Source organism: Myxine glutinosa, chromosome 14, assembly GCF_964187855.1.
Source record: "Myxine glutinosa chromosome 14, kmMyxGlut1.1, whole genome shotgun sequence".
NCBI classification, from domain to species: domain Eukaryota; kingdom Metazoa; phylum Chordata; class Myxini; order Myxiniformes; family Myxinidae; genus Myxine; species Myxine glutinosa.
In genome coordinates, this window is record NC_136274.1 from 70980869 (window position 1) to 71125047 (window position 144179).

Genomic DNA, 144179 nt, shown 5'->3' on the forward strand with positions numbered 1-144179 from the left:
GAACCATCCCGGGCAGAACCGAGTCATGCCCAGGTATCGTCCCGAGCCGAGTCATGCCCAGGTATCGTCCCGAGCCGAGCCATGCCCAGGTATCGTCCCGAGCCGAGCCATGCCCAGGTATCGTCCCGAGCCGAGCCATGCCCAGGTATCGTCCCGAGCCGAGCCATGCCCAGGTATCGTCCCGAGCCGAGCCATGCCCAGGTATCGTCCCGAGCCGAGCCATGCCCAGGTATCGTCCCGAGCCGAGCAATGCCCAGGTATCTTCCCGAGCCGAGCCATGCCCAGGTATCGTCCCGAGCCGAGCCATGCCCAGGTATCGTCCCGAGCCGAGCCATGCCCAGGTATCGTCCCGAGCCGAGCCATGCCCAGGTATCGTCCCGAGCCGAGCCATGCCCAGGTATCGTCCCGAGCCGAGCCATGCCCAGGTATCGTCCCGAGCCGAGCCATGCCCAGGTATCGCCCCGAGCCGAGCCATGCCCAGGTATCGCCCCGAGCCGAGCCATGCCCAGGTATCGCCCCGAGCCGAGCCATGCCCAGGTATCGTCCTGAGCCGAGCCATGCACAGGTATCGTCCCGAGCCGAGCCATGCCCAGGTGTCGTCCCAAGCCGAGCCATGCCCAGGTATCGTCCCGAGCCGAGCCATGCCCAGGTATCGTCCCGAGCCGAGCCATGCCCAGGTATCGTCCCGAGCCGAGCCATGCCCAGGTATCGTCCCGAGCCGAGCCATGTCAAGGTTCCATCCCGTTCCGAGGTGGATGCACACATGGTGGTAAAAAAAAGCATGCGAGGATCCCACACGGGTTCGTGGGAGGGAATTAGGATCGGGTGGGGTGTGGGCAGGAGGTGGGCTCGGTGGAATCATGAAAATCTCCAAATATTCCCATTCAAAGTGAATCTCAGTCCTGATTGACAAGTTTGTTTCCGCGCCATGTTTAGCGCGAATTTCCCGCGCAATCGACGACGCGACACGTTCTCCTCGGAATGTTCGATCCCCATCTCCCTCAACGTGCGACTCATCACCCTTACCGTCTCCTGTGTACAGGTACAAACGTCGCTCGAAACCGCGAAACGCGCCGCTGAATGCGACTCCCCCATAACCCCCCTCCCCATCTAACAGGCGGCGCGACCCGCGCTTTTTCCTTTAGTGCGCAGCGGATGAGCGAAGGGGTCGTTTGTAACGGGAAAGAGTGGAGCAGGTCCCCCGGACCCTCCCGTCGATTCACTGCCTCATCCTCCTTACCCTCATGATCCATCACTCGGATCCTTTATTTCCATCACGACCCCTCCTCCGGTCCCATCGTGGACGCTCAAGGAACGTTTCAAACATCGAACTAGATCACTATTTTAAAGCGGCCATTTTTCGGGGCAATCCCTCCTCTCCCCCACCGCCCCCCATTTCCCAAATACCCGCGATAGTCACGAGTCTCTAAACGGGCTTCCAAGTGTCTCCAAGGAAAACAAAGCACATCATGGGATGCGAGAACTGAACCCCAAAGTAACGAAGGATTAGTTTCCCCGAGCCCCCGCAGACCCCCTTCATTGGGGTGTAGGCTACGTGTTTCTGCCTCCATGCTCCGGGTCCCCCCAATCACACCCCCTCCCCCTTCCCAGTCTCCACAATGCCGTCGGCAAAGTCTGGGAGCACCCGGTGCCTCTCGCTTTTGTGAATGAGGTGCTTTGGCCCTATAGAATGGGCAAACGTCCCGCAGCGGTCCGTAATCGATCCCATAATAGTGCGGACGAGTAAGAGGAATAGCATAAATAAATAAATAAGATAAACGGCGCGAAAACTCATCAGAGTACACGAGGAGATCGGATTTGTGCAATATACGGCTACCTGCACTGTGAGAGCCGTGGATGGGGGTGGGGGAGGAGGGATGGCATGGAGGGAGGGGGCGGCATGGAGAAAGGGGGTCGGCATGGACGATGGGGGGCGGGGGGGGTGGCATGGAGGAAGCAGGTCGGCATGGACGATGGGGGGGTGGCATGGAGGAAGGAGGTCGGCATGGAGGATGGGGGACGGCATGGAGGAAGGAGGTCGGCATGGAGGATGGGGGTCGGCATGGAGGAAGGGGGCGGCATGGAGGAAGGGGGGAGGCATGGAGGAAGGGGGCGGCATGGAGGAAGGGGCGGCATGGAGGAAGGGGCGGCATGGAGGACGGGGGGCGGCATGGAGGATGGGGGGTGGCATGGAGGAAGGGGGCGGCATGGAGGAAGGGGGCGGCATGGAGGAAGGGGGCGGCATGGAGGAAAGGGGATGGCATGGAGGAAGGGGGGTGGCAGGAAGGAAGGGGGTGGCATGGAGGAAGGGGGCGGCATGGAGGAAGGGGGCGGCATGGAGGAAGGGGGGCAGCATGGAGGAAAGGGGCGGCATGGAGGAAGGGGGTGGCATGGAGGAAAGGAGGGCGGCATGGAGGAAGGGGGACGGCATGGAGGAAGGGGGTTGGCATGGAGGAAGGGGGCAGCATGGAGGGTGGGGGTGGCATGGAGGAAGGGGGGCAGCATGGAGGATGGGGTCGGCATGGAGGAAGGGGGGCAGCATGGAGGAAGGGGGGCAGCATGGAGGAAGGAGGTGGCATGGAGGGTGGGGGTGGCATGGAGGAAGGGGGGCGGCATGGAGGAAGGGGGTCGGCATGGAGGAAGGGGGGCAGCATGGAGGAAGGGGGCAGCATGGAGGAAGGGGGGTCGGCATGAAGGAAGGGGCGTCGGCATGAAGGAAGAGGGGCAGCATGGAGGAAGGGGGCAGCATGGAGGAAGGGGCAGCATGGAGGAAGGGGGCGGCATGGATGAAAGGAGGGCGGCATGGAGGAAGGGGGGCGGCATGGAGGAAGGGGAGCGGCATGGAGGAAGGGGGCGGCATGGAGGGTGGGGCTGGCATGGAGGAAGGGGGCGGCATGGAGGAAGGGGGTTGGCATGAGGGAATGGGGGCAGAATGGAGGAAGGGGGGCAGCGTGGAGGAAGGGGGGCAGCATGGAGGAAGGGGGGTCGGCATAAAGGAAGGGGGGTCAGCATGAAGGAAGGGGGCAGCATGGAGGAATGGGGTAGCATGGAGGAAGGGGGGTCGGCATGAAGGAAGTAGGGTCGGCATGAAGAAATGGGGGTCGGCATAAATGAAGGGGGGTCGGCATGAAGGAAGGGGGGCAGCATGGAGGAAGGGGGCAGCATGAAGGAAGGGGGGTCGGCATGAAGGAAGGGGGGCAGCATGAAGGAAGGGGGGCAGCATGGAGGAAGGGGGGCAGCATGGAGGAAGGGGAGTGACGAAATGAGAATGTGAGATTATATATGAACTAAAATGACGTCAAAACGAGCGGTTTTATCGACTACGAAGGCAGAGGAAGCGCTCGGATAATGGACACGATGGTTTGGTATTTTTGTTTGTTATTTACAAACAAAAGGACGAGCCGCTCGCGCGTTTATTGGGAGACCCGCGAAACCCGGGACGTTTTTCATTAATACTATACAAAACGGGTCACGTGACAGCAATCCAATGGCCGAGGGGCTTACATTTCAAAAGGGGCTACCGCCGCCCAATGGCCGGCCGCGATGCATGCAAATAAGACTGGGTTTTTTCACCGTGGAATGCCAACTATTCCAAGATGGAGGCTGCGGTCGACAGGCTCGATGCAAACGGTGAGAAAAGGGGAATTTATTCGGCGTGGCCGCACGCGGGTCGTGCCTCAATCGGGTGGCAAACGACGGCGGGAGGGTCCGCGGGCACGAGAAAAAAAGTTTAAAATTTTTCCCCAACTTGTTTCCACGTTTTCGCGCCAAACTTTGCGGGATCGCCGCGCGACGCGGCCCCGCGCGGGCTCTCCCTCTCGCTCGCTTTCCTCAGGTGTCGCGCGCTTCTCGTGCCTGGACCCCCCAGCCCCCTCCCCTCTCTCCTCCCAAACCCGACGGTCGCTCCATCACCCCCGTTAATATATATGGCCGCTCGACATGCCCCTCTCTCTTCGTCACTTGTCCGGCCTTAGTGCGACGTGCGAATGTTTTTTAAAGGAAGCGAGGGCGACGAGAAGAGACGGGGAAACGTCGCGGGCCCTGGGGGCGGCCTGTGCGATGAGGCGGGTCCTCGTGCGGGGTGTGGGGAGAGGTTGGGGATATGGCGGGGGGAGGTGGGAAAGTGATCGGGTGGGGGTGAAGAAGAGAGGGAGGAGAGGAAAAGCGAAAAGGAAAGGGGGAGAGACGGAGGGAGAAAGAGAGAGGGGAGAGCGAGAAGGAGCGTGCCTGACGTCAGCTCGCCGAACGCAGGACCGTTTCCGCCGCGCTTTCCGCGCAACTCCGAGCCCGAGGCCCCGCCGCACGTGGGTGGTCCGTGTCCTCGAGTCGGAGCCGTGCGTAGAGCACAGAGCTCCGTGTCCTCGAGCACGGGACTCGCTTGCGGTTCGCGGTGCTCGGGAAGGAGGATCCGCCCTCGACGACATCGAGCGTGAGCGAGGGGACAGAGAGAGAAAGAGGGAGAGAGAGAGAGGGAGATAGAGAGAGAGAGAGCACGTGCTGCGAGCGCGAGCGCTTCCCGCGCGCGCTTCCCACGCGCACCCGAGATGGAGAGAGAGAGAGAGAGGGCCGAGTCCCTCCCACCACCACTCCACTTCCTCATCCTCCCCCATGAAGAAATGCTGTTCTTCCCACGGGAATCTCGGAAGGGAACGGTCCACGCGAGGCCCGGGAAAAAGACTAGGACTTGGAACCGAGCGAATGGAAGGCCGACGTAGGTGGTCGCTGTTTGACGTCGCTGCAATGCTCGTGAGGGAAGACTAACCCGGCTCGGGACCCTCGGCGTTTCCACTACTTTCATGCGAAGAAACAGAGGGAGAAAAAAACCAAAACAAAACAACAACAACAAAAAAACTCGGTCGAACATTCCCGGTGCTGGAATCGGCGGTAAACACGCTGCAAATGGCGATGGCGGTGCGTCGGACGCACCACGGGGTCGCGATTTCTTTAAAAGGAAACTTGTAACGGATATTCCGGACGTGTCCGAAGATCCACGTAAATTGAGAAATGCTCCGCAAGGAACATTTGCAGGGTCGTCGTGTCGCCCTCGGGCTCCTCCTCGTGACCCAGTCCCGTGTCCCACGGTGGTGCTCCTTCAAGGGCACGTGACCGGGGAACCTCGCTCGGTGCTGTACAAAAGAGCGGGCGATTCATGAGAGCTCCTTTTATTCCCTTAAAGGGACCTCGTTGTATCGTCCTCGGCTCGAACTTCCCAGAGCGTCCATCTTTTCACTTTTGGAAGCAACTTCTGTCAAGTCCTCTTCAATACTCTTTCTCGAACTCGTCCCAAGAAAGTCCTGACCATCACAACGGGGACACGGACCATCTACGGTGGCTTTTGCTCTTTTACGGCCTTTTCCACGTGACGTTCTCTAAACGGCTAAACTTAGCAAAGCGAAAAATAACATCCATCCTTCAAAGTGACTTGCTTTTAACATGTCTTCCTGACGACGACGAGCTCGTCGCTCCAGTTGTTTTGTTGTCCTTCTCCTTCGTGTTGTCGTCCGCGTTGGACTTGTCGTGCGCGGACTCCAACTTGTATAACTCTTTGCTGAGACTTGTCTTCTGGAACTTCTTTGGTGATTGTATAACATTTTCCTTTTCTTCCAAACGCCATTCCTTGTTGATAACCGAGTGAGTTGCAAATGGAATGCTTGGATACGTGCAAAAGATACTCGGCGAGATGTTGTTGGCAGAAGGGGGGCTTGTTTTGAAAGGGGTAGCGTAAATTTAGGAATTGTTACTCCCTTTAACTTCGGGCCTAAAATTTTTGTCGCCCGGACGAAGTTGCTCCTTGGGAATTGAGTTGTAAATGTAATGTAAACATCTCCAGTCATTCATAAACACTAACATGACGGTGCTTCCTGGTTAAGACCTTGGATTAAGGGACGCGGTTGACCCGTTCAACTGGTGTTTGCTTTTCTCTTATTCTGATGGAAGTTCTACCTACCTGTGCTGTGGGTTCTGTTGTCTTGTGATATCCAAGTCGTTGAGCTCTGCGAAGCCGGTTATTGAAGTTGGCTCCTCCAAGGTTGTCGGTTGACTGAGCCGATCGAGGGACGCACGCTGAGCCATGCTTGGAGTCGGAGAGGCGTCGAGACCCTCGTGTCCATCCGTTGCCCTTTTAGTGTTGTACTACTGTCCTGTTTGTTAACTAGCAGTGCAATATTAAAATGGGCATCGGCTGGTCACTATATGACTTCCTCGAGTTGCTTGCGTTCTTGTCTTGACATTTGGCAAGCTTGGGTGGCGAGGGGGGCGGCTCTCTCGTTCGCGTTCCTCCTCAAGAAAACAAGGTTTCCTTCGACTTTGGGAAACAGGGAGTTAACATATTTTGGTGTCTGTAGATAGTCCGCCCAAGATGTATAACGGAAGATTTTTATGATCCCCATTTACGTGCCTTTGGTTTACGTCGTTGGGGCGAGCGATTGCCCCGACTGCGCTCGGTTATCGGGTCTTACACGTGAAGATCTCTCTCTGATTTATCATTGGCATTGGAGAAGATCTCGGGGCGCATTCAGGATGGTCAAACTTTGTTCATCGAAGCTGCAAACTTTTTGTTTCTGGAAAAAAAAACGCGCCCATCCATATTCTTCGAGGAATCAACATTTTAAAAGTTTAAATTCAGAATATAACTATTTCCTGCCACGTTTTTCTTGATAGCCTCTTCGCTTTTGTGGTCTTGCAATGCTCTTGGGATGAATGTTCGTGACATCATTCGGTGATTTGTTCCTTTTATCATCACGTGCTTTGTTTTTTTTCGTGGAAGATATTTACAAATCCCATGGACTGGCAGGGTAGCATCGAGGTACGCGTACGCGTCTTCGAGCCGTGGAGCCTGAGTTTATAGTTCCAGCTACAAACCGTAATCCTGGTATTTCTGGTCGTTAAGCCGGATGATCCACCCACCGGCTCTGGTCCAAGCTGGACGTTAAAGATTCCGCGGCGTTTTTCACGAAGAGTAGGCGAGCTAACACTGGCACCATGAGCAACTTGCAAATTCCTGCCCAAATCGTCGAACGTCAGACCTGGCCAGCCGGTTCATGAAAAACCTGTGCCAGAAAAGTTCCCCGGCCAACCCCTTGTCGGGAATAATTGGGGCTGTTAAATATGTCGTCGTCGATGTGCACAAAATTCTCAAAACTATCTTATTTTGCACGACATTGTGGAAAACACCTTTGGTTGTTCACTAACCCTAACCCTAACCCTAACAACCCTAACCCTAACAACTCTGTGCAAATGAGAGCAGCAGTAATTTATTGACGTCTCAGACATCAAATTGATCAAAAGAAGGGAAAACGTACTTTTTAAGCTCTCGCTCAACCTGCGGATGTTATTTGGTAAAGGAGTCTTGTCCATCTTGAGTTGAGCCATTTGGGAAAATGTCTTCCAAAAGACATGAAGGATCTTCCACTTTTAATAGTGAACAAAGATAGATCTTGTTGCGTACCGTCACATTTTTTGCGATATAGACATAGACAAAACTCCGCTACCCCACGCGTTTCCCCCCCAAGTGTGAAGATCTATGCCACAAATTTTCTCCATATAATTATTGAACCTTTCATGATCTGTAAAAATTCCACAATTCCACTTAGGATATTTTTTTGTGTCTTGGAATTCCTGCTTCCGGTCATATATGGTGTACTATTGTGTTGTGAAAGTTGTGTCGCTGCTTGTAGGTTGCAATGTTTAGAATGCTTTCTGCATGCTCACGCTTTTCTAAAGTAAAGGTATTGTTTCTTCTTTTTTTCTCTTTCATATTACCATGATCATTTGCCGATTTCCTTGTATGGGCTTTGAAAGAACCTCTCTCGTGTTTCTTGTGTTTGAAATCTGACTCAGTTAGGTAGCACATCATGACTCAGGGTCCTGCATGTTGGCCCTCAAGCCTGTTTCCTGCTTCAACAGGAAGGCAGCTTGCAGTAGGGGCTTCAGGGTTCCGACAGTCAGCTCGCAGGAATGTATGAATGGTGTGGGGGGGTGTACTGCTGATATGCCACAGCTGTTTAAGCCGAGGGTAAATTAGCATAGGAAGGCCTGAGTAGTGGATGGAAATACAAGAGACCTATTTGTTGGCCCGCCCTCCCCCAACCCCGCAATCGTCGTTTCTCCTCAATGGTTCTCCGTCCCACCCTATCTCCCATCATCTTGCCACCTGATCCGTAGAGAATGGGAACATACCGGGGGGAGGCAAGGGATTGCTCGATCGGGCGACCCGCAACCAGCTCATGAGGGCTGCGTTTCCTTGTGTGCGGGCAAAGTTGAAAAGCAGGCTTTGGATGGATGGGAGGGGTGAGACCACAAGTTTCAGGGCTTAGATTCACGTGCACTGTTTGTTACACACCAGGAGGGAGGTCTCAGGCATTTGTTGTGTTTGTGAGACTTTGGTGGAACGGTTTGATCAGGTGCTGCTGGTGTCGGAGTTTGCTTCCCCATCGTATAAGCTCATATATTTGTATCACAGGTCGTCAGCAGAAGCTTTGATTAGATTTTTTTTTCTCTTTAAATCATCCATGAGTGTGCTCATTGATGGTCACCATAATAATCTTCTTTGTTCTCCTCACTATTAGCTCACCTTTTAATCTTGGAAATCATGGACTATATCGATAACGTTTGTACAAGGAGATAGGCAAACCGGAAGTTTGTTATTTAGGTGGAAATATCGAAGGTGGCAGCAGTGCAGTTCTACGAGCACTTTATGGCCTTGCTGAGTGCATGCACATTTGCTTTAGTTTGGACATTGTTTGTCTTTGAGTTAGAAGATACAGTTCTGTGAATGTCCGACATTCCCCCCCCCCCCCCCCCTACTCCCAGATTAAAAAACGACACCATGAACCTGATTCTCCTTGAACCCTCTGTTGCTCGGCCTTTCTCCTTAAGTTCCTGGTTTTCAAGATGCAGGGCGGATGTAAGCTTTGCTGTATTTATAATTGAAATTTTAAGTAACCGGTGACAGTCATTTTGCTGGAAATGTTGTTGGAGAATGCATATTTGATTACGGCCGTAAGACATGGAAATACTATTTGATGGCTTCAAATGACAAGGTCTCTGTGTGTGTGTGCATTGTGTTGTTGTGTTATCTTACAACAGCGGTGGTTTGCGACTTGCAATGGTGTGCTGAGGGCATGGTAGTGCACGGTGAAAGATTGGTAAAGGTGTGGTTGTGGTTATGATAGCTGCAATCAAGAGGGGAAATGCAGGAGGTCACGCGTAGAGTAGAGCATAGCAAGCACGACAAGTGATGTCCCTTAAACATTCGGTCGCTGTGCCGCGAATCGAACACGTATCGGTAGTCGAGGAACACACTGGTGTCCGACAAGTTGGCGTCCGGTGCGCGGTGACAGCTTGTGAAGCGACCGGATGTGGAATAAGTCACATGGCGGAAGTCGACGAGGAGCGGACGATGGTGGCCGAGCGTTCATTGGCATGGCGAGGCATTTCCTGCTGCGGGTCAGGGCTCTGACAGCTATGCACTACTGTACCGCAGAGCAAGCAGTGCAATAGCATTGTCAAAGCCTCGACCGGCGGTGTTGCGCGTTGCCTTTCAAATCCTAGTCAATGCTTCAGCTCTGACTCTGCCCCAAGGGACCTTCAAACAGCTTTTGGTCCTACCCGACTTGCTGGACAGTGAGGAACATGCCACATGTACAGTGCCAGTTTCATGAAATCTCAACTCTTTAGCAATTATTGAGTTGAAGTAGTGACTATCATAAATCGGAAAAGATCGATATTGGGAACGGCACAGCTTTCTTACAAGCGTGACTCTTAGTACAATTTGCTTTTGAAAAAATCCTAGCTTTTAACACTGTTTGACGCTGTTTAACACTAACACTCCAAACAAAGTAAAAACCAGTTTCATTTTTTAAGCTTACGTTGCGTATTTTACGAGTACGTGTAATATTTCCAAGCTGTAATGATGTTTCATGTGGATTTTGAAATACAAATTCGCCATTTTTAATACACTTTGTATCACCACAATTTTCTCAAAAGGTCATATGACGAAAACAATTAAATTTCGGTTTGGGTTTGATTCCCATGGCCACTCGACAGAAAATGTAACACCCTGCAGCTCAGAGTGGAAACTGTCGAGGAATAATTCCGGCCTTGAATATCACAAGTTGTCACGAGCACCCCTGTGTCTGTCAAGAGTATGGGCTCAACCACTGCTGGATGGGATGAAGGATGTGGCACGGCAGATGGTCAAACCCCAAAAGGAATCCTAAACTTTTGTGTTCCTCTTTATCCCAGGCTATTGTGGTATTTTTGGTTTTCGATGCGATCAACGTGTGTGTTTAAGAATGATTGGAAAACTTTTTTATTTTCGAAGTTATAGCAACCTCGTTATCATGTAGCCAAGGATGGGGTTTTCGTTCCAAGATGGCTGCTTCGCCATGTTCGTACTTCCTTTGGCTTGACTGCTCTTTGATGCCTGGGAAAGAACCGAACCAAGTTTTACTTTGTTTAGTCTTTATTGGGTGTCCTCATTTTGAGCCAAACTATCAAAGGAGTGTATATTAGCATTTTCCACATTTTGTTGACTATAAAGTATGGCAATTGAATCACCAGAATACCATTTTCCTTGCTGACGCATCCGTCGTCTCGCACATAACAGCCACTGTCATTGTGACCCCTGGGAGGCACCGAGAAGTTTTCATGAAAAGGCAACCCTACGGGGCCGACCGGAGAGGGCCGGCAGACCGAGGGATGACCGATGGGCTCCTCTTATCTTCCTCTGACGGGCACAGAAATGCGAAGAATGGGCGTTCAAGATGGTCGGAGGGGCGGAGGCGCTTTCTGTCCAGCAGTATGGGCTTTGAGAGGAGATAAGTCGATGGTGATTATGCAGTGGAGAGGTGGTTGACCTCACCCTTTTAAAGGACTTTTCTTTCTCTCCGCACTAGTGTTGCTGTGCGCAGATGGGGCAGTGCTGCTGTGCTATACATCAGTGGATGAGAAAAGTGTTTTTTACCTTTACGATACAACTTTTAGTTACCTTTACGATCTTTGATTAATAGTAATTAACTACTTAATTAATTTGTTTTCTGTATAGTGCAATCATCAACGAAGCAGCGGCGCTAAATTCTGAGCCAAGCAAATTTGTGTTGAAAAAAAATGATGTAATTACAATGGCAATAATGACATTTACATTCACCTTTTTGCACATCATTGACTACAAAATAAGTCGTGATTGCTGGACAGTTGATTTATTGAAGAATAAAATTCAGGTATTGGTTAAAGCACCAGATTTCCATCGGCACTTACCCACTACAGCATTACCATTGTGTTGGCAAAAAAAAGAAACTTCCCTTGCACAGATGCGGCCACGACCTAATTTCCAAGTATGTTATGTACCGATGCAATAAATGAAATACTGTAAAACCTCTATTCTCTATGCCCTCTTGTTGTGGCCTCCCACCTTAGGCAGCTACTTTTTTCCAAGGACAGAACTTGATCACTTTGACAATGCAGCCAAACTTCTCAACCAGGCCTGTGTACATAGAGTGCAAATAGCCCCCTTTCGTACTTGCAGGGTGTTAATGCTGAGCCACTAGGTTCACTTCCTCCATGACTGGATTCTAAAGTGATCATTTGTGCTACGGGGCTTTTTTGGCCGTTAGCATGACCCGTATGCAATTTGTACATCTCACAAATGATGTGTGTTAATACCGCCTGTCCAAGCTTTACAATAGACACTGCCGACCCCACCTTCGCACCCCACCAAATAGCTTCTTCTTCCTTTATCTCTAAAATGGCTTACGTAGTCTGGCAATTTAATGTATTTTTAAAATACGTTTTAACACTTGAGGATTATGTTCTGCTGTCTGTAATAACTAAATAAATAAATGAGACATAATTGGCTTTCAAAATATTATAACAACAAAAAGTGTACAAAAAAAGTGTAAAGACATGTCATGTCTGAAATAATAATAACAAGCGGAGAATTGCTTTGAAATACATGTCACCTGACAGTCCCAATGAATGGTCTTGTTCCAAGCAAAAAGGGTATAATTCCGTGAAACATTGGCAAAATGCCCTGAAACTCGAACTTTTTCTTTAACTTATCATAATAAAGCCACGTATCAAGTTTCAGTTGAATATGTTAAAGGGTATGGGAAAAATGTCTAGAAAACCACAGGTGGTACAGACAGACAGACAGACAGACGGAATGCAAACCTATAGTCCCCTCCTGTGAAACCGGTAAGGGATTACTGATCATATATATAAAGCTCTAACTACTCACTCACTGATACAAATGTTTAGTACATTTTAGGTGAGGTGGAAAGCTGAAAGTTTGCATACTGATGGACTCAAAGCCAATATCCCAGGGAAAAAAATCAAAGCCGTCGGAAAATGTCCGTAAACGAAAATATCCACGAATAAAAATCGGCCGGTGCAGCCTCAGTCCGCTCACTGCCTGTCACATGACCAAATACAATGGAACTGACACTCAAACTGGTTGCTAGGCAACGCTAACACACGCCTCTTATTTGATAAGCTTTTCCGTAATTACATGAACAATTACTATAAGTAAACGATAGCTGTAAACCTTTATACAGTATAAAGATTGTTTTTTTGTTTTTTTTGTATACAGAATCGAGGCTCGTGTAAGAGCTAACACACTGAACATGAAAACATGCACAGACACATAATAATAATAATAATAATAATAATAATAATAATAATAATAATAATAATAAAGGAGTCTTATATAGCCCCATCAAGCAGAGTTAACGACCCTCGTGGCGCTTTACATTATCATGCGAACGCACACACACCGCACACACATACACAAACATACACACACACAGACACACCTTCACTCTTGCCCTATTCCTCTCCCTCCCCATACAAAACCCACAGATGTATCGTATAACATAAAATGAAGCTTCCTCCCTCTATTTAAAGACTCCTCTATTTATCTAAAATCTAAAAGCTCCTTCCTCTATTTATTTCATTAAATGAAATGAAACCCACAAACATAAAACATGCAATGAAGGGAGCAGGAGACCAGAGGGCGAGAGAGAGGGAAGCACACAAGCACAACAACAGTAGAGAACAGGGACGTCAGTAGATCTGTGGAAGGGGGAAGGCTAAGGGAGGAGTGAGGGGTACATGGTATAAAGCAAATAAACACTTCCAGGAATTTCAGGCAGGAAGTTGGGGATTGAAAGAGGCGGATTTGGGGTGTTTTAACAGGGGTAGAAAGGATCAAGGTTTTGGATGGGGGAAGATAAGAGATGCTGTCGAACAGCTGTTTTAAAGACCTGGAGGGAGGACTGGGATTGAAGAGAGTGAGGGAGTTTGTTCCAGCGGCAGGAGAATAGAGGAATGAAGGAGTGAAGGTGAGTAAAGAGTCTTGATTTTGGCAGTTTCACGAGAAGAGAGTTGCTGGCAGATCTTGTGCGACCTGTAGGAATATTTTGGGAACAGAGCACAGACAGAGCAGGGGGGGGGTGCAAGGCAGGAGAGGAGTCGGTAGAAGACAGAAAGACCACCTACCTGCAGTGAGTGAAAGGCCCTCACAATCAGCTTCATCGCGAGACATTCCAATGATTCTGAAAGCTTTGGTTTCAACCGCGTGAAGCCGAGCTCGGTGTGAGGCAGGAGCACCAGCCCAGAGAGGAGAGCAGTATTCCATTGAGCTGCGGATGAAAGCCTTGCATGTGGTGAGGAGCTCAGAAGTGCCCAGAAAGGACTTCGCACGATGGAGGATGCCCAGACGGCGACTGGCTTTGGAGGTCAGCTTGGAAATGTGGTTTTCCCAGGAAAGATCATGGCAGATAGTGAGACCCAAAAATTTGAGCGACAGAACTTATTTGAGAGGATTGTTGAGAAAGTAGATGGGAGGGTTGTCCAGACGGTCTTTTCGGAGAGACAAATATGAACTATTAATCCAATCTCATTCTATTCACTAATATTCTTGATTTACTTGAGTTATTTTGCTGCATGCGCAATCCACTTCATCAAATATAAAAAGCTTATTTGTATTATGGCAGTACATAGGATGCACCCCAGCAGTTGCTTGCAGTGTGCAAGCATGCCCCACAAGTAATAATAATATTAATAAAATTGTTATTTTTGACAAGTCAAACAGCATACAATTCTTATAAAAAGATCAGTGAGGTTGCACCTTTATCCACGTGTGTAAGTGCAGTGCGGGGTTACATCATTCATGAATGGCTTCTATATCCAGGCATTAGTTTGTCCAATTTGATTATAAAATATTTACATTTGATTTATTACTTTGACCTTTGCTCACGCAGCCATCTGTTATGTTACCACTTTTGTTACGGTGACCGCCTTGCTAAAGTTATCTCTGATAAATTTGACCTACTCAATAAGAAACACCCTCATTTTAGCTTTACGTTTGTTGGAAATGATGCGGCTGAATAAAAGTAGATTTGGAAGTTGAAGATTCGTGCACCAACCTTTTAGACATGGGTTATGTTTCAGAACTTATTTCAGAGAGGCCTCATTAACGGAGAAGGCCCTCGTTAACAATAGCTTACCAATTGTCTTCTTATTCAAGGTGGGGACACCTTAGTCACACGGAACCAACTTTGATACGGAAATGGCAAGCCTCTTCATAATTTCATTGGAAAACAATATTCCCAGCTACCTCTTAACATGTCCTGAGGTTGATGGGTTTTTTTCCCCCCAACTCAGCAATCCTAAATAGGGTTTTCTTATTAATGCAACCGCTTTTCTCATTTTTGTGATCATTGGGGTGTTTATCCTGCCTGTTTATGTTCTCCACGTTGCAACACAGTCAAACGTTAGTGACATTTTTTTTTTTTTTTTTTTTTTTTTTAACGTGGGTGCCTGACCACCCATGGACGCTACCGACAAGTGTCTGCCATGTCTGCTTATCGGTCGCCTGGCGCCGTGGCGGGATGTCTGCCTCTGAACCCAGGGGCGTCGAGTTCAGTTCGCCGCTCCGCCCCGGCCTCCCTTCCACTTTGCCGTTTCCTCATCCCCACCCTGCTTTCATTCTCATTTCTGAACACTTGTCTTGACATGCTCTCCAGACCAGTCTCAAATGTCCTCTATCGAAACTTTTATGAACTCAGAAAATATCGTTGTTTTTTTCCTCTTTGCTGTTGCAATTGGTTTTGAAAATACAGTTGTTCCGGTTGTCCCTAGAGTTGAGAATAGCCGAGCACCACGTCCCCGACCCCTTTCGTTCCCCCAAAGGGTTTTGATGAGTGATAAATGATGTTGTTTTGGCAGCACTTGCATCACAATAATATTGGAACAGACCGTGGGCACAGAGACTCTGAGTAGACAAATAGATGTCTAACAATTCCGCTATATTGGAATCGGACATTCTTCATTCTATGGGACATTAGGAATGCTGTCGTGTATGCTCGAACATGTTTTAGGCTGATAAAGATCCAAGTGTTTTACTGAAGAGTGCACTTGATGTAAAGCTGCTCTGGATAAATCATTTATTTACATTATGCGGTTTGGCCTGGCCAGGTATATTGGGGGGTGCGCGCTCACCTTTAAGCTGTTGACTCTGGGTTATACCTCGACCTATGTATAAAACTGTCACCTTGTTGTTTCACATGCATGACGATGCATCTATGTGTGCACTGTCCATTGGAGGGGCATCAAACTGTATGAATTGTCTGCCAGGACGGGTTGTTAGTGGACTTTAAACGACAGCAGGCGAGTCATCACCGGTACCCAGAACAAATTATTATTGCATGATTGTGAAGGTGGTAAAATCGTTCTTCTTCTTTAACGGCCGCCATTATTCCCACGTTCTCGTGGGTCTGCCCAGGGGAAGCTTCACCCAGGTCTGGCTACGCCTGATGTTCAACTCAGACTAGGACAGGAATTTGGCCATGGTGCCATCGATAGCTCACCTACTCTTCACGAAGGACACTTTAACATCCACCCAACAATTTGTACTTTCTGGTTGCCTACACAAATGTACATCCCAGCTGTTCCAAGTTTTTCCACTTCGAGAAAATATCAGCCATCATCAGAACAAGCAAGTTGGAAACATTGACTTCATTACCTGCACCACCAAAGGTGGATGGAGGTTGTGTTTTCACTCCTGTCTGTCTGTCTGTGAACAAGATATCTCAAAAAGTTGTGGACGGATTCGGACGAGATTTGGCAGAAATGTAGTGTATGTGACAACGACGAAATGATTAGATTTTGGTGAAGATCCGGATTCGGATCCGGCTACTAGAATTTTAAAAGTGATTCTTCACCATTGGGAGATGGGGCCAAAAACGATGCATAGCAGGATATCTCAAAAAGTTATGGATGGATTTGGACGAAACTTGATGGAGCGGTTGGGTGTGTGACAAGGACTAATCGAGACTATTTTGGTGAAGATCTGAATATGGATTCGGATATGAAAATTATTTAATTTCTCAGTGATTCTTCACCATTGAGGAATCGGGCCAAAAGCGATACACAGCAGGATATTTAAAACAGTTATGGATGGATTTGGACGAAACTTGTTGGACTTGTTGTGTGTTTGACAAGGAAGAATTAACTCAATTTTGGTGAAGATCTGAATATGGATTCGGATATGGGAATTATTTAATTTATTAAGTGATTCTTCACCATTGGGAGATAGGGCCAAAAACTATACATAGCACGATATCTCAAAACGTTGTGGACGGATTTGGACGAAACTTGGTGGAAAGGTTGGGTGTCGGACGAGTACTAATCGAGACTATTTTGGTGAAGATCTGAATATGGATTCGGATATGAAAATTATTTAATTTCTCAGTGATTCTTCACCATTGAGGAATCGGGCCAAAAGCGATACACAGCAGGATATTTAAAACAGTTATGGATGGATTTGGACGAAACTTGTTGGACTTTTTGTGTGTTTGACAAGGAAGAATTAATTCAATTTTGGTGAAGATCTGAATATGGATTCGGATATGGGAATTATTTAATTTATTCAGTGATTCTTCACCATTGAGAGATCGGGTGAAAAGCGATACATAGCAGGTTATTTATAAAAGTTATGGACGAGTTATGACTAAACTTGGTGGACGAGTTGGTTTGGTGACGAGAACAAGCCGATTAGATTTTGGTTCGGGTCCGAATCTAGATCCGGACTATCAGTGGATACAAAACATCAACTGTTCAGCCTCGCGGAGGTATGTGCTCTACCTGGTGCCCTTCTAGTTCCAATTGCTTTACTTTAGCATTGTTTACTAGAATGTTTGTACACTTCTCCATTGTCATCCCAGGCTGATTGTATTCCCTGGAATCTTTGGTGGAGCTAAATCCCTTTTCAATTCCCTTCCGCTGATAGCTGCAAAGAATGCTTGTTCGTCCAACAGGATGCTGCAGAGGGAACGTACGTACCTTCAAATTTTGAGGTGTGAGTTTGATTCTCAGGCCGACTCTAACAGGTTGGTGTTTCGCTGGCAGGAAGTTGCGTCACAAGGTGCCCTATCTGTAGTTTGGACGTTGAACCAGGTGTAGATATCTCCGGCAACCTGAACAAATCCCAGGTTGCTGCCCTAACCTGTGCGTAGCAAGTGCTCTGATCTTCTTAGGTATACCTTGACATATTATGATTACACTGCTCTCTATCTCTGAGTGCGGTTGCTGTTCAGACAGCAGCTCTTACATTACAAACAAATTTCTTTCATCCAGTTTGCATATCAAGTGTGAACGGCCATCTTTAGCTGTCAAGGCCAGCCATTTTTATTTCTCCACTGAAGGCAACACCCTGGCTTGTGCCAACACCATTGGCAAATACAGTATACTCTTGTTTGTAAATCCCTTGCAAAATTCAGTCCGCAAGTTGAGCGGAGATTCAAACCCGGGGCTTCGGTTTATCTCGTTCTTGTCGTCATAAGCAGCTCTCAGAGCAGAGCAAGGTGTACGTAGCATAATATGTAGACCATGGTGTATCAGCAATACTGCGTGGGACTTTCAGAATAAGTGAGATTGAATGTATTATTGTCTTCAATTGTCATTGGAGCAATGGAGCATCCCTGTAGGTTGAGGTTTAAAATCTTTTTGTGTATGCCCTCCTTCGGATGGACGTTGAGCACGCGTCCTGTCTGCCGGAATGAGTTGGTGGATGTTAAGGATCTCACGGTGTCCTTCGCTAAGGTGTCTAAGCTTTCCCTGGACAAGGCCACAAGAAGAAGAAGACCACTGCTTTTGCATCTTCAGTTGCATAGGGCTGCCAAAGCAGTTTCCTAGGCCAGTGAGCACAATCCTGGACAGGCTGCCACTCTAATGGCTCATTCTTCCCAGTAAGCCGATACGCATTTTGCATACCTGGGAAGGATGACGGGGCTTGACCTCAGGACCCTGAGATCTCAAGCCAGTCACCTTAACCGTTAAGCCAACACCAGCCTTCAACCCCATAAGAATTTGGGAATAATCGTGCCCTTTAAAGAAGAACAATATGTTATTCCTAATCCATCATCCTCGGTGTCTCCAAAACCTCTCGATACACCTTCTCAATGGGAAATGACATGATTTTCACGTGCAACTTTTTCCGAAATGTTTAATTTAAATAATCAAGTCCATGTCCCACTCAATGGTCTGTAGTACAACTTCCTCGTCCCTCCTGGTTTCCATTTTGCAATCATCTTGACATGGCGGTAAATTCAACCCTTCGTTACCACAAAATAATGCTTGTGCATATAGCTCGCAACTCACGATTAAACAGGAGGCAATAATCTGTACATATGTTTGGCAACATTGGTGGTACAGACATTCTATTTGGGTGCTTTGATCACACCCAGAAGCCTCCTTGTTTTTGATATAAAGTGAAATTTCAAAAAACTGATACTGCTCGCTCCGATCAGCATCAAAATTAAGTCCATAACGTGCAGCGATTCCAGCGAATTCCAATTGCAGCGAATTCCAATTCCAGCGAATTCCAATTCCAGCGAATTCCCTGCTGTAGAGGTAACCGTGTTACACATGTGACCTGATTCATGATCGCAGGCGTCCGGTTGATGATGAAGATGTCGCAATTTGTTTCAGCCAGTCGTGCACAACATGTTACTGCCTCCAGAAACAAATTACTGGTGGTAAACTCACTCAACTTGCATTTGCTGATTAATGGTGAATTTTTGGAAAATTTGATAATGGTGATCAAGTGGTCGGTCACTCTCATTTTTAGATTTTTTTTAGCTGCGACGAGCAGCTCTATGAGAGGACCGCGTTGTTGTTCTTGTTGTTGGGGTGCCTTTTTGAATAGCGCATGCGCATACACTCGGACGTGCGTTGGTATGAGGTAAGAACATCGCGGACTAAAATCGCGATTTGTTTGAAGAAACCATAATAAATTTAGCTGAAAGACAAAAAGACGCTAGTGCATGCGTATAATTTAATGACTGGTCGAATGTGGTAGCGCATATTGCAACGGATATCCTCATGATTCTACACGTCGCAGCTGGTGACCACACTGTGGTCATTTTTCTCTTGTTTTTTTTATACCTGGGCTAAGGCTCGTAATATCGCCCTCACACACACACACACACACACACACACACACACACACACACACACACACACACACACACACACACACACACACACTGATGAGACCGACACTTAAAACAGCCACTGAGCTTGGGGGAAGTGATGTCTCACAACCGTCACTTCCCAGGATACTCTGGGTACCAGCGACGTCATAACAATCAACCAATGGGGATTGCCTGTGCTCTATCCTTTTCAAGCAAGGAAGAAGCACGTACCATTTAAAAACTATTTGGTTGACTTGAACCGGTTCAGACCGGATGGGTGTTTTTTTAGGAGACACCATCTCTTTACTGTATGGCCGTTGGCTCCCTACGGAAGCTCATCCGCCCTTTGCCAGGCGTTGTTTTTGGTCCTGGCAGGGTGTCACAGTCACCCTCCCCACTAGCAAAGCCAATGAAGGGTGTCGGTTTAGCTGCCGCCAACTTGACCATGCGGCAGGTAGCACTGGGTCCCAAAAGACTGACCTGACCGAGAACCTTTTGAGGAAGCTTTTCGAGGAGACTTTCATGTTGTAAGTCCAAGACAAGGTTCGGATCCACAATCATTCGGAATGATCTCCTGCAACAAGGGAAGGGAATAAGAGTCAACTGCAGAGAGTGCATTGGCATCACACAGACACCAGACCAGGTGGGGCAGGGACATTATCTCCCACCCTGGAGGTCGTTAATGAGCTGGCTGGGTTTTTAACAGAGCCCATCGGTGACTTGCCAGTTCTGAAACCAACTTGATTTCCTGAAGCTTAAACACTAAATCCTTAATACTGCTGCTCTCAGCTAAATTTGAACCCACAACCTCGTGGATGCCAGTCAGTGTCTTCACCAATAACCCACCATTTTACCCACTTCCGTGTGCACGTTGTTGATTAATTTTTTTTTCCAAGTATTTTTTTTCCCAATGCTTGGACCGCTTTTGGGGATTGATACATGGATTGACCTGTAAGTGTAAGCACTAAAACATGAGTTTATTGATGGAAAGTTTACACCGCAATCCCAATGGTAATGTGGAGTTGTGAATATTCAAGACATCAGTCGACACACATCCTATTTTGATTTTTGGGCTTCCATATTTTCATCACTTCTCCTCTGCGTTACTCATTAAAACTAGATGGTATTCATAGAATACTTACCCTGCGCAGTCTTGAGAAGGACTTGGTGCAAGCCATCTGTTCTGTTTTTTAAGGGTTTTTTTTTGATCCAATATGGCTGCCAGACTAGTGACTGATGATGTCACTTTTATCAAATTATATTTCCCATGGGTAGTTGATCAATTAGCTAAAGATTTGCATTGATCGGTTAAGCAGTTTAAGAGGAGAATATTTTCAAAGATTTTTGCTTAGATCCAATATGGCTGCCAGACCACGTGACATATGATGTCATTTTTGTCATTAAAAAAATTATACGGGAGGAGGCGCTCCTATGGTGAAGATTTAGTGTCCATCGGACCAACAGTTGCTAAGAAAAAATAAATTCATTACTTATCGAATCAAGCGATGTACTTGTTGGATTATGATGTCATAATGAAGGCACTGATGACATCATCATTAACATATTATCATTCCCCATGGGGAGTACTTGACAATGAGCTATGTTTCAATTTTTTTCCATGGAGCGGGGTCAGAGATATAGAAGGGCAAAGTTTTTCGGTTTTTTCAAGATGGCGCCTTTACCGCTGAACTATGACGTCATAATTATCGTTAGAACAATTCTGCAGGAGGAGCCGCTCATATTCTGAAAATTTCATGTTCATTGGACTAACAGTTGGAGAGGAATTTTTTTTCATACTGATCAGATCAAGCGTTGTACTTCTCGAATTATGACGTCATAATGGAGGCATCTATGACATCATCATTAACATATCTTATTCCCCATGGGGTGTGCTTGACAATTAGCCATGTTTCAATTTTTTCCATTAAGCGGTTTGGGAGATATAGAGGTGTAAGCTTTTTCCAAGACGGCGTCCGGACCACGTGACCCATGACTTCATAATTTTCAGCAAAAGAAGCTACAGGCAGAGGCGCTCCTACGGTAAAATTTCATGTCAATCGGACAAAAGGTTGCCGAGAAAATGAATTTTTAAAATGCAGACACGGCACATGGCACACGCACAGCACACGTACGTAACCGATTGCCTAACCCTGATTTTCGCTTCGTGAGTGCAGGGTAATTACTACTTTTTCCATATTTATATTTGAACACACGTCTATCTTCTTTCATTTCATTCGAGACTCTCGCTCTTCCATGATCCACGACTTTTTTGTATACAGGAAAACTCCTTGATTAAAAAAAAAGACTTTTGAGGTACTGTACCTGCTACTCTTCTACCCTTCCTTTTTCTATATAACTACCTCTGTTTAAATTTGATTGTATTATTTTTTCCTCGACTTAATAATCATATTTCCCGTGCCCCTGCCTCTTCTCTTTAATTGGACTTCCGCTTCTGGTCTTGCCGGCGAGGTTTCGTTTATTCGCAGCTCTCCACGCTCTCCATCGAAATCGAAGTTAAGTAATTGTTCCCATTTGTATTTTCGTTTTAACTGTATTTATTTTATGGTGTGTGTATGTATTGTGTACAGGATTCTCGGTGTAAATCTTTCATACCTGTATAGAAAATCGTGTTAATTCGTGTCGTGTCTTTTTAGGCCTTGTACAGTGTCCAACCTTGAGGCTTTGTTTTTCTCTCAGCGGTCCGTCGTTTGTGCTCCAATAACTTTCGTTCTCTGTTTTTCCCAGTCTTTTCACCCCATAGCCTACTTCCTCGTTTAAAATCTCAACTAAAAAAACAACAACAACAAAAAAAAACATTTCCTTCTCTGTTCTTATTCGTTGTTCTCATTCATTTATTCGTTCTTATTCGTTCGTTCGTTCTTCGACCACGTGTTTCTCCCCCATTTCCCCAGATAGTTTTCACTGTTAAACTTAAAATGTTTAAACTTTCCCCTCAAGTTCTGTATTCTGTCGTATATTATAACACCTTTTTCTTCTTCTTCTTTGAAAGGTTGCTTTCGACTTGCTCACCAAATCTATTCATCCCCAAAAAAAAATCCATCTCTTACAGTGCCTCTTTTCTGCATTCCCTAAACTCTCCTGCACTCCATCCTCCCTCCAGCATCCTAAAACATATTTTTGACTCGAAGGTCACAAGAAACTCATTTTGCAATAAATGTTCGTTTCCCATTAATCGTACACTTTCTAAAATCCAATCTCACCCCTCCCCTCCAAATCTTCCCCATAACCCCTCCCCTCCAAATCTTCCCCATAACCCCTCCCCTCCAAATCTTCCCCATCACCCCTCCCCTCCAAATCTTCCCCATCACCCATCCCTTTCAAATCTCCCCCCACACCCCTCCCCTCCAAGACTCCCCCTCGCCCCTCCCCTCATAGACTCCCCCCTCACCCCTCCCCTCCAAATCTCCCCCATATCCCATCCCTTTCAAATCCCTCCCCTCCTAAACTCCCCCCTCGCCCCTCCCCTTCAAATCTCCCCACCCTAATTTCTTCTCAACTTCCCCCCTCTCACTACCCCTCCTGAAAGCGTCCTCCCCGCTTCTTCCCCCTTCCAACTCTCACCTCCATCTCCCCCAACCTTCTGCCTCGCTCTTCCCCCTCCTCAAATAACACCTCATTGTGCCTCACGCAATCACCATCAAACCTTTTGTCCACCCCATCCTTCCCTTTCTCCGAGCTATTCTGAAATCTGGGTACCTCTCTCACCAGCCATGGCTCCTCAGCAAAGGACTTCTGCGACTCACTGGGACTGACACAATCTGTCAATTTCCCGACCCGGATCTCAGTCAATGGAGCATCTTCTCTTCTGGACTTGGTTATGACTAACTTCCCTGAAAATGTCTGCTGCTCTTCTTCTGCTCCAATCGGCTCATCTGATCATGTACTTGTTAAAATGGACATCTCTCTGACCATTCTCAGGGAGCCTGCTCAGCGTCGACGAGTCTGGCATTTCACTCAGGCCAACTGGCACGGTCTTCAAGCAGCCATCAATCATCTGGACTGGTCTCCCATCTCTACCACCTCTGACATCAACTCATCCTGGGAATTCTTCCAAAGTAAATTGCTCTCTCTCATGCACAGATTTATCCCATCTCGTCTTCAGTTGTCATACCCTTCCTCCCGTCCATGGTACACGGAATCTTGTGGTGAGGCTGTTGCCCAGAAACAACTTGCCTTCGTCTCCTGGAAAGCAAATCCAACGGAAGGGAATCTCATTTCCTTTCACAAAGCCCGAAACAAGTGTGTGTCCACCCTCAGCAGAGCCAGGAAACAATATCTCTCCGTTCTCAAGACCGAACTCTCTTATCTGTCTCCCTCTTCAAAATCCTGGTGGCATCTGGTCAAATCTGTTTCTGGTGTTTGTTCCCCCCCCCCACCCCCTCCCTTACCTCAAATGGCTACACAGCTGACTCCGGACGTGAAAAAGCTGAATGCCTCAACTCTGTGTTTGCCTCTAAATCTTGTGTCCCAAACCCATCCCTCTCTGTACCCACCGTACCCAGTTGTACCCAGCTGCTCATGGACTCCGTGTTCTTTCCTCCTGACAAGGTGGAAAAGTTTCTATCAACCCTCGACTCTGATTCTGCAACTGCACCTGACGGCATCAGCCCACGGGTCCTAAAATTCTGTTCTTCCGCTCTTTCACTCCCTCTCTCTGTTCTCTTCACCCTCTCTTTTGTTCAAGGTCAACTGCCATCTGCTTGGAAATCAGCCAACATCACCGCTTTACACAAAAAAGGTGCAAAAACAGATCCTAGCAACTACAGACCAATCAGCCTTCTCCGAATTATCAGCAAAGTCATGGAATCCATCATTGCTTCGGATATGAAATCTTTCCTCTTCTCCAATTGCTTGATCTCTGATCATCAATTTGGTTTCAGACCAGGTCACTCTACTCTGGACATGCTGCTTCTGCTATTTCAACAATGGATGGAGGTCCTCAATGCCAAACAGGAAATTAGAGCTGTCTCCCTCGACATATCACGTGCCTTCGATACGGTCTGGCACCCGGCTCTGCTCACCAAACCCTCCTCCTTTGGTATCCATGGAAATCTCCACACATCGCTGGTGGACCTCCTCTCTAGTCGTAGTGAAATGGGTTTCTCTCTGTGTGGCCCTGAATGGGTTTCTCTCTTCTCCTCTTCCTGTTCAGGCTGGAGTTCCCCAAGGCAGTGTTCTGGGCCCTGTGCTTTTTCTGGTCTTCATCAATGATCTCTCTGACTCTCTTGAAAATCCTCTCTATCTCTTTGCTGATGACTCCACTCTCTGCCGCTCCATTCCTCATCCCTCAGATCGGCAGTCTGCAGCCTCCTCACTCTCTGCAGACCTGGACAAAATCACAGACTGGGCAAACAAGTGGAACATGCCTTTCAATCTGGACAAATCTCACACTCTTACGATGTCTCTCCGAAATGACCGACTGGACAACCCTCCCATCTATTTTCTGAATAATCCTCTCCAAGAAGTTCTGTCACTCAAGCTTTTGGGTCTCACTATCTGCCATGATCTTTCCTGGGAAAACCACATTTCCAAGCTGACCTCCAAAGCCAGTCGCCGACTGGGCATCCTCCGTCGTGCGAAGTCCTTCCTTGGCACACCTGAGCTCCTCACCACATACAAGGCTTTCATGCACAGCTCAATGGAGTACTGCTCTCCCCTATGGGCTGGTGCTCCTGCCTCACACCTAGCTCACCTTCACGCTGTTGAAACCAAAGCTTTCAGAATCATTGGAATCTCCCGCGATGACGCTATCTCCGAGGGCCTTTCACTTACTCACCGCAGGGAGGTTGGTGGTCTTTCCGTTTTCTACCGATTCCTCTCCGGCCTTGCTCCCCCAGCTCTCTCTGGGCTCTGTCCCCCAAATATTCCTACAGGTCGCACAAGATCTGCCTGCAACCCTCTTATGGTTAACTGCCAAAATCAAGACTCTCTGCTCACCTTCACTCCTTCATTCCTCTTTTCTCCCGCCTCTGGAACAAACCCCCTCACTCTCTTCAATCCCACTCCTCCCTCCAGGTCTTTAAAACGGCTGTTCACCGCCATCTCTTATCTTCCCCAATCCAAAACCTTGAGCTTTTCTACCCCCGCTAATTTCACCCCAAATCCACTTTTTTGAGGTGCCGACTTCTTTCCTGGAAGTCCTTGGTGTCCTTGCATTTTATGCCTATCCTGTCTCACCCCAGGCCCTCTCCCTCCCACACATCTCCCGATGTCCCTGCTCTCAAATGTTGTGTTTGTGTGCTTCCTCCCCTTCTCTCTCCATCTTGTCGACCGCTCCCCTTTTTATATACTTTGTTTGCTTGTTTGTTTGATTTGTTTGTTTGATAAATGTTAGCTCTTTCACGAGCCTCGACTCTGTATACAAAAAAAACAAAAAAAACACTGGTTTGTGGAACCGCCTTCCTGAAGCTGTTTAATCCTACTCTCTCTCCATGGCTTCAAACAAGTTGTGCACCACGATCTCATGTCATTCCCCATGTTTACCCACAATTATTTTTACCCCATTAACCCGACCTACCCCATTAACCCTTGCAGGTTTCTGTGATTCCTCCCCTCCCTCTTTTCTCTTTTCCTGGTTGTTCATTCACTTGCTTATTTTTTTTTTGTAGCATGCCCCACTACCCTACCCTACCCTACTTGCATAGAAAATAGAAAATCAGACACTTGATCTTGCATAGAAAATATATAAATGAGTTCCCTTCCAAGGAACTTCAACACAAGAGGTCAATATGCCCATAAAAGTGTTTCGGGGAATCGCAGAAGTTTTGTGTGGAAGGACTTCAGGAAAGGGTACATCATCGAGCGACAGAAATCAGCTATCGTGGATGGGGGAAGTAGCGAAGGCAGTTGGTAAAAAGGAGTGCTGGAAGAGGATAGAGAAGATCAAAGATAGAGGGGGACAAGAGGGGGACAACCGGAAGCATGGTTACTACACGGAAGCATGGAGGAGGCGGTGTGGATACCATTAAGTAGAATGAAAAACTCAGCACCCTAACATTTCAAGCCATCCACCCTAACCGTTAAGCCAACACCAGGCTAGACATTGATGAAGTGTGTACGAGGATGATAATTGCTACCGGAAATGTCAGAATCAGTTGGACAGTAGAGACTCTTGGATGTATGAAAGAGGGTTCATTTCCAGAGGATTGGAGGACAGGGTGAATTGTACTGAATGGAAGAAGATGGGTGATGCTCAAGATCCGGGGAAATATAGAGGCATTGCCACTCCTTCGTCACGTCATGAAGATACTGGAGAGGATTCTGAATGGGAGGACAAGGAAGAGAGCGGAGATGGAGTCAGAGAAGAGAGCAGGGTTTAGAAAGGGTAATGGGATGATGGATGGGAGGTTCATCCTGAGACAGCTGGTGGAGAAGAGGTTGGAGGTGCAAGGTGAAATGGCATTAGGATTTGTGGATCTGGAGAAGGCCTATCACACTGTCCCAAGAGAGATGGTGATGGTGACACTGAGATGGATGGGAGTGCCAGAGCAGAAGTTATGTTGGTGGAAGGGATACACAAGGGAATGAAGGGAAGCGTTTTGGTTGGCCCTGGGATGGCGAAGGAGCTTGGCGTGAACATCGGTTTGAGGCAGGGAAGGTCGTTCAGCCCACTCGTGTTTATCATGGCGATGGTGATGCAGCTGATAAGCAGGAAGGTGAACCTGAGGGTAGTATGTTGTATGCAAATTATCTGGCTGTTGTGGAGGAGAATAGGTGGGAGATACAGGAAGTACTTGGGGAGTGGAAGAAGGCATTTGGGAAGCACAGGCTGAAGATGAGCATGGAGAAGACTGAGGTGATATGGGTCGGGCAGCAGAGAAAATAAATGCATATCAGGTTAGAGGGTAAGGAGATTAGACAGGGAAACTGGTTTCAGTATCTGGGAGGAACAGCAACCAGAGATGGTAAGTTAGAGGCAGAGGTGCAGAGGATCATTCAGGTGGGTGTGAATGCATGGAGAAGGTTGGAGGGATTGATGGCAGACAAAAGATATCAAGGAGATTGAAAGGAAAGGTTCTGATGTCGTGTGTAACGCCGGCCTACCTTTACGGTCTGAAGACGGTGGGACTGATAGAGAGCCAACAGCAGAGGCTGCAGTTTTGCGAGAACAACTGGGTCAGGAGGATTGCGGGAGTGAAGAAGGTGGATAGAAGGAGAATGGATGACCTGAGGGAGGATATTGCTGTGCAGATGAGCTTGATGGGAGATTGGTGAAAAGTTGGCTGAGATGGGCTGGACACGGTGCAGATGGGGGAAGAGAGAATGGCAAGTGTTACGTGTTCCTCCCCGACCTCCTGGTCTCGGTATACCTCCGAACCCCGGGAGGAGTCACGGCAGAAAAATATATATTATTCCATGTCGAAATCAAATAAGGAAACCACACCAATGGGTAATAACAAACCAATAATATATACTCAGAGGCAAAAGTTATTGTGACATGGAATTTTTTCATTGGTAATCTTGTGAATGAATTTTTGGATTTGAACCAGAGAAAGAGTGTGTTAAAATGGTCGAAGAAACGCAACCAAGCAGTTGTTGTTCGAATTGCACGAAATTTGCAAGAAGCATGACATATTCGAGAAAAATGGCCAGCAATGTTCACTTTAAAAGGCCAGACAACCAGACGCTTATCATTTCCACTCAATGAAGTCTTAAGAAGTGCAGAAGTCAGAAAAACACCTCTATTCATCGTTCTGGAACAAGTTCGACATGCCACACCTCGGGGAAAATGACAGATGGAGAGCTATAGGTATGCTTCAGTCTGGTACCTCGCAGCGTGATGTTGCTCGTCGATTCAACGTCCATAGAAACACCATTTGGCACAGCTTCACCGAGCTGACGGTAGGACACGTGTCTACAGGCGCACAGGTGAACGTTACATCAGGCCATGTGTTCTGGAAGGGGATCGTTTTGGAGGTGGGGGCGTTATGATCTGGGGTGGGATAACAGCTGCAGCAAGAACACCAATGATTGTGATTGAGGGGAACTTGAATGCTGTGAGGTACCGAGACGAGATTTTGCAAATGGCCGCTTTACCGTTTTTGCAACAGAACGGCCCTAGAGTGACGTTTCAACATGATAACGCCAGATGACACGTTGCTCGAGTTGTACAGCAGTATCTTAATCAGAACAATGTTAATGTGTTACCCTGGCCTGCAAGATCCCCTGATTTGTCACCCATTGAACATGTCTGGGATGAAATGGAGCGACGTTTACGACGTCATCCGAATCCTCCAAAAATGCTGCAGGAACTCCGCCAAATCCTTCCTCGGATATGGAATGATCTTCCCAAGGACTTTCATCGACGTTTAGTGGCCTCAATGAGGCGGAGGTGCCAGGACTGCATCAATGCACAAGGTGGACACACTCGTTACTGACTGTGTGAACTTGCTTGTGAACCCGCTCTTGTGTTGTGGCTCATTTGCATATGCCAGGTGCGCTGTTCTTATGGACTGTTGATCGTTACCATACCTTGAAACATTTGTCTTTCCATGTAATAACATTTCACTCGCGGCAGTAAAAGTTTAACACTGATTCTGTTTGTTGTTTGTGTGTCACAATAACTTTTGCCTTTGAGTATATTAAAAACCACACACGAATGACATTACCAATAATGAAAGCAAATCCAGACAATCAATATATCTTAAGATGGTACCACCTTGTCTAGTAAGCTAACCCCAAACTCACGGCACTCCCAGGAAATGGAACCGAGCCCTCCTCAATGTCTCTATAACCCTCCAAGGCGAAGTTGATTCACTCCAGCGATCGTTGGAACCATGTCCGATCCAGATCAAGTGAGGCGTAGGCGGTCAATGCGACACCGAAGTCACGTGGTCCAACACCCAGCAAACTCGCGGTAGAATGGAAAATCTCCAAAGATGCGCGCCGACGTACACGTTTGCCGTTCAATCAGCGAATCGCCGTGTACTCCTCAAACGCTGCTTTATTGCACAGCCGTCCCCGGCAAACCACCGGAGGATAAGCCCAACTGACGCGACCAAAACCTTTTCTGATGAAGGTAGCGCGCGGGGCGAAATGGCAGACGGCTCTCACTCGAGCCAGAGCTTCTAGGCAAGGATTCTCCGGAATCTCAATGCCGATACCCAACTACGCAGGCTCCACAATACTCCGGCGATATCACCTATCGCACAAACTTCCTTTCAAGGACTAAAAGTCCACTCGCGACGTTCGCTCAACCACGCTCGCAACGGAGCTTCAAGACACGTTTCGTCTTCCACCTTTTCCTCACGACTTCTTCTTCTTCACCGCCTTTTTCTTCCGGGTCACGATCCGATTTCCTGTCTCCTTTTTACCATGAGCGCTTTTAACCTTTTAACCACAATAACCATTTCCCTTAAACAACAATACCCATAATACTTAGAACCCACAACAATAATAATAACAGCAATGATAATAATAATAAGTGCCGAATCCGTAACACAAGGTAGGAGGAAAAGAGGTAGACCACGGTTGAGATGGGAGGATTGTGTGAGGAGGGATATCAGTAAGGTGAGGGTGGTGGGAGAGTGGAGAGAGTTGGCTGAGGACACAGGGGAGTGGAGGAGTATCGTGGTCAAGACAGGGCAGAAGTTTGGTGCCATTGTACCTCACACCTATAAAGGGAAGAGGGGGAGAAGGAGAAGAAGAATTCTTCATTCCTGTATTATCCACTTGCTTTTGTCTTCTTTATTCCTTCATATTTAATTCCCTTTACTTAAGCTGATTAAAATACATTTCTTCCTCGGTTCACACCTTATGGATTTTCACGCGCTTACCTTCATTTTTCTCTTCCTTCCAACATTTTAAAAACTTTTTTTTTCTGACACTGACCCTCTTGTTTTTTCTTTTTTTTTCTTTTTAGCTCTCTCCTTTATACCTTTCACCCCCTTTGCCCTCCTTCTCCTTCAGCTCCCTATTTTTCCATTTGGATGTACCTACTTAACTGTTGTTGTTTACCTGTTTTCCTTTTTACCTTTATGATTGCCAAAAAACATCATCTTTTAAATTTATTTTTCCACACTGCTTATCTTTTTCACTTTTACATCACGATCCTTTTCATTTTCTTCATTTACCTTCTACACATTGCATCATTTCCTCCAGATACAGCATTCATCAGTATTCAATCCAGATACAGCATTCAATCCCACTCCTCCCTCCAGGTCTTTAAAACAGCTGTCCACCACCATCTCTTATCTTCCCCCATCCAAAACCTTGATCTTTTCTACTCCCTCTAATTCACCCCAGATCCCCTTTTTTGAAATACCAACTTCTTTCCTGGAAGTCCTCGCAGTGTTCACGTGTTTTTTTTGTTTTTTTTTTACCTCTCCAACCCCCTCCCCACATTCCCTTGCCTCCCCCCCTTCCCATGCCTCCCCCCCTTCCCATGCCTCCCCCCTTCCCATGCCTCCTCCCCCCACCCCCCCCAAGCCCTCTCCCTCCCACATCCCACAGATCTCCCGATGTCCCTGCTCTCCATCTTGTTCTCCCGCTCCTTTTATCGTATGTTTTATGTGTCAGTTTGTCTTTTTTTGTGATCAATGTTAGCTCTTACACGAGCCTCGACCTTGTATACAAAAAAATAAAAAATCAGTAGTAACTCGTCTGCTCACTACTTTATCACCAATTAGAAAATAGTGCGTCATACGTCGTAACACGTCCCAAGTTTTTCGTGAGTTTTTTTCCCCCTTTGATCCATTTGCATCTGTGCACTCAGTGTTTAGTTTGATTCTTATTCCCTGCAATAAAAACAATTTCTCGAGTTAGTGTTTAGCAATCGTATTGCATTCATTAAACCAATGACATACCGAATGCAACATATTATTTAGTTCAGGCTGCACTTGGTGAAGTTTTAAGCATTTTCTTACTCTTGTGCAGATCGGTGTTAGAGTGACTTTATTAGGCCATTAGGGTCTCTTTGGCCATCAGATGAAGAGTCAACGGAAGACAAAGATCTCCACAAACCAAGAGTGACTTGAGTTGCAGCCATGGCATCTTGCAGCCTGCCCACTGCCCTTTCAACCTTGCACAGCTGTCTGCAAGTGTACCGAGCAGTGCAATGTTGAAAAAGGGCATTGGTTGAGCTGATCTTTCACCATATCCGAAGTGATGCTTTTTAATAGGGTTAGCATTCCTTTTGTTTACACGATATAAGATCTGTGGATTATAGGGGAAAATTTGATTTCGCCGAGGCTGGGCGAAGCGAGTTTGAGGCTGTTTATTCGTGCTACGAAACACCCTGCAACCCATGCCTGCAGAATTTTTTCTGCAGATTTTTAGCCGCGTCGCAGACGCTGGTCATAGAGTGCCCTCTGCTGTTGTTGTTGTTCTTCTTCTTGTTCTTCTTCTTCTTGTTCTTGCAGAGAAGACAAAACCTCAAAGCTCCACCCATTCTGGGAACCATAGCTCCATCCATTCTGGGAGAGCCTTCATATAAATAAATATCCACCATTTTATTAACTCGCATAGCTTTGAGGCCTGTTTTGTAGGCCCGTGGTGTCTTCCTCTCTCACACAGTTTTATTTCAAATCAAATTCGATATATCATTTCATTTTTGACAGTCGCTAACATAGTTTTAGACTCGGTTGAAAAAAAACGGGAAGAAAATCCGATGAAAGTTGCCCTTTATAGAACGAAATGAATTCTCAAAGGCCTGTAACTTCAAGTCCATTGAGATATTTTTTTTTAAAATCGCGGCATGGTCAGTCATACACCGCCCGAAATAACAGACCGGAAAATGCCGAGATATATATATATTTTGTTTAAATCACGGCATGGTCAGTCATACACCGCCCGAAATAACAGACGGGAAAATGCCGAGATATATTAAAAATTCGTCCATTTGATGACAATCGTCACGATGAAATATTTAATTTATACGTCGTCACAATAATGTGGAGAGAGGAGCATAGCTTCATTCACGTGTCGCCACACACGGGAAATTGCCGAGATATATATATTTTAAATCGCGGCATGGTCAGTCATACACCGCCTGAAATAACAGATGGGAAAATGCCGAGATATATTAAAAATTCGTCGCCACACACGGGAAATTGCCGAGATATATTTTCACTTTGCACAAAAATAACATCAAGTAATCGAATCAATAGGAATGTCCTGTGCCTATAACATCGACGTTATAGGCACAGCTGCATCTAGGCATTGTGTAACATCGACGCGGCTTTTGTTTTAATTAAAACTTTTTGTACTTGTCCTTGGGTTGCCGGCCGCATTTTCCATGTAACTTTGTTTAAAAAAATATTCTCCAAGGTTAGGTTCTTCTGTGTTGAAAGCTTCATGTCAATCACTCAACCAGTTCCTGAGAAAATGAATTTAAAAGTGAACTAGAACAGCACTAGGTAGAGCGCACACCTCCACCAGGCTGAACAGTTTGTTTTGTATCCACTGAAAGGCCAGATTTGGATTCGGACCTGAAACAAAAAATCGAATATGCTTGTTCTTGTCACCAAACCAACTCATTCACCAAAGTTTGTCTGAGTCCGTTCATAACTGTTTGTGACATCGTGATATATATCGTTTTTGGCACCATCTCTCAATGGTGAAGAATCACTAAAAATAATTTAGTATCTAGATTGGATTCTTCATCAAAATCTAAATAACACATTCACGTCACACACACAACCTCTCCACCAAATTTCGTCTGAATCCGGTCATAACTTTTTGGGCTATCCTGCTCACAGACAGACAGACAGACAGACAGACAAACAGGGGTGAAAACATAACCACCTCTGGTGGAGGAGGTAATAAAGGTGAAAAAGCGAGGGCAGAAGAAAAAACGTCTGGGCCTCCGCCAACGTTCCACAACACGGCCAAGGGTGTTTGTGGTCACCTATTACTTGTAATATGAAAACAAAAGCACGTTCTTGGGATTTCCATGAAGTCTTAAGGACTTACACTTATTATCTATCTATAATTCCAGTAATCTCTGTCTGTCTGTCTGTACGTCTGTACGTTTGTTTGTTTGTCTGTGACCGCTGTTTCTCGACAACTACCGGTCCGATATACTTGAAACTTGCCAGGTATATTGCTGGGGACCCGAGGATGTGCCTTTTCAAGGTTTCATATTAATCGGACAATTACTTACCGAGCTATGTCCAAAAAACGATTCAACCAATCAGAGAGCAGCGAACGATCGCGTGTGCCGGCGTTGCGAATGGACCAAACCATTCCATGTAAATAGAGGGGGGGGTTCTGTGGTCGTTGCGAATGGACGAAACCATTTCATGTAAATAGAGGGGGGGGATTGTCACTGTACTCGCAAGCCGTTCGCCGTTCGCTTTGGCGTTGCGAATGGACCAAACCATTTCATGTAAATAGAGGGGGGGGATATAATTTTAGATAGATATATAGTACGGGCATATATATAGTACGGGCATGCCCTAGTAATATCAATTGATATCAAAACTGTCTGTCTGTCCGTCCCCAAACTACTCCCTCATTTTTGTGGCTAGCCCCGCCAAACCTCCTGTGGAACGTTTAGGGGTCCCAGCGGATGTTCTAAGGTAGGTAGGAGGTTTCAAAAATTCCTCAATAAAATTATAATTTTAAAGTTAACTTGATACAAACCTGCCCCGAATCCGGAAGTGAACATATGACGACAACGAGCTGGTTTGATAATATCTCAATGCAATCGTAATTGAACACAGTATCTTGTATTAATGTATGATTGGAATGAAAATGGAGGTATTGAGTTTAAATGGATGAGGAAATGACGTGAGGGTTTCTACTTTCTAACCGTGACATTCGTGGATTCGCGAGATGCAGATTCGCCATTGACTGGAGATAGAACCAATCAGATGGGTACGTTTTTTGCCCAAGTCCTTCCATGGTCCTATGACCTGCTGTCCATGTTTGACATTCAACTGAAGGTGGCACAGAAATGTGGAATTTATTGGTTCATCGTTTCCCATTTGCCGTTTTTTGCCCAAGTCATTCACGAACTGGCTGTCCATGTCTGACTTGCAACTAAAGGTAGCACAGGAATGTGGAATTTATTTGTTCCATGGTTTAGCATTCACCGTTCCGCATTGTTTGTTTACTATTGGCTTCCTACCTGTGCATAGCACAGGTACCTCGCTAGTGTATTCAATAATTAATCAGTGTGACCTCCTTTTGATTTGAGAAATCAACTCTACTTGGTATTGGCTAATTACCCTCGCCAGAGGAGTCGGTATTGCATTTGAGTCCGTTTGTTTGTCTGTTTGTTACATGCGAAAATAGAACATTTTTCAAGTATATTGGTTGGTCTTGTGCGTTATTCTGTCTGTCTGTTTGTCTGTATGTCAGTCAGGTCACAATTTTCAACCGATCTTCACGAAACTTCACCAAATGGTAGGGTTGGTCATAAGCAAGAAGCCTATTGTTTTGGGGTCAAAAGGTCAATAGGTCAACATAGGCCAAAGGTCACCAACTTTGTCGAATTTCTAAAATCCTCAATTTTCATTCCACTAACTTGAGATTTGAAGACGATTTGCATATCTGGTCACCAAATTCAACCCCCAACTATTTTTGAGGTCAACATAGGCCAAAAAGGTCAACATAGGCCAAAGGTCAACCACTTTATCAGATTTCTGAAATCCTCAATTTTCATCTGATTGACTTGAAATCTGAATAGGATTTGCATGTCGGCTTACTGAAAACAACCACCAACTCTTTTTGAGGTCAACATAGGCCAAAAGGTCAACGTAGGCCAAATTTCAAAAAAATTGTCAATTTTCATCCAATTAACTTAAAATTTTGAGACAATTTGCATATCAGGTCACTGAATTCAACCACCAATTATGTGTGAGGTCGAAAGGATGCTCTTCCGAGTGCCATTCTACTTTGTTCTCTTTTACAAAGTGTCGCTCTACGAGTGATTCTTCATTTGACTGTTTGTCCGCACAGAATAAATATGATTTTCTCTGCAGCCGTTGGTCCGATTGACAGGAAATTTTCACCATAGGTGCAACTCCTCCTGCCGAATTTTTAAATGATCATTATGACGTCATAAGTCACGTGGTACAGGCACCATATTGGAAAAACCGTAAAAAAAACTTTGCACCTCTATATCTCCAAAAGCGCCGCACAGAAAAAATTGAGACATTGCTCATTGTAAAGAACTCTCCATGGGGAATAAAATACATGAATGATGATGTCATATGTGCCTCCATTATGCCGTCATTATCCGACAAGTACAAAACTTCATCCGATAAAGAAGAAATTTCTTGAGCGTCATCTAGGGATAAATTTGTGGAGAAAAAAAAGAATGATGATGTCACGTGGTTCGGCTGCCATATTTGTTTTAACACAAAAGCCGTAAAAAACACTAAAAGCACGTCCTGGCGGGGGTCTGCAATCTCTGCTCTTTCTTGTTAGTTTATGGGTTATGTTTGAGTCAGTTTTTCCCAACAGTTTTGTAATTCAATCCAGAGCATAATCAGATTGCTTACATAAATTTAGCTTTCTGCAAATATATTGACTCTTCATTTCTTCTAGTAAGACAAATTTTCAGTCAATAATAACGTTAATAAAAGAAGGAATATGAATAAATTACTTCAATACCATGGAGAATTGCTCTTTGAAATTGTGATACGAGAAAGCTTGGTATTGATTGAAGTGGACTCAGACTTTTGCACCCTAGTGTGTGTGTGTGTGTCTGTGTATGTATGTCTATATATATATATATATATATATATATATATATATATAATTCCAGCAATCTCTGTGTGTCTGTCTGTGTGTCTGTGTGTCTGTGTGTCTGTGTGTCTGTGTGTTTGTCTGTGACCGCTGTTTCTCGACAACCACGGGTCCGATATACTTGAAACTTGCCAGGTATATTGCTGGGGACCCGAGGATGTGCCTTTTCAAGGTTTTTAATTAATCGGACAAGTACCTACCGAGCTATGTCCAAAAAACGCTTCAACCAATCAGAGAGCAGCGAGCTATCACGTGTGCCGAACCGTTAATGCAATGCAAGCGTTAATGCGTTAATGCAAGGCTTTTCTTTTTTTCCCTCTTCTCTTTCTACTTTTCCTTGCGATTAAATTGCAAACAGCCAAAATACGTTGGCGCTAATTGAATAATTGGCCATTAACACTAAAATAATCGTAACTGCGATATGCCAACTTCCGGACAGTGCAGCCTTCCATGTTGTTGTTGTTTGCAGCAGCTGTTTGCAGCAAGGCAAGGCTTTTCTTTTTTTCCCTCTTCTCTTTCTACTTTTCCTTGCGATTAAATTGCAAAAAGCCAAAATACGTTGGCGATAATTGAATAAATGGGCATTAATAGATAGATAGATAGATATGCGATATGCGAACTTCCGGACAGTGTGCGCGTTACGAGCTGACCGCCATTACGGTACGTAATTCGATTTCTTATGCGCATTATTTCTCCCAATTCAGTCAGAGCGAAGGGCGGAAGCGAAGAGCGTTGTTATTTTTTGTTTACGGGCGTACGGGCGGGGTAGAGCGTACGGGTAGCGTTTTTTTTTTTTTTTGGCAAGGAACGGGCACCCACGTACGGGCAATGCCCTAGTATCTATAATTCCAGTAATCTCTGTCTGTCTGTACGTTTGTCTGTGACCGCTGTTTCTCGACAACCACGGGTCCGATATACTTTTAACTTGCCAGGTATATTGCTGGGGACCCGAGGATGTGCCTTTTCAAGGTTTCATATTAATCGGACAATTACTTACCGAGCTATGTCCAAAAAACGATTCAACCAATCAGAGAGCAGCGAACGATCGCGTGTGCCGAACGTGGCGGGCACACTCTGCCTCGGATGGCACATTTGAGAGCGTATTCATTTATTTCACGTTTGCAAACTATGTTGGCGTTAAACTATGTTTTACAACTAATAAAAACGAATTTGCGATTCATTCGCTTTCCTGCGCGTTTGTGCACGCGATGGCGATTTCTTTACCAAACTCCGGAAGCCGTTCGCTTTGGACCAAACCATTGCATGTAAATAGAGGGGGGGGATTGTCACCACTCGCAAGCCGTTCGCTTTGGACCAAACCATTTCATGTAAATAGAGGGGGGGGATATAATTTTAGATATAGATATAGTACGGGCATGCCCTAGTATATATAAAACACAGTTTGTGTGTGTGTGTGTAATGTTACCGATAGACTCCTAAACGGAGAGGCTTACGTGCTTGATATTTGGCATAGACATGGCCATTGAGCCTGGGACGAACATGGCCGAACTCAAAATATTTGACGATCCATATTTTTTATTCATATTTACCTCAGCGCATTTCAGCGCACGGAATCAACGGAATTAGAGCAGGTGGGCACTGATTCGCTCAGAGCGATCACGTGATGACGCTATGACGCTATGAACGCTATGACGCTATGAACGATATGATGCTATGACGCTATGAACGCTATGACGCTATGAAAAAAAAAATCGCTATGACGCTATGAACGCTATGAACGATATGACGCTATGAACGCTATGAACGCTATGACGCTATGAAAAAAAAAATCGCTATGACGCTATGAAACGCTATGAACGCTATGACGCTATGACGCTATGATGCTATGAAAAAAAAAATCGCTCGCTTTGCCAAGGGGCTCGCTCCCCGCCCCCCCCCCCGTTCCCCTCCCCTCCCCTTCCCCCTCCCCCTCCCCCTCCCCTCCCCCGCCCGGCAATGCTGGGTACTTCTGCTAGTATATATATATATATATATATATATATATATATATATATATATATATATATATATATATATATACTGTATATATATTCTCTATTTGGTTGGTTGCACACACCGAGAACGTAACTCTCCTTGTGCCCCCTGGTAATTTATTCACGAAGGAGAAGCGATGGATCCCATGATCACCCAAATAAAAGGTCAAGTAATAAGGTTTAATAAAACAGGTAAATGAAACCAGCACAGGAATGTAAAACAATGACACCAATAACAAAAATGAATGTGGAAAAGAAGAAGTCGTCACGCTGTAAAGAAGAAATAAATTACGCTTATTAACTATCATGATTTTGGTCTCAACTACCTTATGTTCTATCTTTATCGACACAGTATCACAATGAGGAGAGGTAGTCGGACACACAGAAGGAGATAAAAGTTAGGAGATGTGGAGGGGATAAATAATGCAATGGAGTGAGTGGTTCAGGCCTGGTCGTGCTGAGCGAGGTGCCATTGCCTATATTCGGTGGGACGTGCAGACAAATATTCCCTACACATGTCGTGCTGTGAGGTGGGTCTTCGGCCGGCCTGTGTGCACTTTAAGTTGGTGTCGCCAGGATCCTGGGACCGGTTCCTCCTTTCACTGGGGTGGTCCAAAAATGGAGGATATCCATGGAAAGGCTGAGAGAATGTGCACATACTCCTCACCCTGTGAAGGTCGGGTCTCAACTGTTGTGACGTGGAGCTCACACGGGATTCCTGACTCAATTGCTTTGACATTGACCTCGCTCTCGGAATTTGCAGCTCAACTGCTATGACGAGGACCTCACTCGCTCAACTGACAAGTTTCACCCAAAACCCAGTTAGAAATCGACCATCACGTGACGTCAGTCACCTGGCTCGAACACACCGTTGATTGGCCTGTTTCAAAATAACACGTGCACCATTCAGCTTGAGAGTCGTTGGTCACGTGGCTGTTTAGGAGAAAGGGGAAAACGGTATTAATGAAATAAATAATTCAGAAATAAGCGCATTTAACAGTGATGGAGGAGAGACAAAGGTTCTACACAATTTCATGGCAAATCTAAGTTGGGGTTTACAATACACCTACTCTTAAAATGCCAATTACATATAACTAATTAAGCCCTCAATCACTGAGAGTCCATTTTTGGTACACTTCCTCTCCTCCACCTTTTATTTCAGCCTCGTCCAGAGGTTTACCTCATCAAAGGGGAAATAACTCGACGAAAATGTCCACCCTCATGGGACAACAAAATCTGACCAGGGCTAAGTCCCATTGAAACATTTCAAGTCTGGTGAGTGTTGCTATTTCTATCTGCCAAGATCCTACTTGCTTCCAGACTCACCCATCCCTACGCACAGTACTTAGGTCTTCAATGGCATTCAAAATAAAACAAATATTGGAGAGGAGGATAGGCAGCAAGTGGCAACCCTAACCCTAACCCTAATTCGGACCCGAACCCTAACTCTAACCCTAAAGCCCAACCCTAACCCTAACCCTAATTCTGACCCTAACCCTAACTCTAACCCTAAAGCCCAACCATAACCCTAACCCTAATTCTGACCCTAACCCTAACTCTAAAGCCTAACCCTAACCCTAACCCTAGAGTCTTACCTTTGGCTACGGCTTCCCCTTCGCTCCCACCTTTTGTTCATATGTGTGTTGTACCATCCACCAAACAGTGATGACTCCATCTACATCTCGCTGTCTGATAATATGGACCAACTTCTATCTACCCATCCCAACTCTCTCTTCCTCATATGTGGTGATTTCAATTGTCACCATGCCAGTTGGCTGGGTGTGGGTACCTCTCTCACCAGCCATGGCTTTTCAGCAAAGGACTTCTGCGACTCACTGGGACTGACACAATCTGTCAATTTCCCGACCCGGAGCTCAGTCAACGGAGCATCTTCTCTTCTGGACTTGGTTATGACTAACTTCCCTGAAAATGTCTGCTGCTCTTCTTCTGCTCCAATCGGCTCATCTGATCATGTGCTTGTCAAAGTGGACATCTCTCTGACCATTCTCAGAGAGCCTCCTCAGCGTCGACGAGTCTGGCATTTCACTCAGGCCAACTGGCACGGTCTTCAAGCAGCCATCAATCATCTGGACTGGTCTCCCATCTCTACCGCCTCTGACATCAACTCATCCTGGGAATTCTTTCAAAGTAAATTGCTCTCTCTCATGCACAGATTTATCCCATCTCGTCTTCAGTTGTCATACCCTTCCTCCCGTCCATGGTACACGGAATCTTGTGGTGAGGCTGTTGCCCTGAAACAACTTGCTTTCGTCTCCTGGAAAGCAAATCCAACGGAAGGAAATCTCATTTCCTTTCACAAAGCCCGAAACAAGTGTGTGTCCACCCTCAGGAGAGCCAGGAAACAATATCTCACCGTTCTCAAGACCGAACTCTCTTATCTGTCTCCCTCTTCCAAATCCTGGTGGCGTCTGGTCAAATCTGTTTCTGGTGTTTGTTCCCCCTCCATCCCCTCCCTCACCTCAAATGGCGTAACGGCTGACTCCGCACATGAAAAAGCTGAATGCTTCAACTCTGTGTTTGCCTCTAAATCTTGTGTCCCAAACCCATCCCTCTCTGTACCCACCGTACCCAGTCGTACCCAGCTGCTCCTGGACTCTGTGTCTTTTCCTCCTGACAAGGTGGAAAAGTTTCTGTCAACCCTCGACTCTGATTCTGCAACTGGTCCTGACGGCATCAGCCCACGGGTCCTAAAATCATGTGCTTCCGCTCTTTCACTCCCTCTTTCTGTTCTCTTCACCCTCTCTTTTGCTCAAGGTCATCTGCCATCTGCTTGGAAATCAGCCAACATCACCGCTTTGCACAAAAAAGGTGCAAAAACAGATCCTAGCAACTACAGACCAATCAGCCTTCTCCCAATTATCAGCAAAGTCATGGAATCCATCATTGCTTCAGATATGAAATCTTTCCTCTTCTCTAATGGCTTGATCTCTGATCATCAATTTGGTTTCAGACCTGGTCATTCTACTCTGGACATGCTGCTTCTGCTTTCTCAACAATGGATGGAGGTCCTCAACGCCAAACAGGAAATTAGAGCTGTCTCCCTTGACATTTCACGTGCCTTCGATACAGTCTGGCATCCTGCTCTGCTCACCAAACTCTCCTCCTTTGGTATCCATGGAAATCTCCACGCATGACTGGCAGACTTCCTCTCTGGTCGTAGTCAACGTGTGGCCCTGAATGGGTTTCTCTCATCTCATCTTCCTGTTCAGGCTGGAGTTCCCCAAGGTAGTGTTCTGGGCCCTGTGCTTTTTCTGGTCTTCATCAATGATCTCTCTGACTCTCTTGAAAATCCTCTCTATCTCTTTGCTGACGACTCGACTCTCTGTCGCTCCATTCCTCATCCCTCAGATCGGCAGTCTGCAGTCTCCTCACTCTCTGCAGACCTGGACAAAATCACAGACTGGGCAAACAAATGGAACATGTCTTTCAATCCTGATAAATCTCACACTCTTACAATGTCTCTCCGAAAAGACCGACTGGACAACCCTCCCATCCACTTTCTGAATAATCCTCTCCAAGAAGTTCTGTCACTCAAGCTTTTGGGTCTCACTATTTGGCATGATCTTTCCTGGGAAAACCACATTTCAAATCTGGCCTCCAAAGCCAGTCGCCGACTGGGCATCCTCCGTCGTGCGAAGCCCTTCCTTGGCACACCTGAGCTCCTCCCCACATACAAGGCTTTCATCCGCAGCTCTATGGAATACTGCTCTCCCCTCTGGTCTGGTGCTCCTGCCTCACACCTAGCTCGTCTTCACGCTGTTGAAACCAAAGCGTTCAGAATCATTGGAATCTCCCGCGATGAAGCTAACTCCAAGGGCCTTTCACTCACTCACCGCAGGCAGGTTGGTGGTCTTTCCGTCTTCTACCGACTCCTCTCTGGCCTTGCCCCCCCCCCCCCCCAGCTCTCTCTGGGCTCTGTCCCCCAAATATTCCTACAGGTCGCACAAGATCTGCCTGCAACCCTCTTATGGTTAAACTGCCAAAATCAAGACTTTCTGCTCACCTTCACTCCTTCATTCCTCTTTTCTCCCACCTCTGGAACAAACTCCCTCACTCTCTTCAATCCCACTCCACCCTCCAGGTCTTTAAAACAGCTGTTCACCACTATCCCTTATCCTCCCCCATCCAAAACCTTGATCTTTTCTACCCCCGCTAATTTCGGTCCCCTTGTCTTTTATACCTCTCCCCCGCACCCCCCTTCCCATGCCTCCTCCCCCCAAGCCCTCTCCCTCCCACACTTCTCCCTGCTCTCAAATGTTGTGGTTGTGTGCTTCCCCTTCTCTCCCCATCTTGTCTTCCGCTCCCTCTTTTTGTATATTTTGTTTGTCTGGTTGATTTGTTTGTGAAATAAATGTCAGCTCTTTCACGAGCGTCGATTCAGTATTTAAAAAAAAAATAATAATAATAATAAATCTGCATTGGTGAATCATTAAATCTTGGTGTTTAAAAAGACTGTGGCCCCACAGAAATCATCTGGAATTGGAGGTGAAGTGGTGGTGCGCATGCGCATGACATTTAGTATCGTGTAGCTTTTGGTCGGTGGAGCCATTTCTGGTTATATATTTCTATATTTTGATGTATCATAAATTTAGCATTGGTGCTGCCAAAGCAGCGTCCGCCAAGGGTTATACTGGTGGTTTGCCATTGCTTTCCCAGCGTTGTTTGTCCGTGCTCCATCCTTTTAAATGCTGAGCGTCAAGCAAGGAAGGAAGAAGGAAGACATAGGAAGGAAGGAAGTGCAGCCTTCTTGGCATTTTCTATGTATAGTGAGACACCGAGTTTGAAGGTGACCACATGGCACCTTGGAGAACAACTCGGTCAGCACGTTCACCAGCAGGTCCCAAAGTGCCACCAGGTTTGCCAGTCCCAACGCTTAACTACAAATAACCACTGTCCAGCTCCACAAACACCGGGTGCAGCCATGTTGTGACGTCACACACAGCACCAACACAGCCAGCTCCAGACGTCGCCATGATAGACAGCCATGGGCATCCTCTGGTCTGTGGCTGCCTTTGATCAGTCTCTGAACCTCAAGGCTGAACTCTAGTTATTAATAAGTGTGTAAAATCATACAGTTTCATCTGGAACACCCTGTGTAATTTTTAAGCTTCGGTCTGAAAGAAACACAATCATGGAATTCTTTGCAAAGTTATGTTTTAGAGGATTATCTCCCTGTGATTTTAACTGTCCAAATAGTCGAGAAATTTGCCCACAGAACTCAGAAGTCGGGTTTTTTTTGCATCCCTGACTCACAAAAAGATCGTCATCATTATGATTTGTGGTTGAAGAACCTCGAAACAACCAACCTGGGTAAACGGTTGGTGTGAGGGAGGAGTCGGAAAACGCCAATGTCTCTGTCTTTTGGTTAAACCCACCAGGGAAGCGAAGGGCAGGATTGGAATTGAAATGAGAAATATGTTACAACCTGCACGGTGCAACAGGTCGGATAGTTAGACCACAGTGGTGAAGTAGTAAAGAAAATAGAGGTAATGCCCTTGGGTGCTCACCTGGTAGGATAAAGCAGTATACTACACCGACTAAAGGTATTTTAAACAGCATCACAGTATTGTAAACCAATTCCAATGGTTGCTTGGAGACAGGGCAGCATGTAGAACCATACTAACATAACCATGACACTACGGACTGACGGATGGGCAATGCGCCATCACATAAGGTCCTCGGAACTACTTTCCATGTGAGTTAAAAGTTAGGTGGGTAAACTATACGACAGTTCGCGGACAGCTCCTGCAGGATCTGTTGGCTGTCGCTGTGCTGTGGGCCAGTTTGTGCAGAAGAACAACATTATGGAAGACTGTGAGGTGCAAGCTTCACAAAGGCAACAGCACATCATCTAAGGTGTGAGGAATCTCTGGCTCACTCCTGGGAGATCGATCGGCTATCCTACGAGAATGCAAACTCCCCTAGGGGCATATGACAAACTAAGCCACAATGAGCCACGACCAATAATAAACCTGAGGGCACTTCAATAAACTGGGGAAATATTCCCATATGCTGCTCAAGTTATAGTGACTCGTGAGATACCCGTGCTATGCACGGGTGCGAGGCCAGAAGCAAACAGGCAATGCAGATACGGCGAATGCTAAAGCATGAAACCAATAAATTCCACATTCCTGTAGCACCTTCAGTCACACATCATGGACAGCAAGTCGCACATCATGGACATCAGGCATGCACAGCAAGTTCGTGAATGACTTCCATGAAAAACGTACCCATTCGCAAACAAACGGGTACGTTCACGCATAGAAACATCAACCGTATGGCGATCCGCGAAGTTCACGTTCAGAAAGTAGAAACCATCGCGGCATGTCGTCATTCACTTGAACTCGATATCTCTTTTTTTTCATTCCAAACAACATAACTCCAATCACAAATTAATCACAAAATAAACTTTTAACAACATTGTTAATGTTTCCTTCATTGTAAAAAGTACCAAATCAACAGTTAAAAGGATTTTGAGCCGATAGCTGTTACGGCCTTGGCAAGATCAATGGAGACAGCGATCTGTTAGCGTCTACACCGCCCAAATAGCTATGTGGAATTCTCTCATGTAGAGATTCAACCCGTGTCCTCATAAACTATCCATGGATATCCGTGTCCTTATAAACTACCCGTGTCCTATATAAACTGTCCTACGTTTGAACTTTCGCTGAGGTCATTATTTACTTTTAATGATGTTTATATACGAATTGAAAAGAAGATAATTGGTTTTGGGTCATCCTTTCCGCATATCGTGGGATTGTGAGTTGGAGAAACGGCCGTGATGGCGGGGAGGGGGATGGAATTCTCTCAAGCAGGGATTCAACCCGTGTCCTTATAAAAGGTCTTTATCCAAGGTCACTGAGTTCGATCGAGTCCGTGCATCATCACAATGAGAACAATGAACGTCTGCGAACGCGAATGTTATGCGGGAGACCAAACCTGAGAATGCTGCAGACTAAAGCTGAAATTGGGAAAACTAAATAGCCTATTTTACTCTTGGAGATCCCAGGATTATCTACCCAAAATATCTTTGCAATCGGTTCAGCAGTTTTTGCGGTACCTTCAAACAGACAGACAGACAGACGGACGGACATTTGGTGAATTATAGTAAGATATACGGACTCATTATTGTTGGCCTACCTACCCAATACAGACGCAGTGAACCAATATAGCAATTTTTGGCAAATAGGATCAGCAAAGCGACAGTTAGGTTCTGTTATAATATTCTAGTAATATAGATAACTACTTGAGGTCTAGCTCTGAGCTTGGCTCACATGGGCGTAGCTTCAAATCAACAGGTAACTCTCGCTGGTGTTTAGTCTGGTACACTCAGCTGGCAATGGCGCAATACTAGCTAGAAGGCCGGGCAGACATGTCTAGAAGCTGAAAACCGAGAAGCCAAAAACAATAATATCCCACACAATCAATGACTACTTTTATTTTTACTTACTGGTAGAGAAGGGGAATAACCCTATTGATCATATATCTTTATGGGAAAGAAATGGTTTATTGCAAATATTATGAAAAAAACGTGTTGAGTTGACCGACCCGGGGGGAGGGGTATAGCAGTACCTCTCTACTATACTCACTGAATATAAGGTAGAGGTAGTATGTACATTGTCATTAATAGTAGACCGTCTCTACGCAACTAGCAACATCGACAAAGTTGCAAAGGATAATATTATGGAAAAATTGGTTAAAATAAAATGTCTTACCTGTCTTTGTATTTGAGCATTATGTCTCCTAACAATAGAGAGTTGTGATGGGAGCACTGTGTCAGATTTGTGGCTGAAAAGTGTCGGTACGGCATCGTGTTTCAGCAATTTCCGAGGCTTGTTTCCCAGGTAGGATTTGTGGCTGAAAAGTGTCGGTACGGCATCGTGTTTCTTCAATTTCCGAGGCTTGTTTCCCAGGTAGCGAGCCTGTTGATGAAGTACGAACACCGACGGCTCGAAGTGCTCTTCCCAAACAACGCGATATTTTGAGTGAACATACGTTTTGATGTTGAATTTGGTCGTTCCTAGGTTTTTCAACCACAAAGCGCAACGTGGGCGATCTTTTTGTGAGTCATGGTTGCAAAGCAACGGCTTCTGTGGGGAAATTCCTTGACGATTGGAACAGTTAAAAGATTGGCGCATCGGCATCTTGAACGCCACAATAACCTGTGATGATTCTGATGAAACACAGACCTACATGTCCGTCAGAGCTGTGCACCCGTGACGTCACGTGAATGGATGAAAGTATCTCATTTGCAACACAGATTTTAAAATTGTCCGATTTTAAAACACGATTATCTGGCTTATTATTCTCCCAAAAAATATTTGCACTAATGGGTCAGGGATATCATTCTCTAAAATATGTCTTCAAAACATTTAATGATTGTGTCCCTTGATCCCCGGTTGACCAGCAAAATGTGGCCCATTTAGGCTTTGGAAATTTTCATTTTTCTCTCATTTCTTTGTCATCCTTACGTTTTTATTGTGATATTTTGACCATTTTGTTATTTCGATAATTTTAGGCCTCAACTGCATAGTGGTAATCTAACAATTATAAAATTGTTCTTGTAAGAAAAATAAACATAAGCACGCCATTACCAACTCAATTTGCCGACCTCGGAATTGTCATGTCATGGATGCTACATAGAGTACAAATTATAATTACCACCATGGATGTTAAGGTATTACTTGTATGCTAAATCATGAGAATTTGTAAAAGAGAACTAAGAAGAAATTTTGGAATTGTTCTTTTTTGATGAACTAGTGATGCCTACACATACATTTTGCAAAACTGCTCTGGACATTTCCGTGCACTTATTTGAACCAAACTTTGCTATTTCCTTTTTACAAGGGAATGCAAGATCCATCTAATAGTGAAGAAAGGTCAGTTCTCAAGCCAATCAATTATGATAGTGCAAAGCTAAATGACTTTTGTGTCGTCAACTATCAGGGTAAACCTTATCCTGGAAAGATAGTTGACATTGATGAGGATGGAGTTGAAGTGAACTCCATGTCAAATGTGGGGAGAAATCGGTTTTTCTGGCCAAAATCTGAGGACTGCATCTGGTATTCACATGATGACATTGTGACATGGATTCCTGAGCCCAAGAATGTTACAAGCAGACACCAGGAAATAGATCCAGTGATTTGGGCAGCCATTGCAGATGATGATGAATGATCACGGTGTGTACCCCGATTTAGAATAGGTACACCGTATCCCTGTGCATCGTAAGAGGTGACCAAGGGTTGGCGCCAGGAAGGGCATCCGGCCATAAAAACATTGCCTCAAACAGGGAACCACGATTAGCATGGGGCCCACAAGGCTAACCCCCGCTCCAGCGGGGAAAATGGCCTTAAAACGATCATTCATTCATTCATTTTTTTTGCTATTTCCTTTTTCCTTTACTTATTCATCATTTTTACTGCATGTATGTTTTCATGGATATGTGTCAATCCTCCTGCAATGATCTTGCATTCCTTGTCCTTGCGAAAGGGGGTGTAGACTTTCAAAAGGCACTGTACAAGAAACATTGGTACAGGAGGAGACCATTCGGCCCATCATGCCATAGAACTCCAATACATTTGATAAACATGATCTCCTTTTGTGAATCAATGTTGACTACCTTTAATAAGTTTTAAAATATTCAAATAGTTCCCTATAATTTACTTAATAATAGATGCCTCCTAAACCTTTCCCTCAACTGAGTCAAACTAATAGGTCAAAAGTTCCCCAATTCTTCTATGGAACATTTCTACCTGTGACATGAAGCAGGTCTACAAGGGCTTCACTTGGCTGTTGTTGGGGTTCCTGTTGGAGGTTTATTTTCAAAATGTACACCCATTGGCCGGACAGTTGCCAGACCACACCCACAACTGTCGCTTGACTCAACCCACCATAGTACCGGGCAAATCTTGGTGTTCGGCCGCCATCTTGGTGTTCTGGTCGGCCTAACACATTAGGCTTATATAGGCCTCTGCTGATTATGCTCTGTCCGACTTTGTGGTGTCAGATTTCTATTGGCTTTGTTTTGGTCGAGTGTTATTGACGATGAGGGACCCCGAAAAATCTAATCACAAGTTGTGGAGAGCATACCTCCGTCAGGCTGAACAGTTTACGTTTTGTATCCCACTGATAGGTCAGATCTGGATTCGGACCTGAAACAAAATCTAATTGGCTTGTTCTCATCGCCTAACCAACTCATCCGCCATTTTTTGTCATATGTCGTCCACAACTTTTTGAAATATCATGCTACACATGGTGTTCCTAAAAGACCCAGACAAATTTGGTTGTTAATATATTTAGAACCACAAATGATACAACGATACCATTTCATTTATATGATACAGAAACACAAAGTTTTATGCACACCATCAATACACTTCAATGTCACCTCCGTTTGTCACAAGCAGGGCATCAAGGTGGTAAACGAGATCTTGCCATATTCGGCTCAGCATGTTTGCATCCACCAGAGCACTTGCAGCTGTGATCCAAGAACAAAGATCCTGCAGGTTTTCTACTTTGGTGTTGTAGACAACACCTATGACAATCCTCCACATGTGTTGTTTGGTGATCGTGGGGGCCAGGCGATTGGTCCATCTCATCCAATCCAGCGACCTGGAAATTCTTCATTCAGGGCGGCTCGAACGACTAAGACCCAACGAGGAGAGCACCGTCCTGTTGAAAAATGATAACGGATTTCAGGTCTTCAATCCGTGGGAAAGCAAATCCTTCCAACATGCTTGTGTAAATTGTTGAGGTCACTGTATCATCCACACGGACCCACCAAATGATGATGGAAAAGGCCACACCACACATTGACCTTTGGTCTGTCGTGTGTGTGTTCAATGACCACGTGGGGGTTTTCAGAGCCTCAGATCCTCACATTGTGCTGGTTGACCTTCCCCGATACATTAAAGCAAGCTTCTTCTGTGAACATGACCTTTTTCAGGTGATCTTCATCATCCTCTATGCAACTGAGCATTTCTAACACAAACACCTTGCATTTGGGTCCTTCATTTGGTTTGATTTCCTGCAGAATCTGAACCTTATCAGTATAAAGCTTCAGTCTTTATGCAAAATCCTGTGTACAGTGGTGGTTGGTAGTCCCAGTTCTCTGGATGTGCATCAAATTGATTTTCTGTGACTTTGTTGAAATGATTCACACACTCGTTCAACATCTGCTCCACTTGTGCTTGGTCGACCAGTACTTTTCTGTTTCTGACAACTTCTGGTCTCCTTAAACCCCTTGTACCACTTCCTGGTACTAGTCCACGATGGTGGATTCCTTCCATACCTTGTATGGAAATTACGCTGAACTTGCGTATCGGATCTTAAATGTGTATTTCCCAATTGCGCTGTTCATCTTTTAAGGATGTTTTAAATGCGCGTTTCTCAATCGGCCTGTTACCAGATTTTGTTGCAGGTTGCGACCACAGTGTGGTCATTCGTTGTCTAAATCACGGTGTTACATTCACTACTCTAGTTTCAGTCCCGACTTCAACGAGCTGTTAAAGATATTATCTATTATCCTCATAAATTGTGGATGCATATTATCTGGCCCTGGAGCTTTATCATCCCTGATTTTTTTTCTGGCTGCTTTGTCACTTACTCTACTCCAACTTAGATCTTTTATAAAATCCCCTGCTCATCCCGAGATACAGTGCCTTCAGAAAGTATTCACACCACTTGACTTTTTCACATTTTGTTGTGTTGCATCTGGACTTTAAAATGGATTAAATTGAGATTTTTTTTGTCACAGATCTACATGTAATACCCCATAATGTCAAAGTGGAATTTTTGTTTTTTGAAATTTTTACAAAATAATTAAAAATGAAATGCAGAAATATCGAATTTATGTAAGTATTCAACCCCCATGTGCCAATACTTTATAGAAGCACCTTTGACAGTGATTACAGCTTTGAGTCTTCTTGGGTATGTCTGTATCAGTTTTGCACATCTGGATTTGTGGAGTTTCTCCAATTTTTCCTTGCAGATTTGCTTAAGCTTGGTCAAGTTGGATGGGAAGCATCGGTGAACAGCAATCTTCAAATCTTTGCACAGATTCTCAATGGGATTCAAGTCTGGGTTTTGACTGGGCCACTCAAGGGCTTTCACATTCTTTCACGTTCTTCTGAAGCCATTACAGTGTTGTTTTGGCTATATGCTTGGGGTAATTGTCCTGTTGGAACGTAAATCTTCACCGCAGTCCAAGGTATTTTGCACTCTGAATCAGGTTCTCCTCAAGGATTTGCCTGTATTTGGCTCCATCCATTGTTCCCTCTATCTGGGGAGCCCAGTGTTGGCTTTGTGGTTAGGGTGCCAGCTCGGGATCCTAGGATCCTGCGTTCGAATCCCGGTTGATCGCTGAATTAATGCCAGGGTGGTTGACTCAGCCTGTCATCCTTCCGAGGTCGGCAAATTGAGTACCAGTTCACTGGTAATTCCGTGTTTGTCGCAAGAGGTGACATACAGGGTTGGCGGCAGGAAGGGCATCCGGCCATAAAACATTGCTTCAAAAAGGGGACCCTGGTGCCCAAAAAAGGCCAACCCCTGCTCTGCAGGGAAAAATGGCCTCCAAAGGTGGTTCTTCATTGTTCCCTCTATCCTTACAAGTCTCCCAGGCCCTGCCACTGAAAAGCATCCCCATAGCATGATGCTGCCACCACCATGCCTTAGGGTAGGGATCGTGTTAGATGGGTGATGGGCTGCTCTTTGTTTCAGCCAGACGTAGCGCTTTGCATTCAGGCCAAAGATTTCAATTTTCGTCTCACCAGACCACAGAATATTTTGCCTTATGTTCTCTCAGTCTTTCGCGTGCCTTTTGCAATCTCCAGGCGTGCTGTCATGTGCCTTTTTCTCAGGCGTGGCTTCCGTCTGGCCACTCTCCCATAAAGCCTGCATTTGTGAAGTGCTGCAGAGATTGGTGTCCTTCTGGCAGGTTCTCACATCTCAGCCAAGGAACTCTGTAGTTCTTTCAGAGTGGTCATTGGGTTATTGGTCACCTACCTGACCAAGGTCCTTTTTGCCTGGTTGCTCAGTTTGGTCGGACGGCCAGCTCTAGGAAGAGTCTGGGTGGTTCCATATTCTTTCCATTTCCTAATGATGGAGCTCACTGTGCTCTTGGGAACTTTCAACACTCTAGAAATAGTTTTATACCTTTCCCCAGATCAACGTCTCCACACAATTCTGTCTCAGCGTTCTACGGAGAGTTCCTTGGACTTTATGGTAGAGTTTCTGCTCTGACATGAGTAGTGTATATATGTTGCTTCTGGGACACTCTCATTTTCCCATTGACTTACATGTTCATTTTTCCCCTCCCTCATTGCCCCTAAACACCTCTATTTCTCTCACCCTGTTCTTTACGAACCTTCTAACCTTTTGACATGTTATCCTTATTCATTAGACCACTTAAACAATGGTCCTTCTGTGTGAACCTGTGATCCTTCTGACCTTATGGACCTTTTAACCTTTTACTCTTAATATCATCTGGTGAATCATCTTTGACCCACTCAAACAACGACCCTACAAATATTTGTTTATGTGTGGGAAATAATTTAATTCTCCTACAACTCTCCTCACCATCTAATACATTAACAAAAAATATGTTTGAGTTTGGTTCTTTCTCAAGATATTTTAACTGAGCTAAAATAAAATGATAAACCTCCCTCAATGTTCTTGTCTGAGCGCCTCCTCTCCCACATACCATTTTTAAATTAATGTATATATTTTCCTGACAACCATCAAAGTTTTCCGTCCACTCAAAAATATTTTTATCTTTTTTACCCAACTCACCGGTATTTAAATTAATTCTCTTATTTGTTTTGTGAACTTTTTTACCAGTTGCCTTTTCAATTATACCTATTTGATATTTTTCACATTCATTATGTTTTCCATTTATATACCAAGGTTGATTACACCTCCACTCTTTAGTCTGGTTGATACTTGGTTCTATCATTTATATAATAGTAAAAAAGGCGGCGGTAGCCCGTTAAAATCCCCAACCCCCCCTTTTTAACTTATCACTTATATATATCTTATCACTTATATATATCTTATCACTTATGTATATCTTATCACTTATATATATCTTATCACTTATATATATCTTATCACTTATATACTTATATAACCATAAGGGAGACTATCAATTCCATTTTCTAAAATAAACCTCTTATCATCAAAAGCCCCCAATGCTTTCTTATTTATCTCTTCTGAATATAATTGATGTTTATAACTTCTTATTCCATTAATCTTTCTAAACTCTTCTTTCTTTGTTGTTAAACAGTTATAATAATCCTTAAAGTTTATTGTTTCTTTAATAACATTTTTCTTTACACCTTTTAACTTCTTATCAGTCTTTTCAACGTTATTCACAATGTATTTATAAGCATAAGCCTTTGACCTCAATCCCACAAATTCACTCATAACATTTCCTCCTAATTCATCCTTGAACTTTCCAATCACCTTTTTATTTTTAGAAGAGAACAACTCACTCTCTGGACTGTAATTACTCGTGTCATAGATATTAATGTCTCTTTTCATGTCTGAATAAACATCATTGGTATTAATTTTCAAAATAAAACTATCTGTATCCATATAAAGTAGATTAACATCATTTTGATATTTCTTCCTCAAGTTATTATAAAAGTAATCATACATTAATGACTTTGATAAATCAAGAATTGATGTTACAATATAAATAGGTTTGTTCATTTCAATACTCTCTTTAATCAAATGGATCGCACAAAAGTTCTCAGTAAAGACCTCAGCTCGAGTAAAACTCGGTCTATTAATTAATTTTGATGCTTGTTCCCAAGATGTTGATAGTCTGATATTTTGTCTTTTCCTCACATTCTCCATAGTCTTACCAAAGACCGCATTATTCATCAATTTATAAAAGTCTTTCTCAAAATCTGTTTTTGACTCTGTTCTTCTTTGTGTATTAAAATCAATGTACCCCTTTAACCAATGACTTTGATTGAACTTTAGAACCCTATGGATCTTCTCTACTCTTAGACCTTTTGATAAATATTGTCGCAAATTTCTTTGGTGTAGAACATAATTTTTCTTGTTATATAATGTAGTAAGTAATTTTTCTGTTGATTCACCTATATCAAACGATCGTTGATAATCACTCAACCATTCTTTCTTTGGACTTTCTTTCTCACAAGCAAATGGGAGATCTTTGTGTAGGTTATGGAGTTCCTCTGGATATTTTAAATCAATTTCAAAATAATAACCAACTTTTTCTTCATCCAATTCTTTTTGTGTGGAGATACATACATCTTGTAAAACGTTTTTGTAGTCTTTTTCCTTTACCCATCTAAGTTTTCCATAAGGAAGAGCCTGAGACATTGCCCAGCCATACAGGTTGTTCGCGTCATAGTACATCAAGTAAGAACTCTCTTTCGTTGGATCATAATTTGGAAGATATTTGTTATTTGCTTTTGCGTATCTACTCGAGCAGACTTGTGAAATTCCACCTCTTTTTGCCTTTTCAATCATCAAAAGCATATCAACATCGGTTATCAAATCCAAAGCTTGTTTTGTCATTTTCAACATCGCACTCCAGGCCAATCCAGGTGCTGTGTAGTAGTGAGCAGGATCCAATCCATATCCAGTGCGACAAACAGATCTAAAGGCTTCAAATACATCGGCCAATAAAAGCACATCAGTTTTGAGATACAAATCGTGATACTCGCCAAGATTCTTGATGTTATATTTTTCCCAAACATTTTGTGCGTGTACATAATCTTTATCAGATATATTACTGTTGTTTAATTTGTTATAGAAATTTTCTTTTGAAGGAAGTTGTGTTTCATTGAATCTCTCAAATGAGTCCATATAGTCATAGGGGTAAATTCCCTTTTGTGTTAGAAAATCTTTATTTAAAAAATACTCTGAAAGACATGGAAACTCTTTTAGATTTTGAACCAAGTTAGCCAATGGACTTGCCATGAATTTAAATGTATCAATAAATCTGATATGAGTAATAGGAGATGTGTGAATTGTTTTTGTGAATGAAATGTATTTCTGATCCGTGTTTGGAATTGCTGAGATACTTCCAGAAGTCTTTGAGAGTTCCTTGATAAATAGATGTGTATCATAATGAGCGTTGTTATGAAGAAAGACAGGAATGAAAGAGGGGAGTTGATAATTAATATTACAACTTTGATGAGCCGGACCTCTATATTTACCAGTGAGATGACAATGGTCTCTAACCTTTAGACCTTTACCAATTTTCTTCTCACAAATATGACAGTCAACCTTTGGCTGTCTAAATTCTCTTTTTTCTTTACTTGTTAAGGACATTGGTTTATTGGTTTCTCTCATTATCTTGGTTAATCGGACACAGTCTTTTTCTAGTCGTTTCACAAACTCCTCTGGGGTATTTGAGCCTCTATACATCTCTAACTTGTTATATTTATCACCAACGGATGATTTGATATAATAACAAAAACCACAAGGAGTATGTTTTTGATATTTATTTGTGTATGATTCTTTTGGATCTGGAGAAGCAGTATCAATTTTTTCTAAAATACTTTCAAAATCAGCATATCTATCTATAATTCCAGCAATCTCTGTGTGTATGTCTGTGTGTCTGTGTGTCTGTGTGTCTGTGTGTCTGTGTGTTTGTCTGTGACCGCTGTTTCTCGACAACCACGGGTCCGATATACTTGAAACTTGCCAGGTATATTGCTGGGGACCCGAGGATGTGCCTTTTCAAGGTTTCATATTAATCGGACAATTACTTACCGAGCTATGTCCAAAAAACGATTCAACCAATCAGAGAGCAGCGAGCTATCACGTGTGCCGAACGTGGCGATCAGACTCTGCCTCGGACGGCACATTTGACAGCGTATTCATTTATTTCACGTTGGAAAACTATGTTGCCGTTAAACTATGTTTTAAAACGAATTCAAACTGCGATTAAATTAAAACGATTCATCCTAACTGCGATTTGCGAACTTCCGGACAGTGAAGACTGTCCGGCAGCACGCTTTCCGGCAGCCAATCACAGAACGCTTTGTTGCGTAGGCGTGGCCGATGTGAGACGAGCGGAGCTGAGCGCGTTACGAGCTGACCGCCATTACGGTACGTAATTCGATTTCTTATGCGCATTATTTCTCCCAATTCAGTCAGAGCGAAGGGCGGAAGCGAAGAGCGTTGTATTTTTTGTTTACGGGCGTACGGGCGGGGTAGAGCGTACGGGTAGCGTTTTTTTTTTTTTTTGGCAAGGAACGGGCAACCACGCGTTTGTGCACGCGATGGCGATTGCTTTACCAAACTCCGGAAGCCGTTCGCTTTGGACCAAACCATTGCATGTAAATAGAGGGGGGGGTTCTGTGGTCGTTGCGAATGGACCAAACCATTCATGTAAATAGAGGGGGGGGGTTGTCACTGTACTCGCAAGCCGTTCGCCGTTCGCTTTGGCGTTGCGAATGAACCAAACCATTTCATGTAAATAGAGGGGGGGGATATAATTTTAGATAGATATATAGTACGGGCATATATATAGTACGGGCATGCCCTAGTATAACAAATGGATGTTTTATTGTTTTCTTTTCATCTTTGAATGTGATCTTTGAGTCTTTTTTAGGCATGTTGATTACCGTTGATTTATGTTCACCACAATAATTTGAATGTTTATCTAATCTTTCTTGTGTATGGAAGAAGTTAAGACAACGCATACAAATATATATTTTATTTGTTCTTTTACATACTTGTGGTTTTATTAATTTTGTAATATCTTTGATGTATGTATAATGTGAATTTTCGTCTGAATTAAAATATAGAAGATTAATATGAGTTTGTTTACAATTGTCAGAAAGCTTTAAAACCTGAATGTTGTTTGTTTCTGTTAGACCATAAACATTAACTGATAAATTATTCAACTTTTCAAATTTAGGAATATCATTTAAAGTCATCGGAAACTTTAGATCTTTCGTATTTAATGTATTCTCATATTTTTTATAATGAGATACTCTTTCATCATGAAAATGTGGAGGATGTAAGTGTGCTAGAATAGACCAGAGAAAACATTTATTGTCTTTATTTTTGATATTGATAACTGCTTTTCTATTTTTGATAACACTGGGTAAATCAATGTAAGAAGAAGCTTTTAGAGGATCTGATTTAAGAATATGAATGTCTATGTAAATAATTTTTCCTATATTGAATCCACTTCCTACGATTGAATTATCCACATCTTGCTCTTGTTTAATAAGTTCATCATAGACTCCTGATGTTTTAAAATCTTGATATGAAGATATAAAGTGTGGCTCAGTTCTCATGTATGGTGTATCTATAACTCCTTCGTCCTTTGTCATTTCTAATTTTACTCCCATATAAAATTTAAGTGGTTTCATTTCTTTTAGTGTTTTTTCAATCAACGTTTGAACAGCAGGTTTAACTATTTCTACAGCATCAACTATAGACTCTGGTTCAGGAGGTTTGAAGTTAAAGACTCTTATTTTAATATGTCCTTTGAATGCACCATCAGAGTTTTTAATAGTAAACAATTTTGACAAGTGTTTGTTAGTTTTAAGATGGGCTTTAAACCCCTTCTGGAGGATGGTTGTTTTACAGACCTTACAATGTTTTGTTTTAGGTGGAAGAGGGGAAAGTTTGTTAAGAATGTTGTATGTATGTTTTGCGGTGAGAATATGTTGTTTATAATATTTTACCTCCTTCTCGCAAGTATCACAATAAACCATATTTATAGCGTGAGAAAACGTGGTGTTTTATATATCTCACTGTGCTTAAAATAAAACACTTTTGAGCTTTACAGCTCCGTTTTATATATATCGCTGTGCTTAAAATAAAACACTTTTGAGCTTTACAGCTCCGTTTTATATATATCGCTGTGCTTAAACTAAAACACTTTTTCACTCAGAATCATCGAAGTCATAACTATCACATGAATACTCAGAATCATACTCAGAGTCATCAATAAAGCTACTCTCATAACTATCATTTGAGCACAAACTATTAGTATCATAACTATCATCTGTGTTCAATGAAATACTATCATCACCATCGTCCGAGTTCAATGAAATACTATCATCACTATCGTCCGAGTTCAATGAAATAGTAAAATCTTCACTGCTGTAATGACTCATATTTAATTAGCAGAAAAAACCTTTCCATCTATACCAATATACTTTCTTTCATTAACAGATTCAATCTCTACATTTTTAATATCAAAAGTTATCTTTAAATAATCTCTAACTATCATAGAACGAAATGACATTTCACCAGAAATATTAACATCATTCATTTTACTTAGATCTACACCCTTTGGATTATTAAAGTAAATACAAATTTCTCCACGAGTATTGTTGATGGTCTTATCATTCTTTTTCAAAGTATCGTGGTCAATCACTTTTTCAAGCTTTGAATAAATTGCCAGGAGTAGAGGAGAAACTTTTGTTAGATTTACTTTAATGGATGTCTTTCCAGGTATAGTTAGAGCTCTTCCTTTAAATGAAATAGAGGGGCTCATGTTATTTTCCATAACTGGTTTTACCCAAAAATTTCCATATTTATCTTTGTTCAATTTAACATCTTTGACATATTTTTCTATATCTTTCACCGAAGTAGAGATTGATTGAAATTTGTCTTTTGTGCTTTGAAACATTGTATTTATTAATGAATAAACTTGCGTTTAGTTTAAGTAAAAATTTACCATATAAATATGATAAGTTCTGAAGGATATTTAGAATTTCCAGACTCTCCATATGATAAATTAGAGAATTGTCCGGCTTGTGATAGAATAGGGCTTAATAATGAGGGTTCATATAAACAATGTATTTTCTGTGATTTAATTTTAATTAATGATAATAAAAAATATAAAAATATATATAACTCTTTTAAATTAGAACCAAAAATGAATTACTTTACAAGATTAATAAGAGAGATGAATGTTAAGTATTGTGATGATAATACACCATTTCTTTCAAGGGAAGAGACTATTTGTATTGAGGAAATGTATAAGGGTTTAATGATATTTATTATTCAAAATAATTTTAATGGAAATGTTAATACAAGATACTATATAAATAAAATAATGAATTATTTTGAAATTAAACCCGAACTCAGGATAAAATATAGAGTTTCTAAAATAGCTCAAAAAAAGTTAGATGACTTGTTTTCCAAATATATAAATGAATGATTTTTTACCCGTTTGGGAAAATAAGATAAAATTTAATAACCATAAAAACATTCCAAATTCATTGAGATGTCTAATAGTTGGTTCAAGCGGATGTGGAAAAACCTGTTTACTTTTAAAGATGCTCCTTGGTCCTAATTTTTTAGATTATGATAATTTAATAATTTTTACAAAGTCTAGTTTTCAACCCGAGTATCAACTACTCTCACAGGGTTTTAATGCAGGTCTTAAAAAGGAAGATATTATCGGTTTATTTAAACTTCAAAACAAACTAAATGATTATAATATTGAAGATATAATACAATTATTTTGTGATACACAGAAATCAAAATCGAAACCAAAACCCATAACTTGTATTCTCAGTGATAATACGGATGATATACCTTCACCTCAAGATTTAGATAAATCAAAAAAGAACCTCGTCATCTTTGATGATTGTGTTAATGAGAGAAACCAAACAGTAATGGATAGCTACTATACCAAGAGGGAGACATTCTTCTTGTAATTGTATATATCTTAGTCAATCATATTTTCAACTCCCTCGACGCTCAATAAGAAACAATGCCAATACTTTTATTTTATTTAAGTTAAATTCAATAGATGTAAATAATTTTTCGAGAGATAATTGCTCTACGTTATGTAGTAAAAAAGAATTTGAAAATTATATGAAACACACGATTGAAAAATATAAATATATTGTTGTGAAACAAGATGAGATATTAAAGGATGTATTTTTATTTTAAACATAATTACATATATAAATGATAACTATTATTATTAATCTTGTGGGTAAATCTGCTTCAGGAAAGAACTTTCATAAATCTAAACTCTTGAATAGTAAAAATGAAAAGATTGTAAGTTTTTTAAAAAAACACCCTATGATTCGTTTTGTGAGTACTACAACCAGAGCAAAGCGACCAGGAGAAGTAGAAGGGAAAGATTATTACTACATTTCAATGGAGGAACATATGCGATTGAGGAACGAAGGTCAAATATTTGAGGAGGTCTCTCTTGGTTCTACAAAATATTCACATTGTAAGAGTGAGTTAAATAAAGTAAAATCTAATGGTCTTGGGATTTTAGAAACTAATCCTGAAGGAATTTTTTTTTTTTTTTTTTTTTTTTTTGTATACAAGGTCGAGGCTCGTGAAAGAGCGAACATTAATCACACAGAAAGACAAACCGACACATAAAACATATAACATAGGGAGCGGTAGACAAGATGGGGAGAGAGGGGGAAGGACACAAACACAACATTTGAGAGCAGGGACCGAGAGACATGGAGACATCGAGAGATCTGAGAGAGGGCGAGGGCTTTAGGGGGGGGGGGGGGCGTGGGAAGGGGGCGGTGGGAGAGGTATAAAACATATGGACACTGCCAGGACTTCCAGGAAAGAAGTTGGAATTTCAAACAAGGTGGATCTGGGGTGAATTAGCGGGGGTAGAAAAGATCAAGGTTTTGGATGGGGGAAGATAAGAGATGGTGGTGAACAGCTGTTTTAAAGACCTGGAGGGAGGAGTGGGATTGAAGGGAGTGAGGGAGTTTGTTCCAGAGGCGGGAGAAAAGAGGAATGAAAGAGTGAAGGTGAGCAGAGAGCCGAGATTTCGGCAGTTTAACCATCAGAGGGTTGCTGGCAGATCTTGTGCGACCTGTAGGAATATTTGGGGGACAGAGCACAGAGAGAGCTGGGGGTGCAAGGCCGGAGAGGAGTCGGTAGAAGACAGAAAGACCACCTACCTGCCTGCGGTGAGTGAGTGAAAGGCCCTCAGAGATAGCTTCATCGCGGGAGATTCCAATAATTCTGAAAGCTTTGGTTTCAACAGCGTGAAGCCGAGCTAGGTGTGAGGCAGGAGCACCGGCCCATAGGGGAGAACAGTATTCCATTGAGCTGCGGATGAAAGCCTTGTATGTGGTAAGGAGCTCAGGTGTGCCGAGGAAGGACTTCGCACGACGGAGGATGCCCAGTCGGCGACTGGCTTTGGAGGCCAGCTTGGAAATGTGGTTTTCCCAAGAAAGATCATGGCAGATAGTGAGACCCAAAATCTTGAGCGACAGAACTTCTTGGAGAGGATTGTTGAGAAAGTAGATGGGAGGGTTGTCCAGTCGATCTTTTCGGAGAGACATAGTAAGAGTGTGAGATTTGTCAGGATTGAAAGACATGTTCCACTTGTTTGACCAGTCTGTGATTTTGTCCAGGTCTTCAGAGAGTGAGGAGGCAGCAGACTGCCGATCTGAGGGAAGAGGAATGGAGCGGCAGAGAGTGGAGTCATCAGCAAAGAGATAGAGAGGATTTTCGAGAGAGTCAGAGAGATCATTGATGAAGACCAGAAAAAGCACGGGGCCCAGAACACTGCCTTGGGGAACTCCAGCCTGAACAGGAAGAGGAGATGAGAGTAACCCATTCAGGGCCACACGTTGACGACGACTAGAGAGGAAGTCCGCCAGCCATGCGTGGAGATTTCCATGGATACCAAAGGAGGAGAGTTTGGTGAGCAGAGCGGGGTGCCAGACCGTGTCGAAGGCACGTGATATGTCGAGGGAGACAGCTCTAATTTCCTGCTTGGCATTGAGGACCTCCATCCATTGTTGAGACAGCAGAAGCAGCATGTCCAGAGTAGAGTGACCTGGTCTGAAACCAAATTGATGATCAGAGATCAAGCCATTGGAGAAGAGGAAAGATTTCATATCCGAAGCAATGATGGATTCCATGACTTTGCTGATAATTGGGAGAAGGCTGATTGGTCTGTAGTTGCTAGGATCTGTTTTTGCACCTTTTTTGTGCAAAGCGGTGATGTTGGCTGATTTCCAAGCAGATGGCAGTTGACCTTGAGCAAAAGAGAGGGTGAAGAGAACAGAGAGAGGGTGAGATAGAGCAGCAGAGCAGGATTTTAGGACCCGTGGGCTGATGCCGTCGGGTCCAGTTGCAGAATCAGAGTCGAGGGTTGACAGAAACTTTTCCACCTTGTCAGGAGGAAAGGACACGGAGTCCAGGAGCAGCAGGGTACGACTGGGTATGGTGGGTACAGAGAGGGATGGGTTTGGGACACAAGATTTAGAGGCAAACACAGAGTTGAGGCATTCAGCTTTTTCACGTGCGGAGTCAGCTGTGTAGCCGTTTGAGGTAAGGGAGGGGATGGAGGGGGAACAAACACCAGAAACGGATTTGACCAGACGCCACCAGGATTTGGAAGAGGGAGACAGATAAGAGAGTTCGGTCTTGAGAACGGAGAGATATTGTTTCCTGGCTCTCCTGAGGGTGGACACACACTTGTTTCGGGCTTTGTGAAAGGAAATGAGATTTCCTTCCGTTGGATTTGCTTTCCAGGAGACGAAGGCAAGTTGTTTCTGGGCAACAGCCTCACCACAAGATTCCGTGTACCATGGACGGGAGGAAGGGTAAGACAACTGAAGACGAGATGGGATAAATCTGTGCATGAGAGAGAGCAATTTACTTTGGAAGAATTCCCAGGATGAGTTGATGTCAGAGGTGGTAGAAATGGGAGACCAGTCCAGATGATTGATGGCTGCTTGAAGACCGTGCCAGTTGGCCTGAGTGAAATGCCAGACTCGTCGACGCTGAGCAGGCTCCCTGAGGATGGTCAGAGAGATGTCCACTTTAACAAGGACATGATCAGATGATCCGATCGGAGCAGAAGAAGAGCAGCAGACATTTTCAGGGAAGTTAGTCATAACCAAGTCCAGAAGAGAAGATGTTCCGTTGACTGAGATCCGGGTCGGGAAATTGACAGATTGTGTCAGTCCCAGTGAGTCGCAGAAGTCCTTTGCTGAGGAGCCATGGCTGGTGAGAGAGGTACCCACACCCAGCCAACTGGCATGATGACAGTTGAAATCACCACATATGAGGAAGAGAGAGTTGGGATGAGTAGATAGAAGTTGGTCCATATCATCAGACAGCGAGATGTAGATGGAGTCATCACTGTTTGGTGGACGGTACAACACACATATGAACAAGAGGTGGGAGCGAAGGGGAAGCCGTAGCCAGAGGTATTCCTGGGGGTGAGGTGGAGAGAGTGCAGTGCAGGGCGAGTGAGGAAGAGAGTTTTTGATAAAGATAGCAACCCCGCCTCCAGGACGAGGCTCAGGTCTATCATACCGGAGGAGGGAGTAGCCCGGGAGAGATACTATGGAATCAGAGACATCATAAAGGAGGAAAGTTTCTGTTAAGCAGATCACGTCTGGTTTGACAGAAGCAACCTGTATGGAGAGATCAGTTAAGTTTGAACGAAGGCCCCGGATGTTTGAGGTCCAGACCGTTAATGAAGAGGAAGGGGGAGCATCAGATACAGAACAGGGGGGAGGAGGGGTAGGGTAAGATGTGGAAGAGGTGGAAGAGGTAGGGAGAGCTGTTGAAGGTGTGTCAGAGATTTCAGAATAGCTCGGAGAAAGGGAAGGATGGGGCGGACAAAAGGTTTGATGGTGATTGGGTGAGCCACAATGAGGTGTTATTTGAGGAGGGGGAAGAGCGAGGCAGAAGGTTGGGGGAGATGGAGGTGAGAGTTTGAAGGGGGAAGAAGCGGGGAGGACGCTTTGAGGAGGGGGAGTGAGAGGGGGGAAATTGAGAAGCAATGAGGGTGGGGAGATTTGAAGGGGAGTGGTGAGGGGGAAGTTTGGGAGGGAAGGGGCAAGGGGAGGGATTTGAAAGGGATGGGATATGGGGGAGATTTGGAGGGGAGGGGTGAGGCAGGAGTCTAGGAGGGGAGGGGCGAGGGGGCGTCTTGGCGGGGAGGGGTGAGGGGGTCGTTTAGGAGGGAGGGGGCAAGGGGGGAGATTTGAAAGGGATGGGTGATGGGGAAGATTTGGAGGGGAGGGGTGATGGGGAAGATTTGGAGGGGAGGGGTTATGGGGAAGATTTGGAGGGGAGGGGTGAGATTGGATTTTTGAAAGTGTACGATTTATGGGAAACGAACATTTATTGCAAAATGAGTTGCTTGTGACCTTCGAGTTAAAAATACGTTTAAGGACGCTGGATGGAGGATGGAGTGCAGGAGAGTTTAGGGAATGTAGAAAAAAGGCACTATAGGAGATGGATATTTTTTTGGGGATGAATTGATTTGGTGAGCAAGTCGAAAGCAGCCTTTTAAAGAAGAAGAAGAAAAAGGTGTTATAAAATATGACGGAATACATAACTTGAGGGGAAAGTGTAAACATTGAAGGTTAATGAGTGAAAACTATCTGGGGAAATGGGGGAGAAACACGTGGTCGAAGAACGAACGAACGAATAAGAATGAATAAACGAATGATAACAGAGAAGGAAAATGTTTTTTTTTTTTTTTTTTTTTTTTTTTTTTTTTGAGTTGAGATTTACACAAGGAAGTAGGCTATGGGTGAAAAGCCTGGGAATACAGAGAACGAAAGTTATTGGATCACAAACGACGGACCGCTGAGAGAAAAACAAAGCCTCAAGGTTGTACAGTGCACACTGTACAAGGCCTCAAGACACGACACGGCAAACAGACGATCAATTTATGAAAGATAAACACCGAGAAACAACCAAAGTTGCACACAATAACTTCACACACCGAAAGATAAATACAGTTTCGACAAAATACAATTGTGAACAGACTTAACTTCGAAAAACGTGGAGACCGTGTGGAGCTTCGAAAATCCCTGCCGCCGTCTCCAAGATCTCCAAGATCTCCAGACAAATTACCTTGGAGTTAATTACCTTGGAGTTAAATTGAATGAGACAAATTATTAAACAATTGTGTGGTGATGGAGTTAAGATTTTATCATTCGGTTTTGATATCGATGAGGAGACTCAACGCAAACGTATGAAAAGCAGAGATACAAGTATTATTGGAAAGAAATAACAACTCGTATTAATACCAATAAAGAATTTGATGAAATATTTAAAGAAAAGGATTTATTTCAACACATTTACTATAATGACAAAGAAAAGGAAAATTTTCCCATTGACCTTTACAATTCATTAAATGATATTTTTCAATAAATAAATACAGAAAATGAATACCGAAGAAAGAGTAAGAAAGTTTAAAGAACATCAAGAGTTGGTTTCAAAAGTTGTAAAGCAACAGGAAGAGATAAAGAAGAAACGGAGACAGAAACTAACTGGTGAAGAAGCCTTTGAAAGAAAACAAGAGAAATTTTTTAAACCGCTTTTAAAAACTCAACACCCTACAGTTCCCACGGTAGAATTTACTCCGAAAAAACTTCAAATGCTCAAAGATTTTAGTCAGATAACAAAACAAGAACTTGGAAAATTAGAATATAATGATGAAGAATTATTTCAGAAACTTGAGGAGGTAAATCAACCCCCTAATTATGTAGTGGAAGCTCTTCAAAACAATGAATATTTGGCAGATTCAAAAACCAGAGCAGGTCTCATTCCAACAGAAGAACCAGCAGTGTTCCATCTTGTGAAAGAAAAGGTATTGATATTTAATGATGAATTGATGTTCTTGAGTTCTACTCAACCAAATGTTAAATTAACTCCAAGGTTAATGTTTCTTCTAACAAACCCCAGATTCAGCGGTTCAAAATATTTTGAGGAACCACTTGATATGGAAAGAGAGGAAGATAGGGTATATATTGAGTTGCTAAATGCACTTGATTATGGAGTTTCTGTTGCTGGTAAAAGTAAGAAGAATGAGAAGGAGAAACATATTATTGATGCTTTAAGTAAGCTTGGTTCGGGTGTTAGTTTTCTTCCAAATGACCCATCACAATTAGTTAATAGGCTATTATTGTTGTTAGGTAGTAAGAAGGCTGGAAACAACAATTGTTTTAATGAATCCTCAGCCATTTTAGATCAGTTGATGAATATGAAAATAATTAATAAATGTCAATACAAAGATATTTTATTAGATATTAAATAAGATGAGAAGCACAATTCTTAGTTTTAATTTCACAACGAGTGATTACACAGCTTCATTCCCTTACCCACTACAACTTGACCCCCTTACCTCATATGAGGCATGTTTATTGTCGATGGAAACTTATAATACCTTGTTTAATATCACAGAGAAAAACAACAAGTTTAGTTATAATCCAGGAAGTGGATATAAAACTATAACCGTTTCACCTGGAGCTTACGAGATTTCTCAAATATCTTCAGAAGTCTCTCGCCTTATGAAAGAAAAAGGTGATGAACCAAAAAATATTGTAATAGATATTCAAAAACACACTTCAAAATCAACTATTAAACTTAAAAATAATTATAAAGTTGATTTCACGATTGAAAATTCGTTTAGAGAGCTATTGGGTTTCTCTTCAAAAAAGATTGAAAATAACGGGACGTTTTACAGTGATAATGTTATCCAAATATCCTCCGGTATAAATTCAGTATTAATTCATTGTGATTTGATTGATGGTGCTTATAACGATGGAATAAGAACAAATACAATATTTTCATTCAGTGCATACTCAACCCCGATTGGTTATAAATTTAATATGGAACCAAAAAATCTTGTCTATTTACCTGTGTCAGGAAAAACCATATACAGAGTAAATTTTAGGATAACCGACCAAGATAATCATATGATATCCTTTAATGATGAAATTATATCCATCAGAATTCACCTACGTGAAGTTTTTCAATAAATAAATAATGGTTATTGTGAGAAAACACGAGTTGGGAAAATATAAAATAATTACAGGGGAGGGCATGTACCTTTCACCATACTATACAAGGTATGTGGGTAGAGGATACTATAAACCTAAGAGACAACGAGGTGTAGGTCATCAATTTCGAAATAAAGGAGATGGGATAATTGATACTCTAATGGGTATTGGTTCAACCATCCTTAAACATAAAGACCTAATTGGTTCAACTGCTTCTGCCGTGGGTTCAGTTGCGGGTGCTATAAAGAGTATAAAAGATGCTCAAAAGGAGTCTCATAAATTACAAGCAATCAAAGAAATAAAAAAAGGTAAAACTCAACTATCTTCACAAGAACGACAAAAAATCATTAAAATACTTGGGTCAGGGTTTCAACAATTTTAATGCTATATAAATACAAGTATGGAAGCGATTGATAGTATCTATGATTTGGATGATACGATTATCATTTCAAACTCCACTAAAAAGGAAGACTATTTTAAGGTAAATGCTATAACAGGAACAGACTGGAATTCAAACGGAACAAAAAGTTTTGAAATAAATAATCAACAAACTTACTTGAATATAGCTGATAGTTTCTTGCTGTGTAAATTTAAATTCACTAAGGCTGCGAATAATACTAATGCTACACTCGTAAATGATTTCTTCTGGAAAATGTTTGACAGTGTCCGCCTGTATATTGGAACACAAGAGGTTGAAGCGGTTGATTATGTCTCTGCTACATCTGAAATGATGAAATTTACACTATATTCGTTTAGTGATAGAATGGGTAAGGGAGCTGTTGAAGGTTTTATTCCTGATATGTCAACGGGTACAAACGCAGACCCTGGTTATAGTCAAAGGAAGTCAATGTATAATGATGACGCAAAAGCTGAGAATAGTTTTACCGTAGCAGTACCTCTGAAAGGTATATTTGGATTTTGTGATTATGATAAAGTTTTGTATGGGCTTAAAATTAGATTTCAACTACAAAGGAATGATAATGTAAATAGATTGCTTTTTGGGGTTGAAAATGCTTTTGGAGAAAATAATAAATTTGTTATTAATGATTTGTGTTGGTATATCAGTGAATATGCTCCTAATCTTAAAAACGGAAGAGATGTTAAATAGAAGACTTAACTCAAAGAAACCGCTAAATGTATCATACCTTAAAAGAAGATGTCAACACGTTAAACTGGAACACACTACCTACACTTGGAATTTGGGTGTTCTTCAAGGAAAGCCACGATACCTCTGGCTCATTTTTTAAAAACCAGATGGAGAGGACGGTACTAATAAGAATAATGCGCTGAGTGATAATGCTAAGGTGAAACAACTTCGGGTTTCTCTTGATGGCACATTTTATCCGTGAGATAGATTGGAAATTGATTGGGAAAAAAATGATTATGCGGAAGCCTACAAGTCTTACCAAAAGGTGTGTGAAAGCAACGGTAATAATGATCCTATTTTGGATATGGTTGCGTTTCAAAAACTTTATACAATCTACGCAATTGACCTGAGTTCTCAAAAGGAAACTATAAAGTCTAATCGAGTGGATACTTCTCTATACATTGAAAGAGGGGAGAGTGAAGAGGTTAATGCATATTGTTTGCTTTTGGAGGAAACAGAATTACAGATTAATACAGATAATGGTGTTATGATTAATATCACATAGGTTTTTTCTCATAAATAAATGGTTGGGGTATATGTTAATCAAATCAATCTTAATAAATTAACATCTTGTATTCCAAATCAAAAGCCTTGTATTATTAATGTTAATACAATTCAAAGAAAAGGAGCTGTAAGAATTGATGTTTTACTCACACACACACACAAGTAAAAACACTAAATGATGTTGGATCTCTTAAAATTAAAATGACGAAACCTATGTTAAAGAAATATTCAATAGACGAGTCAAGAGGAGGATTTCTCCCGTTTCTAATTCCTTTATTTGCTGGTTTAAGTGCGGCGGGAGCATTGACTGGTGGTATTTCAGCAGCGGTAAAAACTGCTAACGAAAGGAAGGCACAACTAAAAGCTCAAAAAGAATTGGAAAGACATAACAAGGAGTTAGAGAAACAAATTAGTGGAAGTGGTGTAATTGTAGATTTTGCTCAAAAACTTGAAAGTCTACCTGATAAAGCTAGATTGTTGGTTAGAGATATGCTTTCCTCTATCGCTCAAGCGGGTGTTAAACTAACTAAACGGGGTAATGGATTGTATCTTTCTCATAAATAAATGGATAAATGGTTTAAACAATTTGGAAAGAATACAACGTCAAATATAGAACTAGCTAAGTATTGTAAAACACTAAAAATTGATAATGTGGTTATTTGTATGAGAGATGAATTAATACATATAAATAAGAATACAAAGAATATTATTATGAATTTAGACACACAGAATGGTTCTCATTGGGTTTGTATTCATAATAGTCAGGATAAATATTATTTTGATAGTTATGGTATGCCACCACCTGTTGAAGTAATACAATTCTTACAGAATGGTGTTTATCAAACATTTCAAGTTCAAGAAATTAATTCTAAATGTTGTGGTCAATTATGTTTATATGTATTATTTCAACTCAACAATAATGAAAATTTTTATGATATCATTTTTAATCTAATATAAATGACTTATGTTGGAAAAGATGGTTCTATCTTTGGAAAATCCTCTCAGGATATTGATTTATCAAATTATTATACAAAGGCACAGGCTGAACGACAAAAATATAGTGTAAGTAAAAATATTAATATGAAGAATACTTATAAATTAATCAATTATCCAAACCCTACAGATGCAAATGACTTAATTAGATTTAGTGATTTATCACAATATATATTTTTAAAGAAAACAGCACGTTTTGTTAAACAAGTAAAATTTACAACCACAACACCTGGTTATACTGCCCATACACCTTTCCTCATTGAATTTAACTACCTGCTTACAATTGAATTTTATAAAGAAGGACATATAGTTAATATGCGAATTAATAAATGGGGGTACGATATGCCTGATTTAGGGTATAATTGGTCTTTTTCAATAAACATAGAAGACCTACATGATTTGAATCAGTCTCGTAAAGAAGAATATTATCCACTTGGTGAGGATATGGATTTATGTGGAAGTACAATTAATAAACAACAAATACATGGTTTTAAGAAAAGAAAAATATATGATAGTATAGCGATGGTTAGCATGACAAAGAAGGAAGGTCATGAGATAAGGATAGAAAGCCGAGGAATACAAACCGATTTGGTAGTGGGAAGATGGGGTGGTATTACCTGTCATAATATTAATCTCACATATATTTCTGATACATAAATGGCAGGAAGAAGACTACAAGAGAATTATAATTTTTGTATTCAAGGATACCTACAAGAAAAGGGTGCTCGGTATTACATACCTTATGATTTGGAGCATATACATGGGAATTTTGTCATAAAAAAATTGGCCTTATACTGATATTGTTAAACCCACAATTAGAGACTTGTTTAAAGTATTAAATAAAAATGAACTTCTCAAAGTTATGAAATATAAAACTCTTTTAGAAATCGTCAACAAATCTTATTGGTATCCTATTATGAGAAAAATAATTATAGATACAAGAATATCTCAAAATCCAGATGAGTATATGTATAATATTCTTTGGGGTTTAAACTCAAGGGTAGCAAGGGATGAGGAAGGAGTTGAAGAAGAGAAGGAGAAAAGAGAGAAAAGAGAGAAGGAGGAGAGGGAACAAAGAGAGAGGGAGGAGAGGGAGATGGAAATCAGAGCGATTCAAAAAAGAGTGGATGTATTACAGCAAGAAGATCAATCTCAACTCACCAAAGAGGAAAATAAAGAAAGAATGAATGCTGTGAAAATATTGATATCAAAAATTGCTAAGATAAATGAGGAAGGAGTTAAAGAAGAGAAGGAGGAAAGAGAGAAAAAGGAGAAGGAGGAAAGGGAGAAAAAGGAGGAGGAGAGGGAGAAAAAGGAGAAGGAGGAGAGGGAGGAAAGGGAGCAAAGAGAGAGGGAGGAAAAATATAAAAAGATGGAAATCAGTGAGATTCGTAAAAGACTGAGTGTATTACAGCAAATAAATCAATCTCAACGCACCGAAGAGGAAATTAAAGAATTAACAACTCTTATGAAGATAATGGTTTCAAAAATAACAACGTCAATGTCTTCAATTTCAGGGAGGAGATTTAAACGAGAAAGTGGTGAAGAAGAAGAAGAAGAAGGAAAAGATTATGTGATTGATGATGTTGGTGTCATTGACTTTAGTTAGTTTTTATTTGTAAATAAATGGAGGAGAGAGTGAAGGCATTCCTTAGGATTCTTTATGTTTTAAAAATAAAGATTGAAATGTATATGTTGAAAACAAAAAAGGTTTTGATACTCTGTCGGAATTTTTCTGATAAATAAATCTGAGTTATTGTCTCAAATGTAAAAAGAAAACTAAATCTAAAAATATCTCTTATGTTAAAGCTAAAAATAATAGAGTTTATCAAAAAGGAATATGTCAAGTATGTGGCTCTAAAAAGTGCCAATTCATCTCTCCTAAAAGAGGAGGAGATATACAAAAGTTTCTGTCAGGAAGTAAATTTACAACAACTGGAATTCCAGGGGAATTACACCTTCCAGGGTATTCTTTCTGTGGTCCAGGAACAAACCTGGATAAAAGATTAGATGAGGCTGACAATCCTAAACCTTGGTCTAAACCTACAAATAGGGTTGACGAAGTGTGTATGAAGCATGATATTGCTTATGGGAAAACCACTACGTTGACTGAAAAACATAAAGCCGACAGCGAAATGTTGTATAATTTGTCTTTGATACAAAATCCAACGTTGAGAGAGAAAGTTGATAGGTTTATTGTGAGAAATTTGATAAATGCTAAATTGAAACTTGGTCTTGGTTATTCCTCAAAAAACTATTAGGCTCTAATGATGTCATCAAGACTGAGGAGCTTTTGGCTGAAGAATTACACAAACCTATAATCACAAAGTTTAAAAGAAGGAAGGTTTATTCTAAATACACCAACCACATATGGTCCGCTGATTTAATTGAATTGAATAATGACAGGGGATACAGGTATGCTTTAACCGTTATTGATTTGAGGAGTAGATTTGCCTGGGTTGTCCCTTTAAAAAATAAAAGGGGTGATACTTTAATGTTAGCCTTTAAGCTAATATTTGATCGGGATAAAAGGAAACCAAAGAAGTTATGGACTGATGAGGGAACAGAGTTCTATAACAAAATATTCATGAAATTTCTTAAGGGGAAGGGTATTAAATTATACAGCACCTTTAATGAAGGAAAGGCAGTTGTTATTGAGCGTTTTAATCGTACTTTAAAAGAGAAATTATATAAAAAATTCACACAACTCGGTTCTCAAAATTGGGTGTATTTAATTCAGGATATTATAGATGATTACAACAATACAGTTCATTCATCAACAAAATCAAAACCATCAGAAACATTTACAAAATTAGAATATGAAAAGGAGATTAATTTGAGAAAGCCCAAGTTCAAAGTTGGTGATATTGTAAGAATATACAAATGGAAAAGTCATTTTGAGAAAGGTTATACACAAAAATGGACTCGTGAATTATTTAAAATCATCTATCTATAATTCCACTAATCTCTGTCTGTGTGTGTGTGTGTATGCGACCGCTGTTTCTCGACAACTACCGGTCCGATATACTTGAAACTTGCCAGGTATATTGCTGGGGACCCGAGGATGTGCCTTTTCAAGGTTTCATATTAATCGGACAAGTAGTTACCGAGCTATGTCCAAAAAACGATTCAACCAATCAGAGAGCAGCGAGCTATCACGTGTGCCGAACGTGCCGAACAGACTCTGCCTCGGACGGCACATTTGAGAGCGTATTCATTTATTTCACGTTGGCAAACTATGTTGGCGTTAAACTATATTTTAAAACTAATTAAAACTACTTTGCGATTCATCGTAACTGCGATTCGTAACTGCCGTTCGCTTTGGCTTTGCGAATGGACCAAACCATTTCATGTAAATAGAGGGGGGGGATATAATTTTAGATATAGATATAGTACGGGCATGCCCTAGTTGATGTAATGGATACAGTCCCTTGGACCTACAAATTATATGATTTAAATGGAGAAGAAATCTTGGGTTCATTTTACTCGCAAGAATTACAAAAAACACAAGTAAGCAGCTAATACCCTTGAAAATAATAAATAAATAAATAAAATGTAATGGGGATACGTTTTTAAATCTGTGAACCCCAAACACAGAATCCCACAACTTTTTAGTTGGGGCTTAACTTTTGTGTGTGTATAATGGGGATACGTTTTTAAATCTGTGAACCCCAAACACAGAATCCCACAACGTTTCAGTTGGGGCTTAACTTTTGTGTGTGTATAATGGGGATACGTTTTTAAATCTGTGAACCCCAAACACAGAATCCCTCAACTTTCCAGTTGGGGCTTAACTTTTGTGTGTGTGTGTATGTGTGAGTGAGTCATAATAATATACAAACCCTAACCCAACCCCATCCCTAACCCAACCCCATCCCTAACCCAAACCCATCCCTAACCCAAACCCATCCCTAACCCAACCCCATCCCTAACCCAACCCCATCCCTAACCCAACCCAATCCCATACCCAATCCCATCCCTAACCCAACCCCATCCATAACCCAACCCTAACTCAACCCCATCCCTAACCCAATCCATCCCTAACCCTCACATTCAAAATCCCAACCCTAACCCAATCCCATCCCTAACCCAACCCCAACCCTAACCCTCACATTCAAAATCCCAACCCTAACCCAACTCCATCCCTAACCCAACCCCATCCCTAACCCTCACATTCAAAATCCCACCCAAACCCTAACATAATCTTTCTTTTCTTCTTTTTTTAAATACGTTTTTTTTTTTTCCTCTTCCTCCAATTCTGTCTTTCAAGGCTTTCAAGTTTGAAGAAGTAGAAATGGGAAGAAAGAATTTTCCAGCATTTTCTTCCTCGAACTTTCTTGATATTGCTTAAATCAAGCGTCATTAAATAAAGAACATTGTTCATTGCTTTAGAATCCAAAGAGTCTCCAAGAGGAACCCCACAGGTAGAGTCTCCAAAATAAAACCAACTTTCCAAGTTCCCAAGGTATAACCACATTCCTGTTGAGCCTCCAAGATAGGTATCACATTCCGAGTCATCAAAACAAAACCCCCATTCCGAGTCTCCAAAAATATAACCATCTTTCCAAGTCCCCAAGGTAGAACCACAATTTTCAGAAATATTGGGGGTTTCCGTGATAAGTCTCACATAGTATAACTGCGGACCATCAGGGAAAACTTCCCTTTCCCAATTTTTTAGGGTTTCTATGATGTGTCTCACATAGTACAACTGCGGACCATCAGGGAGAACTCTCCTTGCCCAATTTTTTAGGGTTTCTATGATGTGTCTCACATAGTATAACTGCGGACCATCAGGGAGAATTCCCATTTCACAATTTTTTAGGGTTTCTATGATGTGTCTCACATAGTATAACTGCGGACCATCAGGGAGAACTCCCCTTTCCCAATTTTCAGAAATTTGTGGGTCTCCAATGTATGACTTGTATTCTGGCTCATCAAGGTAGAACTTGTTCAGTGGGTTTTGTTTTGATAACTCACAACAAGTATCATCATGGTAAAACTCTTTTTCAGGATTTTGTGGATCTCCAAGGTATAACTCTTTGGCTGGGTCATCAAGGTAGAACTCGTTCTGGGGGTCTTGGTTGTTCAAAATGTCTTCAAACAAAAAAATAACTTCATCCCAAGTTGTGTTAAAAGCAGAATTTTCATTTCGTATCTCAGATACAATTTCCTGTGAAAGAAAATAACAATGTATTAATTTAATACAATATTTTTATTTGTATAAATCAAGCTCTATGAATATTAAAATAAACTTTGTTAACTCTTACACGAGTCTCATCTAAAAAAAAAAAAAATTAAAATAAATAATTAAATTAATAATTAATTAAATAAATAAATAAATAAATAAATAAACAAACTTACCTCCATTGATAAGAGGTTCGAGTCCAGTTCATCAATCTGAAGGTTGAGTTCTACACAGGTAGTAGGACTCCAAGGAATAGCAAAGTTATCCCATTCCATTTCGGCATAGTAGTCCATTCTCAAGTGAAGCAGAAAGCGTGTTTGAAAAAGCCTGTGTGGTCGGTGCCTTTTATAAGGACTGGGTGTGTCATTTCCTGTGGAAATTCCCTGGGCGTGTCTTAACTGGAAATGATGTGATGGGAATTCCCTGAAAATGATGTAATGTATTACCTGGAAATGATACAATGCTAAAGAGTTTATAAAGTGGGTGGGGCTTAGCAAAAGTGGGCGGGGCTTAGCAAAAGTGGGCGGGGCTTCGCAAAAGGTGGGCGGGGCTTCACAAAAGTGGGCGGGCTTAACAAAAGGGGGCGGGGCTTACCAAAAAGTGGACGGAGCTTAACAAAAGGTGGACAGAGCCTACCAAAAAGTGTGTGGCACTGGAGGCGCTCAAACAAGAACATTGAGGGAGGTTTACCATTTTATCTTAGCTCAGTTAAAATATCTTAATAAAGAACCAAACTCAAACATCTTTTTTGTTAATATATTAGATGGTGAAGAGAGTGGCAAGAGAATTAAATTATTTCCCACGCATAAACAAATATTTGTAGGGTCGTTGTTTGAGTGGGCCAAAGATGATTCACCAGATGATATTAAGAGTAAAAGGTTAAAAGGTCCATAAGGTCAGAAGGATCACAGGTTCACACAGAAGGACCATTGTTTAAGTGGTCTAATGAATAAGGATAACATGTCAAAAGGTTAGAAGGTTCGTAAAGAACAGGGTGAGAGAAATAGAGGTGTTTAGGGGCAATGAGGGAGGGGAAAAATTAACATGTAAGTCAATGGGAAAATGAGAGTGTCCCAGAAGCAACATATATACACTACTGACATGCACTGTCAACTGTGGGACCTTATATAGAAAGGTGTGTTTTTCCTAAATCATGTCCAATCAATTTAATTGGTCACAGGTGGGCTCTCATGAAGTTGTAGAGACATCTCCAGGATGATCAAAGGAAATTGGATGCACCTGAGCTCAATTTGGAGCGTCATAGCAAAGGGGTTGAATATTTATTGACCCGAGACATTTCAGCTTTTCATTTTTAATTAATTGATAAACATTTCTATAAAATATTCCACTTTGACATTTTTGGGGTATTATGTGTAGATCAGTGACGACATTTTTAAGTTCAATCCATTTTAAATTCAGGCTGTAACAAAGCAAAACGTGAAAAAAGTGAAGGGGTGTGAATACTTTCTGAAGGTACTGTATCATATTCATGTATCTCCACTATAATAATCTACTCCAGTCTGTCTGTCCGTCCGTTCAGGGCGGGGCTTCACCCATTCATGGAGTGGCTTAAAAATCAAATCTCCACCATTTTGTTCGTATCTTAACTCCAATTCGATATCTGATTTAATTTTCCATAGTCGCTAAGATGGTTTAAGACTCGGTTGCAAAGAACGCGAAGAAAATTGGACGAAAGTTAGTATTTTAAAGCCAAAAATGCATTTAAAATGAAATTAAGGACTGTAATCTAAAGTCGATTCAGACGCCCTCATGGCTTTATCTCGATTCTAATTCACCGTCTGATTTCATTTTTGTAGTTGCTAAGCTGCTTTAAGTCTCGTTCACAGCAAAAGATGAGACAATCGGCGTTTTATTTGCAAAACTGCATTCTAATAGCCGTCTTGAATGTACTGTATCTGGTCGGATGTGATGCGGGGAGGAGAGAGAGGGGTTGAAGAATAGTGAGGAGGTGGAGAAGAGTGAGGAGTGGAGTGGAGTGAGGGGTGGAGTGGAGTGAGGGGTGGAGAGGAGTGAGGGGTGGAGAGGAGTGAGGAGTGGAGAATAGTGAGGGGTGGAGTGGAGTGAGGCGTGGAGTGAGGGGTGGAGAGGCGTGAGGGGTGGAGAGGAGAGAGGGGTTGAAGAATAGTGAGGAGGTGGAGAAGAGTGAGGAGTGGAGTGGAGTTAGGGGTGGAGTGGAGTGAGGGGTGGAGAGGAATGAGGGGTGGAGAGGAGTGAAGGGTGGAGAATAGTGAGGGGTGGAGTGGAGTGAGGGGTGGAGTGGAGTGAGGGGTGGAGAGGAGTGAGGGGTGGAGAGAAGTGAGGGGTGGAGAGGAGTGAGGGATGGAGAATAGTGAGGGGTGGAGAGGAGTGAGGAGTGGAGAGGAGTGAGGGGTGGAGAGGAGTGAGGGTGGATAGGAGTGAGGGGTGGAGTGGAGTGAGGGGTGGAGTGGAGTGAGGGGTCGAGAAGAGTGAGGGGTGGAGTGGAGTGAGGAGTGGAGAGGAGTGAGGAGTGGAGAGGAGTGAGGGGTGGAGAGGAGTGAGGGGTGGAGAGGAGTGAGGGGTGGAGTGGAGTGAGGGGTGGAGAGGAGTGAGGAGTGGAGAGGAGTGAGGGGTGGAGAGGAGTGAGGGGTGGAGAGGAGTGAGGGACGGAGAATAGTAAGGGGTGGAGTGGAGTGAGGGGTGGAGAGGAGTGGAGGAGTGGAGAAGAGTGAGGAGTGGAGTGGAGTGAGGAATGGAGTGAGGAGTGAGGGGTGGAGAAGGGTGAGGGGTGGAGAAGAGTGAAGGGTCGTGATATGAGAGGAGGGAGAGTAGGGTTCCCTACTCGGGAATTCGTTATTTTATTGAACTTACTAAAAGTACAGCGACTGAAAATTGAAGTTATGGATTTAACTTGTAGTGGAATTATATTTTTTCATATTTCTGGGGAATATGTAAAGTTTAGCTAAGGCGAGTTAACTCTTTTCCAACTTCGTAATTGAACAATACTTGGAAAAACTTTTTGTGTAATAAATTGTATATGTGGACTAACTATGGAATACAATATTTATTAAATAATAACGTTTAGTTTCAATCATTTTTAAAATTTGTAATTTGAAGTGTAATCGATGCTTTCATGTTTAAAAATGAACAACAGAAGTAAGTCAGTCAAGGTGAGTTCTCTCCCTTTGGCCCCTCCCCTCTTAAGTCAAGGTAGAAGTGTCACTTTTCCTCTCTCCCACACCTCTCTCTCCATTCTCCCTCCTACCTTCCCTCCTCTCCCCCTCATCCCTGTGTTGGACCCTCTCCCTGCCCCCTCCCCTGTGCAGTGTACATGATGTGGGGGAGCGGGGAAGGGGAAGATTTGAAGTCACATTCTACATTATGTGTAATTACACATTACAAACTGTATTTCCCATGTGCATGAACATGTATTCACATATTATGTGAAGCAAATAAATTGTGTAGATTACATCTTTTCTGGATCTGATGAATCGCCAGTAACCATTTTGTAAAAACTCTATGTGCATCATCGAAATCAAGATGTCCAAATGTCACACACGTCTATACCCGTGGCTTTCCCACAGGTGTCCCACTAGTCTGCTTGTATATTCGCTCCCAGTCAGTCTGTCCATGTGTCTGTCTGTCTGGATGTGGCTTCAAAATCAAATTGCTGCCATTTTGCTAGCGCTGTGCCCATTCTCAGGCCTTGCAGGCCTCTGGTTTACAAATCAAGACTGAACAACGTGTCTTCTATCATTACCCTTTGCCCGCGAAGCGAAAAGCGAGGTTAAGCATTCGTTACGTGCGTACGTGTGCCATGTGCCGTGAGCCGTGACGTACGTGTGTGTGTCTGCATTTAAAAAATTCATTTTCTCGGGCAACCGTTGGTCCGATTGACATGAAATTTTCACCATAGGAGGGCCTCTTCCTGTAGAATATTTTAATGATTATTATGACGTCATAGATCACGTGGTACAGGCGCCATCTTGGAAAAACTTCGCACCTCTATATCTCTGAAACCACTTCATGGAAAAAATTGAGATCTGGCTCATTGTCAAGTACTCCCCATGGGGAATAAGATATGTTAATGATGATGTCATCGGTGCCTTTGTTATGACGTCATAATTCGACAAGTACAACACTTATCCGATCATTATAAAAAAAAATTCAGCAACTGTTGGTCTGATGGACACGAAATTTTCACCATAGGAACGCCTCCTCCTTTAGAATATTTTAATGATAATCATGACGTCATAGGTCATGTGGTACAGGCGTCATCTTGGAAAAACCGAAAAATGTTGCACTTCTATATCTCCAAAACCGCTGCATGGAAAAAATTGAAACATGGCTTATTGTAAAGATCTCCATATGGGGAATAGGTGTTGTTAACCCTTTGAGTACGGGATTTTTTTTTTGATATAAAAATACCCCCTGTACGGGATTAATTTGGCATTACGGGAATGCAACCATGTACTGACGATCTATTTATAGGTATAGTCGATGACGTGTAGCAACGTCATCCGTACACAAAACTTTTTCACGGGTTGCGGCACTGAACGTCATCCGTTCTCAAAGGGTTAACGATGACGTCACTGGTGCAATAATTATGACGTCATAATTCGACAGGGACAACACTTAGTCTGATCAGTTTGAAATGTATTGAGCGTGATCTATGCAACAATTATATTATAGACTAGAACGTCACTCAGTAGAGCACATACTCCTGCCGTGGGTCAAGTTGGAATAGTACGATTTCACAAAAGTTTTAGGGAGTATTTCAGTGACAGCACAAGACAAGACATCACAAAACAGACACTGCACAGATATATATTTTGAATATATAGAAGATAATGTTAAAAAAAGACGAGGCAATTTCACTTCGATTTTCGGATTCAGCGTTCAACTCTATATAAGTGAGTGTATTTTGAGGCATGTGTGACTTCAAATAAAATTGTAAGCCAGAAAAACATTCGTTTCATTCCTTAGGGATACAACATGTAAAACTGGCCCAAACGTCAAAACAAAACTCGCTCATTTAAGTCGTACAAGCTAATGCGACCACTCATTCTTCTGGGAAGAATCCCGTGCACATGCTGGTCACACTTATAAGTCACCTACGTCTTTATAAGTTCATCAAATACTGACACCGCGATTGACATTCGCTGAGGTAAATGTTCATATCTCTTCTGAGGTAAAAAAACAAAACAAAAAAAAAAACAAGTACACATACATTCAAAGTACACCGCCCCATGCCAAATAATTAAATATGCTGCAGCGCGGCATTGCCGGGGCGCCTCCGGCGCCTGGCAATACCGCAGTGCAGCTCATTGAGGCTGCATTGGGAGGGAGAGGTGTACACTAATTGATTGATTAATTGTATAATTAAAATCAATAAAAGATTATCACAAAATATTTTCATAATCAATTGGCTAATCGCATAACTAAACCAGTAGTGCTTCATCCGAAGATGTATCTTTTAGAAATTTAATTAAATAAGTCATTTATAAAAAATTAAATAATTAATTGATTACTCAATAAATAATTAATCGATTAATCAATAAATACTTAATAGATGAAATGATTAATCAATAAATCAAAAATATCCTTGATAGCCACATCACTTGGTCACTCATGTCCAAATATTAGCTTCCCAGCTCAAAAGGTGCCTGAGATATTGGCCAAATGAGAAAGAAAATAAATAAATGATTAATAATGAAAATAAATAAATAATAATCATAAAAAAATTAAATTATTAATCAATTTGGTCAGAGAACACATAAACTACCACTATTTCATCAGAATCTGTAACTTAAAAAAAAAAATTTTTTTTGTCATTAATCAAATAATTAAATAATTAATCGATTAATTGATTAATTAATAAATCAAAAATATCCTTTGCAGCCAAATCACCTGGTCATTGGCATGTCCAAATATCAGCTTCCTAACTCAAAAGGTGCCTGAGTTAATAATGGTCAGAAGAGAAATGAAATTTAATTAATTAAATAAGTACTTAATTAAACGCTAATAATTAAATAACTCCTCAATTAATTGATTATTCAAAAAACAAAAAATACCGTATTTGACAAAGGACTTGCTCACTACTGTGCCGAAATTTCAGCTTCCTAGCTCAAAGGATGGCTGAGATATCGCCCGGACAACCAAGAAAGAAAACAAACAAACAAGAAAACAAGTACACATACATTCAAAGTACACCGCCCCATGCCAAATAATTAAATATGCTGCAGCGCGGCATTGCCGGGGCGCCTCCGGCGCCCGGCAATACCGCAGTGCAGCTCATTGAGGCTGCATTGAGAGGGAGAGGTGTACACTAATTGATTGATTAATTGTATAATTAAAATCAATAAAAGATTATCACAAAATATTTTCATAATCAATTGGCTAATCGCATAACTAAACCAGTAGTGCTTCATCCGAAGATGTATCTTTTAGAAATTTAATTAAATAAGTCATTTATAAAAAATTAAATAATTAATTGATTACTCAATAAATAATTAATCGATTAATCAATAAATACTTAATAGATGAAATGATTAATCAATAAATCAAAAATATCCTTGATAGCCACATCACTTGGTCACTCATGTCCAAATATTAGCTTCCCAGCTCAAAAGGTGCCTGAGATATTGGCCAAATGAGAAAGAAAATAAATAAATGATTAATAATGAAAATAAATAAATAATAATCATAAAAAAATTAAATTATTAATCAATTTGGTCAGAGAACACATAAACTACCACTATTTCATCAGAATCTGTAACTTAAAAAAAAAAATTTTTTTTGTCATTAATCGAATAATTAAATAATTAATCGATTAATTGATTAATTAATAAATCAAAAATATCCTTTGCAGCCAAATCACCTGGTCATTGGCATGTCCAAATATCAGCTTCCTAACTCAAAAGGTGCCTGAGTTAATAATGGTCAGAAGATAAATGAAATTTAATTAATTAAATAAGTACTTAATTAAACGCTAATAATTAAATAACTCCTCAATTAATTGATTATTCAAAAAACAAAAAATACCGTATTTGACAAAGGACTTGCTCACTACTGTGCCGAAATTTCAGCTTCCTAGCTCAAAGGATGGCTGAGATATCGTCCGGACAACCAAGAAAGAAAGAAAACAAGAAATCAACCAGAGTGAAAACTGAGTACTCTCTTTCAGCGTGCGTCACTGCCGAGCCCCCTTCGGTGCCCAGCAATGACGATTTGCAATGCCTGGAGATGGCATAGGAAAGGTGCGGTGTACAACAAGTACACATACATTCAAAGTACACCGCCCCATGCCAAATAATTAAATATGCTGCAGCGCGGCATTGCCGGGGCGCCTCCGGCGCCCGGCAATACCGCAGTGCAGCTCATTGAGGCTGCATTGGGAGGGAGAGGTGTACACTAATTGATTGATTAATTGTATAATTAAAATCAATAAAAGATTATCACAAAATATTTTCATAATCAATTGGCTAATCGCATAACTAAACCACTAGTGCTTCATCTGAAGATGTATCTTTTAGAAATTTAATTAAATAAGTCATTTATAAAAAATTAAATAATTAATTGATTACTCAATAAATAATTAATCGATTAATCAATAAATACTTAATAGATGAAATGATTAATCAATAAATCAAAAATATCCTTGATAGCCACATCACTTGGTCACTCATGTCCAAATATTAGCTTCCCAGCTCAAAAGGTGCCTGAGATATTGGCCAAATGAGAAAGAAAATAAATAAATGATTAATAATGAAAATAAATAAATAATAATCATAAAAAAATTAAATTATTAATCAATTTGGTCAGAGAACACATAAACTACCACTATTTCATCAGAATCTGTAACTTAAAAAAAAAATTTTTTTTTGTCATTAATCGAATAATTAAATAATTAATCGATTAATTGATTAATTAATAAATCAAAAATATCCTTTGCAGCCAAATCACCTGGTCATTGGCATGTCCAAATATCAGCTTCCTAACTGAAAAGGTGCCTGAGTTAATAATGGTCAGAAGAGAAATGAAATTTAATTAATTAAATAAGTACTTAATTAAACGCTAATAATTAAATAACTCCTCAATTAATTGATTATTCAAAAAACAAAAAATACCGTATTTGACAAAGGACTTGCTCACTACTGTGCCGAAATTTCAGCTTCCTAGCTCAAAGGATGGCTGAGATATCGCCCGGACAACCAAGAAAACAAACAACCAGAGTGAAAACTGAGTACTCTCTTTCAGCGTGCGTCACTGCAGAGCCCCCTTTGGTGCCCGGCAATGACGATTTGCAATGCCTGGAGATGGCATAGGAAAGGAGCGGTGTACAACAAGAAACCAGAGTGAAAACTGAGTACTCTCTTTCAGCGTGCGTCACTGCCGAGCCCCCTTTGGTGCCCGGCAATGACGATTTGCAATGCCTGGAGATGGCATAGGAAAGGAGCGGTGTACAATAATCATAAAAAAATTAAATTATTAATCAATTTGGTCAGAGAACACATAAACTACCACTATTTCATCAGAATCTGTAACTTTAAAAAAAAAAAATTTTTTGTCATTAATCGAATAATTAAATAATTAATCGATTAATTGATTAATTAATAAATCAAAAATATCCTTTGCAGCCAAATCACCTGGTCATTGGCATGTCCAAATATCAGCTTCCTAACTCAAAAGGTGCCTGAGTTAATAATGGTCAGAAGAGAAATGAAATTTAATTAATTAAATAAGTACTTAATTAAACGCTAATAATTAAATAACTCCTCAATTAATTGATTATTCAAAAAACAAAAAATACCGTATTTGACAAAGGACTTGCTCACTACTGTGCCGAAATTTCAGCTTCCTAGCTCAAAGGATGGCTGAGATATCGTCCGGACAACCAAGAAAGAAAACAAACAAACAAGAAAACAAACAAGTACACATACATTCAAAGTACACCGCCCCATGCCAAATAATTAAATATGCTGCAGCGCGGCATTGCCGGGGCGCCTCTGGCGCCCGGCAATACCGCAGTGCAGCTCATTGAGGCTGCATTGGGAGGGAGAGGTGTACACTAATTGATTGATTAATTGTATAATTAAAATCAATAAAAGATTATCACAAAATATTTTCATAATCAATTGGCTAATCGCATAACTAAACCACTGGTGCTTCATCCGAAGATGTATCTTTTAGAAATTTAATTAAATAAGTCACTTATAAATAATTAAATAATTAATTGATTACTCAATAAATAATTAATCGATTAATCAATAAATAATTAATAGATGAAATGATTAATCAATAAATCAAAAATATCCTTGATAGCCACATCACTTGGTCACTCATGTCCAAATATTAGCTTCCCAGCTCAAAAGGTGCCTGAGATATTGGCCAAATGAGAAAGAAAATAAATAAATGATTAATAATGAAAATAAATAAATAATAATCATAAAAAAATTAAATTATTAATCAATTTGGTCAGAGAACACATAAACTACCACTATTTCATCAGAATCTGTAACTTTAAAAAAAAAATTTTTTTTGTCATTAATCGAATAATTAAATAATTAATCGATTAATTGATTAATTAATAAATCAAAAATATCCTTTGCAGTCTAATCACCTGGTCATTGGCATGTCCAAATATCAGCTTCCTAACTCAAAAGGTGCCTGAGTTAATGGTCAGAAGAGAAAGGAAATTTGATTAATTAAATAAGTACTTAATTAATCGCTAATAATTAAATAACTCCTCAATTTATTGATTAATCAAAAAAAAAAAATACCGTTTTTGACAAAGGACTTGCTCACTATTGTGCTGAAATTTCAGCTTCCTAGCTCAAAGGATGGCTGAGATATCGCCCGGACAACCAAGAAAGAAAACAAACAAACAAGAAAGAAAACAAGAAAACAAACAAGAAACCAGAGTGAAAACTGAGTACTCTCTTTCAGTGTGCGTCACTGCCGAGCCCCCTTTGGTGCCCGGCAATGACGATTTGCAATGCCTGGAGATGGCATAGGAAAGGAGCGGTGTACAACAAGTACACATACATTCAAAGTACACCGCCCCATGCCAAATAATTAAATATGCTGCAGCGCAGCATTGCCGGGGCGCCTCCGGCGCCCGGCAATACCGCAGTGCAGCTCATTGAGGCTGCATTGGGAGGGAGAGGTGTACACTAATTGATTGATTAATTGTATAATTAAAATCAATAAAAGATTATCACAAAATATTTTCATAATCAATTGGCTAATCGCATAACTAAAGCAGTAGTGCTTTGTCCGAAGATGTATCTTTTAGAAATTTAATTAAATAAGTCATTTATAAAAAATTAAATAATTAATTGATTACTCAATAAATAATTAATCGATTAATCAATAAATACTTAATAGATGAAATGATTAATCAATAAATCAAAAATATCCTTGATAGCCACATCACTTGGTCACTCATGTCCAAATATTAGCTTCCCAGCTCAAAAGGTACCTGAGATATTGGCCAAATGAGAAAGAAAATAAATAAATGATTAATAATGAAAATAAATAAATAATAATCATAAAAAAATTAAATTATTAATCAATTTGGTCAGAGAACACATAAACTACCACTATTTCATCAGAATCTGTAACTTAAAAAAAAAAAATTTTTTTGTCATTAATCGAATAATTAAATAATTAATCGATTAATTGATTAATTAATAAATCAAAAATATCCTTTGCAGCCAAATCACCTGGTCATTGGCATGTCCAAATATCAGCTTCCTAACTCAAAAGGTGCCTGAGTTAATAATGGTCAGAAGAGAAATGAAATTTAATTAATTAAATAAGTACTTAATTAAACGCTAATAATTAAATAACTCCTCAATTAATTGATTATTCAAAAAACAAAAAATACCGTATTTGACAAAGGACTTGCTCACTACTGTGCCGAAATTTCAGCTTCCTAGCTCAAAGGATGGCTGAGATATCGTCCGGACAACCAAGAAAACAAACAAACAAGAAAGAAACCAGAGTGAAAACTGAGTACTCTCTTTCAGCGTGCGTCACTGCCGAGCCCCCTTTGGTGCCCGGCAATGACGATTTGCAATGCCTGGAGATGGCATAGGAAAGGAGCGGTGTACAACAAGTACACATACATTCAAAGTACACCGCCCCATGCCAAATAATTAAATATGCTGCAGCGCGGCATTGCCGGGGCGCCTCCGGCGCCCGGCAATACCGCAGTGCAGCTCATTGAGGCTGCATTGGGAGGGAGAGGTGTACACTAATTGATTGATTAATTGTATAATTAAAATCAATAAAAGATTATCACAAAATATTTTCATAATCAATTGGCTAATCGCATAACTAAACCAGTAGTGCTTCATCCGAAGATGTATCTTTTAGAAATTTAATTAAATAAGTCATTTATAAAAAATTAAATAATTAATTGATTACTCAATAAATAATTAATCGATTAATCAATAAATACTTAATAGATGAAATGATTAATCAATAAATCAAAAATATCCTTGATAGCCACATCACTTGGTCACTCATGTCCAAATATTAGCTTCCCAGCTCAAAAGGTGCCTGAGATATTGGCCAAATGAGAAAGAAAATAAATAAATGATTAATAATGAAAATAAATAAATAATAATCATAAAAAAATTAAATTATTAATCAATTTGGTCAGAGAACACATAAACTACCACTATTTCATCAGAATCTGTAACTTAAAAAAAAAAATTTTTTTTGTCATTAATCGAATAATTAAATAATTAATCGATTAATTGATTAATTAATAAATCAAAAATATCCTTTGCAGCCAAATCACCTGGTCATTGGCATGTCCAAATATCAGCTTCCTAACTCAAAAGGTGCCTGAGTTAATAATGGTCAGAAGATAAATGAAATTTAATTAATTAAATAAGTACTTAATTAAACGCTAATAATTAAATAACTCCTCAATTAATTGATTATTCAAAAAACAAAAAATACCGTATTTGACAAAGGACTTGCTCACTACTGTGCCGAAATTTCAGCTTCCTAGCTCAAAGGATGGCTGAGATATCGTCCGGACAACCAAGAAAGAAAACAAGAAACCAGAGTGAAAACTGAGTACTCTCTTTCAGCGTGCGTCACTGCCGAGCCCCCTTTGGTGCCCGGCAATGACGATTTGCAATGCCTGGAGATGGCATAGGAAAGGAGCGGTGTACAACAAACAAGAAAGAAACCAGAGTGAAAACTGAGTACTCTCTTTCAGCGTGCGTCACTGCCGAGCCCCCTTTGGTGCCCGGCAATGACGATTTGCAATGCCTGGAGATGGCATAGGAAAGGAGCGGTGTACAACAGCTTTAAAGCATTATACGTATCAAACGATACATTTTATGAAACGGGGAAAACGAATACACACTTTGGTGGTTTTAAAATGACAGAATATGTCTTTATTAGAAAAAAAAATGAACATTGAAGACGACGCTGCTAAAAAATACACCGTTCTAACGCATAACCACGAGTTTAAACTACATTTACAACAAATATGAAAACTATTTTCATATCACAATGTTAAATAAAGAATATATAGAAGATAATGTTTAAAAAAAATGAGCCCTATCTTCCAATGGTAAACAATCCTTCAAAAAATTCCTGGATCCGGAATAATATGCTGAGCTTCACCAAAAACTAATCAATTCTTCCGTATCCCAAGGGTAATCATCCCACCAACTTTCATCCAAATCCGTTCAGAACTTTTCCAGATATCTTGTTCACAAACACATGAACACACACACACGGACACGATCGAATGCATTACTCCCGCAAATTGATGATGTCATCGCTCATGTGGTCTAGCAGCCATATTGGATCAAAGAAAAAAATGATCAAAAACAGAAGAGTTGGCTCGCAACAAGTTGACTGCGCAGGGTAAGTATTCTATAAATACCATCTAGTTAAATAAAGGAAAGGTTTTCAAGAAACAAAGGTACATTTTGATACAACTTATGCAGAGGAAACAAGGTAATGCACGTGTGGCGGACACGATGGCTCGCTGGCGCAGAGACATAATTCCGCGCACCAGCGGGTGGCGGCCACGCCCCAGGTAGGGCGTGGCCTGGAGATATATACGCGGGCTCGCTGCCGCGCACACGTTAGTGCGGATGAGTGAGCAATGAATAAAGAGCTCGATAATAACCAAAGCGTTGTGGCCTACCTTTGTTCAACGTGTGTGCTCCCACACCACACTGGTGACCTCCGACTGGTTCAACCATAGTTGAACCCCCGAACGCACAATGGCCATCAACGCGGTCGCGATCAAGCTACCGGAGTTCTGGGAAGCGCAGGCCGACACCTGGTTTCTTCAAGCCGAGGCCCAATTCCAGCTCCGGGGCATCACGGCGGACGACACGAGGTACTTCTACGTGGTCGCTGCCCTTGGCTCCGGCACGGGCGCGCGCGCCGTGTCCTTCGTCTGACACACGCCGGACGAGGGCAAGTATGCGGCGCTCAAGCAGCTGCTCCTCGATACGTTTGGCCTCCCAGAGGCCGACCGCGCCGACCGTCTTTTGGACCTTCCCACCCTCGGCGACACACGCCCGTCCGCCCGCATGGATTACATGCTATCCCTGCTCGGCGACGGCCGCGCGGATTTCCTGTTCCGTGCTCTCTTCCTCCGCGCGCTGCCTGTACAGGTACGGCTCGCGTTGGCCGGGTCGACCATTAAGGAACCGCAGGCCCTGGCCAGGGAGGCGGACAAGTACTTCGCAGCCCACGACGCGCGGCCGGCATATAGCACGGCCGTCGTGGGTCCCGGCGCCGCGCACGGCGCGTGTGGTTCGGATCCTTCCGAGCATGGCGTAGGTTTGGCGGATCGCCGCGTGGCATGGCGTTCGGATCCTCCTGAATACGGCGTAGGTTTGGCGGATCGCCGCGTGGCATGGCGTTCGGTTCCTTCCGAGTGCGGCGTAGGTTTGGCGGATCAGTGCATGGCCGCCGCCACGCCCCGCCCACCACCGTCGTCGCAACCGGCGCGGCGACCACCACCGGGCCAGACCTGGTGCCATTTCCATGCCAGGTTCGGCCACAAGGCCAGGTCCTGTCGCCCGCCTTGTACTTTTGGCAGGTCGGGAAATGACCAGGCCGGCACTCGCTTCCTGCCATGAGCGTCGGCCATACTGGCAGCCTGTTGTTCATAACGAACACCTCCTCGGGTCGTCGCTTCCTGTGCGACACGGGAGCGCAGGTGAGCGTCCTCCCTGCTTCCGCGTCCGACCGGCAAGCTGTGGGCCGGGGCCCCGCTTTGCTTACCGCCAATGGCACGCCCATCCGCACGTTCGGGAAGCGTTGCCTCTCGCTGCGGTTCGGGGGGCAGCGCTTTCAGTGGTCGTTCGTTACGGCTAGTGTCCCCATGGGCCTACTCGGAGTGGACTTCCTCTGTGCGCATGGGGTGCTGGTGGACGTGAGGCACAGACGCCTTGTCCAGGCCGAAACCTTCAGCTCGCTCGCTTGCGCACTGAGCAGTTCGTTGAGCTGCTCCCTGGGTGGCTCACCGAGCGGCTCGCCAAGCGGCTTGCTGAGCGGTTCGGTTCCGGCAAGGTTGGTCTGCACGCTTCCGGCAGCGGACGAGTTCACCCGCCTCCTCGCCAGTTTCCCGGCCCTCACGCGGCCCACTTTCTCGGCGGTTGCCGTCAAGCACGGCGTGGAGCATCACATCCCCACCGTCGGGCCACCGGTCTATGCCCGGGCGCGCCGCCTCGACCCGGCGAAGCTCGCCGTGGCGCAGGGGGAGTTCGCCATGCTGGAGTGACTGGGCATCGTCCGGCGCTCCAACAGCGCGTGGGCATCAACGCTGCACATCGTGCCCAAGCCCGGCGGCGGGTGGCGGCCGTGCGGCGACTACCGCCGCCTCAACGATGCTACCACCCTCGACCGCTACCCGGTCCCTCACATCCAAGACCTTTCCGCCCGGTTGGCGAACATGTCCCTCTTCTCCAAGGTGGACCTCATCCGCGGATACCACCAGGTCCCCGTCAGGCCGGAGGACATACCGAAGACGGCCGTCATTACACCATTCGGCCTCTTCGAGTTTCTGCGGATGCCCTTCGGGTTGAAGAATGCGGCCCAGGCGTTCCAGCGGCTGATGGACAGCGTCTTGCGCGACTTGGATTTCGTTTACGTCTACCTGGACGACATCCTCGTCACAAGCGCGTCCCGTGAGGAGCACCTCCACCATCTCCGCACACTCTTTGAACGCCTGGACCGGCATGGCCGGATCGTCAACCCCGCCAAGTGCCGGTTCGGTGTCACCGAGATCGACTTTTTGGGGCACCGCGTCACCAGGCACGGGGCCATCCCCTTGCCGGCCAAGGTGGAGGCAGTCAGGCGTTTTCCGCGCCCCCGCACCATCAAGGGGCTCCAGGAGTTCCTGGACATGGTGAACTTCTATCATCGTTTCCTGCCCCGCATCGCCCAGCTCTTGCGCCCCCTGCACGAGGCCCTCCGGGGGAAGCCGGGCAAAGGCGACGTTGTCTGGACCGAGCCGATGGACGCGGCGTTCGCGGGCGCGAAGCTGGCCTTGGCTAACGCCACCATGCTCGCGCACCCCGCGCCCGATGCACCGATCGCTCTCACCACCGACGCGTCGGACTACGCGGTGGGTGCGGTGCACGAGCAATGGGTGAAGGGGGCTTGGCAGCCGCTGGCGTTCTTTAGCCGGCAGCTCCGCCCACACGAACGGCGGTACAGTACCTTCGACCGCGAGCTGCTCGGGCTCCACCTGGCGGTCCGGCACTTCCGCCATCTGCTCGAGGGCCGCCCGTTCGCGGCCTTCGTCGACCATAAGCCCCTGATTTTCGCGATGGCCAAGGTCGCCGAGCCATGGTCGGCCCGGCAGCAGCGTCACCTCTCGGCCGTGTCCGAGTACACGACGGACATCCGGCACGTCGCGGGGAAGGACAACCCAGTGGCGGATTGCCTTTCCTGGGCCCTCGCCCACGCGGTCCACCTCGGGATCGACTATGCCCGGATGGCGGTGGACCAGTCCGCCGACCCCACCGTCCAGGCTTTTCGGACTGCCGTCACGGGCCTCCGCGTCGCCGAGGTACCGTTCGACGGTGCGGGCACGGCCCTCTTGTGCGATGTCTCCCTCGGCCGGCCTCGCCCCATCGTGCCCGCTGGCTGGCAGCGCCGGGTTTTTGACGCCATCCACGGCCTGTCCCACCCGGGCACGAAGGCCTCCCAAAAGCTTGTCGCCGCCAAGTTCGTCTGGCATGGCCTCCGGAAGGCCGTCCGCATTTGGGCCAGGACGTGCCTCGCGTGCCAGCGCGCGAAGGTTCACCGCCACAACCGGGCCCCGCTGGCCCCGTTTACGGTGCCCGAACGTCGGTTCGACCATGTTCACGTGGACTTGGTGGGACCTCTGCCCCCCTCGCGGGGTTTCACCCACGTCCTCACCATGGTGGACCGCACCACCCAGTGGCTGGAGACCGTGCCTTTGGCAGCAACGACGGCGGCGGACGTCACGCAGGCGTTCATCGCCACTTGGGTTGCCCGTTTCGGCGCCCCCTCGGACATCTCGTCCGACCGCGGCCCCCAGTTCACCTCGGAGCTCTGGGGGGTGGTGGCGCGGGGGCTCGGCGTCCAGCTGCATCGCACCACGGCCTACCACCCACAGGCCAACAGCCTGTGCGAGCGTTTCCATCGCGCCATGAAGGCCGCGCTCCGGGCCAGCCTCCGCGACGGCGGCTGGGTTGACAGGCTCCCCTGGGTCCTGCTTGGCCTCAGGACGGTGCCCTAGGACGACCTGCGCGCATCCGCGGCAGAGCTGGTCTTCGGACAACCGCTGCGGGTGCCGGGCGAGTTCCTTCCCGACTCCACAGCACCATGGTCCGCGGCACAGCAGCGCTTCGCCCTGCAGGAGACCGCCCGGAGGTTCGCCCCGGTGCCGACGGCGCACCACGGTTGCCCGCCAACGCACGTCGCCCCGGAGCTTCGCACAGCAGAGTACGTTTTCGTCTGCCACGACGCCCACCGGACACCGCTGCGGCCCCCGTACGACGGGCCCTGCCGCGTGCTGGAGACCGGGGCAAAGCATTTCACCCTGGACATCGGCGGTGCTCTGGACCGCGTCTCCATGGACCGCCTCAAGCCGGCCCACCTCGACTTGGACCACCCCCCGCCAGCGGCTCTGCCCCCGCGTCAGGGCCGCCCCCCGGCGGGCGGACCCCCGGCTCCGCCCAACCCCGCCGTCACGCCACCCCCCTGTCCTGCACCCATCCCAGATGCCACCGGAGGCATCCCCGATGGCATCCCGGCATCCCAGACGCCGCCAGCCGCCCGTGGGCGCTTCGGCCGGGTCATCCGGTTGCCCCGCAAGCTGACCCTTCAGGTGCGCGGGAATTCTGGGGGGGCGCGTGTGGCGGACACGATGGCTCGCTGGCACAGAGACATAATTCCGCGCACCAGCGGGTGGCGGCCACGCCCCAGGTAGGGCGTGGCCTGGAGATATATACGCGGGCTCGCTGCCGCGCGCACGTTAGTGCGGATGAGTGAGCAATGAATAAAGAGCTCGATAATAACCAAAGCGTTGTGGCCTACCTTTGTTCAACGTGTGTGCTCCCGCACCACACACGTTTTGTTCGGAGCAATCACAGATACGGTCTATTATACACCGCCCAAAGAAGCCAGATTCTCATAATGCAGAGGAAAGAAAATAGTGACATCTTTAATAAAGAAAACTTTTGGTTTTCACCTGAGTTTTCAAGGCTGAATAGCATGCAGGTACAGGATTTATAAACAAACTGTATTTAACATGAGCATGGACATGTGCTTCAAATATAATGTGAAGTAAATAAACATTAGAGGCGATGAAAAAATGGGTTGGAAGTGAAATGCCTGAGTACGTAATTAATTAGTCGGGAGGCCGGGGAAATTCCCGAGAGATATTTTTTAGTTCTTCTTTTAGAAGTTAATATGTACACGTACTCTTTGAAATGTACACGTCCATTTTCGTACATCCAATATCACCGCTGAGTTTATGTACATTACGTTCCTTATCAACAGTTTTGAATGGAGTACTAGCTCGAGTGCTTAAGCCACTTGGCGAGCGCTCTACAAGAAACTTTGTAACTGAACATACCCCAGATTCATTACACAGTGACGAGGATAAACATCTATACCATGACTTATTTCAGCCACATCCATGAATTCGAGATTTTGACATGACGCGTGGCAGGTTCGAAGTGACGAAAAGCGGGATGGAAGGAATCGAAAGGGGGGCTTTCTTTTATTTATTTACTTATTTTTCATAAACGTGGTTAAAACACTGTAATTCACTGTCAGTGACACAATATACACCAGGATACTGGGATAGTCATTTATTTATGAGTAATGATAAGTAGGTTCCAAGTAAGACAACTTCAAATTCGGTGGTTGTGGTGACGAGATATTAAATATTTAATGATCCATGAAATAATTCCGTTTCACAAATATGAGCAGGATGAGGAGAGGGGGAGGGGAGAAAAGATGGGAACCTAGGAGGGGGAGGTTGAGACTTTGTGGGAGGGGGTGGTTGAGACTTTGTGGGAGGGGGTGGTTGAGACTTTGTGGGAGGGGGAGGTTGAGACTTTGTGGGAGGGGGAGGTTGAGACTTTGTGGGAGGGGGAGGTTGAGACTTTGTGGGAGTGGGCGGTTGAGGATTTTCGATTGAGTGGTGCGGATACGGTGGTTGAGGAGTTGTGGAGCGTGGGGGTGGGGGTGGGGGGTTGAAGATTTGGAATGGGGAGGAGATCAATTAAATTCATTGAAGTGAGGAGGGGAGAGAGTGGTTGAGGAGTTGTGGAGCGTGGGGGTGGGGTGGGGGGTTGAAGATTTGGAATGGGGAGGAGATCAATTAAATTCATTGAAGTGAGGAGGGGAGAGAGTGGCTGAGGAATTGGGGTTTGTGAGGGGTGCAGGGACTTGAGCAATTCAAGTCACATTTTGCAGAAAAAAATTGTATACGCATTCAAGGCTTGTGGAAGAGCTAGTACAGTGAACGGGTCAGGACGTAACAGACAAAAACAGACCGCAAGACATGCATGGGGTGGACAAAATTGATACAAAAGGAAACTCCCAGGAAGGAAACTCCCAGGAAGGAAAAGAGGAAAATTGGAGGGAGGAGGGATTTTATGGTAGGGCGAACAAGGGCAGAAAAGATCATGGTTTTGGATTGGGGACCATCTGAGATGGTGGTGAACAGCTGTCTTGAAGACCTGGAGGGAATAATGAGATTGAAGAGGATGTGGAAGTTGATTCCACATGTGGGGAAAAAGAGGAACAAATGCGTGAAGGTAAGCAGTGATCCTGGATTTAGGTAGTTTCACCAGAACGCGGTTCATGGTTGACCGGTTGAGCCCTTCATTAATCTGGGGGAGGGAAGGGGAATGATATAATTTGGTCCAGGTACTGAAAGAGCAACGGGTGAAAGACCAGAAAGGAGGTGGTAGAAGACGGCGACCTGTCTGTGATGGTGAAGTGATAGACCCATTGACTCATCTTCATTATAGAAGATCCCAATAATGTTGAAGGCCTTGGTTTCCATGGCGTCAAGCTGAGCAAGGTGTGAGGCGGAGGAGCCAGGCCAGAGGGTAGAGCAGTACTTCATCAGTCCGCAGATGAAGGCCTCGGAGGTGGATAGAAGTTCAGGTGTCCCAAGGAAGGACTTTGTACGACGAAGTTGCGGCCAGTCGTTGGCTGGCTTTGGAGGGCAACTTTTAAATGTGCTTTACCCAATAAAGGTCATGGATGATAGTGAGACCCAGGAGGTCGAGTGACTGAACTGTCTCAAGAGGATTGTTAAGAAAGTAGATGGGAGGTTTGCCAGACGGTCATTTTGGAGAGAGGGTGAGACTGAGATTTGTGTGGGTTGAAAGACATATTCCAAGGGTTTGAACATCTTGTGATTTTGTCAAGGTCCGAAGAGAGAGAAGATGCCTGAATCAAAACAGGCATGAAGGATGAGGGATGTCACAAACTCACAGCACAGGGTGCAATCATCAGCAAATAGATAAATGATTTTCCAGAGTGAGAGAGATCATTGATGAAGATCAGGAAAGAACTCTGCCTTGGGCACTCCAGCTTATTTTGATTACATAATGTGCTCAAGAATTTTGCGCATCATGCATAGTGCGTAGACCATCATGCGTAGACCATCGTAGGAGACATGCTGAATGGAGAAGGTGGATCAGACTCGGCAACGGTTGCTCGAGTGAGATGTGCATGGAAGAAGTTTCGGGAACTGAGTGGCGTGCTGATGAGGAGGAGAGTGTCGCTGAAGCTGAAGGGAAAGGTGTATGCTGCATGTGTGAGAAGTGTTATGATTTATGGGAGCGAGACATGGGTAATGAACGTAGAGCAGCAACGAAGGCTGGAAAGGGTGGAAATGCGAATGGTTCGATGGATGTGCGGAGTATCGTTGAGAGAGAGGAAGACAAATGATGAATTGCGAAAGATGATGGGAATATTGCCTGTGATTGATGCTGTGAAGAGGAACAGGTTGAGATGGTTTGGTCATGTATTGAGGAAGGATGAAAGTGACTGGTTGAGAAGAGTGATGGAAGTTAATGTAGAAGGAAGTAGAGGACGGGGAAGACCGAGAAAGACTTGGATAAAGATGGTGGAAGAAGAAATGCGGGCAAGGGGGTTAACAAGGAGAGATGCAGAAAATAGGGCAAAATGGAGAAGATTGTCATGGGGACCGCAAGGCTAACCCCCGCTCTAGCAGGGAACATGGCCTTAAAATGCATGTTGTGTGTTGTATGCGTAGTGTTACGACCTCTCCCCTTAAAGGGGGGGGGGGGGGGCTCGGATACTAAATATTGGCTCCTGAGGTCCTCGTTGACGTGCATATCAGATCAATACATTTCAGATCAATACATTTCCCATGTGGGGTCACACCGTGTAGGTCAGACGTGACCTAGCAGAGTTATCATCTGAATACTGGTGCTTAATTTAAAACACCTGTCACCTTAATTGATGACGTAGGTTATTCCAAATGGTCCCTTACCACGCCAGGGGGTTCAGCAGTGGTACCAAATCAAGCACAATCGAATAAATGCAAATCTTTTACTTAGGATTAGGAAACAGGGTATAAAGCAGGACATACAACAATAAATTCCATTGGCATTGGATAGTAATTAAATTATTAATTAACTAACACAGGACAGGCCACAACACAAGATTTATGGTAGGGCCAACAACTGCACATCACAAACAGATATTTTTAACTCCAGAGGGGAGAGGAGAGATAGGGAAGCAGAATTAAAAGATACTTGCAAGGATCTGCTATAAATGGATGAGGTGTGTGTGTGTGTGTGTGTGTGTGTGTGTGTGTGTGTGCGTGCGTGCGTGCGTGCGTGTGTGTGTGTGTGTGTGTGTGTGTGTGATACATGTTTTCTCTGGAGTTCTACTGGAGCTTTCTGATGTCGAATGTGATACACTGAAACGATCATCATGATCTCCTGAGTTGATTAGGATAATTAACTACAAATAATCCGGAAGAATTCCCATGTTTTAAACCGCGTGCCATGTTAAGGTGTATAGATCAGTTTAATAGGTCCTTCCATGGCATGGCATTCTAATTACAAAATAAATAACAAAAACCATGATACTGCAACAAAGCATATTAATTAATACTAATAATCTATCTATAATTCCAGTAATCTCTGTGTGTGTGTACGTGACCGCTGTTTCTCGACAACCACGGGTCCGATATACTTTAAACTTGCCAGGTATATTGCTGGGGACCCGAGGATGTGCCTTTTCAAGGTTTCATATTAATCGGACAAGTAGTTACCGAGCTATGGCGATTTCTTTACCAAACTCCGCAAGCCGTTCGTTTTGGACCAAACCATTTCATGTAAATAGAGGGGGGGGATTGTCACCGTACTCACAAGCCGTTCGCTTTGGACCAAACCATTTCATGTAAATAGAGGGGGGGGGGGGATTGTCACCGTACTCGCAAGCCGTTCGTTTTGGACCAAACCATTTCATGTAAATAGAGGGGGGGATTGTCACCGTACTCGCAAGCCTTTCGTTTTGGACCAAACCATTTCATGTAAATAGAGGGGGGGGGATTGTCACCGTACTCGCAAGCCGTCCGCTTTGGCTTTGCGAATGGACCAAACCATTTCATGTAAATAGAGGGGGGGGATATAATTTTAGATATATATATAGTACGGGCATGCCCTAGTATTAATAACAATATTAGTATCATTGGCAATAATAATAACGAATGTGTTGTCCACCTCCCCCCCCCCCCCCCTCCCCACACCTCCACGCCCCTTGCTCTAGTATGCCTGTGCTTCGTGAAAGGCATGCTAATGCTCAAGTACTACAGCAGGCAGATATGCTACAAGGCCATGAAGACCAATGAAAATTTAGTCTAATGGTCCAATGGGCGGAGTCTAATGGATTTGCAAAACTGCACCCCCACCCATATAAAGAAAAGGAGTTAATGGAGGAGAAGAATTCAGGCCTGTCATGCTGGTGTGAGGTGACGTGCTGGTGGTTTCATTCAAGCAGCATTCCATGAAGTGGCGTCATACCTCTTCACCATGCCACTCAAAAAGGGTGTCCTGAACGCCTCCTTTCCTTCTCTCCCTCATCTTTTCCACATCGATGATAACACGGCTTCCAACTTCCATCAATAACACAGATCCTCCACGCAGCCTCACAGAAACCAAGACGCATCACCACAAACCACAAAAAGTCGGCTTCCTCCAGGCGATCGTCTTCCCCTCGGTTCACGCTTCTGTATTGAACGTGGTCTTCTCCACTGTCTCACATGCCATGCCTCTGGTCTAAATGTGGTTTCATCCAATAACTCTTACTGCATCGTGGTTCCTCCACAGGGCAAGAAACACATCCAAAAAGGACCGAGTGTAGGACGAAAGGGTGGGAATCAGTGACACATGTCACTCTTCTTCTTCTTTCCTATCTCAGAATCATTCAAAGTATCGCAAAAAACATACACGAACTTCACCCATGGGAACTATGTCAAGTCCTGTGAAGAGAGAAAGGTGAATAACAAAGGAATTTTAAGCAAAATAACAAAATATAATCTATCTATAATTCCAGTAATCTCTGTGTGTATGTATGTATGTATGTATGTATGTATGTATGTATGTATGTATGTATGTATGTTTGTCTGTGACCGCTGTTTCTCGACAACCACGGGTCCGATATACTTTAAACTTGCCAGGTATATTGCTGGGGACCCGAGGATGTGCCTTTTCAAGGTTTCATATTAATCGGACAAGTAGTTACCGAGCTATGTCCAAAAAACGATTCAACCAATCAGAGAGCAGCGAGCTATCACGTCTGCCGAACGTGCCGAACAGACTCTGCCTCGGACGGCACATTTGAGAGCGTATTCATTTATTTCACGTTGGCAAACTATGTTGGCGTTAAACTATGTTTTAAAACTAATTAAAACTAATTTGCGATTCTTTCGCTTTCCTGCGCGTTTGTGCACGCTATGGCGATTTCTTTACCAAACTCCGCAAGCCGTTCGCTTTGGACCAAACCATTTCATGTAAATAGAGGGGGGGGATTGTCACCGTACTCGCAAGCCGTTCGCTTTGGACCAAACCATTTCATGTAAATAGAGGGGGGGGATATAATTTTAGATATAGATATAGTACGGGCATGCCCTAGTATAAAAGAAAAAGGGCTATTTTGGTCCCACGGCTGACCCAGCATTTCCTATGTGAGACACCCTAAACGTCACAGCTTTGTCATTATTAAGGCAATACATCTCTCCTCCTACTCTTCCTATTTCACCCCACAGACTTAGCAATGGTTGCTAATGTTGTATACCCTGTAATGTGTATAAATAAATGCATATTTCAATATTTATTTTCCATTTTTTCCCCCCAACATCCACTACATCCTCAACAGGCAAAACACTGAAATAGCCCGAAAGGATTCAAACCATTTTAGTGATGTTGCCTGTTAGTGTTCTTTTTATGTCAGTGGCACATGGCATACTTTGAAGAGAAACAGATTGAGATAGTTTGGTCATGTGTTGAGGAAGGATGAAAGTGACTGGTTGAGAAGAGTGACGGAAATGAATGTAGAAGGATGTAGAGGACTGGGAAGACCGAGAAAGACTTGGCTGAAGGTGGTGGAAGAAGAAATGCGGGCAAGGGGGTTAACAAGGGGAGATGCAGAAAATAGGGCAAAATGGAGAAGATTGTCATGGGGACCGCAAGGCTAACCCCCGCTCTGGTGGGGAAAATGGCCTTAAAATGCCTGTTGTTGTTGTTGTTGTTGTTGTTGTATACCAGGACAACAAGAAAACTCATTCACAGGAAAAACACAATGACGTGCTTTAAAAGAAGTCTGGTTGATGAAAAGTCCTTCCCGTCGTCTCTCCGGGTGTTTCCGAAGAAGGATGGATTCCTTGGTGTCAAGATGTCGAGGCCTCAAGGTGACGTTGGTTGCAAACTAAGAAAGTGCTGGTTAGTTGTCGTCGTGGTTGCTTAGCCAAGTAAATGAAATGCGGTTTACTCGATTGTCATGGTGGTGTGGACTAAAGATCGCTAATAAATATTGACGTGCTGTGTGACTCCTGAAATAAACAACGATGTCCCGCATGGAAAGGATACCTCGAGCTCAAACCGTGTTGTGGGATCAGCTCTGGGACTTCTCTGTATCTGCAACGCCATTCGCTCTCTGCAAGGACTCCACCGATTGGTCAATAATATCCACACTAGTTTCTTTCTTCGGACAACTTGATTACAGCTATTAGTAACTATAAGGAAAAATTAACGAGTCGCGACACCAGCTTCCCACAAGGTGGATGACCCAAGAGAGCCGATCGATAATGATGTCGACTCAATGCCTGCACAAATCTCTTCGGCCAATGGATATGTCTGCCAGAACGAGCTTTCCTCGTGTCCAATGCAGCGGTCACCCTGTTGGTGACAAAGCGGTTTATGCAGAAGTCGTGCAGGCTGAACTTGGTGCCATTGTGTGCAGGTTCACGGGAATGGTGGGAGTCGATATACCTGGAGTTTGTTCTGCTGGAGCAGTGGGATGACGTGGATCAGTCTCTTTATCCGTGTAGACAACCTTGAGTCTGTCTATACTGACCAATGGATATGTCTGCCGGAACGAGCTTTCCTCATGTCCGATGTAGCGGTCGCCCTGTTGGTGACAAAGCGGTTGATGCAGAAGTTGTGCAGGCTGAACTTGGTGCCGTTCTGTGCAGGTTCACGGGAATGGTGGGAATCGATGTACCTGGAGTTTGTTCTTCTGGAGCAGTTGGATGACTTGGATCAGTCTCTTTATCCGTGTAGGCAACCTTGAGTCTGTCTATACTGACCAATGGATATGTCTGCTGGAACGAGCTTTCCTCGTGTCCGATGTAGCGGTCGCCCTGTTGGTGACAAAGCGGTTGATGCAGAAGTTGTGCAGGCTGAACTTGGTGCCGTTGTGTGCAGGTTCACGGGAATGGTGGGGATCGATGTACCTGGAGTTTGTTCTTCTGGAGCAGTTGGATGACTTAGATCAGACTCTTTATCCGTGTAGACAACCTTGAGTCTGTCTATACTGACCAATGGATATGTCTGCCGGAACGAGCTTTCCTCGTGTCCGATGTAGCGGTCGTCCTGTTGGTGACAAAGCGGTTGATGCAGAAGTTGTGCAGGCTGAACTTGGTGCCGTTGTGTGCAGGTTCACGGGAAAGGTGGGGATCGATGTACCTGGAGTTTGTTCTTCTGGAGCAGTTGGATGACTTAGATCAGACTCTTTATCCGTGTAGACAACCTTGAGTCTGTCTATACTGACCAATGGATATGTCTGCCGGAACGAGCTTTCCTCGTGTCCGATGTAGCGGTCGCCCTGTTGGTGACAAAGTGGTTGATGCAGAAGTTGCGCAGGCTGAACTTGGTGCCGTTGTGTGCAGGTTCACGGGAATGGTGGGGATCGATGTACCTGGAGTTTGTTCTTCTGGAGCAGTTGGATGACTTAGATCAGACTCTTTATCGATGTGGACAACCTTGAGCCTGTCGCAATCACTCAATCACATTAACTTATGGGTAATGTCCTAGTTATACTAGATTTTGCATCCATTTGTAAAACGAGAAGTGTGTATGTGTGTGAGTGTGAGAGAGACGTGTGTGTGTGTGTGTGTGTGTGTGTGTGTGTGTGTGTGTGTGTGTGTGTGTGTGAGACGTGTGCGTGTGTGTGTGTGAGACGTGTGCGTGTGTGTGTGTGAGATGTGTATGTGTGTGTGTGTGTGTGTATGTGTGAGACGTGTGCGTGTGTGTGTGTGAGTGTGTGTGTGTGTGTGTGTGTGTGTGTGTGTGTGTGTGTGTGAGACGTGTGCGTGTGTGTGTGTGAGATGTGTGTATTATATTAACTCCAACGCTCCCTTGTACTAACAGGAAATGGGAGCAACTCGACACCTCTCATCCTCGGATATTTCTCATATTTCTGTGAGTGTTATTTACATTTTGGAACAGAACAATAATTATGGTTAACCATTTTAAAATTGCCACTCTCTCATCTAAATGCTGAAAGTTATGTTAGAAAGACTATTTGAATTACACATTTCGCGCTGGCAACGGCAGGTTAAAAGCTCCTGCGAGCAGACCCGAGTCAGTGAAAACAAAACACTGCGCATGCGCAGAAGGCCTCGGTATCATTCGTACCTCATTACAAAAGTCCCGTATTGTTAATTGAGGTTCCTGTGTGGTGCATCCTTCTTGTAATGAGTGGTCAATTTTCTTCTCGCTACTGTTATGAACTTCAGTTCAGGTAACCAACCGTGGCACACAATTTATCTTTTTATTGTAATGTATAGAAAATTTATAATGTACAGTATTGTATTTAAACTTCATGAATTATGTTTTAATGTACCATATATAGTTCACTTCCATCATGAGTTCATCCAAAGTTCTAAAAGTTCAAATTTAAATAAGGACTTTATGGACAACCTGTATAGTGACGTCTGATCATTGCCAACTGTACCTGCAACCTTCACTCTCTCATTCCTCTTTTCTCCCGCCTCTGGAACAAACTCCCTCACTCTCTTCAATCCCACTCCTCCCTACAGGTCTTTAAAACAGCTGCTCACCACCATCTCTTATCTTCCCCCATCCAAAACCTTGATCTTTTCTTCCCCCGTTAATTCACCCCAGATCCACTTTTCTGAAATTCCGACTTCTTTCCTGGAAGTCCTAGCTGTGTCCATGTGTTTTTTTGTTTTTTTCCACTCCATGTGTTTTTTTACCTCCCTCACCCCTCACCCCCTTCCCACACCTCCTCCTCCCAAGCCCTCTCGCTCCCACAGATCTCCCGATGTCCCTGCTCTCAAATGTTGTACTTGTGTGCTTTCCCCTCTCTCCCCATATTGTCTCCCGCTCCCTTTATTTAGTCTTATGTTTCCGTTTGTTTGTTTGATTGTTTTTGTCATTAATGTTAGCTATTACACGAGCCTCGACCTTGTATAGGAAAAAAAAAAACTCGTGAAAGTCTACACTGATGTCTCCGAATGTGTTTGTCCTCTACGAGCTACTCCATGTGCTTCAGGTCAATCTTGAAATGAAAAGGTAGTTGGACTGGTGAATCTCGGATCATTAGGTGTTGGGTATCTCTCCATCATGGGACCTTAACTGGTCCCTTAAGTCGATATGCCTCGAGGTGGTTGCAGGTAATATGAGACGTTACAAATGTGTGACGTTGGTGTAAACGAAACCCAAGGTAATTCGATTCATTACGACAAAGTATCTGCACATATGACCAGGGAAAGTACTCTTTTGCAGGTAGACGAGACATAGATCGAAACATCTGGGGGAAAGAACATAACAAATGAAATGCCGTGTTTCACACATGCATACATGATACCTGCATACAGGTGAACACTGGACGAGTTGTTTTTATAGAGTAATGGATTTTCATTGGTCATCGTCGTTAGTGATTGTCGATTGCATCTAATGAATCTTCATAACAGGAGGTAAGTAACTAGAACGACATTCGGTGGAGCACATACCTCCACCAGGCTCAACAATTTATGTTTTGTACCTACTGATAAACCGGATATGGATTCGGACCTGAAGCAAAACCTAATCGGCTTGTTCTTGCCACCTGACCAACTCGTCCAGCAAGTTTCGTCCGAATCCGTCCACAAATTTTTGACATATCGTGCTATATATCGTTTTTTGCCCAATCACTCCATAGTGACAAATCCCATAAAAAATTCTAAGATACAGATTTGGATTCAGATCTTCACCAAAATCAAATCGATTTGTCCTTGTCACACACCCAACCTGTCCACCAAATTTCGTCCGAACACCTCCACAACTTTTTGAGATATCGTGTTCACAAACCTGTCCTGTGAAAACAGACTGGTGTGAAAACATAACCTGTGTCCACCTTTGGTGGCGGGGGTAATAATCAAGGATATTTTCACAAACTATTTAAAATCCCTTTACCTAAGTTTCCTTTCCCCATTATGGACAGGTATGGCCAATTATACCTGGGCATGTAATACATAACAGTTTTTTGGGGAAATGTGCCCCCTCACCCTTAAAGAAATCGTTAATATGAGGGAGTATAGTTACCTCCGGACACCGAAGGTGGACACAGGTTATGTTTATAGAGCAGGATATAAAGTTACAGACGCTTTTGGACGAAATTTGGTGGACAGGTTTAGTGTGAGACAAGACAGAATTTATTTAATTTTGGTGAAGATCCGGATGCGAATCCGGATACGTAAATTCTTTAATTTTAAAGTAAATCTTCACCATTAAGTAATAGAGCCAAAAACAATATATAGCATGATATTTCAAAAAGTTGTGGATGTATTCGGACAAAACATGGTGGACAGGTTGGGTGTGCGACAAGAAAGAATTGACTTAATTTTTGTGAGGATCCTGATGCGTATCGACCAAATTTCTAAGTATTGTTTTTAAGATTTTAAAAATTATTTTTTATTTATTTTAATTTTAAAAGATTCTTCACTATTGGGTGATAGGGACAAAAACTATACATAGCACAATATTTCAAAAAGTTGTGGATGGATTCAGACGAAACTTGGTGGATAAGTTGGGTGTGTGACAAGGAATAATTGATTTAATTTTGGTGAAGATCCGGATGTGTATCCACGAAATATTTAAGAATTGTTTTTAAGATTTTTTATTATTAATTTTTTTTTAAAGATTCTTCACTATTGGGTGATAGGGACAAAAACTATACATAGCACAATATTTCAAAAAGTTGTGGTTCGATTCAGACGAAACTTTGTGGATAAGTTGGGTGTGTGACAAGGAATAATTGATTAAATGTTGGTGAAGATCCTGATGCGTATCGACAAAATTTTAAAGTATTGTTTTAAAGATTTTTTTTTTTTTTTTAAAGATTCTTCACTATTGGGTGATCGGGCCAAAAACAATGCATAGCACAATATTTCAAAAAGTTGTGGTTGGATTGAGACCAAAGTTTGTGTATAAGTTGGGTGTGTGACAAGGAATAATTGATTTAATTTTGGTGAAGATCCTGATGCGTATCGACGAAATTTTTAAGTATTGTTTTTAAGATTTTTTTTTTTTTTAAGATTCTTCACTATTGGGTAATAGGGCCCAAAACAATATATTGCACGATATTTCTAAAAGTTGTGGATGGATTTACACATAACTTGGTGGATACGTTGTGTATGTGACAAAGAACAATTGATTTAATTTTGGTGAAGATCCGGATGCGTATCCGCGAATCTTTCAAGTGATTCTTCACCATTGAGTGAGAGGGCCAAAAACAATATATAGCACGATGTTTCAAAAAGTTGTGGACGGATTATGACAAACCTTGGTGGACAGGTTGGGTGTGCGACAAGGACAAATTGATTAGATTTTCGTGAAGATCGGGATCCGGATGCGAGAATTTTTAAAGCGATTCTTCTTCACCATTGAGAGACCGTGCCAAAATCGGATCCCGATGAACGTTCGATTTTGCACCAATCCAAATCCCACCCCAAACCCCACCTACAAATGTTCCATCTTAATTGGCGCTAAATATAAACTCTGGAATTTTATTTTTATCTACTTCGATTCTCCTCCAACCTTGCCTGTCTCATACATCTACCTGCCTTACATCTCCTAATCCCTCCCCTTTTATTATTCACATGCACAGCACCTTTACCCCCACGCCACAAACTTATCCTCCCTACTTCTCTTGCTTGACTTTGTTTTCTTTATTTTTCCTGTGTGTACGTAGTATGTAGATGTCCCGTTGCTCACTTGAATGCAAGGTTCGACGCAAGTCTACGGTTGAACCTCTTAATCAAGAATTCTCATTTTACCTACAATGTCACGTGCCTATAAATAATGGCGGGAACATCTAACTACGAACTAACGAAAGTACAGTTGTAGAAACATTTAGTATCGGACATCAATGAAAATATAACGATTTATGTCATCACCACTCCTCCTGCAGGTTAGGGCAGGAATGTGGAAGTTGGTCATGGTGCCGGCGATAACTCGCCTACTCTTTCGACACGGTGGGATCTTTAACGTCCACCAACTAATGTCAGCATCCGAGGGACGACACACACATCGATGAATCACCTTGCCTGTGAAACACCGGGATGACAGCTAGTTTACAGGTGGGTCGAGGTAAATACCTGGGCTCGATAACTTAGAGGTGAGAGTGCGTATACCTCTGGGTCATCCTGCCAGGTGCCAGCCATATTTTCCGATGTGTGATATTCAAAGGTGACTCCGATGGTGACTCCGTCACACAAGGTGTCACACAAGTCAAAGGTGACTCGGTCACACAAGGTGTCACACAAGTCAAAGGTGACTCCGTCACACAAGACTCCGACGGTTTGCCGATCTTGTTCGATCTGACAATATGGCGGTTATAGAAGTTTTTATTCTTCCTTTCTCAAGCTCCAATTTCACGCACAAGACGGTGCAGCTCGACAATTGCGACGTCATACCTCCATCGCCGAGCTTGCGGGTTTGTACACCTTGAAATCCATCATTGGTGCATTCCGAGTTCGATTCGATCATTGGAAAAAAAATGACCAACACATTTCAAGGTGTGTATGACATTGTTAAGGAACCTATGATTATAACGCTTGATGATGCGTCGGCGGAACCTGCATGGCCATGAATCCATCGAGATGTTTTATCCGCAAACGTACGTACACCATGTACTCATTCATGTACGAAAGATTTGGGAAACTCCGTGTTGGAAATAAAATTCCTTGTGGAACAGGTTTCCTTTTCATCTTTGAGCAGCCTAGTTATTGGTTGTCCCATACCTGTGTATGCCCAAACCAAGGTTTTGGTTCCATTAATTATTGATCATTCCATACCTGAGTCGGCCCAAATCCAAGTCTTGGTACCATTATTGATCACTCCATGCCTGAGTAGGCCCAAATCCAAGTCTTGGTTCCATTATTGATCACCCCATACCTGAGTAGACCTAAACCCAAGACTTGGTTCCATTATTGATCTCCCCATACCTGAGTAGACCTAAACCCAAGTCTTGGATCCATTATATTGATCACCGCATACCTGAGTAGACCCAAACCCAAGTCTTGGTTCCATTATTGATGACCCCATACCTGAGTAGACCTAAACCCGTCTTGGTTCCATTATTGATCACCCCATACCTGAGTAGACCCAAACCCATGTCTTGGTTCCATTATTGATCACCCCATACCTGAGTAGACCTAAACCCGTGTCTTGGTTCCATTATTGATCACCGCATACCTGAGTAGACCCAACCCAAAGTATTGGGTCCATTATTGATCACCGCATACATGAGTAGACCCAAACCCAAGTGTTGGTTCCATTATTGATCACCCCATACCTGAGTAGACCCAAACCCATGTCTTGGTTCCATTATTGATCACCCCAGACCTGAGTAGACCCAAACCCATGTCTTGGTTCCATTATTGATCACCCCATACCTGAATAGACCTAAACCCAAGTCTTGGTTCCATTATTGATCACCCGCTACCTGAGTAGACCCAAACCCAAGTCTTGGTTCCATTATTGATCACCCCATACCTGAGTATGCCTAAACCCAAGTCTTGGTTTCATTATTGATCACCCCATACCTGAGTAGACCCAAACCCATGTCTTGGTTTCATTATTCATCACGGCATACCTGAGTAGACTTAAACCCAAGTCTTGGCTCCATTATTGATCACCCCATACCTGAGTAGACTTAAACCCAAGTCTTGGTTCCATTTCTGATCACTGCATACCTGAGTAGACCCAAACGCAAGTCTTGGTTCCATTATGGATCACCCCCTACCTGAGTCGACCCAAACCCAAGTCTTGGTTCCTTTATTGATCATTGCATACCTGAGTAGAGGCAAACGCAAGTCTTGGTTCCATTATTGATCACCCCCTACCAGAGTAGACCCAAACCCAAGTTCTGGTTCCATTATTGATCACCCCATACCTGAATAGACCCAAATCCAAGTCAAGGTTCCATTATTGATCACCGCATACCTGAGTATACCTAAACCCAAGTCTTGGTTCCATTATTGATCACCCCATACGTGAGTAGACCCAAACCCAAGTCTTGGTTCCATTATTGATCACTCCATACCTGAGTAGACCTAAACCCAAGTCTTGGTTCCATTATTGATCACCCCATACCTGAGTATACCTAAACCCAAGTCTTGGTTCCATTATTGATCACCCCATACCTGAGTAGACCCAAACCCAAGTCTTGGTTCCATTATAGATCACCCCATACCTGAGTAGACCTAAACCCAAGTCTTGGTTCCATTATTGATCTCCCCATACCTGGGTAGACCCAAACCCAAGTCTTGGTTCCATTATTGATCTCCCCATACCTGGGTAGACCCAAACCCAAGTCTTGGTTCCATTGTTGATCACCCCATACCTGAGCATACCTAAACCCGTCTTGGTTCCATTATTGATCACCCCCTACCTGAGTCGACCCAAACCCAAGTCTTGGTTCCATTATTGATCTCCCCATACCTGAATAGACCCAAACCCAAGTCAAGGTTCCATTATTGATCTCCCCATACCTGGGTAGACCTAAACCCAAGTCTTGGTTCCATTATTGATCTCCCCATACCTGAGTCGACCCAAACCCAAGTCTTGGTTCCATTATTGATCTCCCCATACCTGGGTAGACCTAAACCCAAGTCTTGGTTTCATTATTGATCACCCCATACCTGAGCAGACCTAAACCCGTCTTGGTTCCATTTTTGATCACCCCCTACCTGAGTCGACCCAAACCCAAGTCTTGGTTCCATTATTGATCTCCCCATACCTGAATAGACCCAAACCCAAGTCTTGGTTCCATTATTGATCTCCCCATACCTGGGTAGACCCAAACCCAAGTCTTGGTTCCATTATTGATCTCCCCATACCTCGGTAGACCCAAACCCAAGTCTTGGTTCCATTATTGATCTCCCCATACCTGGGTAGACCCAAACCCAAGTCTTGGTTCCATTATTGATAGGAGGCCTACATACGATCGAATGAAGGAACATAAACGGAATATTGTGAGGCTGGAATATCATTGAATTAATTCATCGATTGGTTTCTTCTGGTGAGTGGGAAACTTAAAATGGATTCTTGGAAGTGGTGTGTGTCACGTGTCACGTGCGGGATCGCTGGTGAACAAGTCCCCGAGTGGGAAAACGAACACGTTGCTCGAGGATCGTGAGACGACGGTGGCGATGCCGAGGAAATCCGGCACCTCTGGAGCAAATGGTCAGAACGTCGCAGCGATGGAATGTAAATGGTGGGGAATGCGGTTTGAATCACCCTCGGGTTTTTTTTTTTAGGAGGAAAGGCACGCGAGGAATGGCGGCGGCGCCCTGAGGATGCGTGCGGAGCTTAGGCTCGTGGATGAGAATTCGACACTTCCTGGCGTAAATCGCCGCCGCGACAAGTTCCCGCCAACATTTGGTGACTCGGGGAAGGTTTGTGCTTGAGTGCCTTTTCGTGTCAACGTCGTCGGTGGAGAAAAGGAGCCTCGGGCTACCGTCTTCCGGGCAGCGTGGTGCTGCAGGCCCGTGACATTGAGTCTGCTTTTTCCGCTCTGGAGGCAAAACTTTAATTGGAAGCAGTTGGGTTAGGGGAAGTGGGGTCGCGGGGGTGACTAACTCGCAATCACAGGGGGGCGAGGTGGGGTGGTGGCTGCTCTCACCGCCATCGTCTTCTCTTAACTCCTAGAAATGACATGACAAGGAAGCTTCCATGGAATGATCTACCACCCATGACCGGATGTCAACCCTCACGTGGTCACTGCACAATCGTAAAAAAATATATAATTGTGATATATGTATGATCTGGTGACCGTGAAGCATTTGTAAGACCTCCGCGACGAAGGGTTTAAAATCCCGTCCAACCGAAGCCCGATAAGACCATTTCTGCCAACGAGCTCACAGGGTACGAGGGACGTTCAAAGGATTCATCAGAACTAGATACAGGTATACCCACAATACGGTCCAAGAAGAGTCCCAAGATGCAGGTATACCCACATTACGGTCCAAGAAGAGCCCCTCGATACAGGTATACCCACAATATGGTCCAAAAAGAGCCCCTATGGCCTAGATAGATGTATACCCACAATACGGTCCAAGAAGAGCCCCTAGATACAGGTATACCCACAATACGGTCCAATAAGAGCCCCTAGATACAGGTGTACCCACAATACGGTCCAAGAAGAGCCCCTAGATACAGGTGTACCCACAATACGGTCCAAGAAGAGCCCCTACATACAGGTGTACCCACAATACGGTCAAAGAAGAGCCCCTAGATACAGGTATACTCACAATACGGTTCAAGAAGAGCCCTTAGATACAGGTATACCCACAATACAGTCGAAGAAGAGCCCTTAGATACAGGTATACCCACAATACGGTCCAAGAAGAGCCCTTAGATACAGGTATACCCACAATACAGTCGAAGAGGAGCCCTTAGATACAGGTATACGCACAATACAGTCCAAGAAGAGCCCTTAGATACAGGTATACCCACAATACAGTCCAAGAAGAGCACGGTTCTTTTTATTTACTTTTCAATCTATGTTAGATATTTTTTTTGAACTAATATTTACTAAAAAATTATTAAGACTTCTTTCTAGAGAAGTATTTTCTTATTAATGATACACGTATTTTGAAAAAGGATGAAAGGTCGGAGTGTTTTATTCTGGATTCACCATAATCCGACCCGAGTGGCCCTTTTGATCTATTTTAGATTTATTTTATGTTATTTTTACAAATATTTGCAATAAAATTTATTAAGACGTTTTTTTTTGCCTTTTTTTTTGCAAAGTATTAATTATTATTAATGATACACGTATTTTGAAAAAGGATGAAAGGTCGGCGTGTTTGATTCTGGATTCACCATAATCCGACCCGAGTGACCCTTTTGATCTATTTTAGATATTTTATTTTATTTTTACTAATATTTGCAATAAAATTTATTAAGACGTTTTTTTTTGCCTTTTTTTTTGCAAAGTATTAATTATTATTAATGATACACATATTTTGAAAAAGGATGAAAGGTCGGAGTGTATTCATTCTGGGTTCACCATAATCTGACCCGAGTGACCCTTTTAATCTATTTTAGATTTATTTTATTTGATTTTTACTGATATTTTCAATATAATTTATTGACGTTTTTTTTGTTTTTTTTTGCCTTTTTTTTGCAAAGTATTAATTATTATTAATGATACACATATTTTGAAAAAGGATGAAAGGTCGGAGTGTATTCATTCTGGGTTCACCATAATCCGACCCGAGTGACCCTTTTGATCTATTTCAGATTTATTTTATTTGATTTTTACTAATATTTGCAATAAAATTTATAAAGACGTTTTTTTTTTTTGCCTTTTTTTTGTAAAGTATTAATTATTATTAATGATACACATATTTTGAAAAAACGATGAAATGTCGGCGACTCGGCGTGTTTGATTCTGGATTCACCATAATCCGACCGAGTGACCCTTTCGATCAATTTAAGATATTTTTTGTTTTTTTCTCATTGGGATTTACTAAAAATTTATTAAGACGTTTTTTCTTTTTTCAACGAAGTATTTTCTTATGAATTATACACGTATTTTGAAAAACGATGAAAGGTCGGAGTGCCCCGTTCACCATGATCCGACCCGAGTGATCCTTTCGATTATCGAGTGAAGTGAAAGTTTTATATCCACATTTATTAACCAATATGTGTGTTTATTAAACCCCCATTTTTAACGGCTTCGATCGAAAATGTGAAAAACACTGTTGAAGTCACGTAGTGGACCTTGTTGTGACGTAAGACCACCGGATCGACCCTTGTTCGTTTAATAGAAATACCATGTTAAAGTACACGGGAATTAGAAAACAATAATCCGTTTCGTTGATATCTGCCTTCGACCACCGATCGTCCAGGTACCACGAAAGGTCAGCGTGAGAAAAGGTCGTGGACCACAGTCACGTGATCATCGAAGCCAAGGCCGCAGGACGTGCACGCGTCGCGAGACACAGCACGAATAAATACCAAGCTGGTGTTGAGACCACCGGTCCACCCAGGCCGTTTGATCACCTGACGCCATCTGTGCCGACCTGGTGCAACCTGGCACGTCGACCGACGGTCATCCCAAACGGTTACCTTTATTCCCCTTCAACACGTGCTGAAAAAAGTGCTTTCGATAAGATGCTCGACGATTGGCCATGGGGTCCTGAGGCCTCGAGACGATCCCCCTCCCCTTTGTTCGGCACCCACTCGCCCCCCGCACCTCATCTGCCCGCGGTGTTGAGCGCACCTACACCCTCGACCTCTGGCCCAGATTTATTCGCCACTGTTAATTTACGCTCCGCTCGAAATGCCTCGGGAAAGAGTTTGTCATGTGGTTCCAGTTACCGCAGCGTTATGCTGGACCAGGGTCGGAGGTCGCAAGCCCGAGCGCTTGTTTGCAGCGCCTGGGTCTCTTCCTCCCCGTCAAGATCTGCGCTCCGTCGCCGCCTCCTTCGGAGGGTCACGTGGGTCTATCGGTGCCATCTTCGTCAAAAAGCAATCGGACAACATTGAGGTTGGACCCTCGGAGTTCTCAAAAAAAAAAACCTTCGACCCACCAACCCCATCCCCCCCTGCCCCTAAAACCCTCAACCCCGAGCGGCAAAGGGTCATCCGGTCCGCGCGAGGCGCTACCATTCACACGGGGCGCCATTGTCCTCGTTTCGGGCACAAAGAGCTCGGACCGCAACGCATTCCTCGGGCACTCGGCTTCTTTTTTTATGGCCGCCCTGTTTCCCCTTTGAACCTAGTAGGTGGCATCCCAGAGGCTTGCTCATGGTCTAATGACGAGCTAAGCCGCGCTGATAAGCCCAGCGTGGCTCCCAAAAACTTTATGTCCCCCCGTCCCTCCATTTTGGAATTTTTTTGCAATTCCCAACACGCCCCCGATGGTGCGGAGCCCCCCTCGCGTTTCGGGCATCATCCGCGTGCTCTTTTGTTTAGAGAACAGATACCCTCGCAGGAGGAAGAAGGAAGACAAAGGAATGCTGTTTACCGCTCTTCCCAGATAGCGTCTCCCAGGATTTAGGAATTCGTTTGTTTATGGAACGAAGCCCCCCGCCTGCCCCGCGGGTCTTCCCCCGTCGAAATCCCCTTTTGGTCGTAATTACACGAGGGATTTAGCACGATGCGGTAATTAGTGCGAACCGACCGAATTGCAATAACTTCTTCATTACCCGGCTCCACTCGATCCCACTCGAATTCCTCTTCGGAACACTTTTTTTCCATATCTGCTCCGAAATACGCGGAGCACAAAAGGCGCGAAATACGAATTGGCACGTGACCTTTTATAATGTTGGCGCGAATGGCTTGTGGTGGTGACAACCCGAATACCTGGGTACCCGAATACCTAGGTACTGGGTACAACCCGAATACCTGGGTACTGGGTACAACCCGAATACCTGGGTACCCGAATACCTAGGTACTGGGTACAACCCGAATACCTGGGTACTGGGTACAACCCGAATACCTGGGTACTGGGTCCAACCCGAATACCTGGGTACTGGGTCCAACCCGAATACCTGGGTACTGGGTCCAACCCGAATACCTGGGTACTGGGTCCAACCCGAATACCTGGGTACTGGGTCCAACCCGAATACCTGGGTACTGGGTCCAACCCGAATACCTGGGCACTGAGTTTATCTCACAAAACGAGCTGCGCAGTCATCGCTACCCACGTGACATCACTCCATCTTAGTGAGGAAAAATGGGAAAAAAATATCAGAAAAGAAAACAAATCAATGAAAACAGCGTTTGAATACGGACATTGTTTTGAAAAGCCATTGTTGGTGTTGATATGTAGACGCACACATAGGGGAGCAGCTCCTGAGAAGTCGGGAACGTCTTCTTGGATAAGATCCTGTCCTCATGGACAATCTGTCGATCAGAAGTTGCGGACATTTCCTCCTGGGGTACATATGGGAATCAAACCCATAGCAGTGACGGAAATTCAAGTCTTCACCCACTCTGCCATCACGCACAGTTCAACAAGTCTTCACCCACTCCACCACCCTGCACAGTTCAACAAGTCTTCACCCACTCTGCCACCAAACACAGTTCAACAAGTCTTCACCCACTCCACCACCCTGCACAGTTCAACAAGTCTTCACCCACTCTGCCACCAAACACAGTTCAACAAGTCTTCACCCAATCCACCACCCTGCACAGTTCAATAAGTCTTCACCCAATCCACCACCCTGCACAGTTCAACAAGTCTTCACCCACTCTGCCACCAAGCACAGTTCAACAAGTCTTCACCCACTCCACCACCCTGCACAGTTCAACAAGTCTTCACCCACTCCACCACCCTGCACAGTTCAACAAGTCTTCACCGACTCTGCCATCAAGCACAGTTCAACAAGTCTTCACCCACTATGTCACTCTGCACAGTTCAAAAAGTCTTCACCCACTCTGCCACCCTGCTTAGTTCAACAAGTCTTCACCCACTCTGTCACTCTGCACAGTTCAACGAGTCTTCAACAAATCCACCACCTTGCACAGTTCAACAAGTCTTCACCCACTCCACCACCCTGCACAGTTCAACGAGTCTTCAGCAAATCCACCACCTTGCACAGTTCAACAAGTCTTCACCCACTATGTCACTCTGCACAGTTCAAAAAGTCTTCACCCACTCTGCCACCCTGCTTAGTTCAACAAGTCTTCACCCACTCTGCCACTCTGCACAGTTTAACAAGTCTTCACCCACTCTGCCACTCTGCACAGTTTAACAAGTCTTCACCCACTCTGCCACTCTGCACAGTTTAACAAGTCTTCACCCACTCTGCCACCCTGCACAGTTCAACAAGTCTTCACCCACTCTGCCACCCTGCACAGTTTAACAAGTCTTCACCCACTCTGCCACTCTACACAGTTCAACAAGTCTTCACCCACTCTGCCACCCTGCACAGTTTAACAAGTCTTCACCCACTCTGCCACTCTACACAGTTTAACAAGTCTTCACCCACTCTGCCACCCTGCACAGTTCAACAAGTCTTCACCCACTCTGCCACCCTGCACAGTTCAACAAGTCTTCACCCACTCTGCCACCCTGCACAGTTTAACAAGTCTTCACCCACTCTGCCACTCTACACAGTTCAACAAGTCTTCACCCACTCTGCCACCCTGCACAGTTCAACAAGTCTTCACCCACTCTGCCACCCTGCACAGTTTAACAAGTCTTCACGAACCTCTCACTCGCTCCTTATATAAGTGAAGCCTCATCTAAAAACAAAATGGATAAGACCCATGATTAATAAAATGGAAAAAGACCCATGAATACCAAGCATGGTGTTTTCTACTTTAGTTGTAGTGCAGATCGTAGCGAGTTTCGCTTTCAAACTCCTCGTCTGTATTTTCCGTTGTGCTTGAAAAGGCCCATGGAGGAGTAATTGCCAATATGTATTAATAATAAATAATAGATACTGTTACTGTATTTAATGTGGCTATTAGGAAATATCAGCACACCTTCACATGGATAACTAGAACCGAACTCGGTAGCGAGCATACCTCCACCAGGTGAACAGTTTACGTTTTGTATCCACCGATAGGCTGGATCTGGATTCGGGCCTGAACCAAAATCGAATCAGCTTGCTCTTGTCACCGACCCAACTCATCAACCAAGTTTTGTCATAATCTGTCCACAACTTTCTGAAATATCGTGCTATACGTTTATCGTATTTGGCCCTATCACTCAATGGTGAAGAATCAGTTAAAAAATTATCGGATCCAGATCCAGATCGTCAACAAAATTGAATCAATTCTTCCTCATTACACACCCAACCTGTCCGCAAGGTTTCGTCCGAATCTGTCCACAAGCTGTTGCCAGACAAACAGACAGGGGTGAAAACATAACCTCGATCCACCTTCGGTGGTGGAGGTAACGGGAGAGTTCATAGAACACTTAACCCCTGCGCTGTCTGGAGGAAAAAGGACATGGGCGGGGTCAACGAGCGGCAAATTTGATTGGTCGTGATGACGTAAAATGCCGTAATATTTTGTCCTAGTCGAGCTAAACTGAAAGGTTTAGAAAGTTCCAAAAAGACGATTTATGTTGAACAAAATAAAGATTTTAAAGGTGGTAGAAAAGAAATTCTGAAGTTTACCGCTGTTAATGCGGCGTCTTTTATACCACCTTATTTAACCCGTTACATTAGTTTTTTGTTCCTGTTGTTTGTGTCCTTTAAGACATCCTTAAAACAGTAAGTTTCCTGTTTGGAATGGTTTCCAATTTTGTTTCAATGCGACAGAGAAGCAGAGTAAAAAAAAATTGATATCACTCCTCTCCGCACGTGCGCAATCGGGACAAATTCAGAACCAAAGTACTGCTAAACTACATGTTCGTTTTCCGCTTCGTGTTCAAAATATAACGTTCAATTTAAATTAAGTTGTTCTTCGATCATAAATTTGTAAACAGACGGACGGACAGACAGATTTGACGAACTTCCTGTTACCTCGCTTTTTGCTTCGCATGCACAGGGGTAACAAGGAAATTGGTCAAAATGAAATAGTTATTGAGAATTGGAACCTCAGGGTTTATCATCATGAGATAAGTACTCAGATGGGATCACCCAACTACAACTCTACCACTATTTATTTAACGACCCCAATTATTCACACCTTCTTGTGTGGTCAACGAAGGTGGAACCTTTGGTCCAATATTGGAAACTTTGGCCCAACTTGAAATACCGACTGAAAGTGTTGGGCAGGAGTTTGCAATGTGTTCAGAGTGCCGGCGATAACTCGCCTCCTCTTCATGAAGGGCAGCGTGCGATCTTTGACGTCCACCAACGAGTGCCGGCAGATGGGATACCCAGCTTATCGTCCATACAAGGGATGGCACACACATTGATGGCACACACTCCCTGCCTGGAAGCACCTATCCAGGAGTTTGTCAGCTCTGGAACCCCTTATAAAATGGAAGAGAAGGTGAAGAAGAATAAATATACCAAATTGCATGTTGGACAAAATATTTTTGCCAAACCGCTTCAATCGCACAGTGAGAGACAATTACAACTGACCCCAAACATCATCTGGTGAACTTCATGGTATATCAGATATTTCACCGTTTATCTCCCAAAGCAGTCTGGGAAAGGTGCCTGCACAGCAAAGCTGGCCCGAACATTGCAGGGATTGGACGATTGTACCGCATTAGGATGGGATTGCAGGGATCTGATTATCGGGCCGCATTAGGATGGGATCAGATGATCGGACCACATTAGGACAGGATCGCTGGGATCTGATGATTGGGCCGCATTAGGACGAGATCGCAGGGATCGGATGATTGGGCCGCGTTAGGATGAGATCGCAGAGATCGGATGATTGGGCCACATTAGAATGGGATCGCAGGGATCGGATAACTGGGCTGCATTAGGACGAGATCGCAGGGATCGGATGATTGGGCTGCATTAGGACGGGATCGCAGGGATCGGATGATTGGGCCGCGTTAGGATGAGATCGCAGGGATCGGATGATTGGGCCGCATTAGGATGGGATCGCAGGGATCAGATGATTGGGCCGTATTAGGATAGGATCGCAGGGATCGGATGATCAGGCTGCATTAGGATGGGATCGCAGGAATCGGATGATTGGGTCGCATTAGGACGAGGTCGCAGGGATCGGATAACTGGGCTGCATTAAGACGAGATCGCAGGGATCGGATGATTGGGCCGCGTTAGGATGAGATCGCAGTGATCGGATGGTTGGGCCACATTAGGACAGGATCGCAGGGATCGGATGATCAGGCTGCATTAGGTTGGGATCGCAGGGATCGGATGATCAGGCTGCATCAGGACGAGATCGCAGGGATCGAATGATTGGGCCACGTTAGGATGAGATCGCAGGGATCGGATGATTGGGCCACTTTAGGACAGGATCGCAGGGATCGGATGATTGGGCCACATTAGGACAGGATCGCAGGGATCGGATAACTGGGCTGCATTAGGACGGGATCGCAGGGATCGGATGATTGGGCCGCGTTAGGATGAGATCGCAGGGATCGGATGATTGGGCCGCATTAGGATGGGATCGCAGGGATCAGATGATTGGGCCGTATTAGGATAGGATCACAGGGATCGGATGATCAGGCTGCATTAGGATGGGATCGCAGGAATCGGATGATTGGGCCACATTAGGACGAGGTCGCAGGGATCGGATGTTTGGGCGGCGTTAGGATGGGATCGCAGGGATCGGATGATTGGGCCACATTAGGATGGGATCGCAGGGATCGGGTGATTGGGCCACATTAGGATGGGATCGCAGGGATCGGATGATTGGGCCGCGTTAGGATGGGATCGCAGGGATCGGGTGATTGGGCCACATTAGGATGGGATCGCAGGGATCGGATGCTTGGGCCGCGTTAGGATGGGATCGCAGGCATCGGGTGATTGGGCTGCATTAGGATGGGATCGCAGGGATCGGATGATTGGGCAGCGTTAGGATGGGATCGCAGGGATCGGATGATTGGGCCACATTAGGATGGGATCGCAGGGATCGGATAATCAGGCTGTATAAGGATGGGATCGCAGGGATCGGATGATTGGGCCACGTTAGGACAGGATCGCAGGGATCGGATGATCAGGCTGCATTAGGTTGGGATCGCAGGGATCGGATGATCAGGCTGCATTAGGTTGGGATCGCAGGGATCGGATAATCAGGCTGTATAAGGATGGGATCGCAGGGATCGGATGATTGGGCCACGTTAGGATGAGATCGCAGGGATCGGATGATCAGGCTGTATTTGGACGAGGTTGCAGGGATCGGATGATTGGGCCGCGTTCGGAATGGATTGCAGGGATCGGATAATCAGGCTGCATTTGGATGGGATCGCAGGGTTCGGATGATTGGGCCGCATTAGGACGAGGTCACAGAGATGGGATGATTGGGCCGCGTTAGGATGGGATCGCAGGGATCGGATGATTGGGCCGCATTAGGATGGGATCGCAGGGATCGGATGATTGGGCCGCATTAGGGCGAGGTCGCAGGGATCGGATGTTTGGGCCGCATTAGGATGGGATCGCAGGGATCGGATGATTGGGCAGCGTTAGGATGGGATCGCAGGGATCGGATGATTGGGCCACATTAGGATGGGATCTCAGGGATCGGATGATCAGGCTGCATTTGGACGAGGTTGCAGGGATCGGATGATTGGGCCGCGTGAGGATGGGATCGCAGGGATCGGATAATCAGGCTGCATTAGGATGGGATTGCAAGGGATCGGATGATTGGGCCACGTTGTGACGGGATCGCATGGATCGGATGATTGGGCTGCATTAGGGACACACCTGCCATGGTTTGAAAAGCGGATGCGGGTAGTTCGGAGCGATCCAAGCCATTTTGCGATGGAATCTCCTCTAACGTGGAGGGTCTTCATCCCCGCGTGGTGCGCTGGTGGCCTCACCGGTTCGAGGCAGCCGTGCCGGTAATCGCTGCTGATCTTTAACCCATCCGAGTCAAAGTTCAAGCGCTCGGGCTCACCGTAAGGATGGTGGCGGTTCCCTTAAACGAGCTGGGGGTGTTTGTCGGTATGGAAGAGGCAGGGGAGTGCTGGTACTGGGGAAAATGTCAATTCCGCCTCAATTACGGCCCTAAAATTAGAGGGCAGTTTTTTTTTGCGAGAGTTCTTTTTTTTCCCTGAAAGCAAAAGATTATTTGTAAATTCTCCTTCAACATGATCGTCCATTCGTATCAAATAGTCGGAGATGGAATCATCAATGGAGAGATTTGGAAGCGGACCTACGCTGGACGGAGCCGGAGCCGGACGCGGAGGAGCGGCGTGAGAGCGCGCGTAGCATGGGTGGCCGGGAATGTGGCCTTTCAAACAAGATAAATGGGAAGGAAAGCTGCGGGAAGCCAGCTGGGTCAGGGCAGAGGTCGAAGGTCACCAGGAGGTAGAAAACAAGAGAAGGCTGGAATGTGCGACTTCAAAGTGCTGCCTGGCTATGTGCAATTTTTTGAATTGACAAGGCCTGACGAGAGATACGTGCTGGATTCGAAGCGTAAAGAGAGAAAATTAGCTCGGAAGGAAAAAGTGTTGCTTAAAAGGTCAGTTGGGTGGGGGAGAAGAAGATTTCAGAAACAATTGAAAAGAAACAAACAATAAAAAATATGGAGTACTGTGTGAATAGGAGAAGATGAGCGCTCTCTCTGATTGAACGTCAATTAGCGGTTTTCCTTCACTTCATCCATCATCTTGTGCAGATCCCATCAATCATGATCTCAATATTGCGGTCGCTCTGCACAGGAACCACGTGGTGCCCCTGTACGTTGCCCCCATTTTCAAATGTTATAAGTTCGTGTTTAGGGGCAAGGTGAGCTTGCTCCAAAATTAAATATATAATAATAATAATTATAATAATTATTATCATTATCATCTTCAGCAACCCTGAGGCTAATCATCTCTTCTGAAAGAAAGACATCGCACCAGACTAGGCCTTTCACCAGACGAGGTCGTCAACCAGACTAGGCCGGTCAGCAGACTAGGTCTTCCACCAGATTAGGCCGGTCAGCAGACTAGGTCTTGCACCTGACTAGGCCTTTCACCAGACTAGGCCTTTCATCAGACTAGGCCTTCCACCAGACTAGGCCTTTCACCAGACTAGGCCTTTCACCAGACTAGGCCTTCCACCAGACTTGGCCTTTCAGCAGACTAGGCCTTTCAGCAAACAGAACCTGCCTCCCATAAAAGAGGGGAGCCTGCCATATAAGGTTATAGTATCATGAGGACCGTCCCAAAAATCTCCGGTTTCAGGCACACTCGGCCATGGATTAAAGAGGAAACACTGGCTCGGTTTTTTTCCAGCCCAAGTGACCGTCGAACAACACTTTCAAAGCGGCACTTCCACAAACCGCCGGTGTGTCTAGGGCTCCACGGAGGGGCCTCATGGGGTGGGGTCTTTAGGGGGTCCGTGCATGTTTTCATTCTCTCGGGGCACTCCGGTTTCGCTCGCTTACATTCTGTACAACTTTGGGGGCATTCAGCGCAGACCCCGTGCTCTCTCTTCTTTTTTTACCCTGAACACGATTTGATTTCCAGCTCTCGAGGAAATACAGGGGCACGCAAGCAAAATCAGTCGTGGAATAAAAGGGGGTGTGGGTGTGGGTGTGGGTGTGGATGGGTGAGGGGAGAACCCGTGTGGGTGAAACATTCCTCCATACTATTTCAATCGAACCACAAATCCTTTTCATGTAAAATCGGGTCCAGGTCGCCGCTAAAGGTCGACATTATTTATTTAAAATCTTTCAAAAACAAGTAAATTCATTGAGTAGCATTCCTAACAACGCTTTCTTTTTAAACTTGGAGAACACACACACACACACACACACACACACACACACACACACACACACACACACACACACACACACACACACACATAACCCAAGACACACATACACACACACAACATCCTGACACCCACAAACACACGCACACACACACACACACACACACACACCAAACATCCTGACACCCACAAACACACACACACACACACACACACACACACACACACAACAAACATCCTGAGACCCACAAACACACACACACACACACACACACACACACACACACACACACCAAAAAACCTGACACACAAACACACCCATACACACACACACACACACCAAACATCCTGACACACACATACACATCCACATTAGTAGATCCACAACCTCAGTCATGGATCCAATCCAGTAGATTACCTACATCATTATTTTACCTACAACAGTAGATTACCTACATCAGTATATTACCTACATCAGTATATTACCTACATCATTATTTTACCTACAAAAGTATATTACCTACATCATTATTTTACCTACAAAAGTAGATTACCTACATCATTATTTTACATACAACAGTAGATTACCTACATCATTATTTTACCTACAACAGTAGATTACCTAAATCAGTATATTACCTACATCATTATTTTACCTACAACAGTAGATTACCTACATCAGTATATTACCTACATCATTATATTACCTACATCATTATTTTACCTAAAACAGTAGATTACCTACATCAGTATATTACCTACATCAGTATATTACCTACATCATTATTTTACCTACAATAGTAGATTACCTTCATCAGTATATTACCTACATCATCATTTTACCTACAACAATAGATTACCTACATCAGTAGATCCACAACCTCAGTCATGAATCCACATCAGTAGATTACCTACATCAGTATATTACCTACATCATTATTTTACCTACAACAGTAGATTACCTTCATCAGTATATTACCTTCATCATTATTTTCCCTACAACAGTAGATTACCGACAACAGTAGATTACCTACATCAGTATATTACCTACATCATCATTTTACCTACAACAATAGATTACCTACATCAGTAGATCCACAACCTCAGTCATGAATCCACATCAGTAGATTACCTACATCAGTATATTACCTACATCATTATTTTACCTACAACAGTAGATTACCTTCATCAGTATTTTACCTTCATCATTATTTTACCTACAACAGTAGATTACCGACAACAGTAGATTACCTACATCAGTATATTACCTTCATCATTATTTTACCTACAACAGTAGATTACCTTCATCAGTATATTACCTTCATCATTATTTTACCTACAACAGTAGATTACCGACAACAGTAGATTACCTACATCAGTAGATTACCTACATCAGTATATTACCTTCATCATTATTTTACCTACAACAGTAGATTACCTACATCAGTAGATTACCTACATCAGTAGATTACCTTCATCAGTATATTACCTTCATCATTATTTTACCTACAACAGTAGATTACCGACAACAGTAGATTACCTGCATCAGTATATTACCTACATCATTATTTTACCTACAACAGTAGATTACCTACATCAGTAGTTTACCTACATCAGTAGATTACCTACATCAGTATATTACCTACATCATTATTTTACCTACAACAGTAGATTACCTACATCAGTATATTACATACATCAGTAGATTACCTACATCAATAGATTACCTACATCAGTATATTACATACATCAGTAGGGACCTACATCAGTATATTACCTACATCAGTAGATTACCTACAACAGTAGATTACCTACATCAGTAGATTACCTACATCAGTAGATTACCTACATCAGTATATTACCTACAACATTATTTTACCTACAACAGTAGATTACCTACATCAGTAGATTACCTACATCAGTATATTACCTACATCAGTAGATTACCTACATCAGTATATTACCTACATCATCATTTTACCTACAACAATAGATTACCTACATCAGTAGATCCACAACCTCAGTCATGAATCCACATCAGTATATAACCTACATCAGTAGATTACCTACATCAGTAGATTACCTACATCAGTATATTACCTACATCATCATTTTACCTACAACAATAGATTACCTACATCAGTAGATCCACAACCTCAGTCATGAATCCACATCAGTATATAACCTACATCAGTAGATTACCTACATCAGTAGATTACCTACATCAGTATATTACCTACATCAGTATATTACCTACATCATTATTTTACCTACATCAGTATATTACCTACATCAGTAGATTACCTACATCAGTATATTACCTACATCAGTATATTACCTACATCAGTATATTACCTACATCATTATTTTACCTACATCAGTATATTACCTACATCAGTAGATTACCTACATCAGTATATTACCTACATCAGTAGATTACCTACATCAGTATATTACCTACATCATCATTTTACCAACAACAATAGATTACCTACATCAGTAGATCCACTACCTCAGTCATGAATCCACATCAGTAGATTACCTGCATCAGTATATTACCTACATCATTATTTTCCCTACATCAGTCGATTACCTACATCATTATTTTACCTACATCAGTAGATTACCTACATCAGTAGATCCACAACCTCAGTTGTGATAGAATACCTACTTCAGGAGATCCACAACCTCGGTCATGGATCAATCAATCCACATCAGTAGATTACCTACAGTACATCAGTAGATCCACGACCTCAGTCACGGATCCACATCAGTAAATTACCTACGTCAGTAGATCCACAACCTCAGTCATGAATCCACATCAGTAGATTACCTACCGTACATCAGTAGATCCATGACCTCGGTCACGGATCCACATCAGTAAATTACCTACATCAGGAGATCCATAAACTCAGTCATGGATCCACATCAATAGATTACCTACATCAGTAGATTACCGACATCAGTAGATTACCTACATCAGTAGATTACCTACACCAGTAGATCCACAACCTCAGTCATGAATCCACATCAGTAGATTGCCTACATCAATAGATCCACAAACTCAGTCATGGATCCACATCAATAGATTACCTACATCAGTAGATTACCTACTTCAGTAGATCCACAACCTCAGTCATGAATCCACATCAATAGATTACCTACAGTACATCAGTCGATCCACGACCTCTGTCACGGATCCACATCAGTAAATTACCTACATCAGGAGATGCACAAACTCAGTCACGGATCCACATCAGTTGATTACCTGCATCAATAGATCCACAAACTCAGTTATGGATCCACATCAATAGATTACCTCCATCAGTAGATCCACAAACTCAGTCATGGATCCACATCAGTAGAATACCTACATCAGGAGATCCACAACCTCAGTCATGAATCCACATCAGTAGATTACCTCCATCAGGACATTCACAACCTCGATCATGGACCCACATCAGTATATCCACAACCTCGGTCATGGATCCACATCAGTAGAATACCTACATCAGGAGATCCACAACCTCAGTCATGAATCCACATCAGTAGATTACCTCCATCAGGACATTCACAACCTCGATCATGGATCCACATCAGTATATCCACAACCTCGGTCATGGATCCACATCAGTAGAATACCTGCATCAGTGGATCTACTACCTCAGTCATTGATCCACACCTGTAGATTATCGACAGCAGTGGATCCACAACCTCAGTCATGGATCCACATCAGCATATTACCTGCATCAGTAGATTACCTGAATCAGAAGATCCACAACCTTGGTCAAGGATCCACATCAGTAGATCACCTACATCATGAGATTACCTACATCAGTAGATCCACAACCTTGGTCAAGGATCCACATCAGTAGTTTACCTACATCAGTAAATTACCTACATCAGTAGATTACCTAAATCAGTAGATTACCTACATCAGTAGATTACCTACATCAGTAGATTACCTACATCAGTAGATTATCTACATCATTATTTTACCTACAACAGTAGATTACCTACATCAGTAGATTACCTACATCAGTAGATTACCTACATCAGTAGATTACCTAAATCAGTAGATTACCTACATCAGTAGATTACCTAAATCAGTAGATTACCTACATCAGTAGATTACCTACATCAGTAGATCCACAACCTCAGTCATGAATCCACATCAGTAGATTACCTACAGTACATCAGTAGATCCACAACCTCGGTCACGGATCCACATCAGTAAATTACCTACATCAGGAGATCCACCACCACAATCATGGATCCACATCAGTGGATTACCTACATCAGTAGATCCACAAACTCAGTCATGGATCCACATCAGTAGAATACCTACATCAGGAGATTACCTACATCAGTAAATCCCCAACCTCGGTCATGGATCCACATCAGTAGAATACCTACATCAGGAGATCCACAACCTTAGTCATGAATCCACATCAGTAGATTACCTCCATCAGTAGATCCACGACCTCGGTCACGGATCCACATCAGTAAATTACCTACATCAAGAGATCCACAACCTCAGTCATGAATCCACATCAGTAAATTACCTACGTCAGTAGATCCACAACCTCAGCCATGGATCCACATCTGTAGATTAGCTGCAGCAGTGGATCCACAACCTCGGTCATGGATTCACATAAGTAGACTACCTACATCAGTAGATCCACAACCTCTGTCATGGATCCACATCAGTAGATTAACTACATCAGTAGATTACCTACATCAAGAGATCCACAACCTCAGTCATGAATCCACATCAGTAGATTACCTACATCAGTAGATTACCTACATCAAGAGATCCTCAACCTCTGTCATGGATCCACATCAGTAGAGTACCTCCATCAGTAGATTACCTACATCAAGAGATCCACAACGTCGGTCACAGATCCACATCAGTAGAGTACCTCCATCATTAGATTACCTACATGTAGAAATCAACAACCTTGGTCACAGATCCACATCAGTAGATTACCTCCATCAGTAGATTACCTACATCAGGAGACTACCTACATCAGTTGATCCACAACCTCGGTCACAGATCCACATCAGTAGATTACCTCCATCAGTAGATTACCTACATCAGGAGACTACCTACATCAGTTGATCCACAACCTCGGTCATGAATCCACATCAGTAGAATATTAGTAAACATCTGACTAGTTGTTTTAATCTATTGATAAGTTCAGTGCTGTATTAGTAAATGTCTAACTAGTTGTTTTAATCCATCCATAAGTTGAGTGCTATATTAGTAAACATCCAACGAGTTGTTTAAATCTATTGATTAATTCAGTGCTGTATTAGTAAACGTTTAACTAGTTGTTTTCATCTATTGATAAGTTCTGTTCTGTATTAGTAAACATCTGTCGAGTTGTTTTAATCTATTTATAAGTTCAGTGCTGTATTAGTAAATGTCTAACTAGTTGTTTTAATCCATCCATAAGTTGAGTGCTATATTAGTAAACATCCAACGAGTTGTTTAAATCTATTGATTAATTCAGTGCTGTATTAGTAAACGTTTAACTAGTTGTTTTCATCTATTGATAAGTTCTGTGCTGTATTAGGAAACATCTGACTTGTTGTTTTTATCTATTGATAAGTTGAGTGCTGTGTATCAGTAAACATCTGACTAGTTGTTTTACTCCGTTGATAAGTTCAGTGCTGTATTAGTAAACATCTAACTCGTTGTTTAAATCTATTGATAAGTTCAGTGCTGTATTAGTAAACACATAACTAGTTGTTTTAATCCATTGATTAGTTCAGTGCTGTATTAGGAAACATCTGACTTGTTGTTTTAATCTATCGATAAGTTCAGTGCTGTATTAGGAAACATCTAACTAGTTGTATTAATCTATCGATAAGTTCAGTGCTGTATTAGTAACCACATAACTAGTTGATTTAATCTATTGATTCGTTCAGTGCTGTGTTAGTAAATGTCTGACTAGTTGTTTTAATCTATTGATACGTTCTGTGCTGTAGTCATAAACATCTCACTAGTTGTTTTAATCCATTGATAAGTTCAGTGCAGTATTAGTAAACATCTAACTAGTTGTTTTTTTCTATTGATATGTTCAGTGCTGTGTATTAGTAAACATCTAACTAGTTGTTTTTTTCTATTGATAAGTTCAGTGCTGTGTATTAGTAAACATCTAACTAGTTGTTTAAATCTATTGATAAGTTCAGTGCTGTATTAGTAAACACATAACTAGTTGTTTTAATCCATTGATTAGTTCAGTGCTGTATTAGGAAACATCTAACGAGTTGTTTTTTCTATTGATAAGTTCAGTGCTGTGTATTAGGAAACATCTAACGAGTTGTTTTTTCTATTGATAAGTTCAGTGCTGTGTATTAGAAAACATCTAACTAGTTGTTTAAATCTATTGATAAGTTCAGTGCTGTATTAGAAAACACATAACTAGTTGTTTTAATCCATTGATAAGTTCAGTGCTGTATTAGTAAACATCTAACTAGTTGTTTTTTTCTATTGATAAGTTCAGTGCTGTGTATTAGTAAACATCTAACTAGTTGTTTAAATCTATTGATAAGTTCAGTGCTGTATTAGGAAACACATAACTAGTTGTTTTAATCCATTGATTAGTTCAGTGCTGTATTAGGAAACATCTGACTTGTTGTTTAAATCTATTGATAAGTTCAGTGCTGTATTAGTAAACACATAACTAGTTGTTTTAATCCATTGATTAGTTCAGTGCTGTATTAGGAAACATCTAACGAGTTGTTTTTTCTATTGATAAGTTCAGTGCTGTGTATTAGTAAACATCTAACTAGTTGTTTAAATCTATTGATAAGTTCAGTGCTGTATTAGAAAACACATAACTAGTTGTTTTAATCCATTGATAAGTTCAGTGCTGTATTAGTAAACATCTAACGAGTTGTTTTTTTCTATTGATAAGTTCAGTGCTGTGTATTAGTAAACATCAACGAGTTGTTTAAATCTATTGATAAGTTCAGTGCTGTATTAGGAAACACATAACTCGTTGTTTTAATCCATTGATTAGTTCAGTGCTGTATTAGGAAACATCTGACTTGTTGTTTTAATCTATCGATAAGTTCAGTGCTGTATTAGGAAACATCTAACTAGTTGTTTTAATCTATCGATAAGTTCAGAGCTGTATTAGTAAACACATAACTAGTTGATTTAATCTATTGATTCGTTCAGTGCTGTGTTAGTAAATGTCTGACAAGTTGTTTTAATCTATTGATACGTTCTGTGCTGTAGTCATAAACATCTCACTAGTTGTTTTAATCCGTTGATAAGTTCAGTGCTGTATTAGTAAACATCTAACTAGTTGTTTAAATCTATTGATAAGTTCAGTGCTGTATTAGTAAACACATAACGAGTTGTTTTAATCCATTGATTAGTTCAGTGCTGTATTAGGAAACATCTAACGAGTTGTTTTTTCTATTGATAAGTTCAGTGCTGTGTATTAGGAAACATCTAACGAGTTGTTTTTTCTATTGATAAGTTCAGTGCTGTGTATTAGAAAACATCTAACTAGTTGTTTAAATCTATTGATAAGTTCAGTGCTGTATTAGAAAACACATAACTATTTAATCCATTGATAAGTTCAGTGCTGTATTAGTAAACATCTAACTAGTTGTTTTTTTCTATTGATAAGTTCAGTGCTGTGTATTAGTAAACATCTAACTAGTTGTTTTTTTCTATTGATAAGTTCAGTGCTGTGTATTAGTAAACATCAACGAGTTGTTTAAATCTATTGATAAGTTCAGTGCTGTATTAGGAAACACATAACTAGTTGTTTTAATCCATTGATTAGTTCAGTGCTGTATTAGGAAACATCTGACTTGTTGTTTTAATCTATCGATAAGTTCAGTGCTGTGTATTAGTAAACATCTAACTAGTTGTTTAAATCTATTGATAAGTTCAGTGCTGTATTAGGAAACACATAACTAGTTGTTTTAATCTATCGATAAGTTCAGTGCTGTATTAGGAAACATCTAACTAGTTGTTTTAATCTATCGATAAGTTCAGAGCTGTATTAGTAAACACATAACTAGTTGATTTAATCTATTGATTCGTTCAGTGCTGTGTTAGTAAATGTCTGACAAGTTGTTTTAATCTATTGATACGTTCTGTGCTGTAGTCATAAACATCTCACTAGTTGTTTTAATCCGTTGATAAGTTCAGTGCTGTATTAGTAAACACATAACTAGTTGTTTTAATCCATTGATTAGTTCAGTGCTGTATTAGGAAACATCTAACTAGTTGTTTTAATCTATCGATAAGTTCAGTGCTGTATTAGTAAACACATAACTAGTTGTTTTAATCTATCGATAAGTTCAGTGCTGTATTAGTAAACACATAACTAGTTGATTTAATCTATTGATTCGTTCAGTGCTGTGTTAGTAAATGTCTGACTAGTTGTTTTAATCGATTGATATGTTCTGTGCTGTAGTCATAAACATCTCACTAGTTGTTTTAATCCGTTGATAAGTTCAGTGCTGTATTAGTAAACATCTAACTAGTTGTTTAAATCTATTGATAAGTTCAGTGCTGTATTAGTAAACACATAACTAGTTGTTTTAATCCATTGATTAGTTCAGTGCTGTATTAGGAAACATCTGACTTGTTGTTTAAATCTATCGATAAGTTCAGTGCTGTGTTAGTAAATGTCTGACAAGTTGTTTTAATCTATTGATACGTTCTGTGCTGTAGTCATAAACATCTCACTAGTTGTTTTAATCCGTTGATAAGTTCAGTGCTGTATTAGTAAACATCTAACTAGTTGTTTAAATCTATTGATAAGTTCAGTGCTGTATTAGTAAACACATAACTAGTTGTTTTAATCCATTGATTAGTTCAGTGCTGTATTAGGAAACATCTGACTTGTTGTTTAAATCTATCGATAAGTTCAGTGCTGTGTTAGTAAATGTCTGACAAGTTGTTTTAATCTATTGATACGTTCTGTGCTGTAGTCATAAACATCTCACTAGTTGTTTTAATCCATTGATAAGTTCAGTGCTGTATTAGTAAACACATAACTAGTTGTTTTAATCCATTGATTAGTTCAGTGCTGTATTAGGAAACATCTAACTAGTTGTTTTAATCTATCGATAAGTTCAGTGCTGTATTAGTAAACACATAACTAGTTGTTTTAATCTATCGATAAGTTCAGTGCTGTATTAGTAAACACATAACTGGTTGATTTAATCTATTGATTCATTCAGTGCTGTGTTAGTAAATGTCTGACTAGTTGTTTTAATCGATTGATATGTTCTGTGCTGTAGTCATAAACATCTCACTAGTTGTTTTAATCCGTTGATAAGTTCAGTGCTGTATTAGTAAACATCTAACTAGTTGTTTAAATCTATTGATAAGTTCAGTGCTGTATTAGTAAACACATAACTAGTTGTTTTAATCCATTGATTAGTTCAGTGCTGTATTAGGAAACATCTGACTTGTTGTTTAAATCTATCGATAAGTTCAGTGCTGTATTAGGAAACATCTAACTAGTTGTTTTAATCTATCAATAAGTTCAGTGTTGCATTGGTAAACACATAACTAGTTGTTTTAATCTATTGATTCGTTCAGTGCTGTGTTAGTAAATATCTGACTAGTTGTTTTAATCTATTGATACGTTCTGTGCTGTAGTCATAAACATCTCACTAGTTGTTTTAATCTATCGATAAGTTCAGTGCTGTATTAGTAAACACATAACTAGTTGTTTTAATCTATTGATTCGTTCAGTGCTGTGTTAGTAAATGTCTGACTAGTTGTTTTAATCTATTGATTCGTTCTGTGCTGTAGTCATAAACATCTGACTAGTTGTTTTAATCTATTGATAAGTTCAGTGCTCTGTATTAGTAAACCATCTAACTAGTTGTTTTAATCTATTGATAAGTTCATTGCTGTATTAATAAACGTTTAACTAATTGTTTTAATCTATTGATAAGTTCAGTGCTGTATTAGTAAACATCTAACTCGTTGTTTTAATCTATTGATAAGTTCAGTGCTGTATTAGTAAATGTCTAACCAGTTGTTTTAATCTTTTAATAAGTTCATTGCTGTATTCGAGAACGTCTAACTAGTTGTTTTAATCTATTGATAAGTTCAGTGTTGCATTGGTAAACATCGGACTAGTTGTTTTAATCTATTGATAAGTTCATTGCTGTATTAGTAAACATCTGACTAGTTGTTTTAATCTATTGATTAGTTCGGTGCTGCATTAGTAAACGTTTAACTAGTTGTTTTAATCTATTGACAAGTTCAGTGCTGTATTAGTAAATGTCTAACTTAAGTGTGACTTTGGTTTTCCTTTTTTAATTCGAGTTATTTTGGATATATAAGTATACATCATCATGAAGCTGATCAAATACAAACCATTCATAAATTGCGAGTATATCATCAATGAATCTAAAGATGTTCATTCTGTATTTTATCCCCGATCCCACAACCCCCTCCCACATCCCCAAGGTCCCATTTGTTCCTCTTTTTACCTGTGTCATTGAAGGTGGATGGAGGTTATGTTTTCATCTGTTTGCCTGATTGTTTGTTATTTGCCCAATTTTTTTTATTTTATTTTGCAAGTATGTTGATCACTCCAGTTTGTGTGTGTGTATGTGTGTGTGTGTCTGTGTGTGTGTGTGTGTGTGTGTGTGTGTGTGTGTGTGTGTGTGTGTGTGTGTGTGTGTTTGTCTGTCCGCTCACTTACAGTCACGTGAAAAAGTAAGTACACCCCATGTAAAGTTTTGACTTTTTCAACATATTTCAACATACAGCTATTTGATCTTCATTTCAACAATATTGACAGATAAAAGTGATATAATATAACAAATATCATGAAACATTTACATTTTGAAGTCCATTGTATAATTTAAATAAACATAAATGCAAATTTCGCATGTGGAAAAAGTAAGTACACCCCTACATTTATCACTACTTCAAATACCTAAAATTAGAATCAGGTGCACCAGCTCAGGTAGAAATGATTAGAACATCGTCAGAGAGGATCTTGGAGGAACCTGTCTTATTTAAACATCAGACATTTCGTTTGGTTTGCTCTTTGTTGTTGAAGTGTGCGGCATCACCATGCCGAGATCAAAAGAGCTCTCTGAGACCTTCAGAAAGAAGGTTATAGATGCCTACGAGTCTGGGAAGGGATTTAAAAAGATCTCCAAACAATTTGAAATCAATCATTCGACTGTCTGGAAGGTCATCTACAAGTGGAGAAGATTCCAAACAACTGTCAACTTGTTCAGGCCAGGCCGCCCCAGCAAGTTCAGCCCGAGAGCAGACCGCAAGATGCTGAAAGAAGTCTCGAAGAACCCCAGAATGTCATCACGGGACCTACAGGTAGCTCTTGCCACTGTTGATGTCAAAGTGCACGAGTCTACCATTAGAAAGAGGCTGCACAAATTTGATCTACATGGGAGGTAATAGAAAGAGGCCGCTTTGCGGGGAAAAATGGCCTCTAAAGGTGGTTTTATGGGAGGTGTGCCAGGAGGAAGCCTTTGCTGTCCAGAAAGAACATCAGGGCAAGACTAAAGTTTGCCAATGAACACCTCGGCAAAGACCAGCACTTCTGGAACAATGTGCTCTGCACAGATGAGTCAAAGGTAGAGCTATTTGGCCACAGTACCAGAAGAAATGTTTGGCGAAAACCAAAGACAGCATTTGACCACAAGAACCTGATACGAACTGTAAAGCATGGTGGTGGAAATATTATGGTTTGGGGCAGCTTTGCTGCATCAGGGCCTGGGCAGCTCACCATCATAGAATCCACGATGAATTCTTCATTGTACCAGAGGGTGCTTGAGGGTAATGTGAGGCCATCTGTCGGAAAGTTGAAGCTCAACCGAAGGTGGACCTTGCAACATGACAATGACCCTAAACATACCAGTAAATCCACCAAGGAATGGCTGAAAAGAAAGAAATGGAGGGATCTGGAATGGCCAAGTCAAAGCCCGGATCTAAATCCCATTGAGATGTTGTGGGGCGATTTGAAACGAGCTGTGAATGCAAGAAACCCCTCAAACATCGCACAGATGAAAAAATTCTGCATGGAGGAGTGGGCAAAAATTTCTCCCAGTCGATGTCAGAGACAAGTAGACAGTTATAAGAAACGCCTACTTGAGGTTGTTTCTGCCAAAGGGGGCAAAACCACCTATTAGAGCCAAGGGTGTACTTACTTATTCCACATGCGAAATTTGCATTTATGTTTATTTAAATTATACAATGGACTACAAAATGTAAATGTTTCATGATATTTGTTGTGTTATATCACCTTTATCCATCAATATTGTTGAAATGAAGATCAAATAGCTGTATGTTGAAATATGTTGAAAAAGTCAAAACTTTACATGGGGTGTACTTACTTTTTCACGTGACTGTATGCTTGCCTACAGGTCACAATTTGAAACGGATCTTCACGAAGCTTCACCAAATGGTAGAGTTTGTGGTCCGACAAAATTCTATATATTTTTGAGGTCAAAAGGTCAACATAGGCCAAAGGTCAACCACTTTTTTCGAATTTCTAAAATCCTCAATTTTAATCTGATTGACTTGAAATTTGAATAGGATTTTCCTTTCAGCTAACTTAATTCAACCGCCAACTATTTTTGAGATCAGCATAGGCCAAAAAGCCAACACAGGTCAAAGGTCAACAACAATTTCAAATTTCTAAAATCCTTAATTTTCATCCGACTCACTTGAAATTTGAATGGGATTTACATATCAGCTAACTCAATTCAACCACCAACTATTTTTGAGATCAGCATAGGCCAAGGGGTCAACATAGGCCAAAGGTCAACAACAATTTCAAATTCCTAAAATCCTCAATTTTCATCCGACTCACTTGAAATTTGAATGGGATTTACATATCAGCAAACTGAATTCAACCACCAACTATTTTTGAGATCACCATAGGCCAAAAGAGCAACATAGACCAAAGGTCAACAACAATTTCAAATTTCTAAAATCCTCAATTTTCGTCCAATTGATTTGAAACTTGAATAGGATTTTCATATCACTGAATTCAACCACCAACTATTTTTGAGATCAACATAGGTCATAAGGACCACATAGGCCAAAAGGTCAACATAGGCCAGATTTCTAAAATTGTCAATTTTAAACCGATTAACTTAAGCTTTGAAGACGATTTGCTTATCAGATCACTGAATTCAACCTCTAATTATTTTTGAGGTCAAAAGGATGCTCTACTGAGTGCCATTCTACTTTGTTCTGTTTTGCCAAGTGACACTCTATGAGTGATTTTTCATTTCTCTGTTCATTACTTGGCAAAAATTTGTTTTTTGACAAGTATGTTGATCACTCAGCTCACCAGATCACTGAATATCAGGTTACTGAATTCAACCACTAATTATTTTGGAGGTCAAAATGATGCTATACCGAGTGTCATTCTACTTTGTTCTCTTTTGCCAAGTGTCGCTCTATGAGGGATTTTTCATTTGTTTGTCTGTCTGGTTGTCTGCTTGTTTTTGTTTCTCCATTTGTCTGTTTGTTTGTCCGTTTGTCTGTCTGTGAGCAGGATATCTCAAAAAGTTATAGACGTATTCGGTTGAAACCTGGTGGACAGGTTGGGTGTGATAAGGAAGAATTGATTCAATTTTGGTGAAGATCCGAATCTGGATCAGAGAATTTTTCAAGTGATTCTTCACCATTGAGAGATAGGGCTAAAAGCGAAATATATTGTTGCGGTTTTAGAACCCCTCACTTGTAAATAATTCTTGTAAATAATTCTCTTCATTTAATAAGGTCGCACCCATAGTTAGTCCATAAGCAACACATAGGACACCATAGGACTTTAGTTATTTCCTTAATATGTGTTTCAGATAAGGCTGTGTTCCCAATAGTTGCATCTGCGTTGCATTAATTAAATAAGATAGGTCCTTTTCAATTCCATTCATTTTGCGGCTTGACTCTCCAAATTGTGGTACGCGCCTTGCCAGCAGCGTTCGCTCGCCCCGGCTGCCATTACGCACGCGGTCAAGCCGGAGAAGAATGGGGCGGAGCACCCAGAACGAGGCGTAACCCTGTCATCGACCTGTCAGGGGCGGAGCTGGTGAGCCCTCGCTAACCAACCAGGGCTGAGGTGAGCTCACCGGTGGGCAGAGTGCGAGAGTACGTGGCTTGATTTCAAAGCGCACTATATAAGCGCATGCGCCAAGCCCTTTGACGGACTGTGCGAGGGGAGGTCATTGTGTACGGACTGCGTGGAGCGCACCTGGTGATTGATGAATTCGTTGGATTGAATTGATCTCGTTCGAAAGGCGCTTACGAACATAGAGAGAGAGAGAGGCAGCAGGCGCACATATTACGTATGCGGCAGTCCAGCCCACCCCCCCCCCCCCCGCCATATGTAAGGTCCGATCGCGCGCCAGCGACACGCAAGCTGCCTCCCATTCTTCAGCCTGGACCCGAGCCGGACCTCAATGCCCTACCATCTGCCTGGACCTTCCTCCCCTACCATCTGCCTGGACCTTCCTCCCCTACCACTACCCTCCCGTGTAAGTCTGTTTGTTCGTCCTGGGGTTAAGTAAGACTGTATAGGTAAGGTTGCTCTGTGTCCTGCTTCTTCTTGTTCTTGTATATTCTTTCCCTTTCGTTTCCTCTTTGGGTTTTTGTACATAATTAATAAATCATATTTGTTCTTCCTTTACTTTGGTCTCCTCTTATTCGATCATCTTCGTCCTTTCTCTCCATTGAGTACCTGTGGCACGATTTGGGAAACCGCTCAGGATTGGGTTTAGTTTTATTGTTAATGGCTCGGGCTTCGGATTACTAAACCGCTCGGCAATTTCCATCTTGTCCGCGGTCCGAGCAGGAGTTATCTCCCTGCTTTGCGGTCAGATTGGCACTCAGGTTTTTGGGACTCCATTGACCAATCACCCAAGCCAATCTCGACCGGAAAGGAGCGTTATAATTTCCAGGATTGGGGGACGGCCAGCTTAAAAGACAAGGGGATTAACCCCCCCCTTGGTAAGGGGAGCGCCGACCCCCCGAATCCGCAACAATATATATATATATATATATATATATATATATATATATATATATATATATATATATATATATATATATATATATATATATATATATATATATATATATATATATATTGTTACTGATCGCGGTTTAGGATGTTGTTTGCCGAGCGAAGGCTCCGCGACCGAACAGTTGTTCCCCGACTCACCCGATTCACCCAGAACTTTGGCCGTATCGCACCGCAGCTGCCCAATCTGGAAAAGACTAAAACGACGAAATGCAAAGAGGAAAAGGAATAAGACGAGAAGACGGACAGAAGAGTAATTGGATTTATTATACACACAAGCAAAAAGAAAGCAGTCACGTTTATTTACAACACATAAGACGCAGGTGACACAGTGCAAATACTAGCTTATACAGACTTAATTAAATACCCAGGGACAAGACACACAGAACAAACTCACGTACACAAGAAGGGTGGAAAGGCAGGAGGTGGATGGCTGGAGGGAGAGGAAGGTCCAAGGGGGTCCTGCAGCACGATCGGCGCGTTTAGCAGCCGCCGTTCCTTCGCGGCCCTGCTCAAAACCGCCGTCCAGGCCCCAAGCGGCTGTTGGGTGTTGTTGCTGCTGTGGCCGCCGCTTGCTTTGCCAGGACTCGTCTGACTCGTCTGGTCCAAACCCTCAACTCAACAACACTCTTGCACGTCTCTCTGTCCAACCACTCTTTCTCTCTTGGTCCAACCACTCTTTCTCTTTCTTGGTCCAACCACTCTTTCTCTCTCTTGGTCCACTCACTCCTCACCACCGACCACCCCCCGCTTCTTGCGCGCGCGCCTTTTATAGCGCCTCCGGCGATCAAGCCGCCGGCCTTCAGGACACGCCCATCGGTGTGCTCACCTCGGCCCTGGTTGGTCACGCGACCCTCTGGCTCCGCCCTTGATGACGACGGGCGGGCACGCCCCTCTTCCCCGACCCGAGCACATGTTCAATGGTGGTTTTGGAGGGGAGGTAATTGGCAATCGAGGCTTGGCAATGACGAAAGGGGATGTGAAAGGAAATGGAGATTTTGGGGATGGGAATGAAAGGGGATCTATTCTCTTTCACTGGTGCAATGGAGTACTTCAATTAATGGGAGACACAGCCTTACCCTAAAACACAGAATAAGATATAACTATCGAACAGGGGTATTCTATTATTGGCTGACGTGTATGCTTGTGGACTAATTATGGGATGCCCTTTCACCTTTACACAGCTCCGGAGGGCAGGGGGCGCAGAATAAACAATAATAATAATAATAAAGCACACAATCAAAAAAATACAGTCCTCATATCCGCAACACTGCACCCTCCTCCTCTTAGGCACGTCCCGGGCCTACAACTTTTATTTAGTGTGACACGTAGGTGTAGTTCCCTCTACTTTTAACCTGACCCTGAGTGCGACAGTTTTAAAACATAAATAAATGTGTCCCGCTGCTCCATTGCACCCTGCCTAACAGACTTACGCCCACAGTTAACCGAATTACGGAATTGTTCTCAAACTATACATTTACGGTGGGGAGCATTATTTACAATGACTCTGCTTTAATTTACAAGACTAACCCAGGACCTGTGATTGTTCTTTCTGGGGGGGGGGGGAGACAGTCTGCTCTGCATCAATGCACCATGAAAGCACCCAAAACCGCACCAATACACACCCAAGCACCAATCGGTGCAGTCACCACTGTTCAAGAATAAAAATAAATCAACAACCCCTCACCCTGCAGGTGATCTCTTGCTCTTCGGCTCCCTCTGCTGGTTATTATTATTTGTTCTTCCAGATGTTGTCTTTCTTTCATTCTCTTACTGGCGGCCTATTTGCAATAAAGTGTGCCCAACGTGTCCATTTTATTTTCTTTATTTATGGCCCACAGGGCCGACTACGTGTGGTTCACCTGTGGGGCATCGGTGCCCTGTGGCCAAGGTCCGCCAGCAAGATTTCGGGCCCTCATGGCCGGTTCCAGCAGAGGGGCCATGCCCCAACCCATGGGGTCCATAAGTGGTGCTCGGCCACAGACATGTGGTCCATAATGTGGTGCATCGATGCAGACAGCTGGTTCTGAGAGTTCCGGGCGCACAATGGCCGACTCACGCACGCTCCCCTCGGCGCCCCATGGCGCACAGGTCATGTGGGAGACAAAAGGGGGACAAGAGAAATGAGCGAGGGGTAAGGTCACAAGGGTACACGTCAATAAGGCAGTGCAAGGCGAAATGCGCACGGAGAGCGAAATGAGAAAGCTCGTCCCTACCGTACGTCACCCCCCTGTCACCTACACTACCCTTGCCCTTACCCCATATGTACAAAAATCTACACATTACCAATCCGTCGCTACCGTCACGTCTTCCCCTTATTTCCCTTATACCAAATTCGTCTTCACTCCCCCACTATCCAAAATTTGCCATCACCCAATTCGTCATCAATCCTCATAAGGAGGAAGAGATGGAATTACGCACAATGTCACACCCACGTCATGATGCGTCTCACAATCCGAAACATTTGCAGTAATGAAAAATAATAAAACATGGCATGGTGTGGAGTTACCTCATCTCAGGTGAGTGGATGCAGATGGTGCGAGGAGACTCCAATCCTAACTATCCTCTAAATGACCTTAACACTCTTTACACTACCCGGGGTCTTTCCCTGCCAATCCATTGGCCACTTACACTATGGGTTCTAACAACCAATTCCCATTGACCAAACTGTGGTGCTTCTCAATTTGGGGTCTCACTCCCCCGATTCATCTCCCGGTGCCCTTGCACAATTTCTGGGCTGTGACGTGTAGCTCTCCCAGCAGGTCTACCCACCTGCACACCTCCACCACTGTAGTTGCCACCCGAGCTTACCTGCTCCTTACCTAACCTATCTAATTTGGGAAGGCCCCTCCTGGCTCTGTCACCCCACTCGGTGCCCTCTGGCACTGGGCTACCCGGGTCCGTCCTCCGGATCCTCGGGCCCCATCCACAACTACCGGCTCCCAGAGCCCACCTGCGGCCTCACCTGGCCGACATCCTCACAGTGGTGGAGTGCCCAAACCAACTACACACACTAACAGGCTACACGCCCAGCCATTTCCACAACACTAATGCACCCATCCAATCACCATTCTTCCACCCGCACCACAGATGCCAATATCCAACCACAATTTACCTATACCCTCTACCTAACACTTACTCTACCCGCCCCGGGTATCCGTGATGGGGGTCCACTCTTCCCCCATTCACACCTTCGCACCATCCACTCCACTCCACAATTTCCACCATACTCACTCCACGACCATCCATTCCAATACTCCACATACTCCACACTACCATTTATTCCATACACCTGTTCCTCATACCTGTTGTTGCACACCTGTGCACTCACACCTGGTGCCACCTGCACCCTCCTCCTCTTCCTGGACCATTGGGTCAGCACAATACACAATCACCTTCACTCACTCACACACTGCTCCACACACCTGTTCAGTTGCACACCTGTGCAATCACACCTGTTCAATCCTCAAACACACGGCATCATCTCATCTAACTACTCCCCTCTGAAACTTGCGCTTCCCAGTCGTCCCTTTAAACTATTGCGCTCCCACGTCATTATCATCCACACTAATCTACCTGCGTCCCCACTACAGGTATCAGTCACTAACTAATCTTAACGTTACCTAATGTCATCTTCTAGGGCCCTACACACAATATCCTAACCCACCCGGGCTAGTTTTCACTGCCATACACCCCATAATCTATAGCGCATTTGCCCCACCACGGTGGTGTGAGGGATGACAGAGTTGCCATCCCACCACATCGGGGGCGTTCCCACTATTAATTTTGCGTGTCCAAATTCCAACCAATTCAAAAATTTTCCATTTACTGCCAATTCTACCCACTATTATAAATTTCGTATCAAATCACTACCATCATCATCACAGTCCGCTATATCCTAGCCTCGGTGCGTCATGACATCATTAAACTCGGCTTCGCAAAGCCGAGCAATGAATTCGGGTGGTTTGGTCGCCTGCAGGTTGAATCCGTCCGGCTTTCGGTTCAAGGGAGGTGGTTTGGTTGGACCGAGGTTCCACGCACCATCTCGGCGCGGCACCTTGCGGTCCCGGGCCCGATGGCTCAATCTCCCCCAGTCGGAACCCCGTCCCCACGAGGGGGCACCGTTCCGCTTCCTCCCACTCGCCCTTGAACCGGACCGGTCGCCTCGCCCGACAAAGCCCGGACTCGACCGTGCGGGGCGGGGCCAAGCCCGAATCGGCAACGACCCTTCGAAGAGAAGCGACGCAGCATCGACCCGCGCCGGGCCTCGCACCCAACAAAGCACCCCGGGCCCCGAGTGCTCGCATCGGCTATCCGTCGCCCTAACCGCTAACCCGGTTACCGTCGATGCTTCACCTGCATGCTCACACGCATATGCTGCCCCTTTCACCCTCACCAAACCCGGCGTTCCAACGCCGTCCGTACATTCCACCAACGTACTCCCTGTCACAAACCACACCTCTCGCGCACACTCTTGCGCACACTCGCCGCTCGCACACCTCGGTCCACACCTCTCCTCCGTTACGTCCTCCGTAACACTCACCATGGGCGTGCACTCTGGCATCCACCCACTAACGCGCTCAGATGGGCTCTCCCACACTCGTGCCATGACCAACTCAGGTGTGCTTCCTCGCACACCCTCAACCATTCCAAGCGTGCATTCTCGCACCCGCTCCACCACCAACTCACTCCTCGTGTCACTCTCACCCTCGCACGTACACTCCGTACACCCCGACGTGCATTCTCGCTCGCACTCGGTTTCACTCCCACACGTTATAACACACCCACTCGCCGACGCACACTTTTTCCTCACACGCGTGCCATTTTTACTCACACGGGACCCTTCACCAACGCCCGGGTGCCATATCGATCCCAATCGCGCGACAATTCTTTTGTCGCTACACATCCTTTTACAAAATCTCCCCGCACAATACACAGCACGACTCACCTTCGGGGTTCTTCTTCCTCCCTGCACCAAAACCTGCAAACTTCCATTCGGGTTAAGCACAGCATCGTGATGTGAGCAGGGACTTTGCACATTTTCCATTTCTCCCTGCAATTCCCGGGCTACCTCCGTCATCTCTTCAATTTTAATTCCCAGCACTGCTTTGTCTTTGTTCCCCTCGACGACCGCTGGCTTTAATAAAATTCCCTCTACCTCATCGGTCGCCGGCTTTTCCAAACCCCGTGTCGCGATTTCTACCCCCGTCATTGTACCCGTGCTTTCCTCTGCTTCGCTCAACCGGCGCTTTTCGACCCGCGTTACCTCCTCGTGCACCCCTGGGACCCTTTCGCCCACCATGCGATCCATGGTCTTCCCACATTTTTGCATGCGGTCACACATTCTGTTGGTTATTGCTTCAATTTGGTTTCCCAATCGCTCACCCTGAGCATCCATCCGGTTCCCCATTTGTCCCATTCGCTCACCCTGAGCATCCATTTTTGCTTCTAGCCCCATATTTGCCATTAGTATGGTTGCATTAATCTGCGCCATGAGGTCCCGCACATCAATTCCCGCTATTTGCACAGCGGGCGCGGCTACCCCGCGCTCGTGCGAGCTGCCACTTTGTGCGTCTGATACCACGTGCGCGAGAGCGCCATTTTGTGCGTCTGATACCCCCTCAACCACACCTTCTTTACTCTCCTCCACCATTTTCCCCACTTCTTCCCTGGGGTCCTGGGTCGATTCTACCCCGTCTATCTCTCCCACCGGCATCCCGTCGCCTTGACCAGCCATGGCGCGATTTCAAAATTCGGGTTTTATTTCTTTAAAACACAATTTTTCAGCAGCTTGTAATTTTGAGCGCGTTAAGCGCGCTTCGGGTCCAATCCCACTTCCCGACACCAATTGTTACTGATCGCGGTTTAGGATGTTGTTTGCCGAGCGAAGGCTCCGCGACCGAACAGTTGTTCCCCGACTCACCCGATTCACCCAGAACTTTGGCCGTATCGCACCGCAGCTGCCCAATCTGGAAAAGACTAAAACGACGAAATGCAAAGAGGAAAAGGAATAAGACGAGAAGACGGACAGAAGAGTAATTGGATTTATTATACACACAAGCAAAAAGAAAGCAGTCACGTTTATTTACAACACATAAGACGCAGGTGACACAGTGCAAATACTAGCTTATACAGACTTAATTAAATACCCAGGGACAAGACACACAGAACAAACTCACGTACACAAGAAGGGTGGAAAGGCAGGAGGTGGATGGCTGGAGGGAGAGGAAGGTCCAAGGGGGTCCTGCAGCACGATCGGCGCGTTTAGCAGCCGCCGTTCCTTCGCGGCCCTGCTCAAAACCGCCGTCCAGGCCCCAAGCGGCTGTTGGGTGTTGTTGCTGCTGTGGCCGCCGCTTGCTTTGCCAGGACTCGTCTGACTCGTCTGGTCCAAACCCTCAACTCAACAACACTCTTGCACGTCTCTCTGTCCAACCACTCTTTCTCTCTTGGTCCAACCACTCTTTCTCTTTCTTGGTCCAACCACTCTTTCTCTCTCTTGGTCCACTCACTCCTCACCACCGACCACCCCCCGCTTCTTGCGCGCGCGCCTTTTATAGCGCCTCCGGCGATCAAGCCGCCGGCCTTCAGGACACGCCCATCGGTGTGCTCACCTCGGCCCTGGTTGGTCACGCGACCCTCTGGCTCCGCCCTTGATGACGACGGGCGGGCACGTCCCTCTTCCCCGACCCGAGCACATGTTCAATGGTGGTTTTGGAGGGGAGGTAATTGGCAATCGAGGCTTGGCAATGACGAAAGGGGATGTGAAAGGAAATGGAGATTTTGGGGATGGGAATGAAAGGGGATCTATTCTCTTTCACTGGTGCAATGGAGTACTTCAATTAATGGGAGACACAGCCTTACCCTAAAACACAGAATAAGATATAACTATCGAACAGGGGTATTCTATTATTGGCTGACGTGTATGCTTGTGGACTAATTATGGGATGCCCTTTCACCTTTACACAGCTCCGGAGGCAGGGGGCGCAGAATAAACAATAATAATAATAATAAAGCACACAATCAAAAAAATACAGTCCTCATATCCACAACAATATATATATATATATATATATATATATATATATATATTGTTGCAGTTTTTAGAACCTTCACTTTGTAAATTTAGTAGTAAAATCCCTTATAAATAACCCCTGTGTACATTTCCCCTTAATTGGCTGTTAATTGAAATAATTGCACCTAGTTAGTCCACATTGCAACACGTAGCAAATCATAGGACCTCTCTATAGTTATATCGTTATTCTGTGTTGCAGGTAGGGCCATGTTTCCCATAGTTGAATCTGCGTTGCATCAATCAAATGAGATAGATCCCTTTCGTTCTTTTCAAAAAGGGTGCGAGTGGTTTTCCATTCCTGCAAGCCGCCATTGCCATGTGCTCATCTCGGAGAAGAAGGGGGAGGAGCTACCACCTCACAGGCGTGGCCCCACCTCGTCACCAAAAGGTGGAGTCAGCGCCCTTAACCAACCAAGGCTCGGTGGGTTTGGCTTGAGAGGGCGGAGAGAGAAACATCTAGCAGGTTCGAAAGGGTTCAACGGGGCTGGCCATATAACCCGTGTGCGAAGCCCCCACCGCAGTTCTGTGGAGGGAGGCGGTTGAGAGAGGTACGAGAGAGAAGAGAGAGCTTCAGAGACGTGCGCACAGATGATTAAAGATATACGTCCCGCCACGCAACAGATTGGCAAGCAGCTTTTGAGGCAGATGGAAGGGAGAGTCGGTACGAGGCAGATGAGTAAGGAGAGACCTGCTGCTGCAGAAAGCCCTGCCGTGTGGAGCCGCCGGCTGTTCGCTTCCGAACTGTGAACCTGGAGCGGACCTCTCTGCTGCGCATTTTGCCCGGACCTTCCTGCCCTGTGTCCCACCTGAACCTTCTCCTTCCAGCCATTCATTCCTGCCTGCAATTCCCGATTAGTGTACGTGAGTTTGTCTTGTTTTGTCTTGTCCCTGGGAATAAGTTAAGCCTGCTTAAGAATTGCCTGTGTCTTCTGTAAATTACTTTCGTTTCTTTTCTTCTCCTTTGGTTTCTTTGGTTGTGTAAATAATAGTAATAAATACCTGTTCCTCCTTACTTTCGTTTCTTTCTCGTCCGATCGCTTTAGTGATTTCCCCATTGAGTTCCTGTGGCGCGATTTTGGCCGAACCGCTTCGCAATCGGGTTTAGTCATTGTTAACGGCCCGCGCCACAGTTCGCTTCGCTCGGCGCAATCCATCTATTACGCTGCGGCACGGCCGGGAGTATTTCCTTGCGTACCGGAAGGCGCTGGTACTGAGGTCATAGGAAGTATAGGCCTAATATCCTATTCAGCGCTGACCGGGCGTGACGTCATACCCCCAGGAACAGAAAACGGCCAGCTTAACAAGACGAGGGGATTAAACCCCCCTCGGTAAGGGGAGTGCCGTCGTCCGATTCCGTAACAATATATATACACATACATATATAGCACGATATTAAAGCGTTATGGACGGATTCGGACGAAATTTTGTGAACAGGTTGTGTCTGTGACAAGGACAAATTGATCCGATGATGTCACCGCCAAGCGAAACACAATTTATACCGAACACGTATCAAATTGCTTTGTCAGGTATGAACGAGGAAGTTTTTCCTCATTTGTCAAAGTGAAATTGTTTAATATACCACTAATTAAAAAAAACTAAAAAAAATTATAAAAAAATAAAAAATATATATAAAAAAAAATTCTAAATTGTTTAATATATTGTTTAATATTAATGTTTAATATAAAAATTTAATTGTTTAATATATCTCTGAAATTGACGAACGAGACAATAAACTGATTATAAATGTCCGTTTGATCGTTCGGGAGCGCGTTGCCATTCGCCCCAAGTATTGCGTACGTAGGCTAATGTAGATGTAGCTATTGATACGAAGTTTGATCAGTAAGTCCGTGGCCTGCAACGTTTAATTTCGGAAACGACAGCCGAGTGAATTTGTCTAATCGCGATCATTCGTTTCGAAATTCAAAATCGTCTCCTTTCCTAAATTTTAAAATTAAACATTTAATTTTTTTAATTAAAAATTTTCAGAATTTATTTTTATATTGAGTAATCGATGATTTCACACCTATGTCGACTCAACATTTTGTCCTGAATCAACGAATGCTATTTTGGCAGTGACTTATGCCATGTTAATTTATATAATGAACATTTGCAACAGTGGAGAAAGTTTAATTTGCTTTGAAACAGATCGAAACTGCCGTACGCGTTGACGTCAGCGCTGCGTGCGTACGTAGTTAATACGGCGTTTTGAAAGTATTTAGATTTCGCCTGAAAAAGTACTATATAATATCACGAGGATTAATTATAGCGGGCGAAGCCGGTGCTGTCAATGAACGCGTACGTATTATGTTGAAAAAACAGATTATGCTGGATCCCTTGGCTTGAGAATTTCGAAGCTTTGACGCACCAAATCGCTCAATGGAGGCCGCCATCTTGCGGATGCGGAAGTATGCATAACAAATTGAAAAGGTTCTATAGGAGTTTCTTTCACAATCTTA

General features: G+C 43.4%; 1 long non-coding RNA gene across 1 annotated transcript; it reads left to right on the plus strand.

Moving 5' to 3' along the window:
* Positions 1 to 3584: 3584 nt before the first annotated feature.
* Positions 3585 to 105018, plus strand: LOC137439886 (uncharacterized). Its single transcript, XR_010987012.2, has 2 exons — positions 3585 to 3630; positions 104232 to 105018. It is a non-coding gene; the product is annotated as an uncharacterized LOC137439886 (long non-coding RNA).
* The last annotated feature ends 39161 nt before the right edge of the window (positions 105019 to 144179 follow it).